At 31.2% G+C, this 143,215-nt stretch overlaps 15 protein-coding genes and 1 long non-coding RNA gene across 22 annotated transcripts in view; 11 read left to right on the top strand and 5 right to left on the bottom strand.

Moving 5' to 3' along the window:
* Positions 1-3,206: 3,206 nt before the first annotated feature.
* On the top strand, positions 3,207-5,490 carry LOC110671476 (non-functional pseudokinase ZED1-like). Of its 3 annotated transcripts, none has more exons than XM_058131713.1 (2): positions 3,207-3,372; positions 4,321-5,490. In XM_058131713.1, the coding sequence occupies exon 2, from the start codon at positions 4,330-4,332 to the stop codon at positions 5,347-5,349; it is 1,020 nt and encodes a 339-aa protein (XP_057987696.1). In that variant the 5' UTR covers positions 3,207-3,372; positions 4,321-4,329; the 3' UTR covers positions 5,350-5,490. The 3 variants fall into 3 exon arrangements, with proteins under 3 accessions (XP_057987696.1, XP_057987698.1, XP_057987697.1); XM_058131715.1 differs by having other exon boundaries at positions 3,208-3,372; positions 4,325-5,490; XM_058131714.1 differs by having other exon boundaries at positions 3,208-3,372; positions 4,313-5,490.
* Positions 5,491-9,066: 3,576 nt separating this feature from the next.
* Positions 9,067-10,146, top strand: LOC110671512 (zinc finger CCCH domain-containing protein 48). The gene has a single exon (XM_021833992.2). The coding sequence runs from the start codon at positions 9,067-9,069 to the stop codon at positions 10,144-10,146; it is 1,080 nt and encodes a 359-aa protein (XP_021689684.2).
* Positions 10,147-11,913: 1,767 nt separating this feature from the next.
* Positions 11,914-12,959, top strand: LOC131172026 (zinc finger CCCH domain-containing protein 48-like). Its single transcript, XM_058132972.1, has 3 exons — positions 11,914-12,505; positions 12,555-12,753; positions 12,851-12,959. The coding sequence occupies exons 1-3, from the start codon at positions 11,914-11,916 to the stop codon at positions 12,957-12,959; spliced, it is 900 nt and encodes a 299-aa protein (XP_057988955.1).
* An 11,665-nt stretch (positions 12,960-24,624) lies between these two features.
* On the top strand, positions 24,625-33,060 carry LOC110637755 (phosphomethylethanolamine N-methyltransferase). Of its 2 annotated transcripts, XM_058131711.1 has the most exons (13): positions 24,625-24,763; positions 24,863-24,925; positions 28,066-28,181; positions 28,345-28,482; positions 28,605-28,742; positions 29,630-29,773; positions 30,546-30,656; positions 30,755-30,896; positions 31,413-31,693; positions 32,108-32,269; positions 32,371-32,424; positions 32,514-32,588; positions 32,697-33,060. In XM_058131711.1, the coding sequence occupies exons 1-13, from the start codon at positions 24,751-24,753 to the stop codon at positions 32,793-32,795; spliced, it is 1,536 nt and encodes a 511-aa protein (XP_057987694.1). In that variant the 5' UTR covers positions 24,625-24,750; the 3' UTR covers positions 32,796-33,060. The 2 variants fall into 2 exon arrangements, with proteins under 2 accessions (XP_057987694.1, XP_057987695.1); XM_058131712.1 differs by lacking the exons at positions 24,625-24,763; positions 24,863-24,925 and adding an exon at positions 27,598-27,879.
* A 125-nt stretch (positions 33,061-33,185) lies between these two features.
* LOC110637756 (uncharacterized) lies at positions 33,186-35,921 on the bottom strand. 2 transcript variants are annotated; one of them, XM_021788077.2, is made up of 8 exons: positions 35,745-35,893; positions 35,366-35,548; positions 34,783-35,024; positions 34,393-34,515; positions 34,201-34,317; positions 33,950-34,123; positions 33,648-33,789; positions 33,186-33,541 (listed from the first exon to the last, which is right to left on the bottom strand). In XM_021788077.2, exons 2-8 carry the CDS (start codon positions 35,523-35,525, stop codon positions 33,357-33,359), a joined length of 1,143 nt encoding a protein of 380 aa, XP_021643769.2. In that variant the 5' UTR covers positions 35,526-35,548; positions 35,745-35,893; the 3' UTR covers positions 33,186-33,356. The 2 variants fall into 2 exon arrangements, with proteins under 2 accessions (XP_021643769.2, XP_021643768.2); XM_021788076.2 differs by having other exon boundaries at positions 35,366-35,921.
* Positions 35,922-37,445: 1,524 nt separating this feature from the next.
* Positions 37,446-39,622, bottom strand: LOC110637757 (tubulin beta chain). The gene is made up of 3 exons (XM_058131710.1): positions 39,037-39,622; positions 38,604-38,873; positions 37,446-38,313 (listed from the first exon to the last, which is right to left on the bottom strand). The coding sequence occupies exons 1-3, from the start codon at positions 39,428-39,430 to the stop codon at positions 37,634-37,636; spliced, it is 1,344 nt and encodes a 447-aa protein (XP_057987693.1). The 5' UTR covers positions 39,431-39,622; the 3' UTR covers positions 37,446-37,633.
* Positions 39,623-48,767: 9,145 nt separating this feature from the next.
* LOC110637753 (WUSCHEL-related homeobox 1) lies at positions 48,768-51,538 on the top strand. Its single transcript, XM_021788072.2, has 4 exons — positions 48,768-49,535; positions 49,642-49,962; positions 50,196-50,272; positions 50,804-51,538. The coding sequence occupies exons 1-4, from the start codon at positions 49,349-49,351 to the stop codon at positions 51,365-51,367; spliced, it is 1,149 nt and encodes a 382-aa protein (XP_021643764.1). The 5' UTR covers positions 48,768-49,348; the 3' UTR covers positions 51,368-51,538.
* Positions 51,539-64,149: 12,611 nt separating this feature from the next.
* LOC110669815 (thaumatin-like protein) lies at positions 64,150-65,375 on the top strand. The gene is made up of 2 exons (XM_021831626.2): positions 64,150-64,348; positions 64,557-65,375. The coding sequence occupies exons 1-2, from the start codon at positions 64,189-64,191 to the stop codon at positions 65,237-65,239; spliced, it is 843 nt and encodes a 280-aa protein (XP_021687318.2). The 5' UTR covers positions 64,150-64,188; the 3' UTR covers positions 65,240-65,375.
* A 1,931-nt stretch (positions 65,376-67,306) lies between these two features.
* On the top strand, positions 67,307-70,095 carry LOC110669828 (pentatricopeptide repeat-containing protein At3g18020). The gene has a single exon (XM_021831650.2). The coding sequence runs from the start codon at positions 67,365-67,367 to the stop codon at positions 69,369-69,371; it is 2,007 nt and encodes a 668-aa protein (XP_021687342.2). The 5' UTR covers positions 67,307-67,364; the 3' UTR covers positions 69,372-70,095.
* Positions 70,096-72,000: 1,905 nt separating this feature from the next.
* LOC110669834 (thymidylate kinase) lies at positions 72,001-78,494 on the top strand. The gene is made up of 7 exons (XM_021831670.2): positions 72,001-72,178; positions 72,486-72,543; positions 72,766-73,125; positions 76,899-77,010; positions 77,124-77,183; positions 77,636-77,740; positions 78,217-78,494. Exons 2-7 carry the CDS (start codon positions 72,506-72,508, stop codon positions 78,325-78,327), a joined length of 786 nt encoding a protein of 261 aa, XP_021687362.2. The 5' UTR covers positions 72,001-72,178; positions 72,486-72,505; the 3' UTR covers positions 78,328-78,494.
* Positions 78,495-83,604: 5,110 nt separating this feature from the next.
* LOC110669847 (probable calcium-binding protein CML27) lies at positions 83,605-84,635 on the top strand. The gene has a single exon (XM_021831682.2). The coding sequence runs from the start codon at positions 84,007-84,009 to the stop codon at positions 84,499-84,501; it is 495 nt and encodes a 164-aa protein (XP_021687374.2). The 5' UTR covers positions 83,605-84,006; the 3' UTR covers positions 84,502-84,635.
* Positions 84,636-92,065: 7,430 nt separating this feature from the next.
* On the top strand, positions 92,066-95,410 carry LOC110669854 (ras-related protein RABA6a). The gene is made up of 2 exons (XM_021831694.2): positions 92,066-92,614; positions 94,908-95,410. The coding sequence occupies exons 1-2, from the start codon at positions 92,391-92,393 to the stop codon at positions 95,350-95,352; spliced, it is 669 nt and encodes a 222-aa protein (XP_021687386.2). The 5' UTR covers positions 92,066-92,390; the 3' UTR covers positions 95,353-95,410.
* A 3,478-nt stretch (positions 95,411-98,888) lies between these two features.
* LOC110669862 (golgin candidate 2-like) lies at positions 98,889-117,784 on the top strand. Of its 2 annotated transcripts, XM_058131707.1 has the most exons (10): positions 98,890-99,329; positions 99,466-100,602; positions 101,244-101,354; positions 101,478-101,537; positions 102,437-102,494; positions 114,695-114,747; positions 114,922-115,014; positions 116,089-116,214; positions 116,576-116,623; positions 117,272-117,784. In XM_058131707.1, the coding sequence occupies exons 1-10, from the start codon at positions 99,276-99,278 to the stop codon at positions 117,611-117,613; spliced, it is 2,082 nt and encodes a 693-aa protein (XP_057987690.1). In that variant the 5' UTR covers positions 98,890-99,275; the 3' UTR covers positions 117,614-117,784. The 2 variants fall into 2 exon arrangements, with proteins under 2 accessions (XP_057987691.1, XP_057987690.1); XM_058131708.1 differs by lacking the exon at positions 116,576-116,623 and having other exon boundaries at positions 98,889-99,329.
* On the bottom strand, positions 105,178-106,854 carry LOC131171780 (uncharacterized). Its single transcript, XR_009142430.1, has 3 exons — positions 106,748-106,854; positions 105,947-106,003; positions 105,178-105,369 (listed from the first exon to the last, which is right to left on the bottom strand). It is a non-coding gene; the product is annotated as an uncharacterized LOC131171780 (long non-coding RNA).
* Positions 117,785-119,304: 1,520 nt separating the features above from the next.
* On the bottom strand, positions 119,305-125,664 carry LOC110669872 (uncharacterized). Its single transcript, XM_021831714.2, has 9 exons — positions 125,390-125,664; positions 125,244-125,313; positions 124,932-124,999; positions 124,089-124,150; positions 121,179-121,260; positions 120,830-121,063; positions 119,933-120,061; positions 119,783-119,844; positions 119,305-119,695 (listed from the first exon to the last, which is right to left on the bottom strand). The coding sequence occupies exons 1-9, from the start codon at positions 125,438-125,440 to the stop codon at positions 119,590-119,592; spliced, it is 864 nt and encodes a 287-aa protein (XP_021687406.2). The 5' UTR covers positions 125,441-125,664; the 3' UTR covers positions 119,305-119,589.
* Positions 125,665-135,425: 9,761 nt separating this feature from the next.
* The window catches only part of LOC110669880 (probable serine/threonine-protein kinase SIS8), a 14,554-nt gene continuing 6,764 nt past the window's right edge, over positions 135,426-143,215 (bottom strand). The window contains exons 4-14 of one of the 2 annotated variants that reach the window (XM_058131706.1): positions 143,012-143,215; positions 142,862-142,902; positions 142,112-142,180; positions 141,100-141,200; positions 139,110-139,188; positions 138,912-139,010; positions 138,714-138,782; positions 138,546-138,595; positions 138,270-138,446; positions 136,419-136,449; positions 135,778-135,917 (exon numbers count right to left, since the gene is read on the bottom strand). The exon at positions 143,012-143,215 is cut by the window's right edge and continues 1,082 nt beyond it. In XM_058131706.1, coding sequence (XP_057987689.1) covers positions 136,446-136,449; positions 138,270-138,446; positions 138,546-138,595; positions 138,714-138,782; positions 138,912-139,010; positions 139,110-139,188; positions 141,100-141,200; positions 142,112-142,180; positions 142,862-142,902; positions 143,012-143,215 — 893 coding nt within the window. In that variant the 3' untranslated portion in view covers positions 135,778-135,917; positions 136,419-136,445. Of the gene's footprint in view, positions 135,918-136,418; positions 136,450-138,269; positions 138,447-138,545; positions 138,596-138,713; positions 138,783-138,911; positions 139,011-139,109; positions 139,189-141,099; positions 141,201-142,111; positions 142,181-142,861; positions 142,903-143,011 lie in introns of both variants that reach the window. The other variant, XM_058131705.1, reaches the window with a different exon arrangement.

Genomic DNA, 143,215 nt, shown 5'->3' with positions numbered 1-143,215 from the left:
TCTGGAAATGACTAATCCGGCAGTTATAGTAAAAATAATATAACTTGAGCTAAAAAACTCCAAATGAAGTGATTCAAAAAGGGAATTAAACTAGACACATTAAGGAACAACTTTGATAAAGAAAGCTTAGTTAAATTTTCACTGTAGATTGGTCCAATAGAACAATAAACCAAAGTGACCAAATCTGAAATTTTAGAATTTCATCTAATAGGCCTTGAATTGTAATTGACAATCAATGCCAACAAATTTGTAACCCAAAATGTGGTATGACCATGTGTTTAGAAATGGTATACCAATTAATTATGAAAAAGTCAAACATTTGCATGAATAGTAATGTGAATAGTAATCATAATATTATCAAATACAAAGAACTCAACCTGTAGGAGAACTTATAAGTAAAATTAAGTATGGAAAATTTAATGGTTGGATTAATTAGTAGAAATGAATTTGATGGGTATTGAAACACTTTAAATTATGTGTTTCAGTTGGAAAGGAGCTCTCCAAGGAAGGAAGAAGAGTGGACTAAGTCAAAGCAACATAAGAGGTTTGTGCACAACAAACTTAAATTCTTTATTTCTACTTAAAATTTCATGAAATAAATGTTGTAAATAATTTTGATTGTTATGGCTTTAAAAATTTTATTTGAAAAATAGTGTGTTGCCTACCTTGTAAATGAAAAATTAGAATGAAATATGGTTTGTGAATTGAATGAAATAATTGAATAAAATGATTTGTATTGGATTTTAAATTTACACTTGGCATGGCAAATCTATTGTATTCCTCCTTCATCTATGGAGTTGAGATTGATTATATTCTTCCATCTCTAGCTTGCCAGCTTGAGGTTGAGATCAGATGAGTACTCATATAGCTAGCTAGCAACTTCCCTCATTAATTTTGATTAGTGAGATTGTAGATTACTTTGTCGTGGTGTACAACACAACATTGATCGTGAAATTTTGGGTCATGACCTAAGTTGTGCAATTATTGGCAACATTATTGTTTACAATTTATTTTGATAAATTGTTATTAAAAATATTGGCATTGGCTTTGTGAATGATGATTGTGCAAAATTTTAAATTTTGTTCTCAAATGAATGATTATATTTCTTGCGACTTTTAAAAATTTATTGTTGTGCACCACTGAATAAATTACTCAGCGATGGCTTTTTCTTGCTATCGCAGATAAGGAGAATGATAAAACGGCAGATTGAGCTGCTATAGCTGCAGAAAAAATCTATTTTTGGATCTTTTATAGGTATAATATTTTATATTCTTGTACATTTCTTTTGATGTAAATTTTTGTTCATATGTATCTATTGAACTAGATGAGCGGTTGTACAATCAAAATTGTAATATTAATATTTTGTTCTCTTTCTGGAATTGCAAAGTTTTATATTTGAGTTAAATCGAATTTAATGCTATTAAAATTGCTTGAAATTGTGTTGATTGACTTGGATTGTGTTGATCATAAATAGAGCTGTGGGTATTATTTGCATATTAGAAGTATTTTAACAGGTTTTGAAGAACTGTTTTCTCAATTTATAGCCAGCATTCTGTCAAAATTTTTGTAAAATTTTTGAAATCTCAAATTAATCAAAATTTGAGTTCATAACATAAACTTTAATTAAAAGTTTTTAATAATTATTCAAAATTACCAATTATTTTGAAATGGATGGAAATTGATTTAAAATCACTTATAGTATATTTAATGGATTATCGATAGGCAAAGTTCGATAATTCGTTAGGTATACTACGGGATCATGTTATGCCTTAAAGAGGAGTAAGGTGTGATAAATTATGTGATACCTAAGTGTATTTTTCTCTAATAATAAGGTAATACAACTTTTTTTTTTTTGACATAGGACACAAATACACATAGGATATGGAAAACACATAACCATTAATAAAATCATGGTAATTTTGTCAATGCATATTAAGATATATATCATATACACATTCTCTCCATAAGCGATATGGGATTCCAAGAGATCAATCCTCATGCATTGAGACACTCGGAAGATAACATATAACACTACACAACACACAAGCATATTTTATCTTCTTCTTCTTCTTTTAAAGAGAATACACCCATGAAAAGGACAAGGACAATATACAACTGTATATCCTATGCACACACTCTCCACAAGCTATATAGATCCTGAAGGATCAAAAGGTAATACAACTACTAATTAACCTATAATATAATAATTAGATATTAAAAGCCTAATTTTGGGTTAAGACTAATTTTATAATTTAATGATTTTAAAGTAATGAATAAATAATTTAAATTTTTAAATAATTTGTTTAAATAAAATTTTATTTTAAAATACATTTTTTAAAAAATATTCATAAATTATAAACTTCAAATAATTTATGCATGGTTATGTAATGAGAATAAATTATGTTAGATCATATAAAATAATTTTTTATAATTTTTCATAAAAAAATTTTACAATTGTTTATTTTATTAAAAAATATTGCTATAGATAAAATAATTTTTGTACAAAATTATGAATCATAACATGTTAAATTCAAAAATTTTAAAAATATATATTATTTGTTATTTAACTATTTTTTATTATTTTATATTTAAACAATTATAATTGTACAAATATTTAATTTTTTATAAATAATTAATTGTTTAAATATAATTAAATAATTACTTAAAAACAAATTTAGGATTAAGGAATTATTTTATTAATAAAATAAAATTGTAAAATTAATTTTTTTAAAATTAAAAAAATAACAAAATAAATCATCAATTTAGACTACAGTAATTAATTTATAATAAAATTAAATTTCATAAATTAAATTATTTTCATAAAAGATATAATTTTTTATATAATTGTAAAAATTAATTTATAATTTATCCAAATGAAAATATGAATTATCAAATTGAAATATAAAAAAAGTAAAGGAAAATTTATAATTTAGTCCTTAAATTTTACTTTATATTATACTTCAGTTTTTAAGTCTTATATTATATTATATTTTAATTATTAAATTTTAAAAAATTAATTATTTAATTTTTTATTAATAAATGAAATTATTATAAGTATTAAAATTATAAAAATTAAATTATTTTATATATTAAAATTAAAGAAAGAATTTCTTAAAATTTAGATACCATAATGTAAAACTTAGAAACATAATAATTAATTTCTATAGTTAAGTATAATATCGAACAAAATCCCACCACACCCTTTTTCCCAAGGCCAAGGACGCGCCTTGTAAAAGTCTTCTATTGGCTTGTAGAAGCAGCAAATTTTGGAACTGTATACTTGTCTTCATCATACAATTAGATCTCTTCCTCTCTCTCTCAGATCGCTTTCTTATTTACCTGATATCTGACTTTATCATCGGCAGCAAGCAGGTACTTTTTTTTTTCTATTTTATCTCTCCATCTTTCTGCAATATGAGTTTTCAATTTTTTCATGGATGACAGTATAATTTCTGCTCTTTTTTTTTTTATCTAATTGAAAACAATCTTATCCTCCTTAATTTGGTAATGGGTTTCTGCTGATTTTGTCATTGATTAAGCTTGTATTGAATCTGGGCCCAAATTTTAACTTAATTCAGAAAATTATTGAAAGTCTTGGATCCATTCTTAGATTATATACTGAATTATTGAAAGCAAACACTAAAATCATCTTTTCTTCCTTTTTCTTTTCTTAATTATGTACAAATAATTATTTGTCAAAAAAAATTATGTACAAATAATTAATATCAGCTGTTAAATGGTTTAACTAGAAGGTCTTTCTGATGCTGATAGATTGCCCATCACCTATCAATTTTACTCTGTTTCTTGTAATTTTATAACAAGCAAGTTCAAATTCTGTTGAAAAGCACAGATTCTTAAACGGGATACTTCGATTTGGTGTTTATGTCTGTTTTACATACAAAATGGGATTTCAACCCTGTATTTAGTCTAATAGCTTATCCTGCCAGATTTGAACCATGAATCCTAGTGGGAATTATTGTAGCAACTTGGTTTCTTATGGTTCTTGAAGAATCCTCCAGTTGTAATCTTTAGCTGTTACATATTTATTCACTTTTGCACAAGAACAAAATTGGTGCCTTTAGATTGAATCATTGTTGTTGTAGCATATGATAATGGCAGCAACTGCAAAGTGAGGAGTTTAGTTTGGAATCATATTCCTATATCAAGAATAATTTTTTTGAAGAGAAAAGAAAACCCTTTCGAAATTTAGCTAAGGCGAATTTTCTAAACTTTGAACCAGAAAATGTTGCTGTTGATCTAGAAATATTTTTTAAGTACAGACATAATCCTTATATGGTTTCTGGATTTTGAGTGTGGTAGACAGGTGAAATGACTTCATGTTGGAGAATCAAGAGGGATAAGAAACCAGAAATGGAAACAGCATTCATGAAGAATGGAGGAATGTTACTAGAGAAGCTAATTGCCTCTTGTGATGGGAAATGTAATCCTCTTCGTATCTATCCTGCTGATGAGCTCAAGAGAGCAACAAATGACTATGATCCACAGAAGATTATAACTCGTGATTCAGGCTATAAGCTGTACAAGGGTGTTTTGCAACAAAGACCCGTTTCCGTAAAGAAGTTCAAGGAAAACTCTGAACAATATGAATATTGTTTCAATGACATTGTATTTGCCTCTCAAATGAGCGTCCATAAAAATTTTCTCAAGTTGTTGGGTTGCTGCTTGGAGACTAAGATTCCTATTCTTGTTTTTGAATCAGTTGAGGATGGTTCGCTTGCTGATCGTCTTTATGGTCCCAACAAAACTCATTTTGAACCATTACTATGGACACAAAGGTTAAAGATTGCAATGGAGATTGCTAATGCAATTGCATATCTTCATGCTGCATTTCCTAAGCCCATTGTTTTTAGAAATATCAAACCTTTGAATATCTTCCTGGATGAATCCCATGTTGCCAAATTGTCTGATTTCTCACTTGCTGTGTCTATTCCTGAAGGTGAATCCCATGTAAAGGATTTTGTGGCAGGCGGATTGGGGCTCATTGCACCGGAGTACTGTACTACAAACTGTTTCAATGAGAAGCAGGATGTTTTTAACTTTGGCATATTTCTACTGATGCTTTTGACAGGACAAATGGCGGTCGATCCACGTAGGGAACTTGTTTTGGTGGATCATGTGAAGAAATATATTGAAGATGATAGGTTTAATGATATTGTGGATTCTATTATTGTGGAAGAGGGATCTTGGCTAGGAAAATATCAGCAATTGCAAACTTTTAAAGTGCTTTCCATTAGATGTATCTCTGAATCAGAAGAAGATAGGCCAGAAATGATTGATGTGGCCAAAGAACTAAGGCAAATGTACAAGTCTGCAATTTCCCCTAGTTAGCTTACCCTCATAAAGATTGACCATGTACCTTGTCCATCACACTCATCCAATTACTTTTCCATGTACCATTTTGAGTAGGGTGGTGATATTGTTAGGACTAATTTTATAATTTAATGATCTTGGACTAATTTTATATTGTAATCTTACTTTTGTATTCTAAAAGGAAAAGGGGAAAAAATTATAATTTTAGAATAAATTAATCAACTTATTGGACTTATGAAGCCCAAAATGCTAGATGAGATATCATGCAATTATTCAAAATATAAGGACCTTTTAATTCATTATTCAAAATATATAAATCAAATCAAGTCACTAATATCATAATTGTCTACCGCTGAAAATCAAAAATATAAAATTTAATCAGCTTGATTATATGTTACACAGATTTCATTTAATTTTTTGTTAATTTTTATACAAAATAACATATTTTATATACATGATAGTCATTAATTGATAACACGTGGCAATTCTGTATAGGGTAAAATAATACAAGATGATATTTTTTGTTCCCAACATAACACTAAATCCCTATTATTGCTATTGTAGTTTTATTATCGATATTTTTTGATAATCAATTTTAGAAAACGACTATCTACTAAAAATTAAATGATATTATGAGTAAATAAAACAAGTTGTTTAAATATTAAAATGACATATTTTTCATATACAAACTAATATATTAAAACTAATTTATAAAGAATTATATTTGTAAATTTAATATTTTAATTTTATTTAATTTTAATTTAATATTAGTATATTAATATTAATATTAACTTAACTAATAACAGTAATTAAATTAAAGATTTTTAAAATAATTTTAAAAGTAAAAAAATTTTAATTAATATTTTTAAACCCTAACATAATATAAAACTAGTTGTATTATGTGCGAGTTGTACTTAGTTTTTTTATTTTAATAACATAATTTAATATTTATTTTTTATATTTATATTTCAAAATCATATTACAATATTTTGTTAATCATGTAAGAATGTAACAATGATGAAGACATCATGGAAAACTTACTTGATACACCTATGTTCAAGGGGGCTATCACAAGATCACGGGCGAAAGCATTACAAGCACTAGTGAAGGAACATCATTCGGCCAAGGACTCGTCAAACCCTAAAGGATGCGCCGCTTGCCTAACGACATTGCACATGCTCATACGAGAAGAAGAAGGAACAAGCATGGCCAAATTCTTGGGAGACCCATTGGAGCATGGCTTAGGTGGCATGCCACGTGGCGAATGATCTGGCAACCAAGGAGGATGTGGCAGCTTGTGTGGAAGGTGACGTGGCATATGAGACCTCTTCTTCTACAAGTCTACTAACCATTAGAAGATACAGCTTTGCCCAATATGTAAGAGCTATTAGTGTTGGTATTTTAATGGTATTTTTTAATTTAAACATTTATAGAAAGACCAAGGGAATTATCCAAGCCAAGCATGGTTCATTGGGTAATAGCCACGCTTGGCACAAACTCACCTCTAAAAGGGGAGTCTCTCTCATTTTGCTGGAGATTTTTGGAGATTGTATTTTCTTCCTCTATTATAGAGAAGCTTCAAGCTTTCAAACTGAAACTCTTGTGAGGTTATGTTCTTTCCTAAGTTCCACCTAAAACTTAGATTTATTACAAGTTGTCACTTGTAATATCTTAGGCTTATACTTGAGAAACTCTAGCACAGGTTGCTATTGTATTTCAAGTGCCATTGACATCTTGTATTTTCTATTTTTTAAGGTTAATGAAAGTTCTCTTTGTTCTAAAGTGTTGTCTATCTTGTTAGAAGTTGAGTTATTTGTGTATGTGCCGGTGTGTTTGTGCTTGGGTGAAGGACAGTCCATCTTCCATGGCTGAATGAACGGTGCTCTCCTTCACAACATTCAGCCAAGGCTAGGGGTGTGCAGTTTTCGGTTTAAACCGAAAAACCGAACCGAACCGATTAATTCGGTTCAATCGGTTCGGTTTTAAAATTTAATCGGTTCGGTTCGGTTTATAATTTTGATAATTTCGGTTAATCGGTTCGGTTCGGTTATTTTCATAAAAAATTAAAAAAATCGAACCGAACCGAAATTATTAATATATATAAGAAATCAAAAAAAATCGAATCAAATTGAATCGAACCGAATTGAACCGAACCGAAATCAAAGAAAACCTAACCGAACCTTAAGATTTTTTAGTTTTGATTTCTAATTTTTTCTATTTTTATGTTTTTATTATTTAGATTTAATGTTAAAAAAATGAAATTTTATAAATTTCGGTTTGATCGGTTTAAAACCGAACCGAACCGATATTTATCGGTTCGATTCGATTCGGTTTTCTCTTATCAATCGGTTCGGTTCGGTTTTAAAAATTTTTTATTTTCGATTTTCGGTTTTATCGGTTCGGTTCGGTTCGGAACCGAACCGACCGATTGCACACCCCTAGCCAAGGCCTACATCAAACAACATAATATTTTTATATATAATTTCATTTTAAAATAACTATATATTATTAGAAAGAATTTGTTTTTGATAGAAAATATAATAGTAAGTATAATTGCATTCAAAAAAGACCATATATTATTAGAAAGAATTTATCCATGATAGCAAATATAACAATAAGAAGTACGCTCAAAGATACTAATAATAATAATAATAATTAAAAACTAAAATAATTTTTTAATTTGTGATCATCATTTTTTTTCTGTTTTTTCGAAATCTTCAATTTGTTCTTCTAAAATTGAATCTTATATATTTTTCAATATATACAAATTTTCATTGTTTTTCTATATAATATATTGCGTTCTTTTAAAACAAAATTCATTTAACTATAAAAACCATTTGAAAATTAAAGTTTTTCAGTTTACTGCATATTTCTTTATAAATGCCAATAAATTTTTATGAGAAATTTTTATTTAGATTTGATCTATCGTGAATCTAAGATATTTGTGTGTTTAAACAATTCAAGAGTAAACTATTTTGCTGATATTGCTGATACAGTTTGTAAAGTTTTGAGTTACGTTAAATCTTATCAAGATGATACAAGTGCTATGTTTAGCAAATAGCTATTATCTTTGATAAACCTTATCAATTGCTACTTCTTAGCTGCTTCTTGTTCTAATTGTGTTATTATTTCATTAAAAAAAAATAATCCATAATAAATAAACAAAAGTATAATTATCAAATTATTATTGTTATCATTAAGATTTTTTTAAAACTATTATTATTAAGTTTAAAATTTGAATGGTATTATTATTATTATCATTATTATTATTTAATTAAGTAAAATTTAAGTATAAATATCACTAATTAGAATTTTAAATTTATATAAATTTTAAAATTAATTTAAATAATAAAAATTTTTAAAGGTATTAGTTTTATAAATAATTGAAATCATGAAAGATATTATGGTAAACTCAATCTCCTCCTTAATAAAAATAATTAATTAGATATTACTTCCCTAAAATTCTTTACGCTGATAGAGAAAAGATAAGTCTATGATTTAAAAACAGGGAAATCAAGTCCTATAGCAAAACTATTTCTTATCCGTATCCAAGATGGAAATTATTCTATAAGTTCTATATTCGATCTTTGCTTTAATTTTCAATTTTGCATAGAAAATTCTCTTCGACTGTTACATTACTCCACCATCGTTACTATCCACAAACAGCTCTAGCCATATTCTTCTTTGCTTCCTCTTGTATATTGATCATTCCTTAGTTTGCTTTTCATGTCTACTATGGATATCTCCATGAAAACCATCAACCCTTCAAAACCCTTTTACGCAGAAACACAACAAACCAGAAAATCCTTTCAAGATCAACCCAGGAAGCCCTTACAAAGGATTTGCAAGTTCTGGGTAAAGGGTAAATGTGCTTATAAGAATAATTGTAAGTTTCTTCATTCTTGGTTCCAATCTGGTAATGGATTTTCGATGCTGGCAAGGCTTGAAGGGCACAAGAAATCTGTGGTCGGTGTGGCCCTTCCTTCAGGGTCTGACAAGCTCTATACAGGCAGTAGAGATGGAACTGTGAGGGTTTGGGATGGCAACTCTGGAAAGTGTGATCACGTCATCAATCTTGGTTTTGAAATTGGGTCTTTAATCTGTGAAGGCTCGTGGGTATTCATTGGATTGCCAAATTTAGTCCGGGTCTGGAATTTAAGCTCAGAGGGTAACAAAGAGTTCTGTTTGGATGGTCCAATTGGTCAAGTCTATGCCTTGGCAGTGTACAAGGATTTGCTTTTTGCAGGGACTGCTAATGGTGATATTTTGGTGTGGAGAGGGAGCTTTGAAGGTAACCCCTTTGCAAAGGTGGCAACTTTGAGAGGGCACCAAAAAGCAGTTGTATGTTTAAATATTGGTTCTGGTGTTAATTCTTTGTATTCAGGCTCCATGGACAATACAGTTACGGTTTGGGATTTGGAGACTCTTCAGTGCAAGCAAACCCTAAATGGTCACAAGGATGTGGTGATGTCACTTCTGAGTTGGGATCAGTGCTTATTGACATGCTCTTTAGACCATACAATGAAGTTCTGGGTCGCCAGGGAAGGAGGAAAATTGGAACCAGTGGATACGCATGAAGAGAAGTCTGGGATTCTGAAAGTTTTGGGAATGCAGGATGCAAAAGGGAAGCCCATTGTGCTGTGTTCCTGCAATGACAATTGTGTTCGTCTGTATGAGTTGGATTCATTCACTGAAATGGATAGGATCTTTGCAGAAAAGGAGGTTAGAGAAATTCAGAGGGGTCCCAATGGCCTGTTTTTCACAGGTGATGCAGCTGGAGTCGTTACTGTTTGGATGTGGCAGCAGAATAAGTAAATAGCTTGATGAACAGAACAGAAACATCATGTATAAAACAGTTGCCTTGTGCACATTGCGCAGTGGTGAAATTGAAGTGTAAATTCTGCTATAAGTTCAAATCAATCAATTTATTTGAGTGATCATGATGATCTTTTATAATTATGCGTCAAATTCAATCTTGGTCATTCTAATATTACTATTGTTATAAATGGATGCGGTGAATTAAGAATTATTATTTTTCCACTACTGTAAATGAAGAAAGAATTGTTTGCTCCTTAAATCTACTGAGTTGGTTGTGCTGTCTATTGTTTTTACTTGCCTTTAATTAAAAGATTCAAACATCACCTATCAAATTGACTCTGTTTCTTGTAATTTTATAGCAAGGAAGTTCAAATTCTGTTGAAAAGCACAGATTCTTAAATGGGGGGTACTTCGATTTGGTGTTTATATAAGTTTTACATACAAAATGGGATTCAACCTTCTGTTTAGTCTAAAAGCTTATTCTGCCAGATTTGAACAAGGTGGGAATTATTGAAGCAACTTGGTTTCTTAGAGTTCATGAAGAATCCTTCAGTTGAGGATATAAAATCTTCAGCTGTTGCATGTTTATTCACTTTTCCACAAGAACATACTCAGTATTTGTGCTTGACAGCATAGTCTGTAATTGGAGAACTGAACCTGCTTAGAAATATGGCGGAGTCTTGTCATTTTTCTGCATTGTGCGTCTTTAGATTGAAACATTGTACTTGCAGCACATGATAATGGCAGCAACTGTAAACTGAGTTTAGGTTGGAATCATATGCCCTGTAGATGTGCTTCACAAGAACATTCCAATCCTTGTTGATCAGCTCCTTAATCCTGCCAAGGAGACTTGAGTGAGGGCTGCTGTGAACATTGCAGCTCCAAAGAGACACCACTGCAGAGTTGTCGGTTTCCACAATCAAACATCTAACACCCTTCTCCTAAGCCACTTGTAACCCAAGAAGAACTCCCCAAGCTCAGCATCCATAATAGAGCACATGCCCAGATTGGCGGTGAAGCCTCCCACCCAAGCTCCTAACACTATTCCTAATCAAACCTCCGGTGGAAGCACGCCCAGTGGAACTAATAAGGGAACTGTCTGTAATCACACCAACCCAAACCAAGAGGGCACCATCCCAACCAAAGGCATTCACGTTGCGCTCAGTCTTGAATGGTATCCCCCCCAACAATCAATAGCATTAACACACTCTTTGGCAAATTTCACAACCACAAACCCAGCCATCTAGGCCCAGCGGGTCGAACCAATTTTGAAATATCATTCTATAATCTACCCTGCCTTGTTCAATAAAAGAAAATATATTATCATTGAATAAACTCAAGTTCAAATCTCACTTTTCAATCTCCTAATTAAAAAAAAAATTAATTAAATATCAATTAATTAGATATCACTTTCCTAAAATTCCTTAAACGGATGGAGGAAAGATAAGCCCATGATTTTAGAATAGGGAAATCAAGTTCTATAGGAAGCAGGAGTGTGACTATTTCTTGCAAACAAACAAAACTGCCTTAATCTAACATCCTAGCAAATTCTTGTAAGCCGAATCCGTATCTAAGATGGAAATCATTCTATAAGTTTTATATTCGATCTTTGCTTTAATTTTCAATCTTGCATAGAAAACTCTCATCCATTGTTACATTACTCCACCATCGTTACTATCCACAAAAAACTCTACCCAAAGATTCTGATATCCTTTGCTTCCTCTTGTCCATTGATCATTCCTTAGTTTGCTTTCCATGTCAACTATGGATATCTCCATGAGAACCATCAACCCTTCAAAACCCTTTCACGCAGAACAAACCAGAAAATCCTTTCAAGATCAACCCAGGAAGCCCTTACAAAGGATTTGCAAGTTCTGGGTAAAGGGTAAATGTGCTTATAAGAATAATTGTAGGTTTCTTCATTCTTGGTTCCAATCTGGTAATGGGCTTTCGATGCTGGCAAGGCTTGAAGGGCACAAGAAATCTGTGGTCGGTGTGGCCCTTCCTTCAAGGTCTGACAAGCTCTATAGAGGCAGTAGAGATGGAACTGTGAGGGTTTGGGATTGCTACTCTGGAAAGTGTGATCGCATCATCAATCTTGGTTTTGAAATTGGGTCTTTAATCTGTGAAGGCTTGTGGGTATTCATTGGATTGCCAAATTTAGTTCGGGTTTGGAATTTAAGCTCAGAAGGTAACAAAGAGTTCTCTTTAAATGGTCTAATTGGTCAAGTCTATGCCTTAGCAGTTTACAAGGATTTGCTCTTTACCAGGACTGCTACTGGTGATATTTTGGCGTGGAAAGGGAGCTTTGAAGCTAACTCCTTTGCAATGGTGGCAACTTTAAGGACACAAAAAGGTAGTTGTATGTTTAAATGTTGGTTCTGGTGTTCATTCTTTGTATTCAGGCTCCATGGATAATACAGTTAAGGTTTGGGATTTGGAGACCATGCAGTGCAAGCAAACCCTAAATGGTCACAAGGATGTGGTGATGTCACTTCTGAGTTGGGATCAGTGCTTATTGACATGCTCTTTAGAACATACAATGAAGTTCTGGGTCGCCAGGGAAGGAGGAAAATTGGAACCAGTGAATACTCTTGAAGAGAAGTCTGGGATTCTGAAAAGGGAAGCCTAATGTGCTGTGTTCCTACAATGACAATTGTTTTCGTCTGTATGAGTTGGATTCATTCACTGAAATGGATAGGATTTTTGCAGAAAAGGAGGTTAGAGAAATTCAGAGGGATCCCAATGGCCTGTTTTTCACAGGTGATGCAGCTAGAGTGCTTACTGTTTGGATGTGGCAGGCAGAATAAGTAAAATATTTTGATGAACAAAAACAGAAACATCATGTATAAAACAATTGCCTTGTGCAGATTCCACAATCGTAAAATTGAAGTGCAAATGCTGCTATAAATTCAAATCAATCAATTCATTTTGAGTGATTATGATGATCTTCTATAATTATGTATCAAATTCAATCTTGACTCATTCATATTGGACTTGTATTAAGCGGATGCAGTGAATTCAGAATTAACATTTCTTTCACTATCGCAACTGAAGAGAAAATTGTTTGTTCCTTAAATCTGCTGAGTTGGTTGTGTTGCCTGTTGTTTTTACTTGTCTTCAATTAAAAGAATCAAACAGGATGTGCAATGTAAGAAGTTATATGTGGGGCAGTTCCTAATGAAGTGCATAGCAGCTGGAAGTTCCAATTTATTCATTGATGACTATTATTTATGCTCTTTTTTCTTTTTTTTCTTTTTTTTTTAGTTGAAAACTGTTATGGAAAATCAATCACTATGTTATAGAAAGTCAATCACTATATTATTTCTCTGTATATTATGTATTCTGTATTACTATTTAGGATTTCTTAATTAGGATTTCTTCCTAATTAGTAGAATACAATTATAGGAATCAATTGTATATATATACCTATGTACAGATTAATTGAAATCAATGAGAATCATCTCTTTCTACATGGTATCAGAGCAGGTCATCAATCTAGGGTGACTATTTGTTCTCACTACCCAGCTCAGGAGAGACCTTGGCCGCTGACCGGCCGTTTTGACCCCGATCAACATCGCCGACGTCGCCTCAACCCCCTCATTCCACCACTATGTGTTGTTGCCTGATCCAGTATACCATTAAAGGACTTCTGAGGTTTGACTCTCAGATCCTATTTCAGTATTTGCTTGATTTGTGATTTTGGGTTATTTTGCTGCTATAAGCACTTTGGATTAGCGTTTCGGTTAGTTTTCTTTGTCTCAACAAATGGCAGACAATAAGAATGTTATTTCTGATGTGATTCCGGTGATGACTAAGATCACGGAACACAAACTTAATGGTTCGAATTACCTGGAGTGGAGTAAAACTGTTAGGGTCTATTTGCGTAGCATTGATAAGGATGATCACCTTACTAAAGATCCACCCACTGATGATACACGACAAACTTGGCTAAGGGAGGATGCTCGGTTGTTTTTGCAGCTTCGGAACTCGATTCATAGTGAGGTAATTAGTTTAATTAATCACTGTGAATTTGTTAAGGAATTGATGGATTACTTAGATTTTCTGTATTCTGGTAAAGGGAATATCTCCCGTATTTATGATGTTTGTAAGGCATTCTACCGTGCTGAGAAAGAGGATAAGTCTCTCACGGCTTATTTTATGGATTTTAAACGGGTATATGAGGAACTTAATGTATTGTTGCCTTTTAGTCCTGATGTGAAAGTTCAGCAGGCCCAACGGGAGCAACTGGCTATTATGAGTTTTCTTGCAGGCCTTCCTTCAGAGTATGAGACTGCTAAATCTCAGATTCTCTCCAGTTCTGAGATTTCCTCTTTGCATGAAACGTTCACACGGGTCCTTCGTACAGAGAGTACTCAATCTTCACAGCCTGCCAGTAGTGCTCTTATTAGCCGTAATCCAAATGGACAACAGGGTAATAGAAGAGGAAGTAGATGAGGAATTACAGGCAACAGAAGTAATCAGCGTAATGGAGAGGCTAGTTCTAATCAGGACTCAAGAGGAGTCATTTGTTATTATTGCCATGAGCCTGGCCATATAAAATATAATTGTCCGCAACTTCAGAGGAAAAATCAGCGATCACAGATGACCAATATGGCAGCAGAGAATTCTACAGTATCTTCCTCTGAGAAAACTATTTTGGTATCTGTAGAGGATTTTGCACAATTTTTCCAGTATCAGGCATCTCTAAAGCCTACCAGTTCCCCTGTCACTGCGATCGCTGAGTCAGGTAAATCCACTACATGCCTTGTGTCTTCTTCATCCAAATGGGTTATTGATTCTGGTGCGACAGATCACATGACAGGTAATTCTAGTCTTCTATCTGCTTTTCAGTCTAATCTCACTTCCTCTACTATTACTTTAGCTGATGATTCTACTTCTTGTGTCATGAGTTCTGGAACTGCGAACCCGACTTCGTCAATTTCTTAGTCTTCTGTTTTGTGTCTACCAAAATTCTCTTTTAATCTACTTTCTGTTAGTAAACTTACTCGTACCTTAAATTGTTCTGTTTCCTTTTTTCCTGACCAGTGTTTGTTTCAGGATCTTAAGACGAAACAGATTATTGGTAGAGGACGCGAGTCAGGTGGTCTCTACATTTTGGAAAATAATGTACCGCGGTCGCTTGTTTGCTCCAGTACCTTAACACCTCTTGAAGCTCATTGTCGATTGGGTCATCCTTCTTTGTCTACCATGAAGAAGCTGTGTCCTCAATTTCAGTCTTTATCAGTACTAGAATGTGAGTCGTGTCAATTTGCAAAACATCATCGCTTGCCTTCTGTGTCTAGAGTCAATAAACTGGCTTCATCCCCTTTTGAGTTAGTTTATTCTGATGTTTGGGGTCCTTGCTCTGTTACATCTAAAACTGGATTTCGTTATTTTATTACTTTTGTTGATGATTACTCTCGTGTTACCTGGTTATATTTAATGAAGAATCGTTCTAAGTTGTTTTCTATCTTTTGTGCCTTTTGTAATGAAATCAAAATTCAATTTAATATTTCTGTGCGCATATTAAGAAGTGACAATGCCAAAGAATATTTTCAGCACAATTTCAGCCTTATATGACACAAAATGGCATTCTTCATCAGTCTTCCTGTGTAGATACCCCATCCCAAAATGGAGTGGCCGAAAGAAAAAATCGGCATCTTCTTGAGATAACTCGTACTCTTCTTTTTCATATGAAAGTACCTAAACACTTTTGAGCGGATGCAGTTTCTACGGCATGTTTTTTGATCAATCGTATGCCGTCTTCTGTCCTTAATGGGGATATTCCTTATACTGCTTTATTTCCTACAAAATCTTTGTTCCCTATTGAACCCCGTATTTTTTGTTGTACCTGTTTTGTGCGTGATGTTCGTCCACAGGTTACTAAATTGGATCCAAAATCTCACAAATGTGTTTTTCTTGGGTACTCCCGGCTCTAAAAAGGTACCGTTGTTTCTCTCCTACTCTTAATCGTTATCTTGTTTCTGCAGATGTCACATTTTTTGAGTCCACTCCATTTTTTCCTCCATCATCTATGTATGAGACTCAGGGGGGAGGAGGATGATCTCTTAATATATACTGTCCAACCAATGTTTAGTCCTCTCCCACAACCTGTTCTTTCTGTCTCTAGACCTACTCGACCTCCCGTTGTTCATGTTTATTCCAGGAGATTAGAGATTCCTGACTCAGATCCTCCACCAGCTACTTCGTTGGGAGATCATGTACCTCATACTGATCATGATTCTGATCTAGACTTACCCATTGCTCTTCGTAAAGGTAAACGTTCATGTACTTACCCTATCTCTTCTTTTGTTTCTTATAATCAATTGTCTTCTTGTTCTCAGTATTTTGTTACTTCTTTAGACTCTGTTCCTATCCCTAATACTGTTGGTGAGGCACTGTCTCATCCTGGCTGGTGTGATACTATGAAAGAGGAAATGGAGGCTTTAGATGCTAATGATATATGGAAACTATTGCCTTTGCCCACTGGTAAGAAAGCTATTGGTTGCAAATGGGTATTTACAATAAAGGTAAATCCTGATGGTTCTGTGGCTAGGTTAAAAGCACGCCTTGTAGCAAAAGGATATGCTCAGACATATGGGGTTGATTACTCTGATACTTTTTCTTCTGTAGCTAAACTTACTTCTATTCGCTTGTTTATCTCTTTAGCAGCTACATATGATTGGCCCCTGCATCAATTGGATATCAAGAATGCTTTCCTTCATTGTGATCTTCAGGAGGAGGTGTATATGGAGCAACCACCTGGGTTTGTTGCTCAGGGGGAGTTGGGTAAAGTTTGTAAGCTTCGAAAGTCTCTTTATGGCTTGAAACAAAGTCCTAGGGCATGGTTTGGGAGATTCAGTGAAGCGATGACAGAATTTGGTATGCAAAGAGTAGGTGTGATCACTCGGTATTTTATAGGCAATCGAAATTTGGTCTAATTCTCTTGGTAGTCTATGTGGATGACATTGTCATCACCGGGAGTGACTCTGCAGTATTTCATCTCTTAAAACCTTCCTCCAAACTCGCTTTGGACCAAAGACTTGGGATTGTTAAAGTATTTCTTGGGTATCGAAGTTATGAGAAGTAAGAAGGGTATTTTCTTGTCTCAAAGAAAATATGTCCTCGATCTATTGACAAAGACAGGAAAATTAGGTGCTAAACCTTGTAGCGCACCAATGACTCCAACTTTACAACTGTTAGCAGGGGATAGTGAGTTGTTTGAAAATCCAAAGAGATATAGGAGATTGATAGAAAAATTGAACTACCTTACAGTCACTCATCCTGACATTGCTTATGCCGTTAGTGTGGTAAGTCAGTTTATGTCTTCCCCAACTATTGCTCATTGGGAAGCCTTGGAACAAATATTGTGTTATCTGAAGGGCGCTCGAGGAAGAGGTTTGCTATATGGTAATCATAGGCATTTAAATGTTGAATGTTTTTCAGATGTCGACTGGGCTGGATCTAAGGTTGACAGGAGGTAAACTACTGGATATTGCGTTTTTATTGGAGGAAATTTGGTGTCTTGGAGAAGCAAGAAGCAGAGTGTAGTTTCTCGATCTAGTGCTGAATCCGAATACAGAGCCATGGCACAATCAGTATGTGAGGTAATGTGGATACTTCAATTACTAGATGAGACAGGTTTTAAGACTCCCTGCCTGCGAAATTGTGGTGTGATAATCAAGCTGCTCTTCATATTGCTTCTAATCCGGTGTTTCATGAGCGGACCAAACATATTGAGATTGATTGTCACTTTATTCGTGAAAAGATTCAACAACAGATCATCTCAACAGGACACATCAAAACTGGAGAGCAGTTAGAAGATATTTTCACAAAAGCTCTGAATGGAGCTAGGATTGACTACATTTGTAACAAGTTGGGCATGATTAACATCTATGCTCCAACTTGAGGGGGAGTGTTATGGAAAATCAATCACTATGTTATAGAAAGTCAATCACTGTATTATTTCTCTGTATATTCTGTATTCTGTATTCCTATTTAGGATTTCTTATTTAGGATTTCTCCCTAATTAGTAGAACACAATTATAGGAATCAATTGTATATATATACCCATGTACAGATTAATTGAAATCAATGAGAATCATCTCTTTCTACAAAAACAATCATTTCCTCCCTAATTTGGTAATGGGTTTCTACTGATTTTGTCATTGATTACGTTTGTATTGAATTTGAGCCCAAATTTAACTTAATTTAGAAGAAGATAGAAAATCCTGGATCCATTCTTAGATTATACACAGAATTATTGAAAGTAAACACTACAACCATTCTTTCTTCTTTTCTCATTCCCAAATATGTACAAATTGACTCTGTTTCTTGTAATTTATAAAAAGGAAGTTCAAATTCTTTTGAAAAGCACAGATTCTTAAATGGGGGGTACTTCGATTTGGTGTTTATGTAAGTTTTGCATACAAATGGGATTTCAACCTTCTGTTAAGTCATTTTTCTGCATTGTAAATCTTTAGATTGAACCATTGTAGTTGCAGCACATGATAATGGCAGCAACTGCAAAGTGAGGAGTTTAGGTTGGAATCATATACCTTGTAGATGTGCTTCACAAGAACAGTCCAATCCTTGTTGATTAGCTCCTTAATACTGCCAAGGAGACTTGAATGAGGGCTGCTGCGAACATCACTGCTCAAAAGAGGCACCACTGAGTTGTCAGTTTCCACAATCAAACATCTAACACCCTTCTCCCAAGACACTTAAAAACCCAAGAACAACTCCCCAAAGCTCAGCATCCATAATAAAGCAGATACCCAGATTGGAGGTGAAGCCTCCCACTCAAGCTCCTAACATTATTCCTAATCAAACCTCCTGCAGAAGAACGCCCAGTGGAACTAATAAGGGAACCGTCTGTAATTACACCAACCAAAACCAAGAAGGCACCATCCCAACCAAAGGCATTTACGCTGCACTCTGTCACGAATTGTAGCCCGCAAACAATCAATAGCATTAACACGCTGTCAGGCAAAATTCACAACCACAGACCCAGCCATACTGGCCTAGCGGATCGATCCAGTAACCCGCACGGATAACTCAATGATTAAATCGGTAACCCGATAACCAAATGACTAATTAATCAGCCGATTTAAAATTTAAATTTATATTTAGTAAATAAGTAAAATATTACTTAGCTATAATTTTTTTTATTTATAGTAAGAGAAAAATTTTATTAAAATGATATGTTTATTTGTAAAATTTTAATATATAATTAATATTTCATAAATATTAAAAAGACAATTATTTAATTATAATAATATTTTTATTTTATATATTAACTATAAATGTTCAGTATAAAAATAGCTAAAATTTAAATGTTTTAATATTTTTATATAAATTTTAATAATATTATTAAGATATACATAAATATAATCTAATAAATGTTGAAATATTAATTTTAAAAATAAAATTTAGCGATTTAAAATTATTTAATTATATTAATAAATTTAATATTTAATTAATATATATATATATTTAATTAATCTTTTAATGACTCGTTAATTGAACTGTTAACTCACTAATTGAATCAGTGACCTGTTGACCCGATCTCTTAGTTAAATTAATCTCTAGACCAAGTTTAATGACTATGGACGCAACATTATATATTCTATACACACGCTCTCCATAAGCAATGATATGAGATCTCGAAAGACCTAAGACAATGCATATAAAGAACAGAGACAACACATATCCCTTAATAAGATCATGTTAATTTTATCAATGAACACTAAATTATATATCTTATACATACATTCTTCATAAGCTACATAAATTCTTATGATATAATAATTAGATATTATAATTAATATTAAAAAATTAATTTTGGGTTTTTAGAGTATGAATATAAAATAGATAATGGATTTTAGATACTGCAATCTTACTTTTATATTCTAAATTTTAATCTAAGAAAAAAAATTTTGAATTGTGAACCCCAAAATACTTAGATGCAAATGGAAAGTATCATGCAATTATTGGAGGCAATAACAATTGGATGTTATGATTTGATATAAAATAAGGGCAGAATCTATAATTGTTGATCTTTTTTTTTTTTTTTCAAAGATCTATGGTGCCTCAGAACCTCACAAAATGGGAGGAATCATTAACCACCCAACCATAATTGATTTACTTTTGGTTTTTTTATGAGAGACTAGGGACCATACTACACTCCTATTTTAGTTTATTTTTTAGGGTAAATTATAATTTAATTTGTGAGATTTAATAAAATTTATAACTTAGTTCATAATTTAGTCTTTAAAATTCGACAAAACCTATAATTTAATATTTCAGCATGAATTTTCATCAAATTTACTATTAATTATAGTAAAAATGATCAAAATACTTTCAGTTCTATATATTTTCTAACTTTAATAATTTAATTTCTAAAGTTTTGTATTATAAATAAAATAGTTTAAATCAATTGACTATTTTATTTATAAATTTAAATCAAGAAAATATTTTATTTATAATACAAAACCGAAGGAACTAAATTGTTTTAGTTAAAAATATAGCGATCAATTATAAGGAAAATTAAATAGAAGAATTAAATTATAAGTTTTATCAAATTTTATGAACTAAATTATTTTATTTCAAAAATACAAGTATTAAATTATAAATTTTATTAAATATTAAAAATTAAATTATAATTTACCTTATTTTTAACTCCCCAAGTTGTGCAAGACAATCATTTATTAATTTAATTGTTAAAAAATAACTATTAAAAATATAATAAATAATAACAAAAAGTATTTGAAAAAAACAAATCTTCCCCTAGTCTCCCCCCTCACTTTTGTTGTCATCCATTCTTGTTGCAACAATATAACTTATTGCATCACCTTTCTCACTGTAACTCAAATTTGTTGTATCTCAAGCTGAATAAAAAATAATGAAATTTATATTAAAATAATTTGAATATGACTTGCACAGGTAAAGGTTAGCCCCTTCAATTTGTATTATTTGACTGGAAGCAAGTAGTGATCTAATGAGTAATCTGGGTAATTTTTATATTTTATGTTTTACTTTAATTTATTATTAAAAAAATTTTAAATTTTAATTTTTTTTCATAAAAATTTTTCTAACTTATTATAAGCAGGTTTTTTAAGTTGAAAAAGTGATAAAAAAAATTTTTTACTTTCTTTTTTTTATATTAAAAAAATATTAATTATTTCAATTGCCATTTAGACTTATCGTAAAAATACTAATATCATTACAATAATTTATTTCATAAAATAGAGGTAAATTTATTATTTATTAAAAATTACTGAAACTGTATTTGTAAATCTCACACTGTAATATAAAAAAAAATTTTAATCTAGAAATTTACTATGCAAGTTAAAGGAATTTTTATAAAATAAAGTTAAAATTTTGAAATTTTTTAATAATAAATTAAAATTAAAAAAAAACAAAAAACAATATAAAATTCAGGACGAAATATAAAAATTAACCTAAGTAATCTAAGTCAATTCACAATTCAAAATATACCAACTCAAGTCCATTTAAAAAAGATGTAAAAGGTTAATTCTTTAAATAATAATAAAAATTTTAGAATTTTGTTACCAATAAAATTTAAATTAATATAAAAAAAAATTTATTATAGATTTGAAAGGATTAAAATTTTTACTTTGTTATTATCCATTTTAGAAAGTTATAAAATGTGTTTATATTATAATATTCTATTAATATTTTAATTAAATATATTTTCAGATAATAATAATAATAATAATAATAATAATAATAATAATAATAATAATAATTAATAAATAAATAACGAAAATAACCCATGAACCTAGACCCAAAGTCGTCTAGGTGCATCCCTTTCCTCAGCAAAAGTCTTCCACCTAGCTTCCGTACCCTCTCTCCCTCCATTCTTTCCATTTGGCCAAAGAATCAACGCCGGTGACCTTCCCTAACAATGACCGGTGACTCCAGAAAGTACCGAATAGCAATGAAACGGTAGCGGGAATCCTCCCTCTGTGCTAATAATGAAACTATGTTCAAGAAATATGAAAAAGCAATCCAAATATATATATATATATATATAAAAAAAAGAAATAACAAGAGCTAAAAGAAGAAATAAAGTTTTAGATATACAAATTTGAAATTGATAAAGCTTATGATATGTTTGTTTGGAAGGATTTTTTTTTTTTATAAATTATTGATAAGATTCATTTCCTAATTTTAACTTATTCTCTTCCCACCAAACACAGCCCTATATTCAAAGAATGAAAGAACTTCATTGAAAACCAATAAAGTAAGGTGCAAGAATCTTAAGAAAACTAAGTAAGCACAAATTTAGAAAAGTAAATAATTTGTAATGCTACACCAAATGAAATTCAACTTTATATATACAAAAAGCAATTTCAAGAAACCCAAACAAAAATATAAAGTAAATTATGGGAAATTAAGAAACTAAGAGCCAAAATGTGTAAAAATTAATATTGATTCATCATTTTTGGCAAAATCTAACTCCGTCTAAGTAGTTTGCCCTTAGTCGGTCTTAAACCCAGATAAAGGAGGAGGGTTGCTGTAGATGATAAATAACGTAAAAATTTCGTCACACTTTATGATATGGATTCAAATTATATAAACGTCAGGGCATTATTTACTTGCATTATACATTTTCGAGGATTTAACTCAAAATCGTTTAGAGTGGAGAAAGAGAATCTATATAGTCAACTCCAAATTTTAGGATAAAGGTTTAGTTAAGTTGAGTCGAGTATTTTTGGTAAAATCTAATTTCTTTTAAAAAAATTATAATTTAGACTGTGTTTATTTCATGAAAAATATATTGCATATGAAAAATGAATTTCATTAAATTATTTTATAAGAAAATGTTTTGCATGAAAATATTTTTTATAATTTAATTATAATATTAAATTAATAATATGTATTTATATCATGCATATATAAATATTTTTCACATTTTAATAAAACTTTTAAAATCCAAAAAATGACTTTCTCCCATGAGAAGAGGAGTAATTTCCTTTAAAAGAACTTTAGTTTTTTATTTGACCAGTAAAATATTTTCTATTAATTTATTTTTCTGAATATCTCAAATGCTTTAAATTATGAAAAATATTTTATGTAAAATAAACGATGCCTAAATACATTAATTTTTTATATTATTAAATATATATTAATTCAAAATCTAAAAAATCAAATTAAGTTGCCCAATCAGTAAAAATAAGAGTTTCTTTCATTATTAATTAGAGTTTGACTCTATTAAAGAGTATTTTAAAATGATTTATAATTTATAAATACATCAAGTTAATTTAAGAAAATATATCTTTAAGAAGTCCAAAAAATAAATTTAATCTCAATGCTAAAAAATTACCTATGACCATAAATACTAAAAACAAAACTAAATCAAACACTCTAAAAACTTACTGATGTATTGTAAAAAGTAAATATTCTTAACATGCTTTTTTATCAAACATTGGAGAGCATGTAAATTTCCATTGAAACACAATCAAACAAGCATATTTTTTGAGTACTTGAATAGTGACAAAAAATTACTGAAGAGTGAGGGCCCCATCTGTCACATGCCCACTGTCCTTCCTATTTCCTCTCCCTTTAGAATAGCAAAAGCCATATTTCATTGCCCATTGCTTATGAAAAAAAGAAAAAAGCCATTTGCTTTCTAAAGCATCCACTAAATAATTTTTTTAATATAAATTAAAATAAAATTAAATAGTACATTGGAATTTCACTTTATACTTTATATATAATATAATACAAAGAAAAAAACAATTAAAAAAAATTAAAAGTGTGGTCTTCTTTTAAAAACTTTTTAATTATATGGTCCACTTTGCCAATAAAAGGATAATATAATAATATGATATTCACATATAATTCATATAGAAAAAATAAAATAAAATTAAGATTTTATTTATTTTGTAAAAAATAATTTATGTCTGTAAAATATTTTTTACAAAAGTTATTTTTTAAAAAATATTTTTTATTATTTAATTATAATATTAAATTAATAGTATATATTTATATTATACATGTATAAGTATTTTCATATCAAATTTTAAAAAATAATTTACTCTTTTGAAAAGAAAAAAAAAACTTAGTTTATATTTTCTATTGACTCTCCTTTGACCTGAAAGATATTTTTCGTTAATCAATTTTTAGAATAGCTCAAATATTAAAAAATATAAAAAACATTTTTCAAAATGAACCGAGCCTAAAAGATTATTTGACATCATTATTATTGAAGCCGTCGAGAAAAATACTTTTTTTAAAATATATTAAGTAGATAGTATTAAAAATATAATCTAAAATTAAATTTAATAAATTTTAATTATTAAGATATTAAAATAATAAAATAATTTTTTCTAAACTTTTTTTCAATAGTATTTAATACGATCTTTTTTTTTTCCTAAAAAGAGTTTCGCACCACAATAACAAGCAGAAAAAAAAAGAAAAAAAAAAAAAGAAAATTCCCTCTATAAATAGCCTCCTCATCATGCAACCACAAGTCACAAACTCCTCTGCTTTTCTGCTTTGCTTCATAGTTTGCTTTCATTTGGCATTTCCATCCTTCCCCTTTGAAATCTCTTCTTGCAATTCTCTGCAATGGCTGCTAGAGGTGAGCTTTTATTATATTTTTTTCCTTTTTTTTTTTTTTGAAAAAAAAGGTAAATTCTATGCTATTTATTCACAATGTTTCTTGCTTATATTGCAATAGGGAAGGCAATTACAGACCCAGATAGCAAACATTTCAACTATGAAGCAAGGTCTTTTTACAAAGGTGCAATTAGAATCTCATAATCTGTTTAGGGGGAAGTGGAGTAAAGTAAAATTTCTTCACAGCTTCAAGATAAGTAAGAGGCAGTTTTAAAGATTTTTAAACATTTTAAAGTGAAAATCTTTTGGTGGATTAAAAAATAAAAATAAAAATAAAATAATATATATAATATAAAAATTTTCTTTAAAAAAAAAAATTATTTGGCAATGTACCCATCATTTGTTGTTGTTCTTATTGTTCATATAAGGATATGCATGTAATTTCCAAATAAAAGTATACATTTCACAAATTGTTTTCTTATTTTCTCTCAAATGAAAAATATACATTGGAAAATGAAAGATATTTTCCCTCTCTTTTATTTTCCTATCTCTTTTCAAACCAAAAAAAATATAATTTCATCCATTTTATTCAAGTTTTTTTTAAGGATAAATATGTATTTGAAATTATGATTTTTTTAAATACATTTGAAATTTATTTTTTTTAATATTATTTTAAATTTTTATTAAATTTACTTTAATTTTAATTTTTAATAATATAATAAAATATATAATTTTTTATCAATGTCAAACTGACGAAAAATTATATAATATAGCGGTAATTTTATATAAGATGACTTGCATAGAATAGTAAATCAATGAGAATTACAGAGATAGATATAAGTAAGTCTCATAATATTTAATTTTTCCTATATTTTCAACACATTTTTTTCCTTCTAAATAATAATTACTTGTTATGCGTAAAGGAGAATTTAATATGAGATTAACGAAAAAAATAATTGTTACACTTATGACTTTTAATCTCTTATAAATATTATTTAGATACTTGAAAAAATTAGTTAATTTTATACCTTATTAAAACTCCCTTTATTTCACGAAAAAATAATTTATACATGAAAAATATTTTTCACTAAAAAAAATATTTTATATAAAAATATTTTTTATTATTTGAATATAATATTAAATTAATGATATAATATTAAATTAACGATATACATTTATTTCATATATGTATAAATATATTATTATTTTAATAAAATTATTAAAATTTAAAAAATAAAAAAAAAACTTCTTCTTTTAAAAAAAATAAAAGTAGTTTTCTTTAAAAATAATTATATTTTTTTAATTAAAAAATATTTTTTATTAATTATTTTTTTTAAATATCTCAAACATTAAAAAATATTAAAAATATTTATAAATTTTTTATAAATAAATCTTAATATTTATATATTTTTAAAAATTAAATATTAACATGGAAAAGTTTAGTTAATAATTAATTTATAAAAATAATATTTAACTTTTTATTTTTAAATTTTTTATTAAACATATTCTAAGTGTCACTCTGTATATGGAATTTTAATTTCGAAAACTGATGATTCAGCAGCAATGATATGTAAACGACAACGACACATTCAAAGAAAATGTCGTTTTTTGAAGCTAGAAAACAAAGACTGGAGCGTCGAGGTCAGGAATCGCTGCAGTGCACGTTGCACTGGTCCAATAATTTAAAATATATACATATATAAATTATATGGTCATAAATACCACGTGGCCGATGATCATAGGATCACATGATACCATTGCACCTACCACTACACGTTGCCCAGATTCTCTTCTTCCTTCGCCCGTTCGCTGCTTCCTCGAAAGTCACTTTTCGCCAATCAATTCAAAACTATCAAATCTCTCTTTATTAATATTTAAATAAAAATATTTAATTTAATAACAATAAAAAAATCGAGCTTATAATAATCAGATCTATTTTGCAAATCAAAATTCAACTAGTAAAATTCAAAATTGACTTGACTTTGATTAAATTAAATTAATTGATTAATGAAATTATTAAATATGAGAATTTATTTATGAATATATTTTATTAATTAATGAAATGTATTTTAAGTAAAATAATTTTTAAATTTATACAATCTAAATATTATGTAAAATTATATTTAGAAATATAACATACTATCAACATTTTTTTTAAGAAAAACTTATGTGGATATATCATTGACAAGAATGTGGAAAACATTTTTACTACTTAAAACAAAATAATAGATTTCAAAGCACTAACAACTAGATAAATGGAAAGCATATTGGGGAATTCTCAAACTATTTGAATATGGTAAAATTATATATATAATAATAGTAAATTAAAATTTATTGTCTTAATTTGCTAAGTAACTTATAGTTATTTTGGCGACCAAAATATATTAATTATGATGAACGAAGTTGATGAGAGTGGTAAATAAAATTTCGTATTTCTTAAGTAAAGTTGAGTATTTGGTTATTGTAAATTAAAAAAATTTATGTTAGGAACACTTAACCGTTATAATAGACTTCTCAACACAAGCAGACAGATATAATCAATTGAGTTAAAAATTATGATTTATTAAAAAAAGATATTAATTATAGCCCATAATATTTTTATTTTACGTACTAATACATATATTATTTTTTTTTTGAAAAATATAAATTTTAAATTATTTTTAATTAATTTATTTAAAAAAATAATTTTTTTAATAATAAATTCAATAATAATATCAAATAGCGTTAAATCTATTAGAGTAATTATAAAAAGGAAAAAAATCATTTGAGTATCTAATTATTTAATTGAATAAAATTGTTTTGGAGGGTAAAATTGTACATATGCAAGGTCTGATGTATCTCTATAAAACCTCACGCATGCCAAAGTTTCAGCAACCGATACAAACCAATCCCAAAACTCAGCGGAAGAGCCCCATCCTCCTGCATTGCAGATTTGGTGATGCAACAGAAAGGCAGAGTTTTTAACCGCAGATCCAGGAGCTTTTCTAGATCTCGTGTTGCCGTAGAGGGCTGTTAGAACCCTTTCTTGCTTGTCTCATTTCCTTGCCCTTTGCCTTTAGAACTTCAAATCTAGACCTCGCTTCTTGCATTTCCTACTCGAATTTTAATCTTTCTTGATTTGAAGAATGGCTGCTCATGGTATACATTCCTTTTTCATTGAGTTTTTTCATTTGGGTTCAAACCATAATTGAAGAAGAAATGAAATTGGGATCTGGGTTGGGGACTAGACTTGGGAATGATAAACGAATTCTGGATTTCTAATGCTTTGATCGTTTTAATCATGTCTTTTTTTATTTGTTCTTCTTTTGTTTGTCGGTTTAATAGTTGAAGAGCGTGAGGTTCAGAAGAACTATTGGATCGAGCACTCTGCCAATTTGACGGTGGAGGCAATGATGCTTGACTCCAAGGCCTCTGATCTTGACAAAGAAGAACGTCCCGAGGTACCCTAATCCCTCCCCCCCCGCAACAACCTCTCTCTCTCTCTCTCTCTCTCTCTATATATATATATATATATATATAAAGCGAAACTCTTATATTCAATCTGCATAGTAGTTGTTTAATATTGATTTAGAAACTTAAATTAATTGTTGGGACACCGTGCAGGTGCTTTCTCTGCTCCCATCATACGAAGGAAAATCAGTTTTGGAGTTTGGAGCTGGTATTGGTCGTTTCACTGGGGAATTAGCGCAGAAAGCTGGGCAGCTTGTTGCCGTGGACTTCATTGAGAGCGTGATAAAGAAGGTGAATTTGGTTTTCTATCTTTAGCTCTTCGCGAAGATGATTTTGTTTATGCTTGCCTAATAGGACGTAAAGAATATTAGTTCTTTGAATAATTTTCATCTAAATCTCTTTTATTTTTGCAGAATGAAAGCATTAATGGACACCACAAGAATGTCAAGTTTATGTGTGCTGATGTGACATCCCCTGACTTGAAATTTTCAGAAGGATCAGTGGATTTAATATTCTCAAATTGGCTTCTTATGTATCTCTCAGATAAAGAGGTGAAATTCTTGCGTCTTCCAGCAGTTCCTTTGTTAATTAATTGCACAGTAGCATATGGGATTTTTTTAATTGTACAGTATCATTATAATTATTTAGAACTTGAATGTTTTATCGATTTAATTGCAGTCTATATTATAGTTTTGTTAATATTAGTGATGATCATGACTTTATTATTGTTTTTGGCTTTTCATATTCATTTCCCTTTTTTATGTGAGCATTGAGCAATCTTTTTCTTACTCTTATTTGACTTTTAATGAGAAAAAAAAAAACAAATGAAGGTATTACTGTTTTCTGATTTGCTTCCTTAAGACCTTTTCTCTATTAGACCATAACACTCCCTCCCTTCTCTCCCTCTCCCCCCCGCCCCCAAAAAAAAACCACAAAAAAAAGGGGAAAAATAGAGGGAGAGAGAAAAATATTGTGGTAATGGGGCAAAAAGTTCATTGTCATTAACTTATGTATTAAAATAGCACTCTCTGTGGGGATTTGTAGATGGTTACCAACGGTAAGAATATGAATGCGCAAGTAAAGAGTAATGGAAACCAATGGCTTTGGCTAATAATAGCTATTGTTTATGCATAATATGCTTACCTGTTCATAGATTTAATTTAAAGATTCCAATTCTCACATTTGGTATCATAATTGGTGTCTATCTTGCTGCACTTTTTTGTTCCCTAATGTCTTCAGACTCTTGTATTTGCCCCTGTGCTGGTTCTGTTCACATGTAATTTTAATCAAATTTATGGCTTGGTTAAGATATTTCTTGTGCATGGGTAGATGATTTTAAAATAGCTCATGAATTCTAGTCATCTTTGTTCTTTGACAGTTGCAGGCTTTGTCATTATAAGTTTAATGATGTATTTTAATTTAATGTAAATCATGATAGGTAGAGAATCTGGCGGAAAGGATGGTCAAATGGTTAAAGGTTGGCGGGTATATTTTTTTCAGAGAGTCTTGTTTCCATCAATCTGGAGATAGTAAGCGAAAATACAACCCAACTCATTACCGGGAGCCCAGATTTTACACAAAGGTCTGCCTTTGTTCCAAATATATATTTTTCTTGAAAGCTATTTTCCAATTGAATGTATAATCAATTATGTAACTCTGGCTTGTCTTTACTTTCATATGTTTTGGTGGCTTCAAATAGTGTTTTCAGATTGTGAATCTCACTTTATAATGGCATTCGTGCTATTATCTGTCAAGGACTATTAATGTAAAGCAGCCTAGCATGTATAGGGACAGGATTAAATTGATGATTTGACTTCAAACTCATTGCAGCCTAGTTTCAAGAGAAAAATAATATTGATAAATAGAAAGTTTTAAATGCTAGAATATACAGTATGACTCCTAAGTCATAACGTGCATACTTAGGGTAGGTGATGCATATGATGCGAAAGAAGTCAGTTTTTCATGAGAATGAATATGTGTAATCAACAAGGTTTTCAGGCCTGGCTTGGCATGAGAACCAGTGAAGATAGAATGTTAAGGGTTTAAGAACCAACTAGTGTAACTGACTGCCCCATATGTACAAGGTGACATCGTTTTATAAATATAATTGATAAAAAAATATAAAATTAATTGAAACCCATTCCTCCTGTGTGACCCATTATTGGATTGATCAGATCATAGATTAACCAGCTGGGTTGCTAGGTTTTGAATGGGTTTTATGTTTCTGAGTTTTAGGGGAATACTAGACTGGCCAAAGGTGTGGTACCCATTTTTTCCGATTGAACCAGCCAGGCCAGTCTGGGTTTTACAACACAGGTAATCAAATATTTGTTACTGATGTATCATATTTACAGGTCTTTAAAGAGTGCCATACCCATGATGGTTCTGGAAATTCTTATGAACTCACTCTTATTGGCTGCAAATGCATTGGAGCTTATGTGAGGAATAAGAAGAATCAAAATCAGGCAATAAAAGCTGACATATTTGATTGTTTTTCTCTGAGTCTCATACTCTCATGTGAATTAGTTCACTGACAGTGCAGAGTGATGTTTTTGTGGAACAGATATGTTGGATATGGCAGAAAGTAAGTTCACAAGATGATAAGGGGTTCCAGCAGTTCTTGGATAATGTTCAATATAAATGTAATGGCATCCTACGCTATGAGCGTGTCTTTGGAAAAGGTTTTGTAAGCACAGGAGGAATTGGTATGTTGCATTTTCCTTTTGGTGGAAAAATCAATTGCCTTTTTTACACTATTGCTCCATGTCCTTGGCATGAGAATGAAACTGATTTTGAATTTTGCAAGCTAAAGGGTAAGCACAAACACAAATATGAATAATGAATGCTTGAAAGGAAATAAGAAATGCGATTATTTGTATAGATTTGCAGTTCCATCATCATTTTCTAGATCCTTGCACAAAAACACATACACTGATACACATGAGCATGCAATGATTTATGCATCTATTTTATGTGATATATGCCTTACTGTACATTAAAGTGATTTTGGATATTAAGAACCAAAATATATACTTTCGAGATGTATATTTTGACTACACTTAAATGCTATTTTTTTAAATATGTGTATTTTTTAAAGGTTTCCTGGAAAAAGTTCTTATACTATAAACTATCAATCTGAAAAGTTGTTTGAAGATTAGGGCAATCATCTCTTATTCCTGTTTACTTGTCTTGCTATTAAATGTAAATTTGCATTTGTGCAGAAACAACTAAAGAATTTGTGGCAAAGCTGGATCTTAAGCCTGGCCAGAAAGTCCTAGATGTTGGATGTGGTATTGGAGGAGGTGACTTTTACATGGCTGAGAACTTTGATGTGGAAGTTATTGGCATTGACCTCTCAATTAATATGATATCTATTGCTCTTGAATCTGCCATTGGACTCAAATGCAATGTTGAGTTTGAAGTTGCTGATTGCACAAAGAAGACATATCCTGATAACACATTTGATGTTATCTACAGCCGTGACACCATTCTGCACATTCAAGTAAGGCTCTTCTGATGTTTTATGTGTTTTTCTTTCTTTGTTTCCTTTTAAATTTCTTAAATGTTATCAGTGGATTGTGTTGGTTCAGGACTTTTACCTTTCCTAACAATGTTGTTAAGATATTCACCAGTCAATATGCCAGGCTTCTTTTTACCTCTTCTTAGATAAAATAAAGCCCTTCTGGTAGCCTCTTCACATTCAAAATTGTAAATACACCTGACTAATAGAAACAAGCGTAGACTTACAGAGGATTCTTCTATTTTCTTAGTGATGGAAGAGATTCATTACAATTAGCTGTTTGTTTATTGAATGGATGCTGTATTAGGCAGATGTCAAATTGACATATTCTGATATTTGAGTTGATTAATTTTACATCTTAACGTGTGTATACATTTTGCTTTTGCAATACTTTAGGACAAACCTGCATTGTTTAAATCATTCTTCAAGTGGTTGAAGCCTGGAGGTAAAGTTCTTATAAGTGATTATTGCAAGAATGCTGGAACTCCATCGCCAGAATTTTCGGAGTATATTAAGCAGAGAGGATATGATCTTCATGATGTAAAAGCATATGGGCAGGTATATTTTCATATGGAATAACACGATATTTTCTTTTTGTGGTTGTTTGATTGCAGTTTATGAAATGCTTACCTTTTTGTTCTGTTCTAAATGATACGTAGATGCTTAGGGATGCTGGTTTTGATGATGTGATTGCAGAGGACAGAACTGATCAGGTTTTGCTCAAACCATTATTTCCTGTGAAGTTTGTATAAATATGAATTATGTTGGCTTTGCTGTCTAAAACTTGTTTTTTGTGCTGCAGTTTAATCAAGTTCTGCAACAGGAATTAAATGCTGTCGAGAAGGAGAAGGATGAATTCATCCAAGACTTTTCTGAAGTGTGTTTAGCCCCTTATTTTTGTTCGTTTAATCTCTATTTATCTGATTTATCTTAAGCTTTACAACTCATTATTTGTACACTTCTCTTGTTTATTGTCTGCATCCAGGAGGACTATAATGATATAGTCGGTGGATGGAAGGCAAAGTTGATTAGGAGCTCATCCGGTGAGCAGCGATGGGGCCTGTTTATTGCAAAGAAAAAATGAGTATCACATGCACTACTTCTAAAGCATTGAATAAATTTCTGAGCAATGAACCATCAACCTTTGATGATTGTATGACTCAAGCCTATGCTTGAACTTAAATTATTCTAGCATTTTTATGTCTTTTTTTTTTTTATTACATATGTTGGGGGAGGGGGTAGTCGTACCTGAGTCTCTTAAGTTCAACATATATGCAGCTATCACTGGGCTATAACTATTGCTGCAACATTTTCATGTCTTAATAAAACTACCTTTCATTTGGACCTAATATCTGTGCCAGAGTTGACTTGCCTAAGGTTGTTTGGATGGACTTATTTTAACCTAACAATTATGGATGTCTTGTTGTATTTATGGTTGAAAGGATACCTGGATCTCTTCCAACCATATTGAACATGAATCCAAAATAGTTGAGATCTTGAATTATAGGAGGGAATAGCAAAACACCTCCAGAACTTTGCAAGGGAAACATACATGTTAAGCCATCACTATATACATATGCAATTTTTTTATTTTTTTATTTTTATGAAAATACATACAAATTTAAGGAAATGCTAGTAGATGGGATCATTTCAACATATCAATTATATCCTTCCTTGACCTGACAACCACTGGTGAAGCTGAGAGGCTATTTTGCAGTTTTTGCTTATCTGGAACCAGGAGGAGATCATCTTTCTCTTTATCCTTTCCAACCTTTATTGATTCGTAATTGGGCGTTAAGGTTCCAAATATCTGCACTATCAAGCTTCCACCTACAATAAAGATTTGGCTGATTAGGTTGACTAATTTTTTAGTGCACTTGGCAAATAATGCTACAATCTCTTTCACCCTCAAGAAACTGAAATATTTAGACCTTACCAAGGACGAGAGCTGCCCCAAACCATCCAGCCGTTCCCCACCTTTCACCAAGAAGAAACCAAGCGAAACCAGCACCCCACAATGGCTCTAACCCATAAATTATCGCTGTTTCTGTTGCTGAAACATCACGCATTGCAGCAATCTGTATGAATCAATATGATTCTCATGAGGAACTAATCCAAATACAAGGAACCACAAATGTAATATCTGGAAAGGTTTGAATTCAGCAATTTGCTGAAAGATCATGAAACTGGTTTAATGAAATGGCTTCAAAAGAGTGGTTAGGCATCAAAGAAGAGTACCTCTACCCATAAGCATAATCCAGTTGAGAATGCTCCAGTATAAAGAGCAGGGATCCATGGAAATGCAACAATCCAGTTCCACATCACTGCCCATGTCCATGGTGATAGGTCCTGCTCTTGGAACCATCCCCCAACTATAACCCAAATTGTGGATAACAGAGCGACAACACATACCTGCAATCAAACCAGGTAATTTTTCAAAAACTTACGCATTGAAAATCTTAATATTCAATCATGCTCAAGTATCATACCTCATATCCAAGAAGAGGCAAGAAGTTCTCTTTCTTGGTAATTCTTGAAAAATGTTCAGTTCTAAGCATATGAATTCCAAAAAAAATTGCACTCAAAAAGTTCAAAAGGTCACCAACCTGAAAAAGGTCATGCTCTAATCAAACTATTAACATGATTATTAGGGTGGAGGGGGTGAGTAGTGATGAACTTACATTTGGAGGAGATCCACTGCATTCCAGCATAGCAACTCCAATGGCAGACATGAGAACTCCAAACCAAGTACGAGCAGGTATTATTGCTCCTAACATTCCATCAAGCAGTGGTACTACAACAACCTGAATCAGAGAGAGATTCAGTCATCTGGAATATAGATCATATAAAGAAGATTATTTCTTCAGGCCTAAACCGAGAGGCATGGTGAAAAATGATTCATATACTCATCCCAACAAAATAAGGAGTATGGCTTAGTTGATTTGTCATAGAGAAAGACAGCAAGAATCTAAAATACATACACAAATGCCAATTCTACAATTTTCAGTGGATTTTGAGGTTGGTTTACAACAAAGAATTGAATGTTATATACACAACTGCAGAGAGCTTACCGTAAACATAGAAATGAATGATGCACGGCCAGCATCAGATGTAAGTAGTCCAAGTGCCTCAATAAGGTACCCTAAACTGACCCATAATCCCAACTCCATCCCTGCATTGCGGATCTTAACATCATCTCTTGCTTGAAACACAAATGGTAAAAGTGGGATTGCAGACATCACAAACCGCATAGCTGAGAAGGCTGCAGGATCCATCATAGCTTCAACAGCTTTCACTACTGGAATGTTACTTGCTGAAATTTTCAAACCAACTTTCTTCTTAGTTAGACTGCTCGAACAACAGATAAATTTTACAAGTATACAAGAACAACAATTTTCATACCCAAAACTATTTGAAAATTTATTTCTCTTGTGCTTTTTCTCCCCTTTCTTTTCACAATATTTTAACAGAAGCTAATGGCATTAATTCAGAATTATAGGAAAATTAAAAATTATTCAAATTGAAAAAATGGAAAAAACGAAAAAAGAACTCTTTTAAAATCTTAGTTATTGTAATTTAGTTCTAATCAAATTAAGTTATTAAAATAATCGAATTGCTTATTTCTTTTTTCTTCAAAGTGAATAAGAAACATACCATAGACAATGGTGATGAAATTAAGCAAGAGAATACTCCTGATCTTGTCAGAGGCAAACAAAATCTCCCTCAAGAAAGGCTGCTTCTTCTTCTTAACATTCTCCGAAACGATTTCCTCCTCCTCATCAAGTGCAGCGGTGGACTCATCAGAATACAACATTGACAAAGACCCATCAGAGGTTTCTGCAAATTTTAATGGTTTCTTGCTGTTAGGCAACTTTTTGATAGAAGTAGAACAAGAGGAGCTTGAAGAAGAAGAAGAAGAAGAAGAAGAAGAGGGGTCAGCTGAGAAAGTAGTTAAACGAGATCTTTTATATTGTTGAGGGCTATGAATGGTGGAGAAGAAGAGAAAATAGCCTGAAATGGTAGAATCAGAGACCCTTTTAGCTGTTGTAGCAGGAATTTTCCATGTTGATGAAGAAGCGTATGCCATGACTGAGGTATGATTATGGAAGCCTCAGACAAAAGCCCAACTAGAAGCCATTGATGCTCTGGCAATATGAACCATGTATGTTACACTATTAATTGAAAATTTTTTTTCATGTTTTTAATTAATGGAAATTTCGGGACCATGGAATTTTATATTCAAGTGAGGAAAGGAGAGAGAAAGTATGATGCGATTTTTTCGGAATGTGATCCAATTAGAAGAATCCCACGTGGTCACTCACTAGAGGCTAATAATAGCATTTATCCCCTCATGCAAAATCTTTCAAAACTTTATATATATATATATATTTTTTTTTATTTTGAAATTATTTTTTGAATAAAAAGAAATAATTATTAGTTTAATTCTTAGAAAATTATATCATAATTAAATATTAATTCTATATAAAAATAAAATGTTATTACACATTTGACAATTTGATAAATCATTTTTGCTTTTTTATGAAGATAAATCTTTTTATTTCTTAAAAATAAAATAATGCCTTTGTGGGTCTATTTTTGTTTGGCTAATGTTTATCGACCAAAATCATATTGAAAAATATTTACGTGATTTTGAGATTTAAAATAATTAAAAAAAAAAGTGAATTTCAATTGAATCGATTTGAATTAAATTTAAAAAAAAAATTAATTTAAGCTCGTAAAATTTTGATTATTTTTTGTTAATATTAAAATTTAGAGTGTATATGAGTGAATTATATAAAAATAAAAATTCTATTAAAATTATTATGATTTTAATAATTATTTATTTATATCATTAACTTTTACATGGGTATATTTTATTTATTGATAAAAAAAAGTGTCAAAGTAAAAATAATAAAGAATTAAATATTTTGATATGATCCTGATTGAAGTTCGTGAGTGAGTAGTGTATACAGAAATTAATCTTTTAAAATTTTATATATATAAATTATATAAAAATAAAAATTATATTAAAATTATCATAATTTTAACAGTAATACACATTTATTATTGACTCGTGTATGTAAAATCCGTACGAATAATTAATGTCCAAATTCAGAATCATTTCATTACAGATATTCCACACGTGCTGAACCCGTGGCTGTAGTTTTTCTCTTTTATTAGGATTTTTTTCCCCTCTTTCATCAATTATTGTGACGTAAAACCAAAAGAAAATTCAATGTGAAATTTGGGTAATCCCAAATTACATTTCTCGTTGATCAGATTCTGCTAGTAACTAATTAATAAAAAAAATTATTATTTAATTTTTATATTTTAATAAATTTAATTATTTATTTTTAAAAATATATTAATTATTTTTTATATTTTTAGTTAATTATTTCAATCATTTTAGTTTTTAATTTATATTTTATTCAATTTCTGTAATTTAAAAAATATAATTATATAATTTCTTTATTTTTAAGTCTTAAACTGTTTAGAGACTCCATAACTATAGGTTTTCTCTCCCTTAAATACAATTAAATTATTAATTATATACCAATCTTGCTGGTATTATGAGTTATTCATTGTGAGTTTCTCTATAAATGAATTTTCTTTTTTTTTTTCATGAATCTATTTAACATAAAGAAATTCATAGCTATGTTTAATGAATTATATTAGAAATTTATCATTTTTTTAAGAATTTTTATTTTATTTATAGAAAATATTCTATTGAACTGTAAAAAGTTGCAATTGAAATGGTGTTTGAGCAGAGCAATGCTACTACAACACCAGAGAACTACTCAAATAAAAACCTTCAGGAATCCATCACCATCACAACAACAGCAACAATGTTCATTCAACAATCAAAATCTAGTGATTTATTACTGCACGAAACATTCGAAGCAGTAAATTAGCAGAACACCTTCAATTCTCCGCACCCTCGTGATCATCATCCTCCTCATACTCAACATCTTCATCAGCAGTGGCATCCTGATACTGCTGATATTCAGCAACAAGATCATTCACATTGCTTTCAGCTTCTGTGAACTCCATTTCATCCATTCCTTCTCCTGTATACCAATGCAAGAATGCTTTCCTCCTAAACATAGCAGTAAACTGCTCACTCACTCTTCTAAACATTTCCTGTATAGAAGTTGAATTCCCCACAAATGTTGAAGCCATGGTAAGCCCTTTTGGTGGGATATCACAGACGCTTGACTTTACATTGTTGGGTATCCATTCTACGAAGTAGGAAGAATTTTTGTTCTGCACATTTATCATCTGCTCGTCGACTTCTTTAGTGCTCATTTTGCCTCTAAACATTGCTGATGCTGTAAGGTAACGCCCATGGCGAGGATCAGCTGCACACATCATGTTCTTGGCATCCCACATTTGTTGTGTTAGCTCTGGGACTGTTAGTGCTCGGTACTGCTGTGATCCTCGAGAGGTCAGGGGTGCAAATCCTACCATGAAGAAATGAAGTCTTGGGAATGGGATTAAGTTCACTGCTAGCTTCCTCAGGTCTGAATTTAGCTGGCCCGGAAAGCGCAAGCAGCAAGTTACTCCACTCATTGTTGCTGATATCAAATGATTCAAGTCTCCAACTGGGAAGCAAATGAAATTTTCAACAGAAACATTTAGCAACAAAATTAAATTCCTATATCTCAACTATACAAGTATGTTCTAGCTCATACGATGTTAATAACTTGGTATTGCTATAGATGAGCTTAGCACCGGAGTCGTCTTCAGACCTGTGAGGTCTGGAGTTCGAATGGAGTGCATTTTTGGTCTATAAGCAATTTACATGAAAACAATGCAATATTTCACAGAAGCTAATTAGTAGTGTATGACTCAGAGATTAAAGAACAAGGATCAAACTTGGAATACTACTTACAGCTTGGGGTAGAGAGCTTGAGAGTCCTGAAGCAAATATCATAGAGTGCTTCATTATCAAGTACCATACACTCATCAGCATTTTCTACCAGCTGATGAACAGAAAGTGTAGCATTGTAAGGCTCGACAACAGTGTCTGAGACCTTTGGAGATGGAAACACTGAGAATGTAAGCATCATTCTATCTGGGTACTCTTCTCTAATTTTTGAAATTAGTAGAGTTCCCATACCAGACCCAGTTCCCCCTCCCAACGAATGACATACTTGAAATCCTGCATTCATTAAGGAAAAAAAAAAGGCCAACAAAAAAAGTTAATTCTGTGATCAAATGAAAATTTGATTGTTTTAAGACCATCAGAAAGGAGATTAATTGATAGAGAGTGGAAATCCTATAACTTTCATAATCACATGAAAACAGATAAAAGGAGGGCAAACCTTGCAGGCAATCACAGTTCTCTACCTCCTTCCTCACAACATCAAGGACCGAGTCAATCAGCTCAGCACCTTCAGTATAATGGCCCTTAGCCCAATTATTTCCAGCCCCAGTCTGCCCAAATACAAAGTTATCAGGCCGAAAAATTTGCCCATAAGGGCCAGTCCTTACACTGTCCATAGTACCAGGCTCAAGGTCCATAAGCACAGCCCGGGGCACATACCTGCCATTGTTAGCCTCATTGTAATATACATTCACTCTCTCTAGCTGTAAATCTGAATCTCCGGTGTACCGGCCAGTCGGATCAATCCCATGTTCATCACAGACAACCTCCCAGAATTTTGATCCAATTTGGTTCCCACATTGCCCTCCTTGAATGTGAAGAATTTCGCGCATATTGACCCAACCGCACAATTTCGGCCCAAGGGTAAAATGGGAATAGCAATAGACTTTGTATGTAAGAGCTAATTGACTCCCTTATAAGGGGATGAAATGAGGGTGGGGAGTGATTAGCAATGGAAGGTATTTATAAATGGTTGGAGATGAAAAATGAAGCAATTGGATTAGGTTTTGGGATAGTGATCCAATGGTGGAGAATTGTCCGTCTAGTGAAAGATGAGTTAAGTGTCTGTTAGTGAGTAAGATTTATTGGATGAATGTTTGCCATTTGTAAGTATTGATTTGCCATAACTACAATAAAACGCTGCCGGCTTAACAGTATACTATTGTTATGATTGGTTAATTTTTATTTAACTAATTAGAACTAAAGAACTCTTAACTTTCCTTAATCTCCACTTAATTTCAATAATAATTCCTCTTACATATTGCTAATTATAATACAAATTATTACATAAATGTTTTTAAGTATTATTAAAAATTTTTATAAGTGGATATGAGGATGCATTTATTTTTTTTTAATGTATTTTTACGCATTTTCAATTTAAGAATCGGAAACAGTTTTATGACAAATCAAAAATTGAATTATTATGTCATTAATAAATCAAGGGAGAAGTCACTAACGTCGTTATGTATGCTTACATGACACTGATATGTCATATTAATATCAGTAACACGTCTGACGTGGCATACTAACGTCAATACCACATCATTAAGATACAATAATATCTGTATACCATGATAGACATTATGCTAATATCATCATGTAATGTTAGATGCAATGCTGATATAAGCATGCCACATCAACGTAGTTAATAATATTAGTCACTGAATCTCTAAAGTGTTAATGACGTGATAGTTTAATTCTTGATTTGTTACAAAACTTTCTTCAATTATTGAATTGAAAAAACATGAAAGTGTAGATACTAAATTATATATTTATTTTTTAGTAAAATTATTATTAAAATAATATAAACTAGGAAATCCTTAAAAAAGTAAAACAAAATACTCAAATCAAAATCAAATAGCATACAAGTTTTATAATTGTTAAATTAAATATTTATATTAAAATTAATATAAATTTAATTAAATTATATATAATAAATATATAAATATAAATATATAATTTAATAATTATTAAATTTATTCTCATATCAATTTTAGTATATATATTATAATGAAATAAGTATTAAAATTACCATTAAATTATTAATTTAATAGCGTAAAGGCTATCATGGTTTATATATTTTTTTTTACTTTTTTTTTTTTTTTTTTTTTTTGAAAAAAAAAAAAAAAATTTTTTTTTATTTTTTTTTTTTTATTTATTTATTTTTATTTTTCTGGATTTAGGATGGAGGAGGTTTGTTTTCAATTAATTTTTAAATTAAATAAATAAAAAATTAAATTCATCATACAATATACTTTCATCCCACTATTTTAAAATTAGTTATTTCAGTATTAACAATAATTTTAAATATTTTTTTAAGAATTATTTAATGTCAAAAAAATCTTTAAGTTTTGTACATTTAATAATTTTAGTTATATTTTACTTTAGTTTTATTAATTAAGGGTCAGAATAATAATTTTTTTCAATAAACTGAAAAATTGAATTAAAATAATACAATTTGGAATGGATCGTTTTGTGAGAATTCAAATAAATTAAATTTTTATCTCTTAATTTTTGTGTTTGAAAAAAAAATAATGCATTCTAAAATTCGAGAGACTTTACTTTTTCTCTAAAAATTCCTTCTTCTCCCTTTCTTTTTCATCATTTTTCTTCTCATCTTTTTATTTCTTTCCTTGAATCTATTCCTTAGACTTAACCACAAATTTTTTTTTTTTTTGCTGTTTTTATTTTTTTTTAAATAAATTCTCAAATCTATATCTCTTTTAGAGTATTCATAATTATAGTTAAAATTTTAAATTATGGGTATTATAGTTGACTTTTACTTATTTGTCATAATTATAGTTAATGGGATTAAATTGAATTTGAAAAAGTTATCGATAAATTATAATATAGCACTGAAGTTTTATTCGATTAATAAAATAGTCTATTGATTTAAATTTTATATTTAAATATTTATTATTTATTATATAAAATATGTTTTATATTTATTTTTATTAGTATAATTACAGTAATTAGTATGATTATAGAAGATTTGTGTAGCATAATTATAGCAATTATTATTCTTGTCTAAATTAGCTCATATTCTCATATATAAATAGATGTAATATCTCTGTAAATAAGACACAGATAAATATAAAATATTTTCCTTCATTACTTGTATTCTTTCTTCTAACATGGTATCAGAGCCGTAATGTTTTTATTTCTAGTTTCTGGGGTCTCTCTTCTCTCTCTACAACTTGTTCTGGTTCATTCTTTTATTCCTGTTATTTTACCATTTTTTTTATCCTCATCTTGTTATCAATAGAGAAATCTGATATTTCAAAACCTATTGCAACAGTTTTGATTTGTTCCAACTATAATCTTTGGGTTCAAGGAATGAAAAGTTTTTTGATAGGTTGCAAACTTTAGCGTATTGTTATCAAAGATATCACTACGCCGACAAGAGAGAACGATAAAACTGATGCAAAATTTGTTAACCGTCTTGAGGATTGAGATAGTAAAAATCATCAGATCATCACCTGGTTTCGCAATACATCTGTCTCGTCCATCCACATTCAATTTGCTGATTATGACTCTGCAAAAGAAATCTGAGATTTTTTGGCTAATCGATATCAGACCACTGAAGTTGCCCACTATTATCAGTTGTGGACTACTCTTCATAATCTGAAACAAGAAGCAGGTCAATCTGTGAATGATTTTCTTATCCAGGTCCAACCCATTTGGAATCAAATATCTCAGGCCAAAATCAGTGAAGATCATCTTCATCTCATTCAAGTTCTAATGGCTCTTCGATCAGAATATGAGGCCGTTCGAGCGTCCCTGCTACATCGAAATCCACTCCCATCATTGGATACTGCTATTCAAGAGATTTTTTTTTAAGAGACTAGTCTCAGTTTGGATAAAACTCCTCATTATGAAAATGCTCGTGCAACTACTCGATCCTCACATCAGAAATCTGGTAATCAACTCTGTAAGAATTGTAATCAAATTGGTCATGCTTTTGCATATCGTCCTACTATAGAATGCAGATATTGTCATGGTTACCGTCATATTCTTGAACATTGTCCCACACGCCCTTTAAGACCAAAAGGAGGGCATTCTAAATTCAAAAATGTCTCAAAGCCTAGATCTTCCTCTGTCACTGCTGTTGCTGCTACTGAGGGTTCTACTGCCATCACCATGAGTAATTTTGAGGCACTATTCAAATAGGTTATCTCTTCTAATTCTCTTACTGCCATGTCTGCCACTCCGGATAATTCTTATTGGCTTTTTGACTCTGCATGTTGTAATCATATGATCACTAATCTTAAATTCTTGTCTTCTGCAAAACCTGTATCTTCCTTACCACCAATCCATACTGCAAATGGTACTAAAATGAACATCACACATACTGGTCATGTGTCTACCTCAAATCTTCATCTCCCTGACACCTATTATATCCCTAATTTGGCACTCAATCTTATTTCTGTTGGTCAGTTGTGTGAAAAATGACTAAATGTTATTTTTTCTCCCCATGGTGTCCAGGTACAGGATCCACAAATGGGACAGATTCTTGGGGAGGGTCGCAGAGTGGGTCGATTATTTGAGCTTGCATCTTTACATCTTCCTCAGAGATTTGTGTCTGCAGCTACAATCCCTAATTCCTCCATTCACCAATGGCATCTTCGTCTTGGTCATGCTTCTGCCAGTAAAATTCAACCTTTAATTTCTCGTGGATTATTAGGATCTACTAAGTTTGAGTCATTTAATTGTTTAAATTGTCAGTTTGCAAAACAACTTGCATTATCTTTTTCTCATAATAATAATACTTCAGACACTCCTTTTGGTTTAATTCATTTTGACATTTGGCGCCCTTCTCCTATTTCTTCAATAAATGGTTTTTGTTATTTTGTGATATTTATTGATGATTATTCTAGGTTTACTTGGATATATTTTTTGAAACATCGATCTGAGTTATCACAAATTTACATCACATTTGTAAAAATGATTAAAACTCAATTCTCTTGTGACATTAAAATTCTCCGAACAGAAAATGCCATGGAATATCGGGATTCTTCTTTACTTTAGTTTCTTAGTCAACAAGGCATCGTTGTTCAACGTTCTTGTCCTCACACCTCTCAATAGAATGGGCGAGCCGAACGCAAGCATTGCCATATTCTTGATTCTGTACATGCTCTTCTTCTTTCTGCCTCATGTCCAGAAAAATTTTGGGGAGAAGCAGCTCTTCATGCTGTTTATATTATTAATCGTCTTCCTATCTTGGTTCTTCATAATTTATCTCCTTTTGAAAAGTTGTTTGGACAACCTCCTGACTATTCTATCCTTAAACCTTTTAGATGTGTTTCTTTTGTTCTTTTACAACCTCATGAACATACCAAATTAGAACCACCGTAACAAATCATGTTGTTTTCTTGGTTATGGCATTGAACACAAAGGGTATCATTTTTGGGATCCTGTTTCTAATAAGTTATGCATCTCTCATCATGTTACCTTTTGGGACAATACTATGTTCTCTTCTCTTTCCAAATTTCATCACTTTGTCAATACTGACTCTCTATTTTTCACTGACTCCTCCAAAGAGCTGTTTTCAAGTCCTGATCTAGGTGATTATGATGTGCTCAATATTAGCCCAACTACACCTACCCCTGTTGAATCTGCACCAATTGTTGATCCAGTACCTGCGCCTGCATCTCCTCCTAGCACTACTCTTCGTCGTTCTACCCGTGTAAGAGAAACTCCTCATTATCTTTCTGATTTTCACTGTTACTCTACTATTGCAACCCTTCATGAGCCTCGTTCTTATTGTGAGGTAAATCGACCCTCTTTGGCGATAGCTATGGTAGCGAACTTGGGCTTTAGAGAAAACTCATACTTGAGATTTAGTTGATCTTCCACTAAACAAGACCCCTATTGGTTGCAAATGGATTTACAAAGTCAAGAGCCGTTCTGATGGAACTATTGAATGCTACAAAGCTCACTTAGTAGCCAAACGGTATACTCAAGAGTATGGTATCGACTATGAAGAAACTTTTGCTCCAGTGGCCCGATTAAAATCTATTCGCAGTCTCTTAGCTATTGCTGCAGTTCCTAAATAGAAACTTTTTGAGATGGATGTCAAAAATGCTTTTCTTCATGGTGATTTAACAGAAGAGGTTTATATGCATCCTCCTCCTGGTTATCATTCTCCTCATAAGGTTTGCAAATTTCGGCGAGCCTTATATGGATTAAAACAAGCTCCCAGGGCCTGGTTTGCCAAATTTAGTTTCACTCATGCTCAACTTGGTTTTCTCTCTATTCCACATGATTCTGCATTATTCACTCGCCAAACTGACAGTGGTATTGTTCTTCTGTTGCTTTATGTTGATGATATGATAATAACAGGAGATGATTCATCTGGTATTTCAGAGTTACAATATTATCTCAATCAACATTTTGAAATGAAAGACCTGGGTTCTCTCAGCTATTTTTTGGTTCTTGAAGTTTCTCAAAATTCTGATAGCTATTATCTGTCTCAAGCCAAGTATGCATCCGACTTACTTTCTCGGCGGGCATCAACGATAGCAAACAATATCAACCCCATTGGAGCTCAATTGCAAACTTACACCTCTTGATGGCACTCCTCTTGATGATCTTACTTTATATCGACAGCTTGTCGGGAGTCTTGTTTATCTCACAGTTACTCGACCTGATATTTCATATGCTGTTCATCTGATTAGCCAGTTTATGTCTGCTCCTCACTCAACTCATTTCTCGGCAGTACTTTGAATCCTTCGTTATATCAAAGGCACTCTTTTTCATGGTTTGCACTTTTCTGCTACCTCCTCCGTAGTATTATCTGGCTACTCTGATGCTGATTGGGCTGATGATCTGACATATCGTCGCTCTACAACTAGTTATTGTTTCTTCTTGGGTAATTCTCTTATCTCTTGGCGTAGCAAAATGCAAATTATTGTTGCACGTTCTAGCATAGAATCTGAATATCGTACTCTTACTGATGCTACATCTGAATTGCTTTGGTTACGGTGGTTATTAATTGATTTGGGTGTCACTCATTCTTTTGCCACAATGCTTCATTGCGATAATAGAAGTGCCATACAGATTTCTCATAATGATATATTTCATGAGCGTACCAAACAAATCGAAATTGATTGTCATTTTGTACATCATCATGTTGCTCATGGCACCATATGTTTGATTCCTGTCTCCTCTGTCAGTCAAACCACTGATATATTCACCAAAACGCATCATCCCGCTCGCCTTCAGGATCTCTTAAGCAAACTCAAGTTAGCATCTGTGCTACCACCTTGAGTTTGAGGGGGGGGGGGTGGGGTGTTAGCATAATTACAGCAATGAGTATGATTATAGGAGATTTGTGTAGCATAATTACAGCAATTAGCATGATTATAGGAAATTTGTATAGCATAATTATAGCAACTATTATTCTTGTCTAAATTAGCTCATATTCTCATGTATAAATAGATGTAATATCTCTGTAAATAAGACACAGATAAATACACAATCATTTCCTTCATTACTTGTATTCTTTCTTCTAACAATTTTTAATTGAAATTTTATGCTAAAAAATTATTTTTATTGATTAAAATATATCTTAATATGCTAAACCATTCGAAAATTAGATAATAATAATAATAATAAAATAATCACAAATCACACTATAATTTTTTTTTAGTTGTCAATTGAGCAAAGTAATTGTAATAAAACAACAATTTTTTACATAATAATAAATGCCATTGATTTAAATTGTAATTTTTTTTTAGTTTGTTAATTACACTTTTTTTTTCATTTATCAGTTTATTGTAAAATTAATCAATCTTTCTAAATTGATGGACAATTAATATAATTTTAAAAATATTAACTGCTAATTTTATTTATAAAATGATAGACAGTTTTGATAATTGATTGCATAGCCTATACTCAGTATGCAATTTTTATGATTATTTTATTATAATGTGATTATTTTGTGCAATTGACAACTAAAAAAAAATTTATAGTATGAATATTTTGTTATTAATTTATTATTATGTAATTTTTAAATTATTTTTTATTAAAATTTATTTTAATCAATAAAAATATTTGTTAGTATAAAATTTTAATTAAAAATAAATATAAAATTTATTTTATATAATAAATAAAAATTTTTCAAATATAAAATTTAAATCAATGGACTATTTTGTTGATTAAATAAAATTTCAGGGACTATATTTTAATTTATCATCAATTTTCTCACATTAAATTTAGTTATTTGGCTACAATTATAACAACTAACTAAGGTTTGCCTATAATACACAAAATTTAAAGTTTTTATTATAATCGTAAATGCTCTAAAATTTTTCTATTTTTTAACCTTACGAGGGGTGACCAATATTCGGTTTAAACCAAAATAACCAACCAAACTAAATTAATTAAAAATTTTGATTCGATTCTTATAAATTGTCAACTGTTTACTATGTTCATTAAAGCTAATTGTTTGAGAATTTTTGAATGCTTTGATTTGAGAATTTCATTCCTATTTGCTGTAATCTAATTTTTGTTTATTTTTGAATGTAATGTGTATTCTACAAAAGTGAAATAGCTATCTTCAAAAATTAATAATAATAATAAAAAAAAATCCAATCCAATCCAATCCAATACCAAGGATAGGCTCCATGATTAGGTTGTGATGATAACTTTGGAATATATGAAGAGAACCAAGGTACAAAAATTGGCTTGATTTGCAGAACACAATAATTAAGCAATAATTAGAAGCAAATCGATCTAAAGAGGACAAATAGCACCACCGAGTTGGAATATGAAATGATTCCATCATAATGACCAAAGGATTTTGAATCATATCTTTGAAGGTAGCTAGCTACTAATAATAATAATTACTGTTAGAGGAAGCTAGCTACAGCTGCATGCACCAGCACCACCAGGGAGATGGACACAAGGATATGGACACGTACACTTCCAAGAAACAAATTTAAAACACAGAGAGAGAGAGAGAGAGAAAGAGGGAGAGAGAGAGAGAGAGAGAGAGGCATGGAAGGAAGGAAGGAAAGAAGGAAGGAACAGCAAGCAAAGGAAAGGGAAGGGAAGATTCCAAAATGAGACACAGTAATTGTGATAGCACGTAAAAGTGTTAACATCATTCTAGGCTAGCACCACCCATACACATGTTTACATAAAAAAGGACAATATCTCTTTCTCTCTGTATATATATGTAAGACTTATTACATGGGCACACCTAACAAGCAAACAGAAGAAGAAACATGCATGTAAATGCAATATTAAAGAGTAGAAATTAAATGGGGTGGATTTTCTTGAGAGTAGAAAAGAAAAGAGAGACGAAGAGAGATGTCCGTACAGTACATCTGCAAGGAGGGAGAGGGAGAGAGACAAAGAAAAGGGTAAGAGAGCAGAGGGAAGAGAGGGGCAGTTCGGATTGAGAATAAGTGTGAAAGGCACGAGACAGGAGGAGAACAATAAATGAAAGGGTGATGAGGCTTATGATAACCCTCATGATCGTTGCGTCGTTTTCCATTTGCTACTCCCAATATCTCCTCCCAGAATTCCACACTTCCCCTTCTCTTCTGTCTTCCATCCTTCTCCTCTTCTTCCTCCTCCTCAACTTTTTGCTTTTGTCTTCTCTACTGTAATACTATTTCTTTCTCCCTCTCTTTCCTCGTTCACATTTTATTTCATGAGAAATTCTTGCTTTTAGTTCTGATTCCATAACATATATAATGGAATACACAGGCAAATTATATATGCATCTGATATCTGAAAAAATAATGCATGGATCACAAAGAAATAATTATTCATTGAATTTAGAGGTGAAGAGCTTATTTATTAATAAATATTATTCATATATTTCTATTTTAGGTCAATGGGAAACCAATAAAAAGTAAGTTTGTTTTTTCTTATTTTATATATATGTCACTGTGAGATTTATTTTTAGTACCCTTTACATGTATATGAGTGAGTGCAAAAAGTATACTAAATAATTATTTTTAATAATGAAAAATTATTAATTATACCTAATTAACTGGATTTAAAACACAAATAATTTAATAAATAAGTTAAATATTAGTACCTTCTTTAAAATTATAAAATTATAAATTCAAATACCAATGGTGGTCTTGTTAGGGGAAAAAAAAACCACTTTTTATACTCCCAATGAATTTATTTTGCATGCAATTGAATAGTGATATCACCCTTGATGTGATTAAAAAAAGAAAAAATTGTTCTCTCTCTCTCTCAAAGAGCCTAGTCAACCTCTACGACTTGCTTTCACTTTTTGATGTTCCATAATAAACCAACACATATGCGACATTTTCTTTCTTCATCTATCTCGTTGGAGATGTGGATGATGCAGATATAGAAAGTAGTGATCAATACCCATCTCTTTTAAACTCCTCAAAGCTTAATTACTACTTCACCATTTTTCAACTCAGCTAGCTAGGCTAATCCATTCCAAAACTAGAACTCCCTTTACTAGCATCAATATCTACTATATATAAACAACTTCTACTACCTTTTTCATAAAGTTAGGCATTTGCATATTTTTTTGAATCACCTTCTTATTGCATGCTATTCCTCTTCTTGCTAATTCAACACCATTTTTGCAGCCCCATCATATCAGCACACACATTCCCTTCTGAGGAAAAAAGAGAGAAGCAATTTATTACTCTTCTTCTTGTTTTATTGTCTTGTTCTGCAGCTAAAAATCCATATCATACCCATTTTCATTGGGAGAGATCTTTAGTGCTTGAGTTTTTTGTTGCATCAAAATGTGGATGATGGGTTATAGTGATGGTGGAGAGTTCAACATGCCAGATTCTTTCAGTGGAAGAAAGCTTAAGCCACTCATTCCTAGGACTCCACCAGTGCCTTCTCCAAACAATACTTCAAACTCTAGCCCTCCTAGACTTGGCCGTATCCATGGCAACGATTTCTTTTCACTAAATCACCATCTGGGTATGCCTTTTTTTTTGTTTTCTTTTCCTTTTTTAACCTCTTTCTTGTGTGCGAATTAATTTCTTTGAATCTATCATGTATATACATTACTGTTTTGACTGTGCAGCTACTATGGCTGATCAAAGCAAAAGAGATTTCCATGCACAATCAGTTGTAGTGAGTTCAAGATGGAATCCAACTCCAGAACAGTTAAGGACCCTGGAAGAACTGTATCGAAGAGGAACAAGAACCCCATCAGCAGAGCAAATTCAACACATCACTGCACAGCTTCGAAGATATGGAAAGATTGAAGGGAAGAATGTGTTCTACTGGTTTCAAAATCACAAGGCAAGAGAACGGCAAAAACGACGACGTCAAATGGAATCTGCAGCTCCTGATCATCAGCAGCAGAACCGTGATATAGAAATCTTTGAAACGAAAGAATCAGGTGAATATATATATATACATATATATATAAAGAAATCCTTTACACAGTTATCTCCAATCTTTACTTGGAAAAAGATAGAAGTGTTTGATGTGTATGGCTTTTTCCAATTCCATTTAGTTGTTAGTTAGAGATGTTTGCTGGGTAAACTTTTAGCATTCCAATTGTTGTTTCTAGAGAGAGAAAGAGAGACAGATGTAAAGTTGTATTCTTTTTGTTTTTCATTTTGTCTATAGGGGCAAGTAGGACAACATATGAAGGTGAACAGACCAAGAACTGGGCTCCCTCTACAAACTGCAGTACACTACCAGAGGTCTATTCTTTTATCTTCCTTTGTCTCTCTCCATTGGACTAAATCCCCTAAAGGGTGCATAATTACAACCAATTAAGCTTTGATTATGAGCTTATCATTGCAATATCTTCCTTTTCTTTTAAAACAAGAGTTGAAAAATTAAATTTATATATATATATACACATACGGAGGGGAAGAGAAGAAGCAAGAAAGAATTCTTTTGTATGTTGGGAAATGATAAGGGTTTAAAAGCTGCAATCCATCCTTTCTGTCGCGGCTGCTGCTGTTATGAGACTAGCTGGGTTTTCTTGCTTTTTGGGTCTTGTGCTTATTATGGGTCTCATGGCATTTAGGCCACTTATCACTTGGGCACCCCTTTTACACATATTCTTTGGATTAGGGGCACCCATCTTGTTGTAAAAAGACACCCCTAACCCTAAACACAATTCCTTCTGTCCCTTACTATTAATTATGAAGTATATTGTGAAAATTCAGTTTTCTTATTAGGGTATTTAATTAAAAATCTTGCATGGTGTTTTATTAAAATTTCAGGAAGCCATGTCAATACAAAGGGCAGCAAAAGGAGTGGTAGCAGAATGTAGAGGAGATGGATGGATCCAATACGATGAAGTAGAATTACAGCATAGAAGGAACTTTATGGAAAGGAATGACACATGGCAGATGATGCAGTTGTCATGTCCATCTCCCACCCACCTCATAAACGCTAGCTCTGGCACTTGTACTATTACTACTACAACAACAACTGCTACAATCCTAGCAGGAGCAGAAGCAACATCTACAGTAGTAGCAGGAACAATAAGAACAATGGACCCAAATAGGCAACTCATCAAGACCCATACTGATCTTAATATCTTCATAGCTCCCTACATAGAAAATAATATTGGGCCTGGCCTTATTAACCACTTCAGCAATGAAGAAGATCATAATGGGTATGGGGATTCTCACCAAACACTTCAACTCTTTCCTCTTCGTAATAATGGTGGTGAAAGCATTAATGACAAAGAAACTGAAACTTCATCAGCAGTTGCTGCAGCCATGAATGCCAACTTCACTACTCCTTATCAGTTTTTTGAATTCCTTCCATTGAAGAACTAATTACCCACCAAAGCTTTTAGCTTTTTTTTTTTTGGCTCCACTTTATGAGATTTTGGCTATGTTTGTCAAATGATGGGTTGTGTTATGGATTTCTGTATTATTGTTGGAAATTGGGACTTTATTTTTTCTTGAAGATGATGTTTACATTTCATGGAATTGGTGGAATGGTCTGTGTGGGGATATGAAAGAAAGGCTTGCCCTAAAATGCATTTGACCATGTTGGTTGAATCAATGAAGAAACTACATTTAATAGGGATTTCACAGAGGTTAATGTTGATAGAATAGGCCTTGTTTGGGTAACTGAAAATGCGTATCTCTGTGTGTGTGTGTGTGTGTGTGTGACGCTGGTGAGAAATATATATGAGAGAGAAAAAATTGGGTTGTCCAAAGAAAGATCCAAAATAGCAGCAGATAGGTGAAAGTTTGATCTTTAAACTAGTAAGAGGCTGTTTGATATTAAGTTTGGACAATCAAAGGTGAAGCATTTCATCAAACAACTTATGTGCAACTTGAGTATTTCTCAACTTATCCAAAAGATCATGAATAATTTCCCTCTCTATAAATCTATAAGTCCATATGCTTTCTCTCTCTCTCTCTCCCTCTCTCTCTCTCTCTCTCTCTCTTTCTTTCTACCTACAGCCAGTAGCAGCAGAAGGGCAGCAGTACAGAGCAGAAGCCACACCTCATCTTTTTCTTTGAAATCAAACTATAGGGAGAGAAAGGACTAGTTTTATTTCTTTCTTTCATGCATGCTAGCTTTTTCACTCTTACTTTGAAATTAGGGATGATGATGCCTCTCTTTCTTGCTAAGAAAACCAAAAGTGAAGTCAAATGCAAAGGTAACAGACCATATATATGAGTCAAAAAAGTAATATGTATGCATAGTATTTCAAAACATCACTTGGGTGGCAATTTTAGATATGACATGTGAAGCAGCATAAACACATGAGGATTAGGGTTAAATTTATTTGTATCAGTGTTGAATTATGTTTACCTACTTATGGCACATCTATTTATTTATAATATATTTTATTATTCATGTTATATGTCGATAAGTAATCCATCAATTCATTTTGACTCGTTAATTTATAAATAATATTATTATAAAATAATAAATTTATAAAAATAAGGCTAATTATTTATTTAGAATTAATTTATTTTTTTATAAAATTTATTTAATTTGACAATTTAGATAGCAAATTAAAAATTATATTTCTTTATAAATATTTGTTTTTTTAATTTTTTATTGAAATATTAATTAGTTAAATATTAAAATATCCTTTATTTGTTTGATGTTAGATTTTATATTTTTATATATAATAAAATTCATGCATGATTAAAATTTATGTTAAATTTCATGTAACATAATATTTCATAAAAATTAAAAGTGTTGAATCATATATCAAATGAGTTATGCTAGATCGCATCAAATCATGATAAATGAATTAGATCATATTAATAATATTAAATGGATCATGTCATATTGAATTAATCTGACACAATTTAAAATAAAAGAGTTTTGTTTATATTTAAATTTTGAATATAATTTATTAATTATATTATATTACATTCGTATTGATATGAATAAATACAAAAAAATACAACTCATTAACTCGAATTGCTACCCTAATACTTGATGGGGATGAGTTTATTACAAGGTTTTGTACAAGGTAGAATTATTATATATGTTGCACATTTTGAAAAATGATGGATTCCCTTATTCAATTCCTAGTAAAAAAATGAGAATATTTTCCTATATAAATATGACCAAGTAGCCAAGCTCAAAGCCAAGTTTGTCCTCACTTTCTTTTCTCTCCAGTGAATAACCTTTAACTAGTCAAGCCAAGTAATTTTCACTGAGGTTTCACAGTCTGGTTAGGTAAATTTTTGCCAACTTTGCTTGAATTTTTCTTTCTCAATACTCAAATGCATTTGTTTTTATAGGAATTCCAACCCTTGAGTACATTAATTTTTCTTGGAAATGGATCATATAAATTTTACTGGCTGAAACTAATTTTTTTTAGTGTATTTAATACAAACTCTAATATATATAATAATGAGTTTAATAACTATTTAATTAAATATTTATATTGAGATATGTATAAAATTAATTAAAGTGTGTATATAAATTATATAAATTTATATGTAAATATTTAATCTGGTAATTGATAAATTCATTCTTATATGAACTTAAATTCTCTATAGTCACACTTTTTTTTATGAATTTGTAGTTTATGATTAAATAATATTATTAAAATATTTTCAATTTTTTTAAATTAAAATATTCTCAATTTTACTTAAACAATGTTTTATTCCCAAAAATGGTTAGTTTTTAATTTTCTTATAATTTGTATTATATTACTTTTCTCTCTTCAATTAAAACACATTTGCTATGTTAATTTTATAGCTTTATTTGACATTAAAATTTTAACAGAAAAAAAATTAGTAAAGTAATATTTAAATACTGTTAAAAAATTAAAATTTGTTTTATTCACTTCCTCTATTTTAATAAAAATAACTATTTCATCCTTTTTATTTTATTAACTCTTGTCGTTTAGTCCTTATATTTTTAATTTATTAACTCTTTAGTCTTCCATCTAATTTAAATTAATTTTTTGTGAGTAAATATATTTAAAGGAGAGAAATTGCCCATACAATCTTACAAAGACTAAATAGTTCAAGGCTTAAAAATAAATAGATTATATAGTTGTGTTTTTCAAATTACGAAACTAGATGAAATTCAAACTAATACTTAATATGATTAGGGGAAGGACTAAAAAAATATAAAAATTAATTAATATATTTTTCAAAATAGAATACCAAATCATTATTTTCATTAAAATAGGAGGACAATAATAAAATTTTCCCCTTTTTCTCAGAATGTCTCTTGAGAAAAGTTGTTTGAAAATGCATCCCAAAAGATGCTGGGTGATGAAAATTGAGGCATTACAAGCATGAAAATTGAAGAGAAAAGATGTGACAGATGATTGGGTTTTACTGTGCATGGAAACAATGGGATAAGGAATATAGAAAGGAATATAGAAATGGCTGTGTGTGAGAGTGAGAAAGAGATGACTGACAACAAATACTTACATAAATTTAATTTATTATAAATTTAAAATATAAATATATAAATAAAATTTTTATATAAATATAATTTATTATAAATTTAAAATATAAATATATAAAATTTATATATTTAATAAATAAATTTTAATTTATAATAAATAAATCTAAATACAAAATATCTCAAAAATATAGATATATTAATTAAAAGGGTACAGTCTGCCATGGAAATTGACAATACATAAAACTGTTAGACATATGTAGACAAGCCGCTGGTGGACCAGAAAGTTTCCCTCTTCCAGTTCAAGGCCTGATAGGGCATCATGTGATTTTCCTCTCTTTTCCCTAATGTCTTGAGCTCTTCTTCTACTTCTTCTAATAACAATGCATTATGTGAACCCCTTTCTCTCTCCTCTCCATTATCATGAGCTCATCATTCCATTTCTCATTGCTTTCCTTCAATTCCCCTCATCATGTAACTTGAATATCTTTATTTGTTTAAATCCTGTCCTTTTCATTTTATTATTACTCTTTGCACTTATTTCATCAAAAATACTACAAGTTAACTTCTATTTTAAAAATATTTTTAAAAAATTAGGAGAAACTTAATTCAATTTTTGAATATTATGATTATTCACGAACCAATGTATCTATTTTAAAAATTAATTAGTTGGTCACACTTTACCATTAGTTAATAAAGAAAAGTGAAGTCCAATGAAAGAGAAATGCTCATAATATATTTCTTTCTCTCTCTATTTGATCTCTCTCTCCCTTGTTTGATGGACTTGAGAGAAATAGCTACTCCAAAAAAAGAAAAATTATGGATTAGAGGTGAAAAGACGAAGAGGGTGCTGAGAGTTAAATGAGAGTAATTGTAACATCCCTAATTTTCATATATATATTTTTTATTCTAACTCTGGTATTGTGGACTCCGCGTATGTACTTTCATTTCATGCAATTTCGGGCCGAGCAGATAAGCTGCTGAAATCATTTCAGAACCGAGTCAAGATTATAGGCTACCCCATCGTTTTCAAACGTTCTGGACGGGTTCCAGTTGTCAGATTTGGCATAGGTAAACTCGAACTCTACATTACTCAATTTTTGCCTTGTACTGGGTTAGAATAAAATTTATAAAATATTCGTGGATGATAAGAAAATTACGATTCCTATTGCAATAGCCTTATAATATTGTTAAGGACCGCGGGGCAGGTTTATATAATTTTTAAAGTTAGTTTGGATAGTTTTTGAAAAATATTAGTTTTGAAGTCTTATAATTGAATTGTCTGATGTTATAATTATTGATTGGTTTGGAGGGCCCATGAGATGCCATATAATGATTATGAGATATGAGTTGAGTTTAGAAGTTTTATTTGAACCATTTTGCAGGTTGGGTAGGTCATATTGTCTTTAGTCTTTTCTAAACTTGTATTGAGTCAAACATATTAAATAATTGCAATTAAATTATCAAGTGAGCTGGGACAGCCTTCCTCCTCCGCCCAACCACCGCAGTGATCTCGGTTCAAGTTTATGAGTAAAATATTAATTTTAATTGTAATTTCGATATTATTATATGTTCAAGTATGCCCATACACCACTTATAAATATGTATATATATATATATATATGTAGTTAAACACTAGGCACGTTTTATATTATATTCATAATTGTTGAAGTGCCATGGATATTGTTTGTGATAATTTGGAGCAGTGTGTGTGCGTGGCGTGCGTGTGGTATGTTATTGGATATGGACAGGATGGGTAGACACGGCTTGAGAGACACTCCCTGGGACCCGGTCCTTTGGGGTAGACACAGCTTGAGAGACACTCGCTGAGACCCCGCATTTGATTTATTAAGCGAAAGTCTGGCTTGAAAGACACTCGCTTGCAGAGGTTGGATTAAGAGGGTTGTATAGGGGATCAACTCTCATATATGTATTGCTTGACAGTATTGGATGTGTTAGTGCTTCAAATTGCTTTTTTGCTGTTATATATGAAAATTATGACGATGTTACATTTCACTTCACAGGGTGCATTAATTTTAGATAGTTATAGAGATTATGATTAAAATTAATATTTTACTCTCTAAGTTGAACGCTCACTCCTGTTCATCTATTTTTCCAGGCTGCAGGATGATTATTTGTTGTGGCTAACCTGCTCTTATTCTTCGCAGGTCAATTAATAGTATTTAATGTATTTTGTACAATTGAGTTAAATTTTAGACTCTGCATGTGTTAGAAGCACTTATTTTTATTTTAGGCTTGTATTATAAAAATTATGTTGGACCTGTAAAATTATTAACTGTATGCATGATGGAATTGGATTAGGAAGCTAAGCTCCTATTTGAGTTATGACATTTTGATTATGTGGAGGGTGAGCTGAGCTCCCCAATTTATTATATATTGTGTTTACAGGTCGGGTGAATCAAAAACTCCCCGTTGAATGGTTCATTTTATGGTCGTACTCTGTCCGGTTGAATTCTTGAAATTGGGCCCAAATGGGCCTTAGAGTTGGGTTGAGGAATAGTTAGGTTTACTACGGGCCTCGGGGGCTTTAGGCTGGCCCAGGTCCTAGTGCCGATCTGGCCCATAGGCTGGGTCGTGACAGTAATTTTATCTTATTCATTTACCTTTAATCGTAAAATATCTAAAATATCTAAGAACTAAATAGTAATTTTTTTTTATTGCAGTATCATGTATTATATTAAGTCCACTTAGTTTAGTCAAATGTAAATCATTCATGTTAGAATAATTAACAAATTCACAAAAAATGAAATTATTTTCTTCATGGTTTGTCTCCATAATTTGAACTTTAATTAATAAAAGCATGTAGAGCACAAAACCCACTTTTCATCTTCTAAGAAAAAAAAAAACCCACTTTTCAAACTAATTAACCCTTGAATTAATCCCTACTTTATATGAATTATTTAATGCTAAGCAATAAAAAAAAATTGAGATTGATAATATATTTATGTCGCTTATATATGGCTTTATTTGAAAAGGTCTCTTGAGCTTTAGTTTGAGAAAAGTATAGTGAATACTTTGAAGAAATTTTCGTTTTGGAGGAGGTAGAGTAAAGTTTTATAAATTTTTCGCTTTAATTTTGTGTTATTGGGATGGTCTCTAAGAGCGTGAAGCTTCAAATTTGAATTTCAATAAATCCAATTGTAATAAATAAATAAATAAATCTTATAAAGTAAAAATATTTAAAATAAATTTTTCATGATTTTCAAACTTTCATAATTTTTTAGTATTTACGAGGAATGACAAATTTTTTTTTTCAAGGTTTTTAGAGGTTTCAAAAGAACCTTCTTAAATTGGTGGATTGAAAAATGTAACTTTTTAAAGTTTTTAAAAAATTTTAACTCAAATTCAGGATTTTTAAATCTGAAAAACCTTCCATCAACCTCCTCCCAAAAGAAGGCTAAGGAGATTTTATGTTATAATTCATGTATTTTTTGTATAATTATTATTATTATTAATTAGATTTTAACTGAAGTTGCAAATTAAAAACGACGTCGTACTATTGAGCTAAATAATGGTGTAAAACTAATTACAATACTTCATAGCACACTTACCAGTTGCATGATCCCAAGCCTTGTAAAAAAAAATTGTATGGGCCCAATCCCAGGGCAAAGACCATGCATGGGATGGATCCCATAAACAGAATTTAGTTGGGCGACCCATAGAGTCAACCCAAACCCATATACAACATGTAAATCCCATAGCATCAACTCCAAGGCAAAACGCATCCGTTTCATGCTATTGGGCTCACCTACTTTTATTTGGATAAAAAAATAATAACAGTGAATTAAATATAGTCTTTGAATATCATCATTATTTACTATTTTATTTTTTATTTTGATAATTATATTAATTAGTCTCTGAAATTTGAATCCTCCCTTCATCCAACATGTTATTGATATGAATCACTATTTAAGATATTTGTCTTAACTTATAAGTCCTAAATATAGGCTGACCTATTTATTTATAATAATTTTTAAATTTATAAATTATATTTATAAATTAAAAAAAAAATTAAGTGGGATGACTCAACTTTTTATTTTGATATTTATAAGTTATACTCTTATAGACTAGTTTGACAGGATATTTTATTATATTATCCTAATTTAATTTTTAAAATTTTATCATAAATCACATTTAATATCATTTTTAATCATTTTTAATCACAAATATGTTTATAAGCTAATTTTACTAAATATATTAATTGCTTACCAGTCATTCATAAACACTTTAATAAAAAAATATAATTATTTAAAATTTTAAATGCTTATAAATCTAAATTAACTTATAATCTGATTTTTATAAGCTAATTTTAATCAAATACATTAACTATTTATCAGTCATTTATATGCATTTTAACCAAACATATATTTGCTTAAAATTTTAAATATTTATAAGTTTAAATTAATACTTATAAGCTTATTTTTATAAATTAAATCAGCGTACTCTCTTAGTCTCTAGATATTATTATTATTCACAAATAGGTGCTTGTATTTTAATTTTTAACTTATTTTGAGTAATTTTTTTTAACATATAAGTCAAACTAAATATTAATCTATTTATAACTTTTTATTAATAATAAGTTTGATCAATTTATAAATTAAATCAAATTCCTTCTTAATTAGAAATGCTTTAGATATAGAAATCTAAACCATTTGGTAAAAGTTTTGAATTTGATCATTATCAATCCAGTACAATATTAAAGTTGGAGCAAGATCGAGATAAGTTGGATTGAGTTCGAAAATAATTATAATCCCTAAGTTAGTTGGGTTGATAATATGAGTGTACGATTTCGATTCGATTTAGAGTTTATCTAAAAATTAAAATTAAATTAAAATTTCAATATAATTTTAATTTAATATAAAATTTTAATATAAAATTTCAGAAACTTAAAGAATCCTCCGGTTGATATGTGTAAAATTTCCATGAAATGTGGGAGCCAAGAAATAATTTTGCTTTCAAGTAAACTCTACAAGAATCATTTTGAATTCAAAAACGGCCCCAACTTTTCAGAAAAAGAAATAATATAATATACATAGAAAAACGAAAGTTGCATATAGTTGAGTGGTGGTGGGCTCCACATCAGCTTTGGCCTTTTTTCCACGCGGTGTTTCTGTCCGTTAGCGAACGTCCACATTTCATCTGCCTTTTTAACTGCTCAAAATAAATATAAATAATAATACTTTGGATTGTCTTAGACATGTCAGATTTTACTGATATTTTATTTAATTAAATTTTAATAAAAAATTTAAATTATATATAATTAAATTTAAAAAATAATATTTATAATAAATATAAATTTTATGTATTGTGTATTTTTTATATGTTTATATAAATATTTAATTAAATATAAAAAATATATTTTTTTAATAATATTTATAAAATTTTATATTTTTTATTTTAAATAAAAAAGAATCTAAATATTTTATAAAACTATTAATTTTTTAAAATATAAATTATTAATAAAAAATAATTTTTATGTATATTAAATAGGTTTGAATATTTTTGAATAATAATAATAATTGAGTTTGTGACAAATTTAGATAATTAGTTTAAAATAAATTTTAATTGAATTTAAAATAAGTTCAAATTTTAAATAAATTTTTTTAAATATAATTTTCATTTTTTAAGAAAAATAAGCAACAATATCACTGGAAAAAATAAAAAATAATTATATGTTTTATAATTAAAAAAATAAATCGCTGCAAAATATGTTTAAATTTTTATTTTATTTTTAAATTTTTTAATGTGTTATATATTTATTTTATAATAATATGATTAATTTTTTACCATTATAAATAAATATTAATTTTACATATTTTTAAAGATTTAACCCAAAATTGTTTAGAGTGGAGAAAGTGAATTCATATAGTCGATTCTAAATTCTTAGAATAAAAGCTTAGTTAAGTTGAGTTGAGTTTATAAATAAATATTTTTAAAATAATTATTTAATTTTAGATATTAAAAAGTTATAGCATAATTTTAATTATAAAAAAATTATGATTTTCGAAAATAGTATAAAACAACTTATAATTATTTTTCAAATTTTAGTTAAAATTTAAAAAATTGATTTTCCAATTTTTCATTTAAAAAATTTGATACATGTGAATATAAAACTTTATTTTTTAATTTTTTTAATTACTCAAATTTTTCATAAGTGAATAAGACTTATCATCTTTATTTTAGTTGCATTTTATTTAATTGTTTAAATTTATAAAAAAAAATTATAACTATTTAATTTTATATTTTATTTTTTTATTATATTTAAAAAATTAATAATTACACTTTTATAAAATTCAGTACGGTACAAATTGATTTTGGTAAGAGTGAAGTAATGCCTTTGATCTTCCTACTTCAACGAATTGTCCATTTCAGCTCCTTCTTCCTTCTCCAGCTCTCCCTCTGACTCTCTCTCCATTCAAGCTTATATCGTCTCATTCCATGTATCCATGGAGGACACATGATTTATAGCCAAAAGAAATATTAAATGCATAAATGCAAGCACCATTATTACAGTGACACCCTAAAATACTTAATAATAGAACTATAATATAATATAAATACATAATTATTCCACTTTATTCAGATTCATCTCACTTTAAAAATTTTATCTAATTTTACCTCAAATATTAAATCTTATTCTAAACGGGCTCTATCCGATTTTAATTATAAACTCGATATTATATAAAGAGTTTAAGTTTTTACAGTCAAGTATGCTGATATCTCTAGTTAATTATGTATTTTACTCAATTTTAATTACAGGTTCGATATATTTTTTTTTATCTTACAAGTTCACACCCATAAAAAAATTATGAAAAACATCAATTATATGATAAAATCCACTTGTTGGTAGGGTTGTAGAAGTGATAAAAAAGTGTGAAGTGAGTTTGGATCAGGATTGAGCATTCGGTTAACCGAATTAAATTAAACTGAATTTTTAACTAATTAAATTATTAATCAATTTTAAAAATATTAACTGAACTGAATCAAAATTGAGAGAAAACTGAAATTAACCGAAATCGAAAATATTCAGTCATTTATCGATTATAATCGAACTAACAAAAAAAAAAATATATATATATATATATTGTATTATTAATTATTTAATAAAATATAAATAAAAATATATTTCTATTCCTTTTTATTTATAAAAAATAATAAATATAATTTAATATTAATAAGATAATAATTATAAGTTAAATATTACTATAAAATCATAAAATAATAATTATAAATAATACAATATTGATAAAATTATAATTAATATGTTAATTAATTAAAATTTTATTATTTCGATTACTTCAATTTTCAAATCAAAGGTAATCGAATTGAAAATTAAAAACTGAAAATTCTTATTATTACTAACCAAAAATCAAACTGAATCCAATTTACTCTTATCAAAATAACATAATTTTATCGGTTCAATTCAGTTATTTGGTTATAATCGAATAATGCACACCCCTAATTTAAAGTATTTTTAGTTGAAATTATTTTAAGTTTTATTTTTTAGTGAGTTTAGATGGAATCACTATAGATTATGAGTTAATATTTATCAAATTGTCATATAATTTTTTTTGTATAATTTAAATTAATTTGCAAATTACATACTATTTTATATTAGAATATTATTTTTAGAAAAATTAACATTAGTCATTTGATTTTATGATCAAAATTAATCAATAGAATCAATTCAAATGGCATATTTTTGATAGAATCGTATACAAGTCATCAAAATAATCATCAATTTTATGATATTAGAGTTTGATTTATATTAAAAGTAAAAAAAAAAATCAATTATTATTAAAAAATTGAATGTGGAATTTATTTTGGAATATAAAATAACAACTTTTATAATGCATGTTTAATAATTAAGTGGAAAAATCCTATGGAAGCAACTTGGTTGAGGAAGAGGAATCCCACCCATAGGGTTAGGCATGGGAAGGTGTTGGAGGTGGAATGCAGAGGATAGCAAGCTTTCCCCCACTCATCTCCCTCTTTCATCTTTGATAATATTGTAATTTGCCCTTCTTCACTTTCCCAAAATTAATGCACTTTTTCGCTCTCTATTTGTTGAAAATATTGTTTCATAAAAAATATATATTTTTTTTATTTTTATTATTTAAAAAATAAATTAATAAAAATGTTTTTTAATTAAAAAATTAAATTATTTTAAAAAATAATATATTTTTTTTTGAAGAGCATATCATTTATCCGTTTATCCGTTGCAGCTACCGCAATTATTGATGATATTTGATTGATTACAACAATTGGGTGGTCTTGGCTGGGGTCTCGGCTTCTTGCAATTTTTTTTTCTTTTAATTTAGAGATTTTTCTCAAAATTAAATCAATTGAATCAAATTAAATTTGAAATAATTTATTTTTTTATTAAAATCAATTTTGATTTATTTTATAATGAATATTAATGAGTTTTTTTCTTAATTGGAAATTTTTATTTCATTTTAATTTTTTAAATTGATTGCAAAATTGAGAAAATGAGAAAGGTTAATTATGGCATTATGCTTCTAAATTTTCACCAAAATGGAATCATCATATTGAACTAAATCAAATTTGAATTAATTTATTTTTTTATTAAAATTAATTTTAATTTAGTTTTATATTATAAATAATTTAGTCTATTTAATTTGATCGGTTTATTTTTAAATCAAATTTATTTATTATACATTCCTAATTAAAAAATATTATACTTTATCTCATTTTTATTTATTTACAGTTATATTACACTTAATAGTCTCAAAATTTAAAATATTTTTATAAATGAAGGAACAAAGCATAATATATTTTTATTAACATTATAATAAAAAAATATTACATTTGCTAAATTGGTAAAATTTTTAATTTTATGCATGTATTCATTGAGAAAGTTTAATTTAATTTATTTTTAAATTTTTTTATCTAAATTAACTTAGAAATTTAAATTTAAGTTTAATTAAGTTAAAAATTAAAATTTGTGAGCTAAATTCTTAATTTTTAATTTAAATAAAAAATTCAAAGCTCAATTTTTTATTTTTTAAGTTAAATTTCTTTATTTATGATTTAAATCCAAAAATTAAACATTTTAATTTTTTATTAGGGTTCATTTATTTCATAGATATTTTTCACATTTTTTAGTTTTTAGAGTACTTAAAAAAATAGTTAACGAAAAATATTTTTTTAGTTAAAGAAAAAGTTAAATCAATTTTAAAGAAAATAATTTTCTATATTTTTTAAATTTTAATAATTTTATTTAAATATAAAAATACTTATATATACATAATATAAATATATATTATTAATTTAACATTGAAATCAAATAATAAAAAATATTTTTCATGAAAAATATTTTTTATATGTAAGTTATTTTTTATGAAATAAATGAAATTTTAATTTTTAAATTAAATTAGGTTTAAATTAAAAAGTTTAAGTTAATTTAAATAAAAAATAAAAAATGATTAAATTAAAAATTTTCAATAAAAACAGGTGAAATTGAGCTATTTTAAATTCACCCCTTAATAATGTTATAAAAGGGAAGAACATGAGTGAAATTGACTTTCACATGAAAAGACTCACCAACCCAATGATTCAGATGGGACCACATTTCTAATTTCACCAAATTCTTTCTCTTTTTTGAAAAAATCAGCCACTATTGCAATAAACTTGCCAGGTTATAAATTTACCCTAACCCTTTCTTTTATTCTATAAAATCCCTGCCCTCTGAAAGCTCTGTGTGTGTGTGTATATGAGAGAGAGAGAGGACTCTTTCTTCTCTGTTATCCTCTGCTACACTTTGTGGTCTCCACTAACTATTCTCTCACTTCCCAGCTACCTAGCCATGGCAATGATACTTAGATCTCTGCTCATTCTCTTGCTCTCCACCCTCATTTTCTCCCACATTACAGGTATAATATACTAAGTTTTTGTCATTGCCAAGATCTAAAACTAGCATAGCATTCTGGTGTTTTCATCTTTTTTTTCTCATCTTTTCTTTCTTTTTAACAAGGATTTTCATTTCTTGTGCTTAAAATGTTTCTGGGTTTTCATTTTCTGTGGTGGTTGATATTGAATCTTGACATGCTTTAACATTTTTCTCTGTTTCTTTCTGAACAGTGGAAGTCTCATCAGCTACTATAACACTATACAACAAGTGCAGCCACCCAGTGTGGCCTGGTATTCAACCAAGTGCAGGAAAGCCCCTCTTAGCTAGAGGTGGCTTCAGGCTCTCACCCAACAAGGCCTACTCTCTAAAACTCCCACCACTCTGGTCCGGCCGCTTCTGGGGTCGCCATGGCTGCATATTTGACGCCTCTGGCCGTGGCCACTGCGCCACAGGAGACTGTGGTGGTGCCTTTCACTGCAATGGTCTAGGAGGTACCCCTCCAGCCACCTTAGCAGAGATTACCCTGGGAAATGACCAAGATTTCTACGATGTTAGCCTCGTAGATGGCTACAATATTGCAATGTCTATAACCCCATATAAAGGGTCAGGGAAATGCAGCTATGCAGGGTGTGTTAGTGACCTGAATCTGATGTGTCCAGTTGGGTTACAGGTGAGGTCCAAGGATAATAGAAGAGTTGTAGCTTGCAAGAGTGCTTGTTTTGCTTTCAATTCGCCAAGGTATTGCTGCACAGGGAGCTTTGGAAGTCCTCAATCTTGCAAGCCAACTGCTTATTCCAGGATTTTCAAGGCAGCTTGCCCCAAAGCTTACTCCTATGCCTACGATGACCCTACAAGCATTGCTACCTGCACTCGTGGGAGCTATTTGGTCACTTTCTGCCCTCACCACCGCTGATTAATTATCATTAGTAGTTAACTAAATTTGGGTTTTAGAGTTTATTAATTGGGTGTATTGATTTGTTCTGCAATCTGCAGTGTACTTTCATAGAGACCAGTGTGAGATTATATACATATATTTGCTGTTGGGCTTATGGATTTTTTTTTTCTTTGTATTAAATTAATTAATTAGGAGCCTTTTAGAAGTGAAAACTAGTTTGCAAATTACCAGGTTTTATGTATATAGTTTATTAAAAGAAATTAAGAAAAATTAAAAAGAACATAGCATGAAAATTTTTGGCGATTCAAACTAAGGGATTGTTTGTCATTACTATTAAAATTACTGTTAAAAAAATTATTTTTTTAGATATATTAGATAAAAAGTATTAAAAAATATTTAAATTTAAATTTAATAAATTTTAATTATAAAAATATTAAAATAATTTTTTTTAAATATTTTTTTTAATAGTATTTAAAATGACACCTTTAATTAGAAAAGTAATTTTAGACATTCAAATGTAATTTTTATATAATATAATTTTTGTAAATTAATATTATTTTATTAAGTTAATAAAATTTTTAGAAATTAATAGTTTTATAAAAAAAATTAATTTATAAAAATTATATTAAATAAATTATAAAATTGTGATAAATTATTTAATTTTTTTATAATAAAATAATTTTATTTTATAATAAAAGCAAGTATATTTAAGAAACTAAAATTAGAGTACATAATTTAAAAATTTATTTGAAAAGAGAGTGTATATGCTAGGATGGATGTGATTAGCGTGCGCGTGATCATCAGAAATCATAAATCCATGGAGTTAATAATTGATGGAATTGTTTTGTTAAATAATAATAATTGAGGAATTGCTTGATTGAACACAAAGGAAAATAAAAGCATTGTGTAGCTCGCAATTAATTTTAAATTGAATTCAATTAATAAAAAATTTAAATTAAAAAAATATAAAATTAAATTAATTAAAATTTATAAAAGATTATATTAAATTAAGGCTAATTTATTTTTTTAAAAAATATTTTTTATATTTTTTAATATTTAGAGCATTTAATAAAATGAGTTAATAAAAAATATTTTCATAATTAAAAGAAAATTAAGTCAATTTTATTTTTTTAAATTTTAATAATTTTATTTAATTTTAATAATTTTATTAATATATATATATATATATATATTATTAATTTAATATTACAATTAAATAATGAAAACAATTCAAATGGCCTTTAAGTTCATTTGTGCTATTTAAATTATTAAAAATAATTTTAATAATTTATCTTTTATTTTAATTATTATATGAAAATATAAAATATTTTTTAAATTTAATTAATTATGATTTTTAAATTTAATTAATTATATTTTTTAAATTTAATAAAAAAGAAATATAAAAATAATATATTTTTGTATTTTTATTGATTATAATTTTCAATTCTATTTAATTATAATTAAATATAAAAATAATATATTATTATTTTTTCTTTAATAATTGAAATTAATTGTATTCATAATTTTTAATTTTAATTAATTATATGAAAATATAAAAATTATATTTTTACTTTTTTCATTTTAATTAAATTAATTATAAATATAATTTTTAATTTTAGTTATTATATTATTGTTTTATTTTTAATTACCATAATTATTTTTCATTTTAATTTTTTATTTTTAATTATATATGAAATATAAAATTTTATTTTTTATATTTTTATTATTATGTTATTTTAATTTTGATAATTTAATTAAATCACATAAAACAATAAAAATAATATTTTTAATTATTATTATAATTGTAATTTCAATTTTTTAATTTTATTAATTATATGGAAATATAAAAATATTATTTTTTTATATTTTTTATATTAATTAATAACGGAAAACTGTAAAAATTAAAAATTTTTAATGAGTACACAATGAAATTAAGCATTTAATTTTTAATAAAACAACCATTTTCATTCTTTAGTTTTGATTTGGCAAAGATTATTTATCTTAATTTTAGGAGATTTAATTGATAATTTTTTATTTTTAATATTTAATCGACTTTAAATTTAATTAAAATTCATATTAATATTAGTTTACCATCCGTTTGTTCCTCCTCCTTCTTCTTTCGGCAGAAACATGCAGTTAAACAATGCTCCTCACCAATCTCAGGAGTCCAATTCTTCTCAAACCCATTTCTATTCCTCTCGCATTTCTCTCCACTTACGACCTACCACAGCTCCAACCACTACACCAAGACCAAGACCAAGAACAACCCATCTACATTACCAACAGTTCTTACTGGACCAGAAAGATCCACAATCTCTGCACCCAATGCCGCCAAGTCGATGAAGCACTTGCCCTTCTCGACCATCTCCGCCTCCGCGGCTACCGCCCTGATTCCCTCAATCTCAGCAGCATTATTCATGCGCTTTGTGACGCTAACCGCTTCGACGAAGCCCACCACCGCTTTGTCCTATTCATTTCTTCTCACTGCGTCCCTGATGAGCGGACTTGTAATGTACTCATTGCTCGATTGCTTGATTCTCAATCCCCACATTTAACGTTGCATGCCTTGCATCGTTTGTTTGATGTTAAGCCAGAGTTTGTGCCTTCTGTTATTAATTACAACCGTTTAATTTATCAGTATTGCGAGGTTTCGCTTCCGAATGTAGCGCATAGGTTGTTGTTTGATATGATCAGTAGAGGGCATTCCTCAAATGTCGTTACTTATACCACTTTGATTGGTGGGTATTGTAGAGTCAGTGCAGTGGATGCCGCATATATGTTGTTCGATGAAATGCGTGAGCATGGGGTTGTACCTAATTCGCTCACTTATAGCGTTTTGATTCGTGGGGTTTTGAGGAAGCGGGATGTTGAACATGGGAAGGAGTTGATGTGCGATCTTTGGGAGACAATGAAGGATGAAGAGGATCACTCAGTCAATAGTGCTGCTTTTTCAAATATCATTGATTCTTTATGCAGAGAAGGGTTTTTTAATGAGGTTTTTAAGATTGCAGAAGATATGCCTCAAGGGAAGAGTGTGAACGAGGAGTTTGCTTATGGGCATATGATTGATTCTCTTTGTAGAGCTGGAAGAAACCATGGTGCTTCAAGAATTGTTTATATAATGAGAAAGAGAGGGTTTACTCCGAGCTTAGTGTCATATAATTCTATTATACATGGGCTTTGCAAGGAGAGAGGTTGCATGAGGGCTTATCAGTTGTTTGAAGAAGGGACTGAATTTGGTTACTTGCCATCCGAGTATACTTATAGGGCTCTAGTGGAAGCTCTATGCCAAGAAATGGATCTCTGCAAGGCAAGGAAAGTTTTAGAGTCAATGTTGAAGAAGGAAGGAGGGGATAGAACTAGAATTTACAATATATATTTGAGAGCACTTTGTCTGCTCAATAGTGCTACTGAGCTTTTAAATGTGCTTGTTTCTATGCTACAAACTGAGTGTCAGCCTGATGTGATTACTCTCAACATAGTTATTAATGGGTTTTGCAAGATGGGAAGGATTGATGAAGCTTTAAAAATGCTAAATGATATGACGACTGGAAAATTTTGTGCCCCTGATGCTGTGACCTTCACTGCCATCATAGGTGGTTTGTTAAGTGTTGGAAGAACTCAAGAAGCTCTCAATCTATTTCATCAAGTAATGCCCGAAAATGGCATTAGTCCTGGTGTTGTAACGTATAATGCTGTTCTTCGTGGCTTGTTTAAACTTCAGTTAGCAGATGAGGCAATGAGGGTTTTTTGTAGAATGTTAGCTGATGGTGTGGCTGCCAACAGTAACACATACTCTATAATAATCGATGGATTATGCGGTTCTGACCAAATTGATGAGGCTAAGAAATTCTGGGATAATGTCATTTGGCCCTCAAAAATTCATGATCATTTTGTTTATGCTTCTATTCTCAAAGGGCTTTGTCGCTTGGGCAATTTAAATGAAGCTTGCCATTTCCTCTATGAACTGGTAGATTCTGGGGTTAGTCCAAATATTTTTAGTTACAATATTTTGATTGATTGTGCTTGCAGGTTAGGTATGAAAAGAGAAGCTTATCAAATTGTAAAAGAAATGCAAAAGAATGGTCTGGCCCCTGATGCTGTAACTTGGAGGATTCTTGACAAGTTACATGGCATTGTGAAGAGATGATATAGTGCGAGTATTGAACTTGGCAGTTCTCACGAGGAGGCTTATGAGAGATGGAAGGGATAGAAAATTCATATTCACGAAGCAATGTGAACAGGGCAGTTCCTGTCTGGAATTATATACCAGAAGAATGGATATCTGGCTTCCTCACATCACGTAAAGGAATGAGAAGCCTCATATTCAACCAAGCTGAGTTTAAGGTTGCATTTGAAAAGTGCTTTAGTGATGATGCTTGGGAAAAGGTTTCATGCAGCAGTAGGCAAAGAGAGGTGTTGCAGAGAAATGTTATGCTGGCAGAGAAATTCTTATGAAGAGAAACTTTTTGTTTATTGGAGGGTAAAATAACAAATGTTAAGGGGAAGATCTTGCATAATTGAAGTGGCAATAAAACTGTAAACAGGAAGTCTTTCTGAACTGATGGTCACTTGAGTGGATGCTGTCAGTCTCAGCTGGGAAATAAAATCCCAAATATGTATATATGAATGCGATTTAGGAGGCAATGAATTGCTTGTTTCATCAATTCAGCTCAACAAGTAACGGCGGTCTCTGTAATTTCACTTTCGGATGAATTGTTTCAGTCATCCCACAGAAACCATTTGGCATTTGGTTAGTTCTTTCTTTCTTATTTTATTTTTTTAAGACAACCTTTGAATTTTCTTTGTCAATCAGAAAGATGGACAAGCTTAGTTTAAAGGATGAATTAAAAGGCCCTTCAATTCTGTTGCTACCTCAACTTGTTGATTTGGTATTAAATTAAATATAATTAAAAAGGTAAAACTTAATTTAGCACTTAAAATATGGATCAACAGTCATATAAATTCTTAAAATATTTTGAGTCCTCAAAATATGCATGAAAATCTTCTATTGCACATGAAATGTTATAAATGAGATATATAAAATTGTTAAACGAGAGGACTCTATACATTAGAATATTTCTATACATGGCCTTGGCTGAATTTATATTAAAAGTAAATTATATTTTAGTTTTTATTGATATATTTTTGAAAGTTAAAGAACTAATTTGTTTACGATGACTTATTTGATCTATTTTAAAAATTAAAAAAAAAATTTTTTTTTTTAATTTAAAGGGCTTAATTGGATCATGAAATACTTTAAGAATTTATATGACTATTTGACATAATTAAAGGCTTAAATAGACTTTTTGCCTAATAATAATAATAATAATAATAATAATTTAATTCCCACTTCATTTATTTTATAAATAAATGTTTTATCATTACATATTAAAATTATAATTATATTCACATATTATCATTATCATCTAATATTTTTTTATATATAATTATAAAAATTACGAGTCCACATACATAACAAGTGTTGATAAAATTAGTGTATTAGAAATTATAAAATAAAATTATTTTTTATGTATTATAACACAACACATAATTATTGAGCTAATAATTTAATGACAATAAGAAATCTTAAATTATTGTTTTAACTTTCAACATGGAAATAACTAAATTGAAAAATACAAAAAATTCGAGTAATATAATTAGATATGAGAATTAAATCCATCTGATTTAAGAAAAATTATTATTTAAATTAATTTATAATAAATTCAAAAAACCAAAAAACATTTATATAAAATATGTAATATTTACATGTTTATATTTTATATTTATAATAAATTAAAATTTAGATATAAAAAAAATCTGATTGAATTATTAACAATAATTGATAAATAATAAATTTATAAATATGATTTAATAATGAATGATGTAATTTTAAAAATAATTTTATATTTAACATTTATTTCAAATAGTATAAAAAAATCATCATTTAATTCTTACAATTTTAATAAAATTAACTATTTAGTTTCTATATTTTATTTTCATTACATTATTTAATTCTCTTTTAAAAGTTTTTTTTGTTAGTTAATATCTGTCAAATTACTATTTATTTATTTTTAGTAAAATTAATTAATTAATTTATGTGTTTTAAAAAATATTAATATTTAGTTCATTTATTTTTTTAAAATTAATTAACTAGTTCATGTATTTTAAAAACATAATATTTTTAAAAATATATTACTGGATTAAAATAAAAATTTAACTATATGAATTAAACCAAATTTATATTTTTTAAATTATTTAAATAATTTTATTTAATTTTATGGACATTAATTTTGTGTTTCTTCTTTTTTAGAACAAAATTTTTAAATTATTACCTTGATTACTTAGAAATTTAAGAGAATTTATTAATTTTTTTACGCATACAATTTATACTTTATGAAAAAAGTGAAAAATAGAGAGAATGAGTAGGAGAATGATTTGGTTGCATATGGAAAGAAATATAAGAAGAGAAAAATATGAAAAAGATAAGAGCAAAATAAGAGAAAAGAGGATCGAATAATTTATTTAGTTATAAAATAAAATAGAATAAATTAAAAAGTTAACAGAATTAATTTATGTGTTTTTTAAAATATAAAAATTAATTAATTAATTTTATTAAAATAAAATTAAATAATAATTTAATAAATATTAAAAATTTAATAAAAAATTAAATAATTTAAAAAAATTAAAATATAAAAATTAAATAATATATTTATAAAATATACTGATTAAATAGTTAATTTGACGGAACTAAATAATTATTTCCCAAAAAAAGAACGGCAAAAAGGCAGTAGGCGAGGGTTTTCGCGCGCTCTCTCTCTCTCTCTCTCACACACAGTATCTCTCCCTCTTTCTCCACCATAGCTTTAGCTCTCTACTGCGCCGACATCTCTGATTTTCCAAGGCTTAACTCAGAACAGTAAGAATCATCTCAATTTCGAAGGAACTAAAGCCAAGGTCCGTTTCCAATCTTTTCCACTTTCTTCTTTCTACAATAATTTATCGTCTTTTTTGAAACCATTTTCAATTTAGTTGCAAGGTAGAACCCTCATATAGATCTCTATTGTATTTTATTATTTTTGTGTGATTTATATGCATTTTGATTCAAACTCTTGCAATCAGATTGCTATATGATTCGTACATGTTATGCAGTTGGCTTATGACACATATGCATTGGCGTTTGAAATTTCAAAACTCCATCTCAGTTGCTTAGTGACTTGGATCTGAAACCCTAATTTTTTTTTACTTGATTTACTGGTTTCAGGCTATAGATGCACGAGGGACATGAAAAATGCCTGCTCTTTTACATTTTCTAAGGCTTTGTAAGTGATAATTTATCTCATCCCATTTCAATTTCCATTTATTAGTTTTCTTTCCACGGTTTAAAATTGAATTACTTTGGTTACAATTGTAAGCACTAAAGATACTTTTTTTTTTCAATAAATAAAAGACCATAAAATAGAAAAAAATAAAGAAAAACTAGTTTTCTATGCTATTCAAGTTCTTTAACCTGATATATGGTTTGTTTCTTTGTTAAATTTTAGAAATTTTGGCGCTTTAGCTGCAAGATCACTGAATTCCTACTTGAGTTTGAGTTTCCCCTTGAGGTGTTCTATTAGGACTGTTAGAATGGAAAATAATAATAATGGCAACCTAAAGGTTGGCGATGATGGTTCCAGAGGCGCCTTCATAGTTCTAGAAGGTTTGGATCGCAGTGGAAAGACTTCACAATGTAGCAAGTTACTATCTTACTTGGAGGGACTAGGGCATCCGACTGAATTATGGCGTTTTCCTGATAGGTCGACTAGCATTGGACAGATGATATCTGCTTACCTTTCAAATCAATCTCAGTTGGATGATCACACAATCCATCTCCTATACAGTGCAAATCGGTGGGAGAAGAGGTATCTTTTTCTGATATCATAGGCTAAGTTACATGAACAAGAGGTCTATAAACCTTTGATTTTTAATTGGTCTATGTCTTCTAATGAAATATGGTGCTAGCTTACATGAGATGGATGCCAATTGTACAGGTCTCCTAAGATGAAATCCCATTTGGTTGCTCACACTATTTGGCTAGGTATTTGCATAGCTGGGGTATTACTATTATAATGTTAAGTTGTCTTCTGTTTTAGTTGATTTTGTACACAAGACAAGTCTATCCCTTAGTGATGTGTGCATATGGAGGAAATGTACTTCTGTCCTAGAATTCGGGACATATGAAGTTTGGGGGAAGAAAATTCTTGATAGAGTGTTAACTGTTTTTGTGCAATACTTTTCAAAGTAGTGCATTAGATTTCAGGAGTGACTACTCGTTTATATAAATTGCTATTGTAGACATTTTCAGAATTTGCTGTCCATATAAATGTGAAGTAGAAGCTTGTGCATTAATGAAGTGTAGGAACATCTTCAAATTTCTGTGCAGGCCAACTTTCTGCACTTTTTCAGCATTATGTAAATTAGTGTTTTATTATATTGTTTTAATATATAGACAAATGAGTTGAATGTGTTTTGAAAAGCTGTAATATGCATCTTCCAAATATGGTGTAGGATATCATCATTTTCTAGTTTATGTTGTGGTATAGCCAACTTGTTTCTAGTGATCATCCGAGTAGCATATGCTTATTCGTGGTAGTGGGACCTAAAAAAGTATAGAAAAGAAATTTTTTATGAGTATGAATAGCTTCTTCCTTTGATATTGTGCTTCAAAGTTACAATGTTTGGTTTCAAAATTGATGTTCCCATTTCATCCTCAAAAATTTTAAAATGAAAAATTTAAGTTCTGCTAGATACATCTCTTGCGATCTAAGGTTTATAAACAATTCAACTCAACTTAACTAAGCTTTTGTTCCAAAAATTTGGGGTCGGCTATATGGATTCGCTTTCTCCACTCTAAACGATTTTGGGTTAAATTCTCAGAAATGTCTAATGCTTCTAGGATATGTTGTACTACTCTCCTCCAAGTTAATTTAGGTCTACCCCTTTGTTTCTTTCTATCCTCTAACCTAATGTGCTTTACTTGTCTAGCTGGAGCCTCCGTATGTCTACGCTTCATATGACCAAACCACCTCAATCTCTCTTCTCTCAACTTATCCTCAATTGGCATCACTCCTACCTTTTCTCTAATACTCTCATTACGGATTTTATCTAGTATAATATGGCCACTTATCCACCTTAACATTCTCATCTCTACAACTTTTATCTTAGACGCATACGACTCCTTCAGTGCCCAATACTCACTACTATATAACATAGCCGGTCATGTGGCTGTACAGTAAAATTTTCCTTTCAACTTATTGGGAATCTTGCGATCACATAAAACTCCCATGGCACGTCTCCACTTCAACCATCTGGCTTTAATCCTGTGATTAACATCCTCCTCACATCCCTCATCTACTTGAAGGACTGAGCCGAGATATTTAAAGTAATTACTTTGGGACAGTACCACTCCATCCAAACTAACTCCTTCCCTATCACCAATTTGGCCTTCACTGAACTTGCAATGTATGTATTTTATTTTTGTTCTACTTAACTTAAAGCCCTTTGACTCTATAGTACTTCTCCAAAGCTCTAGCTCTGTATTGACTCCTTCTCGCGTCTCATCTATCAGAACAATATCATCCACAAGCATCATGCACCAAGGAATACTCTCTTGCATATGTTTCGTCAATTCATCTAAAACTAATGTAAAAAGGTAAGGGCTTATAGCTGATCCTTGGTGTAATCCAATTGAGATCGTAAAATCTCGTATCCTCTCCCACTGTGCGCACAATAGTAGTTGCTCTTTCATATATATCTTTCAACACTTGTATGTACCTAATAGATACCCTCTTTTGTTCTAACACATTCCATAAGACATCTCTTGGAACACTATCATATGCCTTCTCCAAATCAATAAAAACCATGTTTAAATCTTTCTTCACATTTCTATATTTTTCCATCAAGTTTCTAATGAGAAAGATCACTTCCATAGTTGAACGACCAGGCATGAAGCCAAATTGATTGAGAGAGATAGAAGTATCATGACGTAGTCAATGCTCCACAACTCTCTCCCACAACTTCATAGTATGGCTCATGAGTGTAATTCTCCTATAGTTTGAGCAACTCTGTATGTCTCCCTTATTTTTTAAAATAGGTACTAAAATACTCCTACTCCATTCATTAGGCATTTTCTTTGAGTTTAGAATCTTATTAAATAATTTAGTTAACCACGTCACTCCCATATCTCCCAAACACTTCCACATTTCAATTGATATTTCATCGGGTCCACAGGCTTTACCCACTTTCATTTTCTTAAGTGCTTCCTTTACTTCTAATGATCTAATCCTTCTAGTATAATTCATATTCTTTTCTATTGTTCTATGGTCTATATTCACGCTATTACTATTTTGACTATTATTAAAGAGATTATTAAAATAATTTTTTCATCTTTCTTTAATGTCCTCATTTTTCACCAACACTTTTCCTTCTTTATCCTTAATGCACCTAATTTGATTAAGATCTTGACATTTCCTTTTTCTCCTCCTTGCTAATCTATAAATATCTTTCTCCCATTCTTTAGTTCTAAGTTTCTCATATAACTTTTCAAAGGTCTGTGCTCTTACTTGACTAACTGCATTTTTTGCCTCTTTCTTTGCTATCTTGTACTGTTCATATGCCTAATTATTATCACATTTAGTTAATTTCTTATATCATTCTCTTTTTCTCTTCACTGCCTTTTGTACTTCCTCATTCCACCACAATCTCTCTTTTGAGGGTGGTCCATGTTCTTTAGACTCTTCAAGTACTTTTCTAGCTACTTTTCTAATCTTTGATACCATCTGTATCCACATATCATTGGCCTCCATATCTAGCTTCTATGCTTCGGACTCGAGAAACTCATTTTTGAACTTCAATTGCTTTACTCTTTTGAACTCCCACCATTTTGTTCGAGCTACACTATTTCTTCTGACCTTACTTGAATTGTTCCTAAACTTGACATCCAAGACCATTAACCGATGTTGACTTGTTAAAGCCTCTCCTGGAATGACCTTGCAATCCTTGCATAGAGCTCTATTTGTTTTCCTGGTTAAGAGGAAGTCGATTTGGCTTCTATATTGCCCGCTTTTGAAAGTAACTAAATGCGACTCTCTTTTTATAAAGTAGGTATTTGCTAGTATTATAAACAGTGTAAAAAAAATTACAGGGCAGGAGTGTTTTGCCAGATTAGAAGCTCAATGAATGATTCCATTGCTTAGTGTTCCTAATGTCTTGTTGCATTGAGTTATGGTTTGGCAAGCCATGACAGTTGACATGTTGAATGAATGTTTGACACGATATAAAAATGGATGAAAAAGAATTTTTGGCTTTATGTGGTACAGAATTTAATATCTGTTATAACTTAATGTGAAAGGTTTGCTGCATAAACGAATGCATAAATGTGGGAGTCTTACAGTGTTACTAAATGCTTAAGTTTGGTTAAACAGAAGCATCAAAATATTATTCCAGTATGAGGTGAAATTCTGCAATTTCATTAAAATTTTCTAGCAAGTTGAACCTTTCATTATATGGATTATAACAAGCCATGTTCTGAATATGTTGGATTTTATCAAATATGATTCGTACTTTTGATGTATTTGAATGCTTATGCTGTCATATTGGAAAGTGGGAAATTTAAAGTAGAAAAATGATTATGCAGCTCATTGATGGAAACTAAACTGAAAAGTGGAACTACTCTCATTGTTGACCGTTACTCTTACTCCGGAGTTGCTTTCTCATCTGCCAAAGGACTTGATTTTGAATGGTGTAAGGTGAAACATGCTTAATGATTGTTTGAAACTAATGCTTATTTTCCATTTCTTCTTTTTGAAAATGATGTTTATGTCCTTTATCTGGTCATTAGTGAATGAGTATTCTTTTGTAGGCTCCTGAGATTGGATTGCTGGCTCCAGATCTTGTTCTGTACCTTGATATAACACCTGAGGTGAGCTGTTTATGCTATTTATAGCATAAAGGGAATTATTACAAAAATGCAGTGATCATTTCTGTAGCCATTGAATTTCTTTGTAAAGACATGTATAAAACATCTAAAGGGAGCACGTGAATTAAAGTATTGACAACAACAGTGTTGTAGGTAGACACCTGTGTTGGTGTGTATTGACAACAACTGTGGTGGCTAATTTGATTGTTGGAACAAGCACACATGCATGCACATGAAGACATGCATACACATAGACGTACAAATATATTAGCATTCTGATAAGAAATTGTGGCCAAGTTCAATTGAATAGAAATTATTAATCCATTTAAACACTTGATTGCAAAAAATTAAAATTTAGCCACACAAATAGGCAATGCGGCGAAAGTTTCAGACCCAATTGAACTTTCTCGTCTGAGTAACTCCTAAAACTTCAATGTTATATTTGACTTCATCAGAAAGCTGCAGAAAGAGGAGGTTATGGTGGTGAAAGATATGAGAAACTTGAGTTCCAGAAGAAAGTTGCTGAAAGCTATCAGGCCCTTCGTGATCCCTCGTGGAAGGTAATTTTATACTTTTATCTATTACAAATTTTGTACTTGGAAATCTGCATGGTTGCCTCCTACCTGTGATGCTATATTAGTATGTCCTCCAATCCCGCTGCCAGACAACTTCCATTATTCTGTTTGACTCCATGACATGTTATCTTTCTGTGCATGATTTGATGTTGGTCTAAACGGTATACAAACTTTATTTGATAATGATGCTAAAGTCATTTCTGCTTTGATTTCTGTTCCTTTTGATGGATTGTGTAATTCTTTTCCTTTCACTTTTATATTTCAAAGAAACTATTTACTGTGTTTGCCAGATAAAATGTCAGTGTCACAGGTATTTGCTAGAAGTGTTGAAATTTCAAGCCTTGCAAATACCCTCAATTGCAATTTACTCAGGCTGCTGTACAATTTTTCTTTGTTTGGACAATTGCTGGTAATATATGGATTGTTCTAAGTGCTAAATTTGTTTCCAAATTTGACTACAGATTATAGATGGCTGCCAATCCATGGAAGAGGTTCAAAAACTGCTTCAAGAGATTGTGTTGGATCATGTTATAGCATGTAAAAAGGGAAGAGCCCTTTCTCACCTCTGGTGATGCTACTTTTTATTGTTAAGAGGATTTGGGTGAGATATAGTGAGCTTCACAACTTCTTTTCTTTGATTTCGAAATATTATTTGGTATGTGTGATTTCCACTTTTTTTTTTTTTTTTAAACGGTTTTATGTTTATGTTTACACGTAATTTTAGTAGTTTTTTCATACAGTTCTATATTTTTTTAATGATTAGTATTTCATGAGCTTAGCATTGAATTTATTATCATAAATAAATATTGCATTTGTAATATAACAATTTGACTTTTAATTATATTTGATAAAATGCTTGTTTTGTTTAGCATTTGAAATTGGCTGCTGGTTTTTACTTGGAAGATAAATTTTCAGCTTATGAGGATAATAGTTAGTTTTGATGTAAGCAAAGTTCTATAATTGAATAATAATTATAAATTATTATTATTATTATTAAAACTAATTTAGTTTGCTATCGATATTTTTGTACACTTTATTTTAAAATTTGGGAAAATTACAATTTATTACCTGTGGTTTGTTGCATTTGTGAAGTAGGGTCTTAAAATTAAGTTTGTGACAAAAAGCTACCCTAATTTTTAACTCTAAGAGGGGATATTGCTTATATTGATACTAATTGTTATATTTTTTATTGACATTTGAAAAAACACGGAGATGAGTCCTTTTTTTTAATTTTTTATTCAATTTATTATTAATTATGTTGAAATAATATTAAATTTACAATATAAGTTTTATTATAACAGTCTTCATATTTTATAATATTTATTATTTTAATTATAATATTATCATTTTATTTTACAGTATATTATATATTTGAATTAAAAGAATTTAATTGAAAATTTTATCATTATATTATATAATTTTATAATTAACAAAAAAGTAAAAAATAATCTATTATGTAAGTTTATTAAAATGTGAACTATTAAATATGTAATTTAAAAATATAAAGACTAATATATGATTTCACTAAATTTCAGAGATTAAATTGTAATTTATCTTAAATATTAAGACAATTTAATAATTTAATAATAATAATAGAATAATTTTTTTTATTCTTAAAAAAATAAAAATTTAATTTAATTTATCTTGATCTAATGATTGAAAATATTTCAGTCATCTGGTAAACTTAAATTTGAGTTTCTATTACTCAAATTCTCTTTTAATGAAAAATCTAAAAAATATGATTTTTTTTTTTAACGGAAATAGATTAACTTTTGAATCAATCAGTAGCAAAATTGCATCACTCAATATAAAGAGGACATGCATAGGAGAAGCTTCAAGTAACTAATTATCATGCCACATCTGAGGACTTGCCATTGCCCACTTGCCAATAAACAGCATTTTCAATAACTCCACGGCCTTGAAGGATACTGTGGTAGATATAACTTGGATTATAATTCACTTTTGCCTGTAGAAACCAAACTCCAAGATAGGATAATATTCAGCTTTCAGAAGTTTTGCATATAAACAATTAGATTGTATTAGCAATTGCAAATCCTGTTTTGCAAGCAAAGTTAAACTAAAACGTTTCAGGCTTCTAAGCACCACTCACCATCCCATTTAGAGGAGTGATATAGCTCCCACAATATATATAAATATGATCCAATAACTTGATTTCTAGATAACTTATGGTATAAACATTATTAGTGATTCGACTAGAAAATAGTTAGGCCACATCACATATGGTTGGGCCAGAAGATAATTCGGCCACACATGGTTCGGTTATAAGATAGTTCGGCCACATATCATTCAGTTAGACTATTACTCATCAACCACATTACTCATCCAGAATAGATAGTTCATTAGTCACGTTGCTCATCCAGATAGATGGTTTATCTGCCATATTGCTCATCTAGCTCATCAGACATATGATTTGTCCAAACACATGACTCATTCAAAAACACAAGAATCTTGTTCAAAGATGACAATCCTATTTTTATGGGATTTCAATCCTTTCTTTATCAAAATATCATCTAAATAGAAACTAATCACTATTTAATACCTATATAAAGGCATCACAACTTTCATAGCCAGTTACATCTTTTTTTCTTATTAATTTTACACATTTTTCCCATATCAACTCTAACTTCAATATCGAAAAATCTTCGCTAGGAATATTCCCTCTAACCTATTTATTCTTTGTTTTGCAGGTCCATATTACTTGCAATGAATTTCCACGGACCGCAACAAGGAGCATAGCTTATCTTAAGATAGCCAATGAATTTTATTTGTTTAATCATTTCCCATGTTACCTATAAGAATCTACCAATAAGGCTATAAATTTCTTCTAATAAAGTTGAAGGTAGAACGATACAACTCATAACATAGGTCAAAATAATAAAGTCCAAAATCACATTAGTAATATTTTCAAACTTCTAAATCCCACTAAATTTCTCAAAATTATACATTATTTTATTAAAATCGTCAAATATGAGCTATGGTAGAGTGGAGAGAGCACATAAATGATTCATGAGGTCCTGGGTATACTCCTATTGTTGGTGTTTAGGCTAACCTTAAATACCAATCCTCACCAAATCCCTTCTCAATCTCCAATATCCACTTCAAAATCTATATGATGCTGTGAATAACCCAATACACTAAAGCAAAACTTGTTAAATGGAAGTGTAATTAGCATAGCTTGACAAATAGCCCAAATCGTATAATGATTACTCTAGAAGTTTCAATTTAAGAGCCTATTCGATAACAAAAGGAGTAGGACCAATCCACTTGAAATTAGACCTAGTCATGGACTGGTTCAAATCAGAAACTGGATCTAGTCAACAGTTCGGTTCATGAATTGATTCAGAGCCAAGGTATAGGGGGTTGGTTTCGGTCTCCCTCCTTGAATCGGAATCGACTTGAAATTGTTGATTCAAATCGGTGATTCTAAATCGACATCGGTTTAATTCACAAAGTTTCTTCTTTTTCTTTGTTTTTTATACAAAAAAAATGTTAGATCCATGTAATTTTTTAGTTAGCTATTATAAATCAAAAGCATTTTGAATTAAAATCAATCTAAGTTAGGGCTAAGCATTCATTGGTTATTAACCAAAAATTGAACCAAACTGATTTAATTAGGTTTTTCGGTTTTGTTTTGATTAGCATTTTTCAAAAATTCGATTTTATGATTCGTTTTGGTTTGATTAATTTAGTAAAAAAACCGAACAAACCGAAATTGCCTACATATAGTGCTACGTCATTTAAAGGCCTTACAAATACACATTTTCCTTCCTTCACTTCTCAATGCTCACGTCTCTCGACCCTCACTTTCTCAGGTGTCGCATCTTACATTGCCTTTGTCCTTCTTCTTCTTCTTCTTCTTCTTCTTCTTCTTCTTCTTCGAATGAACCACAGTAAAGCTATCCTACCCTCTCTCAAACTCATAACAACCGACAACAGTGACTCTCTTTTTCTTCTTCTTCGATTTCTTATTCGAATTTCTTCTTGTTCTTCGATTTTTTTTTCTTCTTTGATTTCTGCTGTTGACTTTGCATGTGGATTCTTCTTCTGCTGCTACTGTTATTCTTAATTTCTTCTTCGATTCAGTTTTTAACTTGCCTTGAGTTGTTCTATTTCTTCTTTGCATACGAAGTCTCTCCTTGTCTCCATTCTCCATTCCATGAGTAGACTATGATTCCAGTAGGGGAACTCCATTTGAAAGGGAAGGGCGCGAAGAAGACAACATGCTGGTTCTTCTAGGTATGCAATTTGATTTGAGAAATAAGCCTTACCACGTCTAAGTCGAGTCTAGGTAGTGAATCAAGATATCTGTATCATTGTGTTTGGGTATGTAAATTGATTTTAGGATAATGTAAATTTTATCTCTATAATCCACTATTTGTTTGGATCGAGGGAAATGGAGAGAAGAGAAAATAAATTTGATTTCTCTCAATTCTCTTATTTGATGATATTTGAACATCAAATAGAGGAGAGAAAGTAAGAGAAATGAGGAGGTATTTCATTTCTCAACTTCTTTATAATTAAACCATAACATTTCTCTCCAAATTAGTGAGAAATGATGAGAAATGAGAGAAATTGGTATAATTTATAATAGAATATTTTTATGTTAGCATTGAGGATATATTATTGTTGACTTCAATTTAGTGTTTGTGCTGTTGATTTTAATTTGTGAATTTTTTTTGAAAGTTTTCAATTTGTGAATTGAGGAATGAGGATGGGATGATGCTATTTGTGTTGGCTTGGGGGTGAGCATTCGGTCGGTTCGGTTTAAAGCTGAATTGAATTGCTCAAACCTAATAGACCAAATTACTAGAGATTTAAACCAAATTGATTAAGAGTTAAAATCAAACCAAATTGAATTGAAATGTTCGATTCGGTTTGATTCATGGATTTATAGTGACCAAATTCAATAGCATCCCAAGCAAGACAAAGTTATGAATTCAGCGCTAACCAATTTCATGGCTTCAAAGCAGCAAAACAAGACAATTTTCATTGTACAATAATCTAATGCAATAACGATTAACCAAATGCCTAAAAGAACAAAAAAAAAATTAATGAAAAATTAATAAATAAATAGTTAGTATTAGCACCAGATTAAAACAAATAATTTCCCAAGAAGAATGATGGGAATCAGAAACATGCACTAGAGCCTACATAAAACAAATGCTTCGAAGAAAAAAAAAAACAAATACAGTAGCAAACGCAAACAAAAACACTAGAGCCAACAAATAAACTCTCACCAATCACAAGATGTGGAGTTCTTCATATTGCATAGGTGTCCTACGCTGCCTTGCTTCTCCAATGAAAATGCCAGTCTACGAGAAGAGAGAGGACATGGGAAGGAAATCAAGACTCGAGAACAATGACTGAGAGAGGAGAAAGCAAAGGGGAAAGAAATCAAGAGGTAGAGGGCTTGGGAAAGAAATTGAAAGATATCTAGAGGTAGATATGCTCACTGGGGAAAAAGAAGTCGAAGTTGGGAAAGAAATACACAGTTAGAGAGTATGGGGAAAGAATGGAGAAGGGCTTTAGGCTTGAAAAGGTTGGCAGCGCTTCTGAGAGGAGGAGGAGGGATATAGATAAGAGATATAACCTTATGATAAAAAAATGACAACACATGAGACATTTTGGTTCGGTTTGGCTTACAACTTTGTTTTACTTAAAAATCAAATCAAAATAATTGAAACTTCAAAAAATTAAAACCAAACCCAACGAAATTATTATAAAAACCGAAATGAATTAAGATGATTCGGTTTGATTTATTTAGTTCAAATTGAATAATACTCATCATTACTTCAAATTATCTCAAAATTGATTAAATTGAATCGAACCAAATTAAAATTTATTAGTTCGATTTGATTGAGAAAAAATCCGATTCGATTTTTTTAATTTTTTTAGTTTAATCAAAACTGAATTGATCAATCGTACAACCTTAATCTAAACGGTAAAACTAGCCAAATCAACGAATTCCGATCCGAAATCACACCGAAACTCGCCCGGCCATGTCCGGGTGAAATTGTCGACACTTCTCCGTAGAAAAATCTGAAAGCTGAATTATACGCGTCCAATGATGGACCCACAAAATCAACACACGTTCCTCATCCGACGTCCTTACACGCTAAAAACACGCAAACACTTCTTTCATTTTCTCCCTCTTCCGCCCGCGTCCACCTACATCGCCTCCTATATGTCCTCTTGATCCAAATCCAAACTCAAATCTCATCAATCCAATAATGGCTTCTAAACCCTCCTCCTCCACTCTTTACTTCCAAGACATGGACGAGCTACAGAAGGTCTTCAACCAGTTTGACACCAACGGTGACGGTAAGATCTCCGTTGCTGAACTAGGTGGCGTTCTCAAAGCCATGGGCTGTAACTACACCGACGCCGAGCTCAAGCGCGCCATGGACGACGTTGACACCGACAAGGATGGCTTCATCAATCTCCAGGAATTCTCTCAGCTCTTCCAATCCTCCTCCGGCGGTGACGCTGACTCCGAGTTGAAGGAGGCTTTCGATCTGTATGACCAGAATAAGAATGGACTCATCTCATCTGCTGAGTTGCACAAGGTGTTGAATCGCTTGGGGATGCCGTGTTCTTTGGATGATTGTGTTAGGATGATAACGAGTGTCGATTCGGATGGGGATGGGTGTGTCAATTTCGAAGAGTTTCAGAAGATGATGGCTGCTACTGCCAACAATAGAACCACTACTAACACAGGCAAATGAAACAGACGAAGAGTTTTCTTCGGTTTCGATCTGGGTACTTTTACTAGTTTTCTCCCTTTTTGCTTTAATTCTAATTCGTAGTGATAAGCGAATATTTTATATATATAATGGTCTTTTAGTTTTTGAATTATTAATTTTGATTTGGAATGCTTGTGATTATGGATTTTAAGAACCAGAATACTGAAAAGGAAAATTATTCTATCTTGGGTAGGGAAATTTTCTGGGAAACCAAACAGAGATAAAGGAAAATGCAAGAATAATTCTGCTTTAGGATAAAAATAATGAAAAATAAATAAAGCCATAATTTATGGAAATGGCAACTTGTCGTTGCGTGGTACGGTAAAGTGCAGTATAATGATGTATCTTTTGTGATTTGTGATGATGACTGGTCAAGGAAGACTCCCTGTGTTCCACGGGACAATGGTATTCTGAAAAGAGAATAGTATTCTAAAAAGAGCACAATATTGGATTCTCCGTTGAATGTTCAACTTTTTATTATTATTATTTCTTAAAAAATTATAAGATTTCAAAAGTCTTTTATGTCAAAAAATATATATTATTAAATAGGTTTAAAATTAATACTATCAAATTATAACTGAATTTAGAATGGCAAATGTATAGTTAAATATCCATTCTTGACAAGTTTGTTTTCTATTTGATTGTCATGTGTTTCACTATGGGTTTGCGATGAAGAGCATATATAGGTTGGATTTATGGATGACAATGGGTAGGGTACTCGTGAAAATCACCGAATTTAAATCTAATTAATATTTTTAAAATTTAAATCTGTTTTAAATTCAGTTAAAATTTATTCTCAATTATCTGAATCCGTTTAATTTTATATATTTTAATTAATAATTTATATAAAGAATAATTTTTATTAATAATTTATATTTTAAAAATTTAATAATTTTATAAAATATTTTTATTTTATTTTATATAAAATAAAATGTATAAAAATTTATAAATGTTATTATAAAAATATATATTTTATATTTAATTGAATATTTATATAAATGAGTTTAGATAACGGATACTTAATATGTAAAACTCAAATTTAAATCCGTCACAGATATTAAATTTTAAATTCGAATCTATTTAAAATCCGATTATATACTATCCAAATGCCTTATATTTGAATTCGATTGAATCGGATACTCATAAAAACTCAATACGATACCATCTCTAATCGGAGTAGATTATTCTTAATTCTTTTCCTTATGATACTTCGACGATGGGTCAAGGAAGATTCTCTTAGCTTTCAAAGGGAACAACAGTGTCTATTGAATATTATAGTCAATATTCAATTAAGAACTTGTGAATTTATTGGGTATTTTACAGAAACAAATATTATTCTTGTTGTTTCAATTTATAATGATATTGATTGGTACCATCTAAAATTAACTCAACCAACTTCTCTCCCAACACCCTCCTCCCCTCACCCCAATACTTCTTACATGCCAATAGGGGTGAGTATTCGGTTCAAACCGAATCAAACTGAATTAAATAATAAAAATCGAATTATATATTTTAGAAATCTAATCGAATCGAAATGGATGAAAAATCGAATTGAATTAAACCGCTCTATTTTGATTTGATTCGGTTCAAACTGATCAGTTTTGATTTTTTAATTTAGACTTGATTTTTAAGTTATTTGGTCTAATTTTAATTTTGGTTTGAACCTAATAACCATTAATTAATAAAATTAAACAATTTATATATATATAATTAAATATAATTCATAAATTTCACATAAAAATAAATCAATTCAAAAATCGATTCGATTCGATTTGGTTTGATTTATATATATAATTACAATTCGGTTCGGTTCAGTTTAACTGATTTTTTTTTCTCTTCAAAATCGAACCAAATCGAATTAACCGAAATTTTTATAATATAAAACCGAACCGATTAAATTGAATTGATTCGGTTTGATTCGATTCTTCAGTTTGAACCGAAATTTGCTCACCCCTACATGCCAACCCCCTCCCCCTATAGTTAGAGTTTTTATTTAGTGAAATTGATGTATATATAACGATTTTATTATAGCTATTGATCATGATGAGTATAAAATAAATGAACTGAACCTAACTTTATCTTAAAAGCCAGCTCAAGGGGATGAGGTTTGTCTAAGTCTTATAAATGGCTTAAACATCTTATCCAAAACTAATGTGTAACAACACAATAACATAAAATAGTTTTTGAGAGAAAATGGACTGGGTGTAATTCTATTCTAAAATCTAACTCAAATGTAGAAGATTTACCTAATCTTATATATAACTTAATTATTTAAATATATTAATTCAAATCTTATATATAACTTAAACACTCCATCTTAAATCAATGTAGGATAACAATAAGATCCACAATATGAAATTGATTTATGCATATTAGTTTCACGGTATAATTTTCCCTCTCCCCCACACTTCTAGTCGATGCTTTGCCGTCACGGGCCTCCTTCGCTAGTGCTTTGTTGTTGCATGCTTTCTTGCTTTCTTTAGTTGCAACTACAGGTTGACAGAGACATCTCTAATGGATGCAGAAGAGGGAAAGCTATTTTATCAAGAGAATAGCATGGGACTCGACGGGGTAAACAACGGTTGACCTTGTGGCATGTGCTCAGTACTCAGGACAAGCAAACAATCGATGGCCGTACTCCTGTTTCTTGTTTATATACTTTTTGTTCATTTAAATATGCTTAATCTCAACGGTATTGTTTCTAGGCTTTATGGTTCAATTTGCTCTATCATCTTGGCACTAAGGTTTTTTTTTTTAAAAATCCTGACAGTAAGGTTGAATTTAATATAAATGTAAAAGTTGGGTAAATTAAATCTTGAAATTGAAAAATAGAATTAATTTGTCACAAAATGCATAATAAGTTGAGTGAAAGGTCAAAAATTAAATGATAAATTACATTATAACTCTCAAATAAATTATTATTTAATCTTTAAAATTTTATAAAAGTAATAAATAGGTATTTACTTAAAAAAAAAACTTTTTATTGTTGGAAATGTTGAGTATTTATTAGATTTGTTGATTTTGATTAATGAAAATTTTGATAGAGAGATTAAATTAATAGAAATAAAATATAAAAATTAAATAATATTTTTTTTAAATATAAAAATTAAATAATTAATTTTATTAAAATTTATAGATTAAATAATAATTTTACTATTTATTTAATTGCTAAGTAAAATTGTTATCACAACAAGAGAGACAGAGGAGGACACTCAAAAGCACACCTATATCCAGATGTGGGAGAGAGAAATGGCACAAGGAGGTAGGAAGAGAGTGACAGGAGGGTGAGGAAAGGCAATTAAGGATTTGGTATTTCTGTTAAAATTAATATTGAAAAAAATTATTTTTTTAAATATATTAATTAAATAGTGTTAAAAAATAATTTAAAATTAAATTTAATAAATTTTAATTATAATAATATTAAAATAATAAGATAATTTTATTAAACTGTTTTATTAATAATATTTAAAATGATATTTTTATTCAAAAAATAATTTAAGTCCTTTAAATTTAAAATCAAACATATATTAAATTATTATAAATCGAAATTTTAGAAGAGAAATTATTAGTTTAACCAAATCTTAAGCCAATTGAATTAAATTACTTATTTTTATTTATAATTTTTCTTATTTTATTTTGTGTGAATTATTATAACACTTATTTTTATCAAAATACAGATTATAGTCCATTTTTACTTTTAGAGATGAATTAAATAATCCTCATAATTTAATTTTGCTAAAGACAAAGTCCTTTTATTAGTTTTTAGCACAGTGATCGTTGGTTAAGTGCAAAATGGTAAATATCCCCCCTTACAAAATAGTAAATAATTGAAAATAGAAAGAGAAATTTTGTAAAAAAATCTCTCCTCCTCCACTTAGACCAGCCACGGTCCGATTAGAGTTTGAAACTAGATTGAAAATAGCCCATCTAAATCGCAACTCAAATTGTATTGAAACCCTAAAATCATATCGTAACTCAACTTAAAATCATATCTTATTAAAATTGATTTGATTTAATTTAATTTATTTTTTATTTAAAAATAAAAAATTAAAATTTATTTCAATTAAATTTATTTAAATTAAATAAAATCAAAATCAAAATTAAAATCAAAATCGAATCAATCTGCGACAGCCTACCTCCACTTACATTAATGGATTAAGCCTCACACCCAACAATCTTCTCTTGTTTCCACCTCAAGAATTTGCTGATTTTATGGCCCATGCGAACAAGCTTATCACTCAATTTTGAAGGCAGGAACCCCATGCAAAAGCTTTTTACTTTCATGTTTCCTCCCTACCCTATAACTATTTATACATATAACGATTGTATCATAACTATTAATTATGGTGAATTTTATTATAATTAATAATTAAAATATATTTATTATACATGTAATAATTATACCATAACTATTAATCATAATGTATTGCATCATAATTAATAATCAGAATATATTTAATATACATAAAATGGCTACATTAAATAAATTCTCTAGTGACAATAATTTGATATAATATGCATTTGTTTTAGGAAGAATGGACTTAATAATTTTTTTTTAACCCTTATTTGATTTTTTTTTTTAAAGGAAGTTGAAAGTTGTAATGTATTTTTATTAATCTCTCTTTCGTATATTAGTGAGGTGGTAGAAAATTTTATTTATTACTAGTATTTATTTAAGTGGAATAAATAACGTGATATTAAAATAATAAAAGTAGGAATAGTAATGATAGTAGCAGTGGTGGCTGAGTAATAGTATTGATAATAAATTAAAAAAAATTAAAATAAATAATTATAATTACATTCATTTTGTATGTAATAACTATTACTTTAAATATAGTTAATTACGTAATGTAATTGTCATTTCATTAAATTAAATTTTTTTACTTTACCAATAATATAGTCAAAATTGTAATATAATAATCACGATTACATTATAATTTTAATTACGTCATACTAAACATAATCTAAAAATAAAGAAAGATTAATTAAGTTACTTTCTGATTGGCTTAGCTTTGTTTATTCTTTCCCTAGTATTGAAAAAAATAAAATTAAACAATTTACTAATATAATTTCTCTTAAATTCTTCCCTTTTACTTATAACTTGTTCCATAACTAACTACCCAACTTTAGAAAGAAAGCACAGGAAGTTAGTTGAGTAATCAACTTTCTGTTACAATTTTAACTAATATTTATATATAAATTAAAATATAGGTTTTCAATTAAAACAAAAGAATTTAAAATAGAACTCTTGAATAACATTTTATTTTAGAAATTAAAAAAAAAGGAACTATTAAAAATCCAATTTCTAACTACCTGCATTAGAATGTAAAATTATTACTTCATATAAGGGTCATCCTATTTGTATCCATTTAATTTTATATATTTTAATTAATAATTATATCAAAATATATTTTTTTATTAATAATTTATATTTTAAAAATATAATCATCTCATAAAAATATTTAAATTCTATTTATTAGTAATAAAAAAATAATTTTTTAAAGAATTTAAATTATGAATGAAGCACAATAAAAGATAATTATAAATTTAATTATTATATTTGTCATTATCTTCTAAATTTAAGCACAAGATATTTTCTATTTATTGTTAGTTTTCGTATGTTTAAATGTTACATCCATCATTACTTAAATTCGTTTCAAAATTGATTACATGAAATTAGTTTTTATTCATATAAATAATTTTGGCGTGAGAACCTTTGAAATCCAAGCTTTGGTGGAGCAAATTAACAAACTTAATAAGCAAAGGAATTCGGCGGATCCCACGAGTGGAGTGGGTTAGACAAATTATATTGCCTCTCATAACAGAGAGCAAAGAGAATCATTTCCTTCAATTTGCTCATTATAAGCCTGTTTGGCATTGGATTTTAGAGCCTGAAATTACTTTTCTTAATAAAAGTATCATTTTAGATGTTGAGAAAAATAGTTTGAAAAAATATGTTTTATTATTTTAGTATTCTTATGACTAAAACTTATCAAATTTAATTTTTAATTATTTTTTAACACTCTCTAACTAGTATATTTAAAAAAGTAATTTTCTCAACAGCAATTTCAACAACAATATCAAACAGACCCTATAATACTTCTTGACAGGCATATTCTTTCTATGTTTCATTAGTGGTACAAGGCATGATGTTCTAGGACTACTTCATATGAGAGGTTATTAAAGGAGAATGAATCAAAGAGGGTTTCATCGAAACGGGTTGAACCGTCGATTTAGTATAGTCTGTTTGTTTTAATTTTGATTTGAAAATGATTTTAATTTGAAATGGTTTCGATTTGAAATGATTTTGATATGATTTCGATACAACTCTAGATATTATTAAACTATAATAAATTTTAAAATATCATTTATTTAATTTTTGATGTGCAAAAAAATTAAAAAGATCTAAATATAAACTTAATAAGAAACAAGAAAAGAAAAAAAGTTTTTGAATCAGGCTTATTTCGGTTCGAATCGGACGATTCTAAACCCAATCCTCCTAACTTCAATTCAGAATCATTTCAAGGCTCGAAACTATTAACCAAAACCGATTTCAAATATAACCCAAATCAATTTTAATCCGATTCAAGGGCTGAACCGGCCCTCGACCAGATCTACAACTAACGCAAAAGCTATATACAAAGACCTGGTTTTTATTCAAATAAACATAATTGTTTTTTTTTTTTTTAATTCAAAGAGCATTGATTAATAGGTAGTTGATTAAAAAAAAGCTTTTATTACATGACAATTTTCTTTTATTCATTTAAATTTAATTAAAAATTAAACTTAAGATTTTACTATTCTAAAAATAATTTAAAATTAAAATTTAAATCTTTTTTAAAAAATAATTAATTAAAATTTCATGTCACATGATATATTAAAAAAATAATATACACTCTCTTATATTTATAAATAATTTACTTTCTATATTTAGAATTAAATTATACATGTGTGTTCCCTTAAAAAATGAAAATCAAATGTGTTTGTTAATTATAATATGTATTATTTAGTGCAACATGTTTTATTTTATAATTAATGCATTGGGTATGTTATTAATTTGTTGTCTAAAACTAAATGAATTAGCTATAATTAATAGGATTTTAACAAGAAAAGCAAGATAATTAGGAGATAATTTCATTTTTTTTAAAAAAAATTAAAGGTTTATTAGCAAAGAGACATCTTAATCTTAGTTATTGGTTAGCTAGGAGAATAAACTAATCACCAACTTAAGTTTAAATTTAAAAATTAAGACTTCCAACAAGAAAAAAGGGATCTAAAATGATTATCCATTATAACAAACCATAATAGCCTTCTTAAGCAACCAATTAATATAATATTTGAGCTAAAAGGAAAAAAAGAAATAATCAATGATAGAGTTACATGACTGTTAGAATGAGTTGAGAACAGACCAATAAAAAAACCCCACATATGCATGAAAGGACAACAACATAGTTTCAAGGAACATTTGGAGTTATATGAGTGGTCTTTGTCCAATGCTTGAAGAGATCTGAAGAAACAAATCAAGAAAATTCTTGCTTGGCAACATCATAGGAGAGCAGAAATCTTGTCTTTATCCATGGCTTTCACATGCCAGCACTCAAAGCCCACCATAGCTAATCCCAATAGAATTACATTTATTATTAACACAGTTTGATATCTACATTTTTATTTTATATATAGTAATACATGACTGTTTTGGAATTTATAGATGTGAAACCAAGACTTTATAATTCCACCAATCCTATCATCATCATCCTCTTGTTCTTGGCTTTCTTGAAAATTTCAACTTTTCCTTCCCATCTCTTTCTGTTTTCTTGATCTTGTTTGTTCTGAGAGAAAAGGAAAAGGAAAAGGGAAAGAAAGGGAAAGTTATGGTGATGGGTGATTCATATGATGAGGAGTGTGATTATTTGTTTAAAGCAGTTCTAATTGGGGATTCAGCTGTTGGGAAATCAAATCTTCTGTCAAGATTTTCAAAAGATGAATTTAGATTAGATTCAAAACCAACTATTGGTGTTGAATTTGCTTACAGAAATATCAGAGTTGGTGAGAAGCTCATCAAAGCTCAAATTTGGGACACTGCTGGCCAAGAAAGGTATGCTTCTTCTTCTTCTTCTTCTTCTTCTTCTTCTTCATATCTATCTTTTCAGAAATTGCATATATTCATAATTATAGTAATTAGAGGTTTAATCAGATTAATTATGTTCATTTGATAATGCTTAGTTTGATTTTAGAACATGAAAAAACTTATTATTTTATCAAATAATGGAAAAAATTAGGAAAAAACTTGAGATTTTTTTAATTATTGGGTAATTAATTATATCTTTTATTTAATTCTGAAATAATTATTCTGATCAATAGAATTCATACTTTCCTTTTTTGTGTTGTATTTTTCCTCTTTCTCTCACTTAAATTACTATTTACTAAATGCTGCAGCTGGGAATGAGCATGCTTTTCCATCTTGAGTTAGCTAATTTTGAGTAAATTATAAAAATTTCATTAATATTTAACAAAATTAATATTCATATCATCATTTTTAAAAAATAATAAATATAATTAAATAATCTTTAAATATTAAAAATAATATATATATACACACATTTTTTAATTTTTACTTTTAATTTCTTAATTTTTAATTTTTAAAAATAAAAATAAATTATTTAAAAATTGATAAAAATATTTTCATCATGCCAGTCATATAAAATCATTATATGTATATCAATTTTACTAATTAAAAATTTGAAAGATAATCTACTAAAAAGAGAGACCCACAAAAATACATCCTAAGATTTTATTTAATTTTATTAAAAAACATTATTTTAAATATATTAATTAAATGTTATTAAAAATTAATTTTAAATTAAATTTAATTAAAACATTTTAAATGATTAAATAATTTTTAAAATTATTTTCTCTTATTAATATTTAAAAGAATAATTAAAAAAAAATTAAAATCACAATTTCTTATCCAAAAAGTAAAAGCAACCTTAATTAGTGCAGCATATTACAATGATAAGAATGTCCACCAGAGAGATTGTTGATAAAAAGGATTGCTATTATAAACCAGCTGTCACTTATCAGTTCACCAATGAGTCCCTCTCCTCAGCTTTCCCTCTACCTTTTTTTTTTTTCTTTTGGTCATGGGTGGAACATGATTTTGTCTTTTCCCCAACAATAATAAAGGACCAATTCAAATGGAAGAATATATGAATTAAAAATTTATCTCAAACAATGATATTTAATTCTATATTAATAAAATTATTTTTTAAAATTATAAAATCTCAACTATTAATTTTTATTCTTGTTAAAATTGTATCAAACTAGGGAGAGCAGTTTTCGATTTAAACTGAAAAATCAAACCGAATTGATTAATTCGGTTCAATCGGTTCGGTTTTAAAATTTAATTGATTCGGTTCGGTTTATAATTTTGATAATGTCGATTAATCGGTTCGGTTCGGTTATTTTTATAAAAAAATAAAAAAAATCGAACCGAACCGAAATTATTAATATATATAGGAAATCAAAAAAATCGAATCAAATTGAATCGAACCGAATCGAATCGAAATCAAAGAAAACCGAACCGAACCTTAAGATTTTTAAGTTTTGATTTCTAATTTTCTTTGTTTTTATGTTTTTATTATTTAGATTTAATGTTAAAAATATGAAATTTTATAAATTTCGGTTTGATCGGTTTAAAACCGAACCGATATTTATCGGTTCGATTCGTTTCAGTTTTCTCTTATCAATCGGTTCGGTTTTTAAAATTTTTTATTTTTGATTTTCGGTTTTATCAGTTCGGTTCGGTTAGGAACCGAACCGACCATTTGCACACCCCTATATCAAACATTCAATTCAAATTTTAATTAATATTCAATTTTTTTAAAAAATTATAATATCTGTGATTTTAGTTCATAGCCCTAAGGTCCTTTTATGGTTCTAGTTTTAGTTAAATCCAATTCAAATCGATTTGGTTCGATTTTGATAATCTTCAATGGTCTAAATTTTTTAAATGAAAAGGAATCTGATTTTATTTTAATTTAATTTTAGTCCGATTTAATAGTTCATATCAAAGCTAAAAAGTCATTTATTAAACATATAAATCTCATATATTTATATCTTAACAATTATTTTCAATTATATTTTATCAACATTATATCAAAACCAACTCCATTCTCAATATTAAAATGTCTAATCTAAAAAATTTCATGCTCTAGATGTCCAATCTGGATATAAATAAATGTGTTAAGTCTCATATCAATTGGGTATTGAACAAATTGCTTCTTATATGACATGAACAATCCTCCATTTTATTAACATTTTTTTTATATATAAATTGCATATATGGAAAACTCACCCTCATTGAGAGAAGAAAAATTATTATATTGCAGGTTTAGAGCAATAACAAGTTCATATTACAGAGGAGCATTAGGAGCCTTATTAGTATATGACATAACAAGAAGAGCAACATTCAATAATGTGGCAAAATGGCTACATGAGCTAAGGGAATTTGGCAACTCAGACATGGTGGTTGTTCTTGTTGGGAACAAATCTGATTTGGGTAATTCAAGAGAAGTTGATGAAGGAGAAGGCAAGAATCTTGCAGAAGCTGAAGGTTTGTGTTTCATGGAAACATCAGCTTTGGAGAACAAGAATGTTGAAGAAGCATTTTTAATAATGATCTCTAAAATTCATGAAATTACAAGCCAGAAAAGTTTAGAAGCTAAGAAGAATGAAAATAGTTGTATTAGTGCTACAATGACTCTTCCTTTTGGAAAAGAAATTGTCAATATTGATGAAGTTTCTGCAACTAAACAATCAAGATGTTGTACATAGACAACATTCATTACAACTGTTTTACAATAATATATTTTCATATACCATTTTAGAAGCACACTTTCTTGTTGAATTAATATAGATTTCCATTATTACCCATTGAATTTTCTCACCATTATTCTTAGATATTGATGTTAATATCTTCTTTTTTTTCATTTTTAGTAGTAATTTCCCAAGTTTTAAATATGAACTAGACATCCAATTTCACAAGGGGATTTTAAGAATTTCACACTTTAAATGGATGAAGAAGTACAAATGTTAATCTGGTAAGGATATGGAAATACTCAATAAAAGTGGGATTATAGAAAATTAGATGCAAAGCAATGAAGCAGTGATTTTTTTTTTTTTTTTTTTGCAATAAGATTTATTCTGCTTCAGTAATGTCTTTGAATATCTTTCTCTTATGAGGAAAACAAATGGTACAAGTGGATTGCAAACTCGAGGCAAAATTATTTAACACTCTGTGGGTTGTAATTAGGGCTGAGCAGAATTCGGTTCAAACCGAAAAAATGAACTGAACCGAATCAATTCGGTTCAATCCTTTCGGTTTTAAAATTCAATCGGCTCGGTTCGGTTTTACATTATAAAAATTTTAGTTATTTCGGTTTGGTTCGATTTTGAAGAGAAAAAATCGGTTAAACCGAACCGAACTGAATAGTAATTTATATAGTCAAATCAAATTAAATCGAACCGAATCGATTTTTGAATTAATTTATTTTTATGGAAATTTTATGAATTATATTTAATTATATATATATTAATTGTTTAATTTCATTGATTAATGGTTATTAGGTTCAAACCAAAGTTAAAATTAGACTAAATAAATTGAAAATCAAGTCTAAATTAAAAAATCAATCAAAAATTAAACCGAACGATTTAAACCGAACCGAAATAAAGTGGTTCGATTCGATTCGATTTTTCATCCATTTTGATTCGGTTCGATTTCTAAATTTACGGTTCGATTTTTATAATTTAATTCAATTTGATTCGATTCGGTTCGATTTGAACCGAATGCTCACCCCCCTAGCTGTAATATTTGTTCATACTTTGTATGATACAAATAGTGTGTTCCATTATTCCAATAGTCATTTTGCTGCTTTGAACTCTGTTTTTAGAAAATGTTTTCTCTTTTGGTAGGTAGTTTTGGGTTTGATAGCTGATATTTGTGCTGTCATTCTCCCATGTTTTCTATCCATGTCTTGGTTTTTTCTAGACATAAGTCATGTACACACCAATTACAATTAATTTTTTAAAATTCTTAAACTTTTAAAATTAATTTTTTAAAATTTATGAATAATTTTATATAAATATATATGTATTTTAAATAATTTATCATTTTTAATCTAATAAAAAATTTAATTAAAAATAATTCATTTTTATAGCTATATAATATGATAATAATAAACTTAAGAATTTTAAAACTTTTAAAATATTAGGACATGCCATGAAAATTTTTTAAATACTCTTATTAAGCTATGTGATGCATTCTTGTAAAGTCTTTTTCTAATGGTCAGCTTTAAATTTTAAAATTAGTGTTTGAGCAGATTATTTATTATTTTATTTTAATAATATAATTTAATGCATATTTCTCTATATTTTATATTTTCATAATCATATTATAAAATTTTATTAATAATAAAAGTTTTAGTTAATTGTAATTTTATAAAGTGTTAATATATAAATTTTTTAATAGTAATCAATATAATTTTGTATTTGATAATATATTATTTAATTTCAAAATTTGAAATAAGTTAATTGATATATTATTTTATATTTTCTATAAATTAGTTGTCATATACTAATAGAAGGATAAAAAAAATAAATAAAAACATATATCATATGGTGATTTTTGAATTATTATTATTAAAACTCTTAAATTCTAAATATAAGATATGTTTTTAGAAAATAAATGTTTAAATTTCATAAATAATTTTATATTAAATAATTATTTAAATATATCTTAATATAATTTTTTAAAAATAATTCACTCTTTCTAATCTAATTGAAATTTTAATTAAATATATTCTTGATAATTATTTTTAAGTTATTATTGTTATTATTAAAATTCCTAAATTTTAAATATAAGAAATGTTTTTAAAAATTAATGTTTAGACTTATAAATAATGTTCTAGTGAATAATTATTTATATATATTAATATAATTTTTAAAAAATAATTCACTCTTTTTCTAGATTAAAAAAATATTATTTTTTTGATAATTAATTTTTTTACTGTCAGGTTAAAATTTTAGCAATTAAAATTCAAAAATATTTAAACAAAAAAATTAATTTTATTTCAAGTATTAATATATAAATTTTTTTATTAGTAATGGATATAATTTTATATTGATAATAAATCATTTATTTTTAAATTTTAACATAAGTTAATTAATAGATTATTTTATATTATCATTTAAATTAGTTGTCATATATCAATAAAAGTATAAATAAAATAGAAGAAAAAACACATATATCATATGGAAATTTTTATATTTAAATTATTATTATTAAAAATCTTAAATTTTAAATACAAGAAATATTTTTAAAGTAAATTTTAAAATTTCATAAATAATTTTCTAGTGAATAATTATTTAAATATATATTAATATAAGTTTTAAAAATAAATTCTTAAATTTCAAAAATAATTTTTTAGTGAGTAATATATATATTAATTAGATTTGAATATTTTATGTAACTAATAATTAAAAGAAAATAAAAAGTTAGTTAAAATAAAATTTTAAATATTTTATATTTTTAAATAAAATCAATTTAAACAGGTGGCGCTCTTTGTCGAGTGACATTCTGTCAATAATTGCTATATTAAGAAATGACAAATGATAAAACTTTAATTTACTTTTTTAAATACATGGCATAATTTTGTAAATTTATTTATATACTTTAGTTTTAATATATATATATATATATATCAATTTTGATTAATTTTAATTAATGTATTTAATATTATTCCAATCAAATTTAATTTAATAGTATTGAAACTGTTTTCAGGATTGTAAAATATCAAATTCAAATTATTATATGATATATTATATATTAATAATAAATTTAAAATTTAAATATTAATTAAAAATAATTTTTTTAAAAAATAATTATATAAAATTATTTTAAAAATTAATATTAAAATCAAATTAAGAATTATATTAAATTAAAATTAAAATAATAAAAAATAAAATTAGAATCTTATCCAAATATTAGTTTGATTTTTGCTCTTATATAGAGTCTAACAGAATCAAAATCGCACACCCCTTTCACCCAATCATTGCGTAGTCGTTTTCATGTACGTGCAATGCATTGCTCACTGCTTTGTCTCTTGAGAAATTATATAATATAATAGTAATTTCATATAGAATGATTTATATAAAATAATAAATTAATTAAAATTATATAAATAAATATGAATAGGTCGGTAATATTTAATTTTTTTTATGTGTTTAAAATAATTTTTTTAAAATAATAATTATCTATTATGATTAAGTATTAATTTTTAATTAATTTATCATTCCATTTCATATATTAATTCTGCATGGAATAGCAGACTTTCTCTGCACTTGCAGGATGATAGAAATCGAGGGCACTTGCAGCAAAATCCAAGAAGGACGCATTTCCTTCATCACAGACAAACCAGAATCTGCCAACCAGACACAAACCCTTATCATCAGTCATCACCGGTGTGCTAACTGCTTCAACCAAAAGGCCACAGCAAAAAATGGCGCGTACCTGTCATGTTAACATTCACAAGCTACCTTCTTCTTCTTCTTCTTCTTCTCCTTCTTCATGATCCCTCTCCTTGGTTGCTGCTCTCTTCCTTCTCTGCAACGCATTCTCTCATCGGTTTTTGCTAAAATGTGCTATATGCGTATCGAGCAGTGACGAATTCTGATCTTTCAGAATACGAGAGCAAAAATAAATGGCGAATTGGATCTCCTCGAAACTCAAAGTCGCTGAGACCTTCTTCGAACAGGCAAATTTCCTTTCCTTTTTATCTCTTTTCGTGTGTTTTGGATTTTGAATTTTGATTTCCATTGTTATTTTTGAGGAATTATTTTCTTTTCTTTAATTTGGGGATAATCGGGATTGAATCGTTGATGGTGGCTCAGATAGATCAGCAAGCGGCTGAATCGTTGAAGAAGAACGAGGATCCGTCGCGATATGAGGATAAAAAATTTCATGTCCCTTCAAGAACAGCAGGAGGAGGAGGAGGAGGTGCTGGTGGAACGGTGTCGTTGAAGGACCAGTTGAAGAAGAAAACAGCTCATGAAACCAACAATGGTAATAGCCATAAGTATTTTGGAAAATCGAGTACTGATCCTAATGTTAAGAATCTAAGTGATTTTAGTAACGTTAGTAGTAAGAGCAATGGAGGAGGTAAAGAGATTGCAAATGCCCCAAAATCTTCTCCGAAGCCTAGGCCTACACTTACTGATAGTGACTGGACTGAGCTCCTTAGTACTCCAACTCAGGCTACACCTTCATCCTCTTCAAATTGCCGTAATGAGGTATCTGCGATTCGAGGGTTGAGGAAGTATGGTGGTAGGAAGCAAGGGAGTTCTGGCTCAACTTTGACAGTGCTAGAGAGTGGAGGAGTTAAGTCCAAGAAGAGATTTGATATTTCATTTGGAACTAGGTTAAATGTGAAACCTAGTGATGAGGAAGAGTCTACGTCTTCTGCAAGGTCTTCGAGTGTTGATTTGCAGAGTGATGGTAAGATTTTGGATAGGGGAGAGCTGGATCATAAGGACATTGGTGCTAATCAGCAGAGAAATCAGGGAAATGAGAAAAATGGTAAGCTTTTTGAATCCAAGGATATGTCTGAGGATAATCTTTTACCAGTGGGAATTAAGAGTCATTCTCTGGAAATGCCATCAGTGTCGGAGAGAGTTGGTGGTGTATCTGATGTAAAGAAAGGAATGAGCAATGTTTATGATAGGCTTAGAAGTACTGTAAGGGGGAAGCATCGATCTGGTGCTGCATCTAGAAGTTCTGCTTCTGATGATTTGAAGAAAGGTTTTTCAACAAGTGATGAAGGGTCTGATTCAGACAGTGATTCAGTGTCAACATCTGACTCGGAGAATGAACAAGAGAGGGAGATGAGAGAGAAGATTTTGGCTGAGAAAGCAGCAGCTAAAGCTGTGGAGGCCATCAAAGAGCGGGAGAATATGGTTGCCAGATTGGAAGGAGAGAAACAGAGCTTGGAGAAAATACTCGAAGAACGAGCAAAGCAGCAAGCAGAGGAGGTATCTTTTAGAGGTTTTCTACTATGTCAATATTGTCATTTTGATTTGCCATTTTTGTTTCTTTAATTGAGATCATCTTTCATTCTGATTGGGAAAAGTGAAAAATTGTGAATCTGTTGTCTTTATTTATGTGCTGACCAAGAGCCAAGAAAACTTGTTCTGCATCAATTTTTTTGGAATACTCGTATTCAGTGGCTGACCTATTTGATCTAGCCTGTTAGGCAAATAATTTTATATCAGATTGAAATTAGGTTAGTTGTGTTGAATTAGAGGGCAGGTTGATTTAGGTTATGGGTTTGCTGATGACCTTTTGAATGGGCATGCTTAGACCTTATAACCCTACTGCTTGACTCAGCCTTATCTGCAAGGTGCAGCATATGCAGCAGTCGTAGTTCTTATTGGTCTTTCATAATAACAACCCATTGAGACAATGATAAACTAATTTTTTCTTCTATACCCAACATATCAGGGGTATTGAGCACAAATTGTTGGTATATACAGCTGAAGGCACCTATCTTGTTTTTTGGTTTTAATTTTGCAACATGATACTTATGTTGATATAATTTGGACTTTTATCAAATTATCCTTTATTTTTAAGTGCTAATTATTTAGTTATTGCAGCTTTTTTTTTTTTTGATCAGGCTTCAGAGCTTCAGACAACCATGATGGAAACAATGGAGGCTGTTGAATTGGAAAAGCAGAAACATAACAATACAAGAATGGAAGCCCTAGCTCGCTTGGCTAAACTGGAGGTATATTAGCCTGTTTCATATGGTCACTTTCAAGTTTATTTGGGCAGTAATTCTTTCTTTATCCTTTACATATCTTATATTTAGTGTTAATGTAGTTGTTTCTAAAGGTCAATGTCATTGCAGACTGCAAATGCTGATCTTGCAAGATCCCTTGCTACTGCACAGAAGAATCTTGAGATGGAGGTATTGTGAATCAGATTTAAATCGCTAAGTTGATGTATCTACCGTCTTTTTCTTTCTGAACTCTTTTTAGAAGAACGTTGTCCACTTGGTTGAATTTCTTGCATACTGTGGAGAGACAATTGAAGATACCATCTTTAACATAGAAGACAGATATTGCATAACATTTTTTTTTTTTTTTGCATCTATCTATTACCTCCTTTTGTTTCTCATGAAATATGTATTTGGATAGCCCAAAGTCTTGATAATTAGCTCTTGGTCTTGGTCTTCTGGTTGAAGAACTTTGATGGATGTGCTGATGCACTATTTTACAGTGGGGTTTATAACATTTTATGATGGAACATGTAATATATATATATATTGGAGAATCAATGAATCAAAATTTTAGTTCTTGAACAAAATTCATTTCAGCTCTTAACCCGGAAGGAAGGGAGAGTACGTTACATGGGGAGTCTGAATCAAAACAGAGATGTCAAGAAATGGTAGAGTTGCTCATCTATAAATAAATAAATTAAAAAAAAAAAAGCGCAATGAAAAAGATAAAAAGAGAAAACAAAGGGGAGAGGAGGAGAGACCAAATTTGTTCTTTGGGGGCTTCTTCATTTTAGATGGATCAGACTTCGTATCTGAATTTATATAATCCTTTGGAAATCTTATTTGAAAGGATTTCCGAGTTGATGAGTGAGGGTTGTAGGGGCAAAGTCCTTGTAATGCGCTGATGAAATATATTATCAGTATTTGCCAATCTAAGGTGCTATTTCTCTATTGAGGACATATGCAATGCTGGGCTGTGGGCTCTTTATGGCCTTTTTGTTTAACATACAGATATGCAATGCATATACGCATAACTAATTTATATATGTACAAATAAGATCATTATTTGTGTTTTTCTTGTGGATCAGATTAATCGGGTTGCAGAACTTAGGCAACAACTTGAGTTTAAAGAACTGGCTCCTGAAGGTGTGCTATTTTGTTCTTGGTTATTTGAATAAATGTGGAAATTGCATTCTCTTTTCTCTTTTAGTTTTCCCAGTCAGATGATATTGCTGGCATTTCTAAAAGGAATTGAATATGGTTTGTTTATGTTCTATTTAGTTCCTATATGCTCTGGTTATTAATTAAACTTACGATAATGGATGAGTTTGAGTTTGAAGCCATTCAAGCCTAGTTTGAGTATATCTTTCCATGGTTTTTCCATTTTCTTCCTCTCATTCTCCTTCTTCTATATGGATATGGCACTGTTCAAGCTATTTTACTTATTTCCATTATCCTGTTTCTAAATTTTGAGCACCATGTTATTTTATTGCTCACATCAAATTATAAGCATGTATTGTTAATATTTAATTTGCTGCTCCAACAAGTAGCAATTGTTATGGTTCACGTCACCAGCATTCAAATCTTTACATGCTTTACTCAATGCCAGATCTTTTCCTTCATTCTTTACTACATCAAAGTTTCAATATCAGCATAATTTCTTAGCTTTTACCTTCAGATTAAGCTATACAGATAGCCTTTTGAATACCTCGTCAAAACCTACTGCTGGGCAAAATTCATGCTACTCAAAATCTAATTTAATATAGGAAATGACCATAAATACTAATTCCTTCCAGCCCTAAGTTAACTTAGAAACCTTTATACATATTCTTCTTTTAACTTTAACTGTGAATCCCTAGTTTGCAAACCTAATCTCACCAGTCACCACAAACATGCTTGGGCGGATTACTATAAAGCTGTCTTAAGGTTAGCAGAGTTACGAGATCCCACAAACAAAGAGATGAACAAACACAAATAAAAGAGGAAAATTTAAGGCAATTTTTTATGTGCCTATGTCCATGGAGGCACTTATGTTTTTTCACTATAAAGGAGAAAATTACAACCAACCTACAAAGTTTACGCTTTTTCCTTTATTTAGAAGCATAAAGAAAACCCAAATTTATAAAGATATCCTGATAAGGCAATAATTAAAACACTTTAGGCCAATGAAACTGTACTGTACAAGGGGTCCCCTGTGGCCCCCCAACCTATCTACCAATGGGCTTGAATAAAAGCTTAGATTAGCAATACTTTACACCACACAAAACCCCCACCCCAACCCGTGCCCGCAAACACAACCACCCCTCCCCCCCTCTCTGCCATGGCAGCTCCCTCCCTCCCTCTCCTCTTCTTCCGTCCCAAACTCTTAAACTCTTGCCTAGAACTTTAAGCATACTGTACCTTTATGAATATTAGCCAAAAACTCAAAACCTTTATTTGAGAACTTGATTTTGGAAAGGCCCAAGGCACTTCTAATAGTGATAATATTATGTCCCTAACTTCTCCACCCACTGAACAATAAAGTGGATAACTAGCAGATTGCTAGATTCTTACCACATATTGGACCATATTAAGGACCCGTGTGACGGATCGAGTTACAAGTCTATTAACAACTTGCAGAGGATTAATTGGTGGGAAGGAAGGAGTTGGAGGAGAAGAAGTTTTCTTTTTCCGACCTATGATTGTGAACCAAGCTCATTAAAGGGAACCTTAAAACTTTTGAGTTTTAATTACTCAAAAACTAAATGAATTTCAGGGAACCTTAAAACTTTTGAGTTTTAATTACTCAAAAACTAAATGAATTTCTTTGTGATCTTTTATTAAACTTGGTTGTCTTTAAATAAAGCTTGATGGTATAACCATCCTTAAAACAAGGAATTTGAAAATTATCTCTAAAATAGAAATTGACAACTAAATGATAAGATAAATTCAAGACAGGAATACAATGATCTGATCCTGATATTCATTTAATTAAAATTCTGGTGTTTATCTTGATCCCATCTGCTGCTGCTGATGTGTTCTAGACTTCCCAATTTGTGAATCTCTTCTATCTTACGAGATTAGGATTTGCTTCTGCTGGCCCATTTGGATCAATCTTATCTGTTGTGCCATCCTTAGCTGTTGTAGTGCTAACAGACCAACTCTAATTAATTTTTTCACAAATTTTCACATGTTAAAATATGGTAAATAGCAATGGTGCGCTAAAAAAAGGATCTTTTATATGATCTCCAGTTGTCATATGCTTTCCATTTAATTTGCTTCTTGAATGACCAGTCGGTGTTACATAAAATCTTAGGTGTTAGGTACTTAGGTTTGGTAAGTGTAAGATCAAAGTGGGATAAGTTCCGAGATTATAGAGGGACTTGAATTGAATATGTAGGAATCAAGTTATAGTGGTTCTGGTTGTAATTGCTTCTACAGGCTTTCTTATTTTGAGAAGATTATAGAGATACAATTTCTTAATGGAGAAATTTCTAGCAAGCAAATAGTTTATTTCCAACTTAAAAACTTGTTTTTTCTTTTTCCTTCTTGCTTTGCCTTCATATTCATTTCTTTTTATCCCTCTCTTTGGTTTAATGTCACGACCCAACCTATGGGCCGGACCGGCACTAGGACCTGGGCCAGCTTAAAGCCCCCGAGGCCCGTAGTAAGCCTAACTATTCCTCAAATCCATAACCAGGCCCACAATTTAGGCCCAATATGCACATAAAATAATTTAAAATCAAACTGTTATAATTTCATTTCGGGCCAACTTAGCCCAGAAATTTTCAGAAACTAAAATCAGGGGAGCCCAGCTCAACCCTGTTACCTCATTTACAAACTGTTTAAATACCATACAAATCTTCATTTATTAATCTCAAAAATTTAAATTAACACAACCTCCACCATGGTCCACACTATTTCTAACACATGCGGAGTTCTAGATTTTAAATTTAGAAAAGATAGTAAAACAATTAAATAATCGACGTTAAACCTGCGAGAAAGAAACCAGGTTGCTCTGTAAAATAACTCCTCCTGTGGCCTGGAAAAATATTGACAGGAGTGAGCGTTCGACTCAGAGAGTAAAATATCAATTTTAACCATAATCTCTATAACTATCTAAAACTAATGCACCCTGTAGAGTGAAATGCAACATCAACAACATTTTCACATCATAACATCAAAAAGGTAATTTGGAGCACTCACACACCCTGTAGTATCAATCATAACATATGGGAGCTGATCCCCTATACAGCTCTCTTAAATCCAACCTGGTGCCAGCGAATTACTCAAGCTCGGACTTCCACTTAATAACCAAATCGAGGGTCCCAGCGAATTACTCAAGCCGTGACTACCCCTCGAAGGATCGGGTCCCAGCGAATTACTCAAGCCGTGACTACCCCGTCCTATCCATAGTCCACACCACATCACACGCACGCCAATGCACGCACACTGCTCCAAATTACCACAACAACATCCATGGCACATCAACAGTTATGAATGCAACATAAATCGTGCCTAGAGTTTAACTACATAAATATATGCATATAAGTGATGCATGGGCATGCTTGAACATATAATAATATCGAAATTACAATTAAAATTAATATTCTACTCACAGTACACCGATGACTATTGTGGCTGCTGGATGCAGAAAAATAGCTGACCTCGATCACCTAATAATTAAATTATAAATTTATTAGTACTAAGTTAAGATAAAACTCTAAAGAGGCAATAGACAGCCTAATTCATGCCGAAAATCCGGCAGAGTTTCCCCTGTACCTGGGACCTACCCAACCTGCAAAAAGGCTTAAACAACACTTCTAATTTCTCAATTCCTACAATCACATCTCATCAATATCACATGGCCCCTCCTGGGCCCTCCAAATCAGACAATACTCAAAATCTTAAAAATTACATTTTAGTCCCTATAATTGACATTTTTCAAAAATCCACTCAAACAAGCTCTAAAAATTCTAAAATTTTGCCCCGCGGTCCTTAATAATATTATAAGGCTATTGCAAAATGAATTGTAATTTTCTAGTCACCCATGAATATTTTATTCAAGAATTTTACTCAATTCCATAAGTTTCCAACAGCTAACATATTCTTAATTCAACCCAATTTAATATTCACATATTTAAACCTCCATCCTCAAGCTTCAACCAATTATATAAAATTTAAACATCTTAATTTCAAACAATCTTATATGCCTATATGCTAAAAATCTAACTAAAATCCATCCATATTTCTCAAAAATATTCTACGATCACCCAAAAATTCAACTAACACCATAGAATATCTCCAAATAATTTTACTTTCATCATATATTTTTCTTAGAATTTTTCTCCAATTTTTTTCTGTTTAAGAAACACTGTATTTATGCTCCACAGACAGAGAAATAATAAAAATTGTCTTACCCGAAGTTTATCTGTGTCTCAAAAATTCCAAAAATTTATGAGGAAGCCTCTGGAAGTTGAACCATCTCCATAGCTCACCGGAGCCACCGCCGGTACCACCGCATACGCCTGGCCGCCTGCCGCGCCGCTGGCCGGCGACATTTGCCGGATCTGATCATACCACCATGTTCCTCTCCTCTTCCTCAGTCCATATGTGGTCTCGGATCGTCGATCCAACGGTCGGATCGTCGTAGATCTGACGAAAAAGCTTGAAAAACCCGAAACTTCTCTCCTCCATATCTCACTCATCCGACCTCCATTTGCTTCAAAATTGGTGTCAAAAGAAAGCTCTCGGAACAAGCTTTCCAACGCCACCGGAATCGCCTCGATCGGACGTCGGACGAAGCCGGAATCGCGCCGGAAAGCCGCTGCCCCCTGTGCGCGCGTTTTCTCTCTCCTCTCCCTCTCTTGCCGCTTCTGGTGGTCCCTGGTGGTTCTTGAGGGTCGCCGGCCGGTGGGAGCTGCTTGGGGCGTCATGCGGTCACCGGAAAAAGAAAGAAGAAGAAGGGAGGGAAGGAGAGGGAGAGAAGAGAAATGGGGGGGTTTCCTCCCGTTTTTCTTTTGAAATTTTTTTTTTTTTTTTTTAAATAAAAAGGCTGCTGTGACAGTGGGAAACCCACTGTCACACGCCAATCCCATTCTTCAAAATATTTTTTTTTTTTTTTAATTTTCTGGGTTGTTACATTCTTCCCCCCTTAAGAAAAATTCGTCCTCGAATTTTCGAATAAACAAGAGATATGGAAAAGAATATTATCGAAATAAGTGCAATCATTACTCCTCCAGCTATGCAGATATTGGTAAAACATTTATTCTTCGAACTCTTCGTATATTATATATGACATTCTACTGTTCTCTGATTCTACTATAGTGTCCTATTTGTCATCATCTCTTTCTAGAGATGCTCTTATCTCTTGGCTATTCATTGACCATTCTTCTGACACTTCAGGTATTCATTATAACTCTATTACTCTCGACTTGATATCTGATAACTTTAATTAACCTTGGCGCTTATCTCACTTTTATTACGCCCTAACGTGTCTCTTGGTGACTTTAGTCATCATTCCTTTGTTTTAATAATCTCTGTTTTCCCCAATGACATAACTTATGTTCCTTATTCCATGGTATCCTATGAGTAGCTTTCCTGTAGCACCTAATCTAGGCATCTTGTTCGAGATCTTTACTCTTCCTATGACTTCAGTGGTCAATACCTATAAATCTTCTCCTCCCATGATACTTCAAATTTTTAATCTCTTTTGTGTCATTACTAAGGTACTTAGACCAACCTCTATCGATCTTATGTAACTAGTCAGGTAGAGTCTCCTCCAAGGGCCAAGTGTATCATTTATCAATATTGGAAAGTAAACTGGGTCTCTCCTTCTAGGTAACAAAAGTGTTTATATTCTCTGACAACTCAACCCATGCGACTTATCAATTCTCACTCCTTCTCTGGAATATAAATATCTAGACTTCTTCCTATAGCTTCTTAGTATGTGGCCTACTTCTGACACATTAGCACTCAGATCGAGGCTCTACTACTCCTTTAATCTATCATCTCATAATAACTTGTTTTAAACGTCTCTTAGTGTGTTCCTAGCATACCTATTCCTCCTTATCCTCATCATTATAACTGGCTCTATCGAGCTCTTTTTCTGTCCTTTGCATCTTATCCACTTCCCTTTTCCTATTTTTTTGGTATTGTTGATATCTTTTCAACCTGCTGTACTTATTCCTTAATTTTAGTCCTATCTCATCCTTACACCTTTTCCTTCAAAGATGTCTATCCCATCATCAACTTTAACTTTCATTTTGTTTCTTAGTCTTATCTTGATTACTAGTTCTATTACTTCAGGAATTCTAACCTTACGATTTACTCCTACCAGCACATTCTTCACCTTATGTAACACTTGTAATTAACCATAGAAAATTTTCCTTGTATCCCCCTTTTCCCAACTTAACTATCAGAACATTATCATTCCCTACCAGCCTTAGTAGGAAATTGCTTATCCTGGATGGATATGAGCCCCAGAACTATAAGTTCCATCTGAACTAACACGGCTATGGGAAATGTGTGCCATGCCTTAATTCTAAACAAAATACTTCATGTGTTCATTCTCTTTAATATAATCACATATACTGCCTATAGCTTTCTAAACTTCAACCTCAAATTATCCATCAGCAACAATTTCATCTATTGAAACTCATCCATAAATAGTATTTCCTCTAGCTCATAGTTTAAAACAGTTGCAAGCCTTAGTAGCTAACTCAATTTAACTCTTGTCATTACTCTGATCATCCTTTCATACTTAACACTAGGTATGCACTTACTGTCATTCTCATATCAGGAAATTGTATATGAATTGGTGCCTACCAAACTCTCAAATAACTAGGTCTCCTTGACTCAGTCTCTGTTCCTTATATAACCTTCTAAAACCAAAAGCACAAGCTAAACTTGAAAAGAAAGAAAAATATCCTCTTATATTCAACTACGTCAATTGTCCATATAATAATGTTTAATCTATGTTTCTTGGTCTTTCTCTTCAAATTTCATCATCTCTTAGCACAATTGTGCTCTACCTATAAGGTATCATCTGCATGAACCCTTTACCGTACCATTGTCCTTCCTGACATAATATTTTATAATTTATTAACTTTACTTATACTCGACCTCTGATTCATATCTATCATCGTTTATATTGTGCCCTTAACTTTTGTTGAATTCTGAAAAATTTCTCTCACTAATAGATTCTTCCAACACTAATTCCACCCTTATCTATGGTCATTAATTTGATCCTTGAACTTTCTAGTGATTTATTACCACCCATACTTGTCACTTTTCGTTCTACCCTTACTGTTGTTCTGTCGTTATTGCTTCACTGCAAAGTGATTATGTTGATCACACTAAAAATGTTTGCCTGACATTCATAACGAACCTCTAATTACCTTCTCACTATCTCAAAAGTCTAACCTAAAACCTATGTGTCATTATCTATCATTCTTTTCCTCTCATCATACCTATTTGATCCCTTAGATTAACTTTTATTCAACTTACTATTTACTAACTTCTTTTTCTCTACCTAATTAGGTAGTCCGCAATACCATCGCACACCTTCTAGCATTTACTCATTATTATGTTATTCCATACCTCCATCACTATTCTCACTAATGTGGTCCCATTTTGGGTTTTCCATCCTTGTCATGCACCTTGCCAAGAATAACACTTAGCCTACCCTATATCTTAACTTTGTTCCTTTTATTATGCGCTCTTCAGGTTGTCCTTCCGTTTATCTCCTTTGTCTTACCCAAAATAGAACTTGACTATTCTATCCCTGGTTCCATTCTTCTTCCTAACATGACAACTGTACCTGCAAACTATATCTTTCAGAGTTTCTACCACGTTATCACATGTCTATGCTACTCAGATTTGGTCCTTTGACCACTCTAGCTAGTACTTCCACTAGCATTTAGATTATATTGCATCTGCAATCAATTGTCCAAACTTTCATTCTGCACTTTCTCTATCCATTGGCCTTCTATAATTTATCTTTGCTAATTTATTACTCTTGACACTATTATAATTAGATTATACTATTGTTTTGAACGATATGAAGTTAGAAAGGAACTCAGGAAATTGCAGTCATACCTTTATCGTATGATTTCTATTCTTATCCTTTAGTTTACATAATACCCTTACTACCTCGAGAACTGATTCTGCAGTAATTTTATTTATTTGTTATTATTATTATTATTATTATTATTATTATTATTATTATTATTATTTTCCATGTTTACTCAATTAGCCAAAACTTAAGATTCCGGGCACCCAAACCCGTCATCCAATTCAAAGGATTTACATCCATCGTGATCTGATTATATATGATTCCTATAATGAAACTTGTATCCTCTGCAGGATACCCGAGCCAACTACTCTCTACCACACTCTACAGTCCTATCTGGGGCACTATTTTATTGGTCACCATTATTAGTAATAATTTTCGATCCCTTCTGAAAAGATAGGACTATACCCTAACTTGCTGCAACAAAGATACTACATTTACCACCTTGCCCAAAACCATGTCAAATTAATGACTCTCCTATCATATTATAGCTCTGTGAATCATCAATTCATAGTTCTGACTTTCCCTAGGTAGTAGGGTTGTACTTTATTTCATACTGATACACACAAGGTATACTATTCTCACTAAGCTCTAAGCAAAATGTTTATCGTACTACAAAAATGATCCAAAATTCCATACTGAAGACTAGATGATCTCACTCTATAAGTGTCACGTTTACTTTGCAACTAATCCGAAACCTCTGGTCTGATGGCAACTCTTAATGCAGCTCTAGCTCATGCTAGGGTAACTGAGTCACTGACTCTAGTTACCACCCAACTGTGACCTTTCAATATTCTAACTCTAGACCCTTAACTAGGAGTTCGCAACTCCTCTGCAAATATAGAACTCTGTTCTGGCATAACTGTACCAAAACAGAAGCCATCCGCAAACACCCTCATTATGGAGCACCACGGGGATGCAAGTAGCTCTACACAATAATCTCATGTCGGTACTGTAATCTGCAGCTTACAGAGCAGACATCGAGAACATTGTATAGTTACTACGATACGTCCTGACCGACTAGGTCTCCCAATTTCTTATCTCTCTTGAATCTTCTATTATCATAAACTTATTCTGACTGGGTCATCCACTGATGATTATCAGCAATGGTATCCTCATCCTTATCTAGGGCAACTGTACTTTCAAGACTTACCTTTATGTACTCGTGCCTTGCACGAAATGGGCAGACCATTTAAACCCATACAGACAGAAACATAGCATTTCTTGGAGTACGTATCCTCATGATAGACCTCACATGTCTACTAACTCTATTTCACATTTCTGTGTACTCCACGAAAATCAAGACACTAATTGAGGCACTTTTATATTTCCCGAGGTATAACGCAGAATCTAGAAACAAAGAATTACAGAAAAGACAAAACAGAATCCTATACTCCGCATGTAACATCCTAACAAGACTCCTTTTACACTCCCAATTATATTATTTCCCATGAATCTAGAGCCTAAGCTCTGATACCAACTTTGTCACGACCCAACCTATGGGCCGGACCAAGACTAGGACACAGGCCACTTAAAGCCCAGGGCCCGTAGTAAGCCTAACTATTCCTCAAATCCATAACTAGGCCCACAATTTAGGCCCAATATGCATATAAAATAATTTAAATCAAACTGTTATAATTTCATTTCGGGCCAACTTAGCCCAGAAATTTTCAGAAACTAAAATCAGGGGAGCCCAGCTCAACCCTGTTACCTCATTTACAAACTGTTTAAATACCATACAAATCTTCATTTATTAATCTCAAAAATTTAAATTAACACAACCTCCACAATGGTCCACACTATTTCTAACACATGCGGAGTTCTAGATTTTAAATTTAGAAAAGATAGTAAAACAATTAAATAATCGACGTTAAACCTGCGAGGAAGAAACCAGGTTGCTCTGTAAAATAACTCCTCCTGTGGTCTGGAAAAATATTGACAGGAGTGAGCGTTCGACTCAGAGAGTAAAATATCAATTTTAACCATAATCTCTATAACTATCTAAAACTAATGCGCCCTGTAGAGTGAAATGCAACATCAACAACATTTTCACATCATAACATCAAAAAGGTAATTTGGAGCACTCACACACCCTGTAGTATCAATCATAACATATGGGAGTGATCCCTATCTGACTCTCTTAAATCCAACCTGGTGCCAGCGAATTACTCAAGCTCGGACTTCCACTTAATAACCAAATCGAGGGTCCCAGCGAATTACTCAAGCCGTGACTACCCCTCGAAGGATCGGGTCCCAGCGAATTACTCAAGCCGTGACTATCCCGTCCTATTCATAGTCCACACCACATCACACGCACGCCAACGCATGCACACTGCTCCAAATTACCACAACAACATCCATGGCACATCAACAGTTATGAATGCAACATAAATCGTGCCTAGAGTTTAACTACATAAATATATGCATATAAGTGATGCATGGGCATGCTTGAACGTCTAATAATATCGAAATTACAATTAAAATTAATATTCTACTCACTGTACACCGATGACTATTGTGGTCTTTGGATGCGAGAAAAATAGCTGACCTCGATCACCTAATAATTAAATTATAAATTTATTAGTACTAAGTTAAGATAAAACTCTAAAGAGGCAATAGACAGCCTAATTCATGTCGAAAATCCGTGAGTTTCCTGCACAGGACCTACCCAACTGCAAAAGGCTTAAACAACACTTCTAATTTCTCAATTCCTACAATCACATCTCATCAATATCACATGGCCCCTCCCGGTCCTCCAAATCGATAATACTCAAAATCTTAAAAATTACATTTTAGTCCCTATAATTGACATTTTTCAAAATCCACTCAAACAAGCTCTAAAAATTCTAAAATTTTGCCCATGTGCCCTTAATAATATTATAAGGCTATTGCAAAATGAATTGTAATTTTCTAGTCACCCATGAATATTTTATTCAAGAATTTTACTCAATTCCATAAGTTTCCAACAGCTAACATATTCTTAATTCAACCCAATTTAATATTCACATATTTAAACCTCCATCCTCAAGCTTCAACCAATTATATAAAATTTAAACATCTTAATTTCAAACAATCTTATATGCCTATATGCTAAAAATCTAACTAAAATCCATCCATATTTCTCAAAAATATTCTACGATCACCCAAAAATTCAACTAACACCATAGAATATCTCCAAATAATTTTACTTTCATCATATATTTTTCTTAGAATTTTTCTCCAATTTTTCCTGTTTAAGAAACACTGTATTTATGCTCCACAGACAGAGAAATAATAAAAATTGTCTTACCCGAAGTTTGTCTGCATCTCAAAAATTCCAAAAATTTATGAGGAAGCCTCTGGAAGTTGAACCATCTCCATAGCTCACCGGAGCCACCGCCGGCACCACCGCGCACGGTGGCCGGCCGCCGGTCACCGGCGACATTTGCCGGATCTGATCATACCACCATGTTCCTCTCCTCTTCCTCAGTCCATATGTGGTCTCGGATCGTCGATCCAACGGTCGGATCGTCGTAGATCTGACGAAAAAGCTTGAAAAATCCGAAACTTCTCTCCTCCATATCTCACTCATCCGACCTCCATTTGCTTCAAAATTGGTGTCAAAAGAAAGCTCTCGGAACAAGCTTTCCAACGCCACCGGAATCGCCTCGATCGGACGTCGGACGAAGCCGGAATTGTGTCGGAAAGCCGCTGCCCACTGTGCGCGCGTTTTCTCTCTCCTCTCCCTCTCTTGCCGCCGTTTCTGGTGGTCCTGGTGGTCGCCGGAGGGTCGCCGGCCGGTGGGGAGCTGCTTGGGACGTCGCCGGCCGGTCACCGGAAAAAGAAAGAAGAAGAAGGGAGGGAAGGAGAGGGAGAGAAGAGAAATGGGGGGGTTTCCTCCCGTTTTTCTTTTGAATTTTTTTTTTTTTTTTTTAAATAAAAAGGCTGCTGTGACAGTGGGAAACCCACTGTCACACGCCAATCCCATTCTTCAAAATATATATATATATATATATATATATATATATATATATATATATTTTTTTTTTAATTTTCTGGGTTGTTACATTTAAGGACTTGTAACACAACAATAAAGCTTGTGCATTTATGATGTAAATGATATGGTGATGATAATGATTTTACTTGAAAATTGACCCTTGCCAGGCAGTCACTAATAGATAGTCATACTGTAAATGACCAACATTCATATATCAGTTTATAATAATCATAATAATTAAGGTTGATTTGACAGTTTGCAAAAATTTATTTTGTCTTATACAGATTGTCTTACGAATCATTAAAACTCATTTTGTAGAACTCAGAAGGAAGGTCTTCAAGACTCACCAAACTGGGACATATCTAAACCATGTGAGTTATGCTTTTCCTGTTCAATATTCATTTGGCGCATAAACAGGGCAAAAGGGTGTTATAGTCTTCACAGGAGGCCAATGCTTTATTTTGCTCTGTCAAAGCTCTTCTGAGTGAACAGGTTTTTCTTGGCCACTTTGTGATGATCTTTATGTTTCATTTGAAAATTTGTAGGCAGCAGCGTCTAAAGGACTTGAATTTGAAAGGGATGTACTTGAAGCAGAATACTCCTTTCTGAATGATAAAATTGGAAGATTGGAAGATAAGGTTAGTTTTTCTGCTTTCAATATAGTGTGGTATTTCTTTACTACCAACTTGCTGTAAAAGATTTGTGAGGCCAATATATTATACAACTTTGCAATATTTCCATAGATGCTTGAAGATTTATACGTTTGAGTATTTGTCTCTAGAAGTATTTTGGTTTATTTGCATTTGTGTTTGAGGATAAATGGTTTGAACTCAGAACATCTGTGACTCTGTAAATTAATGCATGTATACACAAATGTAGGGGAGTAGATAAACATAAGATTTTTCTTGTTCCTTAGGAAAAAGCCTCTCCAGGGAAGAACAAGAACAGAATAAACTGTGAACTGACCATGATGTTGATGCAGTTATTTGTGTTTTTCATCAATGATGAGCGATCATATAATGATGTTGTTTTGGTAAATGCTTCCATCATTGTGATAGATCTGACAACTAAAGAGTTCGGGTTGGAGGTTCATAGGCTAGTTGACTATATAAACCATTTGCAATTTATGTATAGACAGGTGTTGTTGTATAGGCTTGTTTACTACCCAAAAGTCTACATTTGACTAATGATGAAATTATGTATTAAAAAAAAGATGTTTTGAGTTGGATTTGGATTCAGCTTTTGCTTGGTGGATTTCTGCTTAGGGGTACTCATAAATGAAAGCATATCTTACAATAAAATAAAAGAATGTAAAATAGCATACATAATAACATTTTTAGATTTTTAAAATGGACACTTCACTTTTTCCAAGTGCTTTAACTGGTATAAGATGGTAGAGATACGACTTTGGATGAATTTCTAGTGCTCATGTACCTTGTTTTACATTGGAAAATAAGGGAAAAGCTCAAAAGTCAAAGGGATTATACTGTACCTTATGAAATGGAGATTTTGAGATTTGATGCTTATTATTTAGTTTTTTGGTGTATGCCAGTACCTGTGTTGCTGAAGCTATGTTCTGTATTTCATTGATAGGTTAACATAATCTTGAGCATGTGTTTGGATGATTTTAATTCCTACATTTAGGCAGAAGCAGTGTGTATGTTTTCAAGTTGTATTATTTACTTGTATAAGGTTTACTTGATCTATCTCAGGCAAAGAAGCTGGAAGCAAATATTGAAATGACAAGGAAGGATTTAGAGGAACCGACGGAAGTGGAAATTGAGGTTAAGAGAAGGCTTGCTCAGTTGACTGACCATTTAATTCAGAAACAAGCCCAGGTTTGTGTTTCCTAACATCTTTCAAATGACGCAGGTGAACTTCAGTAATAAGGATGCTAAATTTGGTGTCTGCCAAGTCTATTTGCATCTGTGATTCTCAGTATGGAAATAAAACTATGCCAAAAATTTCAGATTATTACATGCAAATGCACACACAAAAAGTGGAAACTCCCAAAATATAAACATAAAACAGACACCTTAGACCTTTGAGTTTCATTACAGGAATACACAAGTCGGCAAGATTCAGTTAGTCATGGACTTAATTGCTTTATATTGTCATTTAAAGTCATCAAATAAATCACAAAAATATCTCCAGTGCTTGTGCAAATACTAAAATTATTATTTCTGCCTACTGAGCCAGGTTGAGGCTCTCTCCTCGGAGAAGGCAACCCTTTTATTCAGAATTGAGGTACATTTTTTTGCCGGATAAATTTTGATAATTATCCTTGAACTTATCTAGTTATAACATTACAGTCCCTCAACTTAAAAATGTAACATAAAATCCCATCAACTTTCAAAATTTACACAGTAAAATCCTCTTACCTCCAGTTACCGATTTTTCAATTAGACGCTGATCTGGACAGTTCTAGCATGGAGCTTAGTCAATATTTTACTTTTTTCTCTCAAACTATGTGTAAATTGAATCATTTTTCTATAGACAGAATAATTTTTCACGTATAGAGAGAATAATTTTACACTTTGCATAAGAGCGGAGAGAGAAATTTTGACTAAGTGTCATGCAAGAGCTGTTCACGTTAGTTTCTAATTGAAAAATCAGTAAGTGAAAGTCAGAGGGATTTTACTGTACAAAATTTGAAAGTTTAGGGGATTTTATATTGTACTTTAAAGTTGAAGGACTGTAGTGTTATAATTATATAAGTTCAGGGATTATTAAAATTTATCCTTTTTTTTTTTTTTGCCTCAAATAATCTGTATCAATTTTTTTTATTTATTTATTTATTTTTTTTTTGGGGGGGGTGGGGCGCCTCGGTGTTGGGATGTTATCAATAGATTATTGTGATTGGTTTTTTATGCCATAATGCATGTGCACGTACAGGCAGTTTCAAGGTTGCTTGACGAAAATAGGTCAATTTCAAAGGATATGGAATCAGGGACATGGGAGATCCCAAATTCAAAGTCGAGGCCTTTATTGGAGGACAAAATTCGATTGGGAAGTGCACACTTAGGATCACTACTTCAGCAGTTGGATGCAATTTTCGCGGCCAGTGCTGTGTTCGTAAGGAGAAATCCAACGGCGAAATTGTGGTCTCTGGTTTACCTTGTATGCCTACACTTTTGGGTCATTTACATTCTTTTGACACATTCACAAGCATCAAATGAGGGCAGATCTGGAGCTATTATATCCTTGGAAAACATCAACAATACTGCAGATGTATAGTGTGTCTTCGGGCAACTACTTTAACCTAGACCTTATATAAAAAGCAAGCCTAGCAGCCTTTTACATTCAAATATTTGTATCCAGGTCCGTGCATTTGTTATTTCAATTATGTGTATACCTAAATTGACTTTACACGAATCTTAATATAAATATTTGATCTAAAAATTAATAGCTTCGTTCTTATATAAGATCAAGCTTATGTTAGTTGACATTTTCACCTTAATTTCTTTTTCTGCCTCAGCTTTTAAGACCCTGAGGTATTATTTTGTGCAGTTTTAACTATTTGCAAATCAATGAAAGAAAGTAATATGTTCTACTCAATTTTCTTTTTAATCATGATGCAAACCATCAAAATTTTTTTTTTTAATCGCATAGTGATGATGCTAGAAATCATTGAACATGTCATTCATCATTTCCCTTTGTAGATTGATTAGATATCCCCTGATTTGATGGTGCAAATAAATAAAATATAATGCAACTAAGATATGATTCATTTAAATAATAAATTAACAAAAAATTATAATAAATCTATTAAAATAAATTTAATTAAACTCAAATTCTTGACATTCAAATTCTACTGAATTCCTCTGAAGTTTAGTGATTTAATTGTAATAAGTTAAATAAAATTCAGTTTCTATTTTTTTTTTATTTAAGTACCTAGTATTTCACGCTCGAATCGGAAGTGGTATTCAAGTAAAGCCATATCAATAAACACGGCTTTAGAATTCACACTCTTAACCTTACAACTAAAGTCCACTTGGGATCAGTTTCAAGCCACTAACGTAACCACTTGTTGGTAAATTCAGTTACTAATTTAGTTGCCACCGGTTGATATGAATAATATTTTCATATCAAATTGATATCCCTAACATATATGGTCTAATGGGCAAATGTAAAAGCCCTTCAGCAAGTAATAGGGCAACAAGCACACAACTTTAATTCAATGAATCAAAAGTAAATACTTGATAGATATCTAAATGAGAGCAAAGAATAGGAAAAGGCTGAGATTTGCAACCAACAAAAGATTATAATAATTTAGGAGTAAAAATTTAAAGAAAAACACCATGGAAATGTAAAAATTACACAAGTTTAGCATCCCACAGTTTCATACACACTACTATAAATAGATTCTCCTGAGAATACTGCAAGTTTATATGAAAAATGAGAACAATATAATGCAACTAAGATATGATTCATTTAAATAATAAATTAACAAAAAATTATAATAAATCTATTAAAATAAATTTAATTAAACTCAAATTAAATTCCTCTGAAGTTTAGTGATTTAATTGTAATAAATTAAATAAAATTCAGTTTCTATTTTTTTTTATTTAAGTACATAGTATTTTTCACGCTCGAATCGAAAGTATTATTCAAGTAAAGCCATCTCAATAAACACGGCTTCAGAATTCACACTCTTAACCTTACAACTAAAGTCCACTTGGGATCAGTTTCAAGCCACTGACGTAACCACTTGTTGGTAAATTCAGTTACTAATTTAGTAGCCACCGGTTGATATGAATAATATTTTCATATCAAATTGATATCCCTAACACATATGGTCTAATGAGCAAATGTAAAAGCCCTTCAGCAAGTAATAGGGCAACAAGCACACAACTTTAATTCAATGAATCAAAAGTAAATACTTGATAGATATCTAAGTGAGAGCAAAGAATAGGAAAAGGCTGAGATTTGCAACCAACAAAAGATTATAATAATTTAGGAGTAAAAATTTAAAGAAAAACACCATGGAAATGTAAAAATTACACAAGTTTAGCATCCCACAGTTTCATACACACTACTATAAATAGATTCTCCTGAGAATACTGCAAGTTTATATGAAAAATGAGAATAATATTACATGCACAAAACTCATCAGTAATGCAAAATTGGTCAAATCACATGCTAGAGCAGTATAGGTTCTTTAGATTGTACAATAGTCTCACCATGTTGTCCCCTCATGAGGAAGACTGCGACTATGGAACAGGATTGAGACTATAGAAAGGGAATTCGAAGAGGAAAGTTGTTTTCAACCATGAAGGCAAGTTCCCATATACTACAGGGGGCAGAGGAATCAGAGGGCTGAAATGGAATATGTAAGTTCAGCTAGACTGTCCTCTCAATTTCATTCAAAACAAAATAAAGAACAGAAGAAAAGAAATACTTAACCTTGTTGTCCTCTTGTACACCCTATATGCAGCCACATTGCCAAATTTCTTGTCAGCAGATATCTGATATCATTCATGTTATAAATATTAGCCATTTTGAGAGATGGTGGTGAATTTTTAACATTAAGATAAGTAGAAGGAAAAAACAAACCTCAAGCAACGGTATGCCACTGACAAAAAAAAGCAACAATGTCAGAAACATTGGCCCAAGGATTACGAGCCACTCAGCACCCTCCAGAACAGGTGTAGAAGCCACAAAAATTCCCCACCAGAGGAAAATCTGTGAGAGTGAAATGTAGAGACCAAATGCAGCCTTAGATTATGTTCGTTGCACAAGCATTGAAAATCAGTTAAGGTTTATTTCTTAGATCAACTTCTCATTTATCCAAATCAAGCAGCTAACATAAATTCATTACGCTCGCGTTGAACTAAGCTAACAGTAGGCAGCTAGAACCTATAAAGATCGTTGTCAATTTTAGCATCAAATTCAGGCACATAGCAATAAGATAGCGCAGTAAAAGACGGTGCATGTATCAATTACCACAAAGTCTATCCTTTGTAATGCAACCAGTAAAATAAGCACCGAAATAATTGAAGGATTACATGATTATAAGAAAATCATATGATTGATTAGCAAAAATTTGTGAGTTGATTGATACTTGTTTTATTGATTGATTGATTAACAAATCATATTATACTTGTTCTATTGATAGCATACTATATACATCTTGTATCTTCCATTTATAAATATGGACTCTTATATATATTATATGTACAAACACAAATGAATAAAATGTAGCCCTTGAGACTTTGTGTCCATGAATTCAGCCTCCTAGCAACTGAACCATGTTAATCTCTCTTTTTATTTTCTCTCTGTAATAACATTCCAAATTTTAACAGGCATCATTCATTATTAATGATATTTATAAAAAAAAAAAAATAACACATTAAAGTTGTTCTACAAGCAGCATCAATGATCACAATTTGAAAAAAAAAAAAGTTGACAGCTTCCAAAATAGCAGGATTGAAATAAAAATGCAGAGCAAACCTCGCCAAAATAATTTGGGTGACGAGAGTATTTCCATAGTCCAACATTGCACCATTTTCCTATATTTTCTGGGGAGTTCTTGAATTTCAACTTTTGTTGATCAGCTGCAGCTTCAATTGAAACTCCCACAGACCACATAATCCACCCCATTATATCCTCAACCTGAAGAGATGGATTTCTGTCACTTGCATTTACCACTGTTACAGGTAAACTCACTGTCCAAACCCAGGCAGCCTGCAGAGAAGAAGTGCATAAAAAAATGCATACGTTATATTTACATTTTCAAGATATATCCACATTGACCATCAAGACAGTTTATTTAAAGATAAAATGAAGAATGCTCAAAAACCTGAAATATCCAGAAAATTGCTAATCTCCCCAAATTACCACGTATTTTATCAAAGCGTCTATCCTCTCCCCACTGCAGTATCCTGTTTAAAACATTTCATAAATTAAATATGAAGAAAATTCAATAATGTATGGTACTTGATATTTTTATTTGACCCCATCCATTCATAAACCCATATTTAAACATGCAATGGAGTTTCATGTTATTCTTCCAACCCCTCAGGGTTGAGTAATGAATGAAATGCCTAATTAAAAAAAAAAGAAAGGTGCTGACCTATTGACGAACCAACTCAGTAAATCTTAGGGAAGTGTTTTTAAGCTTATATGCTGCAATAACATGGAGTTTAGGGATGGGGATCATTCGATGAGAATAGTTTCTACAAGTGCTTCATCATTTTGTTTTTGAACAGCTATTTTTCGCAGGAAGCAATAACTCTTAACAATCCTTTAGTATATAAAATGCCTTTATAAGTTTTAAATGCGTGTAATAGCTCCACAGAACATCAGTTCCAAGAGTTTCCTATACATATTCATGCTTTCCATATTTCCTCTTTTTCAATGATTTTTTTTTTCAGGAGAAAGTTTTGAGACAATTTGTTTATAATATTTTGGCAATTTATGCTCTTTGAATCACATTCCAGGGTAGGCAACCTTCCAAAAGTACCTTTGACATCCTCTGCAATACAAAACATTCCAAAAGAAGGCACAACCACACATGGATGTTACAGAAACTTGAAATTAACGTGAATTTGTTGGGAAGCTACAATCTCTTGACTTCAAAAACTTGCATGATTAATAAACCAACAAATAAAGCACATACACTAATCTTGCAAATCAAACACACTTCAGCAACTCATGCAACAATAAAAAAATGGGGAAATTACAAAAATACCCTGTGGTTTCACCTTTTTTCAATTTAGGGTCTATGGTTTACTTTGTGACAAAGCAGTATCCTGAGGTTTCACTCCGTTAGCAAAGAACGACTTTTCATCCTTCTCCGTTAAAAGTTGCTGATGTGGATTCAAAAAATAATTTTTTAGAAATAAAAAAATATTTTTTAATAATTTAATATTAAAAAACAAAAAAAAAAGTTATCAGTCCCCAATCAATCTGTCTCTGCGTGTGTGCGTGTGTGTGTGTAGTTTACAGCAAAAGTTGCTACCTAGAGCATCATGCTCCCCATGTATGAATTTTGTTCACTAGATTGGGATGAAAAAACAGAGTCTGGCTCAATGCATTCATTAGGCATATATTTTTCGGCTTCTTTTACAGAAGATATCAAGAAAAACAAGTGTATTACAAACTATCTCATGAGGGAAAGGAAGACGTAGGAACAAAAAATATTATGGCAGGGCCGTTTAGCTAAAAGGGTGGGAAGGGGCGAGCATGTGAGAGAAATAGAAAAAATGCAGCTGTAAAAGCATAGCCGATTGAGACCTAAACATCACCAAGCTTGAATTTGTCGAAATACATAACACTCAACACATGCTGTAGCAAGGCAGTTATAAGGCCAAGTAGTCACAAAGGTACTGTGATGTTGATGAATTATGTCCGTTATATATAATCTAATTTGGCAATAACCTTGCCTTTTGCAGAACCTTCTCTATTTAGATTACTAGAATCGCCTATGAATGGAATCAACAAGGACATGCAAGGAAACTGAGTAGAAGACTTACCAAGACTAATGCAAGCATAGTTCCTAAAAAACCAAATAACAATAAGATTTATTAGTGAATTTTCACTGTTGAAACAATCAAATAATAACTATTAATTATCTTCATATATTGGCGGTGGTTGCTGCATCAAGTTGTATGCGCTTGCTTTTCGTTTATCTTTATTTATTTGGAAGCAATGACTACTCATGAAATGGAAGCTTAAAAAGGATCAGGAATCCATTGGAAGAAGCTAAACTAACTCACCAAAATTGTCACCAAGTTAATAGAAGAATAGTTGCATGAATTTTGGCCCAAAGGCTGAACGTGATTCTAATTCTCCAAGTCATGTCCGCAAAGAAATTCAATGCATTATGCATTCTGATAAACTTATAGGAAACTTTCTAATTTTATGGTAGATCAAGCAAACACCCACCACCAGTTCATGCATGATGGCTAGGAAAAAAGAGTTATCCATGACACATGTGAAGAGATATGTTCCAAGTACATATGATTTAAGCAACTGTCTTTTCCCAAAACATCATCTAGCACACAGTCACATAGGGAACAATATCCAAGCAATTTATTGCTGACTTTTCACAAGCTATTGAGTTAACCTATAAAGAATCGTATATTGGTATTAAAGTTTGCATGACCAACTTACTTGTGCTCAGATTCTTCTTGTATGAATGCATGAAGTGCCTCGACTACTATGGAAAATGACATGAACAAAAGAAACAGCTGTCTATCAAGCCTACGTAGCTTGGCAAATAAAGGGATTGGTGTAAAGCTTATTAAGTTTCATGGAAAGCAGAGATGCCACCATGTTCATGAAATTTGGCAAACACTCTGTTTTTTGTGAGAAAATCAGGATAAAGCATAGCATTGAATGGTTGACGGAGAGAGAGCGAAGGGGGAGAGGGAGAGGGAAATTGGAAACAGGAGCTCATTTTGTTTTTTAATTTTTTTTATTTTTTAATGTTAAATTATTAAAAAATAATTTTTTATTTCTAAAACATTATTTTTTAAATTGTTAGCAAATTTTAACGGAGAAGGACGAAAAGTCATTCTTTGCTAAAGGGGCGAATCCTCATGGTACCACTTTGTCACAAAGTAAACCTCAGACCCTGAAATGAAAGTGAGTGAAACCACAAGATACTTTTTTATAATTTCCCCTAAAAAAATTCTAATAATTCATAATCAAGTAAAAGTGCATTTTAAGTATGAAAATGGTCACTAAATGCCAATGTCATTAGTACCTCATTAATAGGAACAATCCCAGGCGAAGACCCCATGTAACAACAAGTAAACTCAAGACTACCTGAAAAATAGAACAGCAAAATCATAAATAGCGAATACAAATTTAAAAAAAAAAAGCACCATTTCAGGATCCAAATATAACAAAAAGAACTAAATTCAAAGCAGACCTTCTAATAAATAAAAGTTTGGTTCTTCTGTTATCAATACTATTGATAGATTTCATTTTTTGCCGTTTTACACTTCATAAACTCATCTAGTGTACTTTAGTTGCACCACCCATTAATTCATGTCTTTTGCAAAAAATTCTATTATCTTCTTTCTTTTTCTTTTTTTTTTTTAAAAAGTAGCAATTTAGGACATAAAAGCTCAATTAATTTTTTTTTTTTTAAAAGAAACAAAAAAGCTTAAGGTTTACAAGAAGAACTTCCAGAAGCGCCTGAGGCCCTGAGTATCAAATTACTAAAATGTAGAAAATTAATGAATTTCTTCCTTTAAGAATTAAAGTCCAGTGAAAGATCAAATATCCCAATTGAATAGAGGTAGAAGCCCAAAATAACCTTCTTCAATTTAAGAAGGCAAGGGGGAAAAGAAACTGTATTTCATGCAGTCAAACGTAACTCGGAGATATTTATGCGGTTGTTGACATTGACAAGGACCATGGGATTTGAGAAATTCAATCTATGAATCTCTCTTGGCAATAGAAGTTGAGTCAAGCATCAACTACAAGCAAACAACAAATCCAATTCATCTAAACCCCAAAATATAGTGGCCTATGAGCGAAACCCAGAAGGACAACATGAAGACATTATTGGAAGAAAGAGAAGCATAGAAAACACATTTACCTGCCTTAAATGCCACGTCCCTTTCAAAACCAGAGTCAACACAGCAAGTATGACAAAATTGGTGCTTCCTAATATAACAAAAACCAAGCACAATTAGTCTATGTAAATTAGATTGTTACCTACTGCTAGCAAACAGATTGCATTAATATAAATGACAATATCACTTTATTCCTCAAAATCCTGCAATTTCTCAGCAACCCATCAACAGAATTCTCAGGAAACTTGAGAAATCAAGTCTAAAAAAGCATGCTTTAACTGAAAAAGATAAAAAGAAAGGTAGAGACTGAAACAAGGGATATTAAGAAATGATACCAGCAAAGTCTGTGACTTTATCAATCTTTAGAAGAGCAGTGATTATAAAGAATAGCAACTGATATCCCACCTACAAAAACAACCAAAAAAATAAGCAAAAAAAAAAATTCAGAAACTCTGAAAGTGCGAGAAAAAGAGGGAGTTACAGTGGCGACGGCAGTGAGTGCTAGAAAATGGGAATCGATGACTGTTCCCATTGATTCTGGATAGGATTACGCTGTTTTATTATTTTTTTTTCTCTGAGAATGATTCTTTGATCTTCTTCGGTGATTATAGTTTAGAGAAAGGAAAACAATTTTCTGTTCTTATGAATGGCTAGAACGGTAACGCCTGTGTCACTGTCTATACGGTTGACTGGTAAATGGTTGGCGATGAATTTCACTCACAAAAATGGAAATGGAAGGGCAAGGGTGGAGGGGAAATTTTCTAAAATTATATAGAAAAAATTATTATTTAATACATGCATTTCTTAGTTTTGTATTTTTTTAAATATATTATTTAATCTTCATATCTTATATTAGTTAAGTTTTGTAATCTTTTAATAAATATTAATATCTGTTAAATTATTATTTAATTTTTTTATTTTAATAAAATTAATTAATTAATTATATATTTTTAAAAATATAATTATTTAATTTTTTAATAAAATTAATTAGTCTTATATTTTATAAAAGGTAATATTTTTAACGATATAATTTAAATTTATATTTTTTTAAATTATTATTTAAAAAATATAAATTCAAATTTAGTCTAAACATAATAAAATTTTCATTTTTAGTAACAAATATATTTTTAAAAATATTATCTTTTTCAAAATACAAAAGACCAATTGATTTCACTAAAAAAGATAAAATAATAGTATTTTTTAAAATACATAAATTAATTAATTAATTTCATTAAAATAGAGAGATTAAATAGTAATTTAAATAACATTAAAATTTATTGACTTACAGAAAATTTGATGAAAGACTAAACAGTTTAATAAACTAAAAATAAGAAATTAAATAATATGTTTTTTAAAATAAATAATTAAGTAGTTAATTTTTTTTAAAATATAAAAATTAAATCATAATTTTTAATTAAATAATGTAATTTTAAAAAAAATTAATTAATATTATTAAATCTCAAAATTTAAATAATTATTTATTTTTTATATTAAAATTCATGAAGCTTTTTGAGCTTCAATTCAAGTCATGAGTCTAGATTTTGTATAAATCTAAAATATGTTGGAAATACTAGGATGGATTCGTGTGAGTTCTCTCTGGAGAGTGAGTTTTCTTCTAGGGCAGAGGATGATAGGGAGACAAAAAAGGTTAAGAATAGAGAATAGGTGGTTGAGGAGAAGGATTCTTAAGCCCATAGAATTTCGTTTAGAGATATAATGATTAATGGTGCGAGGATGGAGTTAGATTTAATGGAGGAGTATGCTGAGGTTAAAGTGGGTAACAAGGATGCGATGATTGATAGGACAATATTTTACCACAGGTGAAGGTTTCTTAAAAATTGCAGAGTGGTCTAGCAAAAACTTGGAAGAAGACAGTGGTGGTGAGGTTGTTAGGAAGGAAAATTGGAGATAAGGTGTTATGTGATAAGATTCAGGCAATATGGAAGCCGAGTGGGGTTAAGGTTTTAGACTTGGGATTTAGGTGGTTTCTGGTTGAGTTTTCAATGGAGGAGGACTACCAGAAAGCTCTGTATGATGGTCCTTGGGTAGTTTTAGGTAGTTACTTATTTGTGAAGCATTGGTCAATGGAATTTGATCATTCTAAAGAAGAAGTAGAGTCGATTATGGCGTGGATAAGACTTCTTGGGCTTCCAATCCATTTTTATCGCAAGCAAGTGTTAAGAGAGATAGAGAAGGTGGTGGGTCTTGTCACGAAGGTTGATTGTAATACAAGTGATATTCTTCGAGGAAAGTTTGTTCGGTTAGTAGTGTTTGTTAATTTCAGAGAGCCACTGGTTCTAAAGTTTTTGTTGAATGAGAACGAACAAGTTATTAAGTATGAATGTTTGATGGAGGTGTGTTTTCAATGTGGTCGTTATGGTCATCCGATTCCTATGTGTACTTTCAAAGGGGAGCAAAGTGAGAACAATGAAGATAAGAATGGGGTTAATGAAGAAGGTAGATGTAATGAGCAGGAAGGAAAAGGGAGTTACGGGCCATGGATAGTTATTTCTCGCCGGGGAAGGAGTAACCAATGGAAGGCAAAGCCAGTGATTAAGGGTGGTGGCTCGAGATTCCAAATTCTTAGGGAGCATGTGGATGAGGAGGGCACAAAAAGGGGGGAGGCTGTTTAGGGTTTTGGTGGGAATGAGAAATGCATGCAAGAGAATATTCCCTTTGTGTGTTTTGCTAAAAGAGGGACAACTAATAAGTCAAAACGCAGCGTTTCTAGCATTTATAAAACATCAAAGCAACAGAGGCAATTTGGAGAAGGGGATAATGAAAAGGAAAATTTCGATTCTTTGAACATGGAGACTGTGGTGGATGATAATGGGACTAAGAGGAGAGCTAATGGAAAGAGAGTTGAAGTAGTTTTGATGGTTACTTCTTTGAAGTTGCAGAATCATTCATTCAGCTGTGAGAATTGTTGATTCTCAGGAGCCTATGAGAGGGAGGAGATAACAAGGGTCCTCTTCAGCGAGTGTTATGGAGAAAGGGAGTTATGATAGGCGTCCTCCAGATGTCTATTATGTTTTAGGGGTAGAGGCAAATCTTTTTTTTAGAGGAGATGTCAATTCAGATCAAAGAATATTTGGTGATAATGAGGATGACGATGTGAATATTAGTGATGAAGGGGAAGATTCTGATGAGGAGTATCAATCGGAGGAGGGTGGTCCTTTTGATCCCTATATGAGGGATTAATGGCTGGTGGTTTTTCTTTTTCTTCTTTTGAATATGTCTGTAATATGTTGGAATTGTCAAGGAGCTGCAAGTAAGGGTTTCAAGAGGGCTTCAAAGTGGCTGATTCATTTGAATAAGCCTTATATGGTGGTTTTGCTAGAGCCTCATATTAGTGGTGTTCAAGTTGGTAGAGCTATTACTAGTTTTGGGCTTCCTTTTTCGCATAGGGTGGAGGCTCAATCTCTGGAGGAATATACATCTTATGGAATGAGATGTGGAAGGTTAAGGTGGTGAGAAATCATCAACAATTTATTCATTTGCGTATTTTGGATTCTAAAAGGCTTTTAATGGAATTTACTGCCATTTATGGTCATCAAGTGGCTAGTCAGAGGGCTTTGTTGTGGCTGGAGTTGAATAGTTTGGTCTCTTCAAACTCAATTCTGTGGTTATTGGGAGGAGATTTTAATGCTCTCTTACATCCTTCAGATAGGAAAGGAGGTTCTCCGAACAAATTAGGGGTGTCTAAGTTGTTTGCTAATTGGCTTAATATGCATGATTTGGGTTTTAAAGGTCCTACTTTTATGTGGAGTGGGGGAAATTGTGGAAAAGATTGGATAGGGCAATTGTAATTCTGCTTGGAGATTGAATTTTCTGGAGGCTTTGGTGTTTCATTTGGCTAAAGTCCAATCTGACCATAGGCCTATTTTGATCAAAATTGTTGGATCGCCTATTCCATCTAGAAGGGACAGACCCTTTAGGTTCTTTGTCACGACCCTACCTATGGGCCGAACCGGTACTAGGACCTAAACCAGCCTAAAACCCCCGAAGCCTGTAGTAAGCCTAACTATTTCTTAACCCAATCCTAAGTCCTATATTGAGCCTAATTTTAAAAAATCAACCGGACAGAGTCCAGCCATACCATGGACCACCCAACGGGGAGTTTTTGACTCACTCGACCTGTAAGCACAATATATATATCAATTTGAGGAGCTCAGCTCACCCTCCACATACTTATCATGTCACAAAATTAAATGGGAGCTCAGCTCCCTCATCCAATTCAATCATACATGCATTTAATAGATTTACAGATCCAACATGGCATTATATTACAAACCCAAATCAAATAAAATACTTCTATCACATGCGGAGTTCTAGAATTTAGTAAAGTTATACAAAATATAACAGATATTACTAAATGACCTGTGAAGGAGAGAGGCAGGTTAAAACTCAATAAGAAATCTCCTGTATCCTGGAAAAAATAAGATAAATAGGAGTGAGCGCTCGACTCAGAGAGTAAAATACTGATTTTAAGTACAATTTCTATAGCTATCTAAGGCTAGTGCACCCTAAGGGATGGAATGCAACACTTCAAAGATTTCATACAAGTCACATCACAAACAACAAGAAGGTAATTTGGAGTACTCACACACCCATAAAATGTTCAAACAATATATATATATATATATATATATATATATATATATATATATATGGGAGCTGATCTCCTAAACAGCTCTCTTAAATCCAACCTTTGCCAACGAGTACATCTCAAGCCGGATTTTCTCTTAATAGTCTAAATACGGGGGTCAGCAAGATCAACTCGAGCCGTGCCTACCCCATCTTAATCACAATAGAATCGGGTTCCAGTGAGTCAAGCTCCAGCCGTGTCTACCCGTCCTGCCCATATCCAATATCACTACACACACACACTACCTAACACACAGCTCCAAATTACCATAAAATAACATCCATATTCATTTCATCAATTAAAAATGCAATATAAATCGTGCCTAATATTTAACTATATAAATATAAATGATGCATAGGTATTCCTTGGATATGTATAATATTAAAATTATAGTTAAAATTAATATTTTACTCACAGACGTAAACCGAGGTCACTGTGGTGGTTGGGCGGAGGAGGAAGGCTGTTCCGGCTTACCTGACAATTACATTACAATTATTTAATATAATTGACTCAATACATGCTTAAAAAGAACTAAAGACACCCTAAGTTATGCCGAAAATCCGGCAGAATTCTCCCTATACCTAGGACCAACCCAACCTGTAAAAGAGCTCAAAAATACACTTCTGTATCCATAAGTCACAGAAGCATATCTCAATCACATCACATGGCCCCTCCTGGGCCCATCCAAACAGTCAACAATCACAATTTTAGAAATTTACAATTTAGTCCCTACAACTAACCCTTTTGTAAAAACTACCCAAATGAACTCTAAAAATTCTGAAATTTTGTCTTGCTGTCCTTAGCAATATTACTAAGCTAATACAAAAGGAATTATAATTTTCTAATTGCCCATGAATATTTTATGGATTTTTAATCTAAACTCGAAACTAAATAATTAAGAAAACTTAGGGTTCAGGCTTACCTATGCCAATTCTGATATTGGAAATGTATCTGGGACATCTGGCAATAGTGGGGTAGCCTATAATCTTGACCCGGTTCTGAAGTAGCTTCGGCCACCTGTATGTCTGGCCTGAAAATGCAGACTCGATCGATAGTCGAATTTCCACTAATCGAATGTACCTACGTGAAGCCCATAATACAGGGGATAGTACATAATTTTTACGAAATTTATTAAGCTCTTTTAATGCTCGAAAAAATACTGCGAAGTTTTGTGGGACCTATCGGAAAACGGTGTCGAAAAATTTTGAAATGGGTATTGCCGCGAAGCTCTAGTCGAGGGGAGCACTTCGGCACTCTCGGATTTTTTGTGGGGTTCACGGTTTGCGAGAAATTTAGCCCAAAAGTCAAAATGGGCAAAAACTTCCCGGGTATAAATTGGATAAATCGCTCAATGGATTTGAGTGTTCTTAATGTCTATGGAAAGCTCTTGAAGTGTAGATGAGGTTTGGGATAAGTCCCAGCCTAATTGGTGGCCAGATCGGCCTGAATCAGCTCGGGAATGTAGAACATGGCGCGCATGCTAGGGAGAGTTTGGCGTCACTTTTCGGTGCCATGAAGTGTCGGTCGACGAGCTGGGACAGCTAGGGTGGTGCGCCGATGACCAGGGAGGGCTGGGGTGGTGGCTGGCCGACGAGGGAAGGAGGGAGGAGAGAGAAAACGAGGGAGAGAGGGAGGAGGTCGGGCACTCGAGGGAGAGGGAAGAAGAAAAAGAATAAGGCTGGTCCGATTCGATCGGTCCGACTCGGTCCGGTCCAATTCGGTTAGTCCGATTCATAATACCCAAAATTAAATTTTTACTCTGCCCTGAGACCCAAAAATTTTAAAAAAAATTTAGAAAACTCAGAAAAATTTGTGGAGTCTAAATATATTTTTATTTTTATCACGTGGTCTTTAAATTAATTTATAAAAATTAACAAAATTTATTGACTTTGAACCCGATTTATAAAATTTGAAATATTTCAAATAAAATCTCAAAATTTAAATAAAAGAAAATATTAACATTTATACATAAAATAAGTATTTTAAAAATGAGGAGTGGTACATTCTTGGCAGCTTGGATGTCTCATCCCCAATTTGATGTTGTAGTGGCGGAGAAGTGGAATTCCGAGGGTCTTATCATGCAGTCTGTGGGTAATTTGGTTGCTTCTTTGCAAGATTGGAATAAGCAGGTTTTTGGTAATATTATAGCCCCAAAGAAGTAGATTTTAGCAAGGTTAGCTGGTATTCAAAGAATTGGAGAGAATCGAATGACGAATAGTTTAAAATGTATTGAGATGGAATTGAAGAGGGAGTTAGAGATAACTTTGTATCAAGAAGAATTGCTCTGGTATCAAAAGAGCAAGTCAGAGTGGATTAAATGGGGAGATAAAAATATGGCTCATTTTCATTTGAAAGCCATTAGGAAAAGGAAGAGAAATAAAGTGGAGATGTTAAAAGATAAGAATGGTGGTTGGATTGATGACCCTGTAGAGTTGAAATGAATGGCTGTTGAGTTTTATAAAGTTCTTTATACTAAAGAAGTTTTTTATTCTCCTTCTTATCCTTGGAAAGGTGGATTCCCTCCTCTTGCTTGTGAAGATATGGTAGATTTGGTTACTCCGGTGAGTGATAAGGAGGTTAAGGAGGCTTTATATGGGATGAAGCCATGGACGGCTCCCGGGGCAAATGGGCTTCATGCGGGATTCTTCCAAAAGAAGTGGCTGTTGTCGGGGGGGTTGTTTGTAGGGAGGTGAGGAGAGTTTTTATGGGAGGACCTGTTGATGTTGCTATGAATAGGACTTTACTGACTTTAATTCCTAAAGTTGCGATCCAGAGTTTTTCACAATTTCGACCTATTAGTCTTTATGCAGTGTTATATAAGGTGATTATGAAGGTGGTGGTTAATAGATTGAAGAAGTTATTGCCTAGAATTATTGGTCCCATGCAAGTTAGCTTTGTGATTGCTCAGGAAGTGATCCATTCTATGAGAACTAAGGTGGGTAGGAAGGGTTTTATGGCAATTAAAGTGGATCTTGGAAAAGTTTATGATAGAGTGAGATGGAGTTTTCTATAAGAAACGCTTGTAGATGTGGGTATTCCAAATGGGCTTATACGGATTATTATGGAACGTGTGTCAAGAGCTTCAATGCAAGTAGTTTGGAATAGAGGGTTATCAGATGTTTTTTATCCAATTAGGGGCATTAGACAAGGTGATCCATTATTCCTATATCTTTTTGTGTTGTGCATGAAGTGCTTGGCTCATGGGATTTCTGATGCAGTTAGTTAGGGTAAATGGGACCTATTCATTTGAGTAAGGGTGGCCATTGTTATCGCATTTATTTTTTGTTGATGATTTAGTTCTTTTTGCTGAGGCTTCTATTAATCAAGTTGATGTTGTCAAAGAAATTTTGGATATGTTTTGTGAATGCTCAGGTCAGAAGGTTAGTCAAGCTAAGACTAGAGTGTATTTCTCTGAAAATGTCAATGTTCAGCAAAAGAAGTTATTGAGTGAGCATCTGGGATTTAAGGATTGTGATGATTTGGGGAAATATTTAGGGGTGCCTTTGTTGCACTCAAGGATTCGGTGGAGTACTTATGCGTATATGTTGGAGAGAGCTCAACAAAAGTTAGTAGGCTGATTGTGAAAAAATTATCTCTAACGAAAAGAATCACTCTTGTTAAATCAGTTATGTACACTATTCCTATGTATGCTATGGAATCTATGTCCTTGCCTATTGAAATGTGTGATTCTATTGAAAAGAAGTGCAAAAGTTTTATTTGAGGAAGTTCTCAGGAAGATAGAAAATGTCTCTGTTGCCTTGGTTAAAAATTATTCAGGATAAAGAGTGTGGGGGTTTGGGAATTCAGCGTATGCGTGAGATGAATGATGCTTTTGGGTTAAAGTTGTGTTGGGGTATGGTACAAAAAATGGATGCTCCCTGGGTTCAGGTAATTCGCAGTAAATATAAAATGGGATGAAAGGTGGTTTCTATAGAATTAAGGAAAGGAAGATGTTCGACGTTATAGAGAAGTTTGTGTAACATCTGAGATTTTTTTCGAAAAGGATTGATTTGGTCCTTAGGGAATGGATGTACTATGAGATTTTGGAAGGATGTGTGGTTACCAGGTTATGGAGCTTTGATTAACTATGCTTGGATGCCAGTAGGAAGGGAGATAGTTGATGATTGTGTGGCTTGCTATGTGGCTTCTGATGGAGGGTGGGATTTAAATAAATTGAGGAATTTGTTACCGCAGGAAGTTATTGATTTGCTTACTGAATTGCCAGCTCCTTCCATGAATCAAGAGGAAGATGATTTTTTTTGGGCAGATCTTCTTCTAGAAATTTTACTGCAAATAGTGCCTATTCTTTTCTTCAGAAAGATAAGGAGGGAGAAGGTTCAAAATTGAGGTCAATGATATGGAAATGGCCAGGTATGCAAAGAGTTAAATCGTTCTTGTGGCTTGTTGCCAATAATGGTTTGCTTACTAATGCTACTAGAGTGAGACGTCATATTAATAGTGATTCTTCGTGTCATATATGTGGTGAAAAGGAGGAATCCATTTTGCATGCCCTTCGAGATTGTTTGTAGGTGAGGCAGGTGTGGAATTGTTTGATTAATGTTTTGAGTAGAAGGTGCTTTGAGCAGAATGCTCAAACAGTACAAGATTGGTTGATTTATAATTTGAAGGTTACTAGAGATAATGATCATGTTCCTTGGATTGTAGTGTTTGGGATGGCTAGCTGGTTTTTATGGATGAATAGAAATAATGTCATTTTTAATAATAAGATCTTATCTATTCCTGAAATAGTTGAAGAGATTCTCTAAGGAAGGCTGGGAAATCTATGCTTGTGATCCTGCTGCTCTTGGGTTAGAAATTAGGCCTGCAGTTACAAAAGTCTATTGGAATATGCCACAAAAGGGCTGACATAAGTTAAATGTGGACGGGGTGTGAAGGGTGTTAATGGTTGGGTGTTAGAGGGAGGTTTGATTAAGAGTGTTCAGATTTTGCTTTAAAACAGGGGTGTGGTTTTGTTTTAAGAGCTGAACCTTCAGCCTTAGTTGTTGGGTTATCTCTTGCGTGGAATGAAGGACATCGCAGAATTTTGTTTTGAGAGTGATAGCATGGAGTTGGTAAAGATAGTAAATGATAATTCTCTTGATGCTTATGTCCCTCCGAATGTTAACTATGTCTTGAATAAAATAAAGGAGCTCTTGAGTCGTAATTAAGAGATTGTTCTAATTCATGTGCTCCGTGAGGAGAATATGTGCACTGATTGGTTAAGTTCTTTTGCTGCTAATATGTTGCAGGGTGTGATTTTGATGAAGGATCCCCTGATTGTTTGAGGTGTTAGTTGGAGCAAGACCCGAGGAGCTTGTCTTTGTTTCATTTGTCTTAGACTTTTTTATTAGCCTCTTTATTTTACCAAAAAAGATATGTTGGAGCACAAAATTTTCATTTTTGCTATTTTTACTTTTCTTTTTCTTTCATAAACGTTTAAAAGATAAATAATAATAATAATAATAATAATAATAATAAATAAAGTGGCAAATTATTGAATGTACCCATAAAAGTGTAAGTCTTATCTTTCTATATATTCTTTTTAATGTACTAAATGTATTCATATAATTTTCTCAATAAAAAAATATTATATTTTTTATTCATTTAATTTAATTAAAATTTAAAATTTTATAATTTTTTAAATAATTTTATTATTAAATTTTTAGGTTAGGCAGGAGCCAGACACATCTGAATTTACCAAATTTCGAGGATTTATGGCAAAGGGTACTGGGAAATTTCCAAAAAATGATAACAAACTGTAAGGGGCAAAAAAAAATCATAATAATAACTGGGTAAGATGGGACAGTAAAATTTTTTCCAGTTGCTCCCTCAGTTTGAAATTGCTTGGTAAAACTGTAAGAAAAAAAAATAACCACAAAATATTGATTACAACAATTTCAAATGGATTTTCTTATTTTACAAGCAAATACACCTTGAGAATGGCTGCACAAGAATACAAAACAAGAAAGGGAAAACATTTAAAAAAGAAGGGAAAACATTGAAAAAAGAATCATAATCATCTCCAATTGGAATGTATTTGGGCCATGATCATCGATCATCTCTCTCATGTTCTTCTCCCAAACAGTCCATATATTTCCTCTATATTTTTGGTATTTCAATGTGCATTCTTGTCCCAGAAAGTTCATAATTTGCCTCCATATTGATATTTTTGGCAATCCATTGAGCTGAAGTTCCACTCTGACTCACTAATTAGCTCTGTTAGCCTGCCTGTTGCTGACCTTTCTCATGTCCACCTCTCATAGATGAACTTGGTCTAGGCACTTGTGCACCAGTTATCGGCTTCTGTAATGGCTTCAAAACAGCCATGATCTCTGCAAATGTTGGCCTCAACTTTGGATCCCTACAATTTATAAGGAGACCAAAAATCAATTCCATATCAACCTGCCCAATTAAACATACAAAAAATCTAACATTCATTCTATGAACTAGAGCATGCAGCAACAACAACAACTAAGCCTTAATAGCAAACTAGTTGGAATCAATTGAATGGATTCTTTTTCGCCATTCAGCTCTGTTAAACACCAGGTCCACCTCAATATCCAAAACTTGCAAAGCATTACTAGCTGCTAGCCATATCTCCACAAATACATAACTAGCTATCGCATGTAACTGACCACAAGTCTATGCGCCTTGCATTTTGCTAACTATATCCATTCTTTCATGCACAAAAGAAAATTTGAATCAGTTTTTTGCAGCCAGGAAATGCTTTTATTCATGTGCCAGATTACTTTTTATTGTTAGAAAATAAGAGAAATTAATGTTTAAGATTTGAAGAGGTGGGAGAGAATTCATCAATGAAGAGGATAGAACAAAGGATGGTAGGCTCCAGGCTTTTAGAGACCTTCACACTAGTAGAAACAAAGCCAGATCACCTGCAAGGTAAATTTTAAAGTACAACTCATTGATATTAGAGATTAATCAGACATGAAAAAGAATGGTAACAAAAGCAAATAGACTTCAGAAAGTAAACTGGTGCCAGGAACCGGCACTAACAGAGTCCATCTAACTTGCATATGTAGGATTTTCAACTACAACTGCATGTTCAAGAGGAGCCAGTTGTAACAACCAGACTGCCAACTGAAGCACTAACAGATGATAACAACAGAAGTCAAGTTAATCTGAATCAGCAAAAGCATACCGACAACTACCTCAGCAGCAGATAACCACATACATGTATATCACACTGGGCGATTTGAGAAGGGTGAGCAAGATGAGGAAGAGAAATAGGGGAACTAAACAGAAAAATATACTTTTTTGTCTCTGGTATTTGAATAACTTTCTCTCATCATGTGATGTCACGAATTGGGAAGAGCTGAATTGGAAGTTAAACTGACTTTATCCGGCTTGATCCCTATGGTCTAGGGACACTGCCTAGGGACATAAGACCAAGTCTAATGAACAAGTCAATATATGATGACACAGCATACTTCGATAATTGTAGCCAATATTGAATATAACATCTAGAGGCTTGCGTACTTGAGATTTTCCTCCCTTCTTTTCTATTTTATTTGGCTCAAACTGTCATGAAAAATTGTCTCAAGTGAGTGGAATAGAGGAAACGGATCTATATAGTCAACCTAACTAGTTTGGTGTTAAAGTTCGGTTAATTTGTGTTAAACTATCAATGATAAATTGAATCATTTGAAGGAAATGCCTTACTTTGATGAAGTCAATATAAAAGGCTGGTTTTGAAAGGTAGAAATAGAAATGCTGATTGCACTGGGGAAGAGTTGACTAGAGGCACACATAGTCATTACATACGCATACGCGCAATATGCCCTTCTTAATGCATTCTATAATGTCAAAACAGTAAAGATTCTGGTCACCTCCACAGCTTAAAGAGACAGAAACTTTGACTTGCTTAACTTGAGAAGCTCAAACAAATCGAATGCATTCACATTTAGTTTTCAAAGCCTAAATGGCAAATATGATCTCCAACTTTGGCAGATGAACAACATAGCCTCATTGCTAAGTGGGTAACCAGTTATTTAGGTTATTGAAATTTTCAAGGGGATACATAAATTACATTTTAAATATTTTGCATATTTCAACATTTATGGGGAAAAAAAAAGAAGACTAAAGCTCCGTTTGTTTCGCAGAAAATAACTTGTATATGAAAAATATTTTCTATGAAAAATTTTTTTAAGAAAATATTTGTCACGAAAATTTTCTATTATATAGTTATAATAGTATGTGTTTATATCATGTATATATAAGTGTTTTCACATTTTAATAAGATTATCAAAGCCTAGGAAATGAAAAAATGACTTCCTCTTTTGAAAAGAGGAAATCATTTTTCTTAAAAATGACTTAGTTTTTCCTTTGACCAAGAAAATAGCTTCTGTTGATCCATTTTCCTGAGTGTCTCAAATGCTATAAAATGAAAAAATATTTTCCGTTAAGCAAAAGGAGCCTAAAAAGGGAATATTTAAGAATCTGGAAACAAAGAGAAAAGGAAAAAAAAAAAAACCCAGAAAAGGAAACCACTAGCATTTGCTTCTATATGTGCTTTCAAGTCGCCAGTTTCATCATTATGATAAGTGAGGTATCTAGCAGTAGAAATTGTTGCTACTATTGTCATATAAGGTGAGGCAACCAAGAATAATTTGCAAAATCACAATATTAAAATAAAAGAAAAGAAAAAAAAACTCGTTCAGAATATTCATAAAAGATAAAAAGATCAAATACTTACGTTTGCCAGCATTTCCTAATAACATCCGCTATGACTGGATCCATATCATCTGGAATATCAAGGCGTCGTTGTTGAAATCCAACAGCACCAACAACTTGCATTGGGTTCATTCCACGCCATGGTTGACTCAATGTACAGAGCTCCCATAGTATAACCCCAAAACTATAAACATCACACCTGCATATCGATCCTCACTTAATCTTATTATTATGAAAATTTTAACAAGAGTCCCAAAAGTAATATTAAGAACTTAAAGTGAGAAAGAGAATTGCATACTTTTCATCTGATGGTTCATTTCTTAGCACTTCTGGGGCCATCCACTCAGCCTGAAGGGCAATACAACAGTTAATTATAGACTTCAGACTTCAGAGTAATGATTACACCCCAAGAAAATGATTGAAATCCAACATTATGACAGAAAGGCCAAATGCTAACACAGCTTACCGTCCCTGCAGTTGACCTTGAAGAGAGAAATGTGCTGTGCTTCATTCGTGATAGCCCAAAATCTGATACCTAAAGACAGGTAAAAAGTTTTATAATTGCTGGATTAGACTTGGGAAATAATCAAAGTATGGTGAAATAATAAGTATGGAAGGGCATTTCCAAAGTGCTCAGAGTCTCTGTGAAAGGATAAAAGGGTACCTTCACCACCCAGTTTTTATCAACTAGAAGATTTGGGGACTTCAAATCACGGTGTACTATTACTGGAGTGCAGTTGTGCAAATAATTCATTCCTCGAGCCTGAAAGTTCAATCATGTAAAGAAGAAAATCTACAATCAATTCAAAAGAAATATTTATGCTAATTAATATTTGAATAAGGCACGAATACAAAATCATACAGCATCAAGAGCCATCCTCAAACGCCTCCGCTCATCTAATTGATTGTTAAGCCTGTGAATTAGTCTATACAAACTACCCCTGCAAAACATACAACATCCTTCAATCATCACATTAACATGAATATTTGGCAAAGAAAAATTACAACTCCAACTGTTTGGTATCATCATCCAAAAAACCAAAAAAGAAACTAAAAACGAAAAATTAACAACATAAAACAGAAAACCAAAATCATGTTGGATGTCTTATAATTTTCTCTCTTTGTACAAATGATATGAATAAATAGCTAATTCTTTAAATTAAGGGAAAAAAAAGGTTATTTAGAAATTACTCAACTCAACTAAACCTTTATCTCAAAAATTTGGGATCGGCTATATAAATTCGCTTTCTCCATTCTAAAGGATTTTGGGTTAAATCCTCAGAAATGTATAATGCTTCTAGGTCATGTTGTACTACTCTCCTCTAAGTCAATTTAGGTCTACCCCTTTTTTTCTTTCTATCATCTAACCTAATGTGCTCTACTTGTCTAATTGGAGCCTCCGTATGTCTACACTTCACATGACCAAACCACCTCAATCTCCATTCTCTCAACTTATCCTCAATTGGCACCACTCCTACCTTTTCTCTAATACTCTCATTACGGACTTTATCTAGTCTAGTATGGCCACTCATCCACCTTAACATTCTCATCTCTACAACTCTTATCTTAGACGCATACGACTCCTTCAGTACCTAACACTCACTATCATATAACATGACCGGTCGTATGACTGTACGGTAAAATTTTCCTTTCAACTTATTGGGAATCTTGCGATCACATAAAACTCCCGTGGTACGTCTCCACCAGATTCTATTATTAGATTCTATCAAAATTATTCAAGTTTAATCTAAGTTTCAATAAAGTCATTTGATTTTTTTTTAAAGAATTCTAATTTTTATTTATTTCTAATACATGTCCATTTGAAAAAAAAAATTATGATTCTAATATAGTTAGACAATAATTTTTTGCCTCAATGAAAATTTTTCTTAAATTTTTAAGAAAATAATAATAACAACAAAGAAAGTATGAAATTTAAATTTAAATTTAAATTGAAAATTTGTTACATGATATTAAATTAAAAATAAGTGGTTTATTAATATTATAAACAAAATTAGAGAATGATGATCAGTGGTGGAATGGGGCTCATGATTCACAAGAAGGATTATACTTGCTGATCATGTTAGATATTAGGAGTCTGGCCAAGCCCCTTAGGCAGAGATATGGAACATGCAGTTGAACAAATTGAAACACATTAAAAGACCAAGAAACCAGTCGGTCAGCTAGCGTATCGTTGAAAGCTCCATGAAAAGCATGTTGAAGAAACCATTTTTTAGGTTTTCTTGGTTTCCTTTGTTTTGGTAAGTGATTTTCTAATTAAAACATTAAATGACTAAAAATAATACAGTTTTCACTATTATTTTTTTACCGTAGAAAAACAACAAAAAAAAAAAACAGAAAACACAAATAATTCCAAACAGCCCCTAAATTAACAAAGCACAAAGAAAAAATAACCATTATGAGTTCTAAGTGGAAACTCAAAAAAATGCAAAACATGCAAAGTTCTAATGACAAATAAGCAATTCTACACAGAAAATCAAAAAAGTAATATGCCCCAATAATTAACATGTCAGTAGCCCATTTATGATCTTGTTATGAAGTCCATCCCAGTTTTCATAAAAATTTCAGAACTTTACACCTGCCATTCATTCTATAAATACATTACTTGTTAAGAACCTGAAATAATTTGCAATAGGACAATGACCTCCTGTTGCATTAAACTACATTATTGGAAGGTTTTAATCAGTCCACAATTATGATTTTTCAACTTCATAGCACACAGTTAACTCACATTGGTCCTTTAAATGGTAAATAAAAACTCCAACATTTTGGCTTCCAGAATATATTTATGAGGAAAAAAAAATGAAAATGGACTAAACAGCGTGGCAACATACCTAGGAAGAAATTCTGTAACAATGGAAAGATTTGGGGCACGAGTTACTGCTCCCATGAAGAGAACCACATTGGGATGTCTGAGTCTTTTCATGATTCGAACCTTGCAATTCAAATCACAAGTAAACTGACTAAATAATTCGCATACATGAAATATATCACAATAAGATGCACAAAATTTTACCACAAAATGTGAAGTAGGCACACAAAAACACAACGTGAAATTTAACAAAGCTACAGTATAATATTTGAGGGAAAGGAAATGTTAACAATTCTAAACTGACTTGTCCAGTCAGAACTGCAAAATTGGATTACCTTGGTCTAAAGATTTTAATCAAAGATGTTCATTCAAGCCAAATAACAATTGGAAGCAGATTTGATAGCATAGATGATTTTTCCAGACAACCAATGTATGTTGACTTTCACGTTCCATGCGTGCACGGCTGACTAAGACGACGTATAAATGTGAAATGATGGCACATCAAACAAAACAGTTGAATCCTAAGGTAATATAAGTAGCCCTACTTATTGGGTAAAGCTTAACTGCAGAGCTCAGAGAGAATTCCATTTCACCAAAGATTAAAGGACTAGTAACTGGGAGCAAACCATTCTGTCATAAAGATATCAGAGCCAAAAGTGGAATTGAAGTGAGTTTTAGTTGCGCGCAAATTTTGAAAGAACATACAAATATAACAATAATATCTACCTGCAAAACTGTTGCTATAAGCATTAAGTTTCAAAAGATCTACCCAAACTAGTATAATTATTATCTAAGCCCCTTCGTCTTGATACATACAGAAACAGATCAACAATGATAATAGATATCCAGAATGCTTCACAATATCATACAGCCTAGAAATAACAGGGGCACATGATGCATGTCGCCTGACAAGGTGAAGGCATCTCTAACCACATGCAACATAGGAATAATAGGAATATCCTTCTATGACTTGTCTTAGAGAGACATAAAATAAATCATTGTAAGATAGGAGAAAGAACAGAGAAGGCTTGTACCTCACTTCTGAATTCTTCAAGTGATTCAACAGAAATTCCTTGGTCTAGGAACCTCTTCACAGCCACTTCCTATTAAAAACAAAACAAAATAGCAACAAGGTCAACATATATACCTCTAAACATTGTGAATGAAATAGTTAGAATTATTAGCAGAAGTCCATTTAATTGACCCATTTCGTCCATGAGCCATTAATGGAAATAACTGCTGCACTGTTGAACTTTAAGCCATCCCATAACCTTTTCCCTAAGTACAACCTGCTTCCAAGGATTCCCATTCCCAAAACTGATGAGAATCCTCTAAGAATTTAAAAGAAACTAATTTCCAAAATATGTTTCTAAGATGAAAAACAACTGCGAAATGTAATGATTGCCCAAAGAAAATGCTCCCCAGTACTTGGAGAAAGAAAGTTCTTCCTATGTTTTTGTGTCAATCAGGTAAAAACATCATATATTTGGTTCATCAGACAGATGATAACAACTTCTGCCAAAATTTTTCATTTTGCAGTGGTGTGGATCAGCCTAGGCTCTATGAACATGGGCCACCTAATGGTGGGGCTGCATAGTTACTGGTGCCAGCAGCTCTAGAAAGAAGAGAATTCTTCAAACTTGATCACAATTGTCAGGCCTTCTTCATACTTCATATTGGTTAATCATCTCCAAAACAAGCATATTATGAACCATTAACCAACATTTTAGCAAATAAGCAGAACAAAAATGATGAAAAGGTTTAATTGACATGAGAATACCCACAGTTCCATGCCAGTCTCCACGATATACCTCTCCATATGATCCTGCAACAAAAAAAAAAAAAAAAAAAGAGATGCAAAAAAGACTAAAATGATATCTAACTATACAACAATAAGCAGGATTGCAATTGATAGAATATGCAAATGCCAGTACCAAGTCCAATGCGTTCACCCAAGGTGATTTCCTCCCATGGAATCTCACACTCTGCAATGTCATCTAGTCCTGCATCAGACTTCAAGCTATCATTGCCAGTTGATCTATCAGATATTCTCCCGCCTTCTGAATTTTCCCCAAAAGCATCATGTTCTTGGCCACCACTTCCACGGTCCCCACTACCTCGTGGCTCATAACCAGAAC

The sequence above is a fragment of the Hevea brasiliensis genome, chromosome 13 (genome assembly GCF_030052815.1).
Source record: "Hevea brasiliensis isolate MT/VB/25A 57/8 chromosome 13, ASM3005281v1, whole genome shotgun sequence".
NCBI classification, from domain to species: domain Eukaryota; kingdom Viridiplantae; phylum Streptophyta; class Magnoliopsida; order Malpighiales; family Euphorbiaceae; genus Hevea; species Hevea brasiliensis.
This window is presented reverse-complemented; position numbering and strand designations above follow the sequence as displayed.

What these genes read in the sequence shown, in the direction of transcription:
- LOC110671476 (XM_058131713.1), top strand. Translation starts at nt 4,330, where the DNA reads ATGACTTCATGTTGGAGAATCAAGAGGGATAAGAAACCAGAAATGGAA.
- LOC110671512 (XM_021833992.2), top strand. Translation starts at nt 9,067, where the DNA reads ATGGATATCTCCATGAAAACCATCAACCCTTCAAAACCCTTTTACGCA.
- LOC131172026 (XM_058132972.1), top strand. Translation starts at nt 11,914, where the DNA reads ATGGATATCTCCATGAGAACCATCAACCCTTCAAAACCCTTTCACGCA. An exon ending in AACTTTAAGGACACAAAAAG is followed by an intron (nt 12,506 to 12,554) that starts GTAGTTGTATGT and finishes CTTTGTATTCAG; the next exon opens with GCTCCATGGATAATACAGTT. An exon ending in GTGAATACTCTTGAAGAGAA is followed by an intron (nt 12,754 to 12,850) that starts GTCTGGGATTCT and finishes TGAAATGGATAG; the next exon opens with GATTTTTGCAGAAAAGGAGG.
- LOC110637755 (XM_058131711.1), top strand. An exon ending in TTGAGAGCGTGATAAAGAAG is followed by an intron (nt 28,483 to 28,604) that starts GTGAATTTGGTT and finishes TTATTTTTGCAG; the next exon opens with AATGAAAGCATTAATGGACA. An exon ending in ATAAGAAGAATCAAAATCAG is followed by an intron (nt 30,657 to 30,754) that starts GCAATAAAAGCT and finishes TTTGTGGAACAG; the next exon opens with ATATGTTGGATATGGCAGAA.
- LOC110637756 (XM_021788076.2), bottom strand. Translation starts at nt 35,798, where the DNA reads ATGGCATACGCTTCTTCATCAACATGGAAAATTCCTGCTACAACAGCT. An exon ending in GCAGTGGATCTCCTCCAAAT is followed by an intron (nt 34,318 to 34,392) that starts GTAAGTTCATCA and finishes GACCTTTTTCAG; the next exon opens with GTTGGTGACCTTTTGAACTT. An exon ending in GATTATGCTTATGGGTAGAG is followed by an intron (nt 33,790 to 33,949) that starts GTACTCTTCTTT and finishes TGATTCATACAG; the next exon opens with ATTGCTGCAATGCGTGATGT.
- LOC110637757 (XM_058131710.1), bottom strand. Translation starts at nt 39,430, where the DNA reads ATGCGCGAAATTCTTCACATTCAAGGAGGGCAATGTGGGAACCAAATT. An exon ending in GAACTGTGATTGCCTGCAAG is followed by an intron (nt 38,874 to 39,036) that starts GTTTGCCCTCCT and finishes TAATGAATGCAG; the next exon opens with GATTTCAAGTATGTCATTCG. An exon ending in CAAGCTCTCTACCCCAAGCT is followed by an intron (nt 38,314 to 38,603) that starts GTAAGTAGTATT and finishes TTTGCTTCCCAG; the next exon opens with TTGGAGACTTGAATCATTTG.
- LOC110637753 (XM_021788072.2), top strand. Translation starts at nt 49,349, where the DNA reads ATGTGGATGATGGGTTATAGTGATGGTGGAGAGTTCAACATGCCAGAT. An exon ending in CTTTGAAACGAAAGAATCAG is followed by an intron (nt 49,963 to 50,195) that starts GTGAATATATAT and finishes TTTTGTCTATAG; the next exon opens with GGGCAAGTAGGACAACATAT. An exon ending in ACTGCAGTACACTACCAGAG is followed by an intron (nt 50,273 to 50,803) that starts GTCTATTCTTTT and finishes TTAAAATTTCAG; the next exon opens with GAAGCCATGTCAATACAAAG.
- LOC110669815 (XM_021831626.2), top strand. Translation starts at nt 64,189, where the DNA reads ATGAGAGAGAGAGAGGACTCTTTCTTCTCTGTTATCCTCTGCTACACT. An exon ending in CATTTTCTCCCACATTACAG is followed by an intron (nt 64,349 to 64,556) that starts GTATAATATACT and finishes CTTTCTGAACAG; the next exon opens with TGGAAGTCTCATCAGCTACT.
- LOC110669828 (XM_021831650.2), top strand. Translation starts at nt 67,365, where the DNA reads ATGCTCCTCACCAATCTCAGGAGTCCAATTCTTCTCAAACCCATTTCT.
- LOC110669834 (XM_021831670.2), top strand. Translation starts at nt 72,506, where the DNA reads ATGAAAAATGCCTGCTCTTTTACATTTTCTAAGGCTTT. An exon ending in TTTACATTTTCTAAGGCTTT is followed by an intron (nt 72,544 to 72,765) that starts GTAAGTGATAAT and finishes GTTAAATTTTAG; the next exon opens with AAATTTTGGCGCTTTAGCTG. An exon ending in TTCGTGATCCCTCGTGGAAG is followed by an intron (nt 77,741 to 78,216) that starts GTAATTTTATAC and finishes ATTTGACTACAG; the next exon opens with ATTATAGATGGCTGCCAATC.
- LOC110669847 (XM_021831682.2), top strand. Translation starts at nt 84,007, where the DNA reads ATGGCTTCTAAACCCTCCTCCTCCACTCTTTACTTCCAAGACATGGAC.
- LOC110669854 (XM_021831694.2), top strand. Translation starts at nt 92,391, where the DNA reads ATGGTGATGGGTGATTCATATGATGAGGAGTGTGATTATTTGTTTAAA. An exon ending in GACACTGCTGGCCAAGAAAG is followed by an intron (nt 92,615 to 94,907) that starts GTATGCTTCTTC and finishes ATTATATTGCAG; the next exon opens with GTTTAGAGCAATAACAAGTT.
- LOC110669862 (XM_058131707.1), top strand. Translation starts at nt 99,276, where the DNA reads ATGGCGAATTGGATCTCCTCGAAACTCAAAGTCGCTGAGACCTTCTTC. An exon ending in CTCGCTTGGCTAAACTGGAG is followed by an intron (nt 101,355 to 101,477) that starts GTATATTAGCCT and finishes ATGTCATTGCAG; the next exon opens with ACTGCAAATGCTGATCTTGC. An exon ending in TAATTCAGAAACAAGCCCAG is followed by an intron (nt 116,215 to 116,575) that starts GTTTGTGTTTCC and finishes CTACTGAGCCAG; the next exon opens with GTTGAGGCTCTCTCCTCGGA.
- LOC110669872 (XM_021831714.2), bottom strand. Translation starts at nt 125,440, where the DNA reads ATGGGAACAGTCATCGATTCCCATTTTCTAGCACTCACTGCCGTCGCC. An exon ending in CACTCACTGCCGTCGCCACT is followed by an intron (nt 125,314 to 125,389) that starts GTAACTCCCTCT and finishes TTGTTTTTGTAG; the next exon opens with GTGGGATATCAGTTGCTATT. An exon ending in GTGGCATACCGTTGCTTGAG is followed by an intron (nt 119,845 to 119,932) that starts GTTTGTTTTTTC and finishes GAATGATATCAG; the next exon opens with ATATCTGCTGACAAGAAATT.